General features: G+C 40.6%; 2 protein-coding genes across 4 annotated transcripts; both read left to right on the top strand.

Annotated features, from left to right (window-relative positions):
- Positions 1-44,976: 44,976 nt before the first annotated feature.
- CASR (calcium sensing receptor) lies at positions 44,977-124,374 on the top strand. 3 transcript variants are annotated; one of them, XM_036851732.1, is made up of 7 exons: positions 44,977-45,080; positions 94,113-94,536; positions 96,866-97,172; positions 101,195-102,079; positions 115,151-115,381; positions 119,630-119,753; positions 121,416-124,374. In XM_036851732.1, exons 2-7 carry the CDS (start codon positions 94,352-94,354, stop codon positions 122,930-122,932), a joined length of 3,249 nt encoding a protein of 1,082 aa, XP_036707627.1. In that variant the 5' UTR covers positions 44,977-45,080; positions 94,113-94,351; the 3' UTR covers positions 122,933-124,374. The 3 variants fall into 3 exon arrangements, with proteins under 3 accessions (XP_036707627.1, XP_036707625.1, XP_036707626.1); XM_036851730.1 differs by lacking the exon at positions 44,977-45,080 and adding an exon at positions 45,189-45,408; XM_036851731.1 differs by lacking the exon at positions 44,977-45,080 and adding an exon at positions 45,605-45,727.
- Positions 50,736-51,197, top strand: LOC118894946 (60S ribosomal protein L17-like). Its single transcript, XM_036851733.1, has one exon. The coding sequence runs from the start codon at positions 50,736-50,738 to the stop codon at positions 51,195-51,197; it is 462 nt and encodes a 153-aa protein (XP_036707628.1).
- Positions 124,375-125,379: the final 1,005 nt, after the last annotated feature.

Here is a 125,379-nt window from a genome sequence, read left to right as displayed (position 1 = left end):
GAGAAAAAATACATATAGATACAGAGTCCTGCACTGTCTTTAGACACAAATTTCCGAACCTGTTCCAATCTGAACAAGCTAGATCCTAGGTCTGGTGAATAAATTCTGCACTGGATCTCCTGTTTCCTACATTTCATGTATTTGTCTTTATTTACTTTGGTTGTACATTCACTTTGGTTGTACATACATATCCACCAGTAACTTTCTGAGAAAGGTATGTAGGGATTAAATTTAATGAGATTTTGTGTATCTGAAAATGTATTTATCCTACTCTCTCACTCAGTCATTTGGCTCAATAGAGAATTTTGGATTAGAAATCATTTCCATTGTCTCTAGCTTCCAGTGTTGCCCTTGAAAAATCAGTAGATATTCTGATTCCTTATCTTTATGTGGAAGTTTTTAGGATCTTCTCTTACCTCCAGTGTTCTTAAATTTTGTAATGAAATACCTATTCACCCACTATTATTAGCACTGAGGTGGCCTTTTCTATCTGGAAACTCATGTCCTTCACTCCAGGAAAATGTTCCTGAATTGTTTCATTGATTATTTTTCCCTCTATTTCTCTCATCTCTCATTCTAGATTATTGGATTCCAGTGTTGTACCTCCTAGAATAATCCTCCTATTTTCTTATCTTTCTCTCCTCTTCTCTGTATTTTTGTCTTTGTTCTATGTCTTAAAGGTTTTACAACTTAATTTTCCAATCTGTCTGTTGTATTTTTAAATTTCTGCTATCATGTTTTCATTTCCAAGAGCTCTTTTTTGTTCTCTGAATATTTCTTTTTCCAAGGACCTTGTTCTTCATGGTTGCAATATCATCTATCAACTCTCTGAAGATATTAATGATAGGTTAAGCTTTCTTTTTCCTGCATTGTCTTTGTATACTCCAAGTTGTTTCTTCTTGCTTTGGTATATATCATCCATGTTGGGGGATTCCTTAAATATCTAATATTCCTTGATTGCCTGTTCATGTTAAAAGTGCAGAACTGAAGATTTGTTTGGAGGATCTGAGTCTATGGATGGCCTTGTTAACTTTAGCTTTACTGTAAAGGGATCTGGCAGGAACGCTTTGTCAGGAAACCATCTTTAGGTCTTTCCTGTTGGGCTGGTAGTTTTCCAGTATCTTGCCTGAAAGGTAGAAGTCTGGCTGTCAGAATTTTGGGAGACAAGTGAGAGAAGAGGGGTGTGTGTGTACGTGTGTGTGTGTTAGTGGTGGAGTCTCTGCAATCTTTATTCAGTATGTATAAATTTACTCTGTCCCTATGTTTTCAGTAGGGTAACTCCATCCTCAAATGTGTGAGATGTCCCTCTTTTCAAACACTTTCTGCTTTTCCCTCTCCAGATAATAAAACTCCAGATTTCTGCCAGGGTGGGAGCGGAAAGTTGCCCAGTGGTATGGAGTGGAAAAGAGAGCTCAGCTTCTCAAACAACTTTTACCCAGTATTCCTTATTTTGGCCCTCACACTCACTGTCAATTTGTTCCCAGTCTTGCCATTCCTGAGGCTTTTGATGACTCTGGGGTACAAATTGGGTTGTTTCTTGGTTTCTACACTGACAGGAAAGATTTGGCTATTCTGCCTTCCTAAGTTAGTTACCAGGCATCCATCTGTTTTTCAGATTCCAAACTGTTGTCTCCTTTCTTATTCTTGTACTTGAAATTAAAAAATATTTTTTCTTTAGTTTTAGTGGAAGTTCAGGAGGTAATGGAATTAGATGTGTGTATTTAATCAATACTCTTACCTGGAACTCCACTATTCAAAATTTTCAAGGACTCTACCATTGACTGCCTTCAGCCTAAAATCCAAAGTCATCAACAGTGTGACTCAAAACTAACTCAACTCTTTACCAACCTTATTTTTCCCTCTTCTCATATTGGATATCCATGATGCTGCCAAATTTAACTACTAATAGTTTCCAAAATATAGCTTGTATTATCTGGGTCGTTTTCACTTGTGCTATTCTGTGTGTCTCTGGAATATTTCTCACCATCTCTTTCTGCTTATTGGACTCTTGTTCATCATTAGAGCTCAGCTCAAATACCACTACTTCTGTTGGGTCACATACCTCACCACTAGCCAGGCTGCACACAATTGACACAGTATCTTGTGATCCAAGAATACCCATTCCAGCAATAATTCATTCCTGTCCCAACACTTCCTTTCCCCACCAAGCACCATGACTCTGGCCACTGGCCAGTACATAGAGCAGCTCCAGGTATCCCAAGGGGAACCTCAAGCCACTGAATAAGCAAGAGTTCTTGTTCACAGCCTTAGTCCTAAACTTCTTGGTCTGGGTAGTTTCATGCTCTACCTGCCATCTTCACCCCAACCATCCTAGCTCTCAACCGCCCAGCTGCCTCCTGTCCTTGCCACAACACTCAGACCTGACAATCAGCTCCACCTCCCAGGTTAGAACTTTAGTTTCCCACTCTAAGAATGACTTGGATTTACTCCCTTAAAAAAGCTGCCTCTGGCCACCCAGGATAATCATCCCCCCATCATCTCAGCCTTCAGAACCCATTATTTCAGAGCATTCACACCAGACGAGCTCTTCCCAGCCAACAGGAAGCAGGATCACAGGGTACATACTTGACTCTATACAGGAGGTAGAGGTATCTACCCTGTATCTACCCCTCAATTTTAGTAGAGATCCTTATTAACTAAAGTAAAACCTCTCATTTCATGAAATCGTATAATTCTAGAGCTTAAAAGAAGTCAAATAGTCGTTGGCCCTCATGGGAGATGGAGGCTAGGTACCACAGGAATTGGGAAGCAGGGTCTGGAGAGATGGGAAAGAAAGTGAAGATTCATTCAGAGATGGGTGGGGTGGTGGCAAGGTTAAATTAGACTAGAAAAGGAAAAATGTCCATTAGAGCAACATTTCTGAACCTTGCTACACTCTGTTTGCCAGCATGTAACAAAATGCTTCTAATTATGTAGGCAGTTATCCATCTGTTCCTTATAACTTTCTTAAGAAAATACTTTCCTGCTGACGGTGCGTTAACAAACATTGAGGATAAAAGGCATGATAATGAAGGAAACAAAAAGGGATCAGAATCAGTAGTTTCCACATCTTATAAGAAGCACATAAGATTTCCCACTGCTCGGGCTTCCCTGGTGGTGCAGTGGTTGAGAATCCGCCTGCCAATGCAGGGGACACGGCTTCAAGCCCTGGTCTGGGAAGATCCCACATGCCGCGGAGCAACTGGGCCCGTGAGCCACAACTACTGAGTCTGCATGTCTGGAAGCTATGCTCTGCAACAAGAGAGGCCGCGATAGTGAGAGGCCCGCACACCACGATGAACAGTGGCCCCCACTTGCCGCAACTAGAGAAAGCCCTCGCACAGAAACGAAGACCCAACACAGACAAAAATTAATTAATTAATTAATTTTTAAAAAAAAAGATTTCCCACTGCTCAACTTATTTCTTATTAATCTACACTTTCAATTAGAGTGATTAATAAATTTTCTTTAGTGGACAAGGGCAATACATCTCAGTATGTATAGTGTCCTAAAGTAGTACTCTACTTTAGTAGAGTCTAAATCAGAATCACAGAGTTCAGGGAACCATAGATGCTATGCCTTAGGTCAAGGCTGTCTACTAATGACACTTTCAGAGGAAACTAATACCTAGCCTTCCTCATGCTGGCACCAATTATGTTCTTCCCTATTCATACGTACACAAGAACAATGAAGTATTTTTATAAACAAGTGTAACTCAACAAAGATTAGAGTGCTCAGTACCTTTTAAGTGTTTTTATTATGAAAAGATGCCTTTTAAAAATACACATGAAGTTATTTCAGAAAGTAGCTCTCCACCCTGGCAGCAGTGCCAGCTTGATACTACTCAGCACATGTGGCAAAGTGGCATCTCTTCCCATGATCTGATTGTAAATCATTGTTCCTGAGGTTAAATGCTGTGAACTCATGGATTTCCTAAATATAGAGAGTACAGAGTAAAGAGTCACTAAATAGTCCTAACAGTCTATTAGAAATGGAAGAAACATAGAAAGCATCCAGTAGAGCCCTTCCATTTTATGTGGCAAATGAGGGCAGAGGAGAGGGATTCACCAAACATTAAAGAGAGCTATGACCAAAAGTCAGGTTCCCCAGCTTCAGTCAAGGGTGCTTTCCACCTTACTGTGCCTTTCCGTGCTTCCTGTTACCTGGACCATCTGGGAAATGGGCATTGACAGAGTATAACGCAGCAAGAGCATGGACTTTCCGCCAAGTAGACCAGACACTGCTATAGTTGGCATGTAACCTTAGGCAAATTACTTAATCTTTCTGATTCTAGGTTTTCTTATGTGTAAAATAGGGTTAATACTACCTCCTTACCTACCTCATAGAATCAGGGGCAATCCAAAAGATACAAGGATTATACAGTTAAAGAAGAGAAGGGAAGGGAAGGGGCTTCAGCAAACAAGCAATTGGGTACCTTGTTGCAGCAAGGTGGGGCTGGCGGTGGTGAGGGAGCATTAGAAGCAGGAGAATGGGAACAGGAAGCCATCGTGGAGTAATAGGGGTAGGCGTGGGTTCTTTCATATAACACTCAGCCCAGAAGTCCCCCCACACCCTGCCGAAAGCCAGAAATGCTCCTACAATACCCCCCGCATCAGCCTCATTTGAAGAAGTCTCTCAGCATCTAAACCCAGGGACTGAGATGATTCATGTAATCATGTTATGCACATGGGACTTTTCCATCCTTACAGTCTGAGGCCAAAGCCATCTTTCTAAGGCTCCCTTTATATTTCCTTTGTCAAGATTATTTCCAGACATGTAATAATTTCTACTTCTCTGTCATGGTGGCAGAGAGCTCTGTCCTTACTAAGTGTAACATGAGATTCTAAGCAGCCGGACTGAGAGGAAAAAGGGGATCTCTCAAGGGCTAGGGCCTCCCTGCTAAGATTTTGGAGGACTTCGTCTTAAAGGGTAGTCGTGCAGAGGACGGTTTGTTGGGGGAGGGGTGTACAGGAAAAACAGGAAACTGGCACAATTAACCCCTACAAGTTTGGCATTTCTAAGGAGATGAACTAGGAGAAGCCTCCTGATATTTCCAGGCTGGACCCCAGTGCCCAGGCTCATCAGACTGAAGACAGGATCAAGTAGAATCCACTACAGAAGCAGATGCAAATGACAGGGAAATGAAAACTTAAGTGAGCTGCTTTAGGAGGGATGGACCACAGGAGTTCTCTGCACTCAATCATAATGGGAGGAAAGAAATCCTAACATTGGATATTAGAAAAACTATATGATTCAGGCATAGCCGGCAGACTGAAAATAGTATTATCAATCACAGTCTTTGATTTAGTCACCAAAGTGAAAAAACCTTTTTCTATGTCATAGACCCAGCATGGGGTTAGGGCAAAGGTTAATTTCAGATGTGAGAGCGCAGAGACAGAGTGGGAAGCAGGGGATCTTTGCTCCCAGAACACTGGTTACCTAATAATTAAAGCCCTCCCTTAAATTCATATTTGCAACCCAGAGCATATACCTGAAGCTTATTATTAGAACAGGCCAGGGTATGGTCACCATGCTAACTGGTAACACAAACTAGTTACATGCTGTTTCCACCAGTACACCTGCCACTTTTTAACTGCACACATCAAGTATTTACCCTCAGGCTTCAGGCCTCACAACCTCTGTAAGAACAGCTGAGCTGTGTCCACTTGATGGGAAAACATCAAGCCCATTCCATTAAAAAAAAAAAAAAAAAAGCCAAACCAAACAATTAAATCAGTCCTTTACTTTTTTTTTTTTTTCCTCCAGTTTTCAATTTACTTGTTGAACTCTCTTGGAGTCACAGCTTCAGAGTTATATTTGAGACTTTCATTATCCATTTAAAAAGAAAGGAAAAAGAAGGAATGCTTTTTTAACATTAAAAATAAATCTTGTTCCTGTGTCCAAACCAGCCATACATATTAACATGGGTGAGTGTCCCCAGGGTTTAAACTCTGGCTGGAAAAAAAATATTGTAGCAAGATTCAAAGAAACAAGATGACATATCAATGAGAATTTTAATTCTCCCTGAGTAATTGCTTATATTAAGAACTTAATAGAAATGGTTTATTTGCAGCAGGAAATATAGGTAAGAGATGAAAAAGATCTTGTATCAGGGTGTTTAGCATTGGAAACAATTGTCAAATCTTCCCAACACTAGGTAAGGGGTCGATGCTGCCTCATTGCCATTGTCATCGTCATCATCATCATCATAGATATTTATTGAGCACACTACATGCCAGGCACCCTGTTAAACAGCTTACATATATTATCTTGGGAAGAAGGAAGAAAGGCTGCATCATCTTGTAGAAGTTTAAGAACTCATTTTAAGACGAGAAGGGAGAACCAAAAGGAAAGTGTAGTGATATGAGATAGTATGAGAATTTAGAGAAGAAAAAAAATTATGAGAGCAGCAGAACAGTGAGCAAGTATGTTACTGTAGTGGGGCAGACTGGGGAGGCGCAGTCTAAACCCAAATTGTCCTACACTAAGACAGGTATAAGTGATCATGAGGAGAGAATTGGTGGGGAAGAACTGGTGTTGCTAGGGAATAATTCATCCTAAAAAAAGAGAGAATCCAGGCATAGATGTTTGATTCAAGAATCATGGAACTATTGCCAAGAGAGGTAAGTAGATTTTGAGGAAACCAGAGTATCTGTCCCTCAGCTTATTGTCTGATTCATGTTTAACCTGAAGATGGAGCCAGTCCTAAGAAGCAGATCCAGGAGATAAATCCTGGTGATGTCATGCAGGTACTGTTCCCACCACACCTGAAACAAATGTACTCCTGGGCTCTCCAGTTATGTTTTTCTTTCTCTCTCTCTCCCTCTCCTCTCCTCCCACCCTTTTTATTCCTCAAGTTGGTTTTATTCTTTAAGTCATACTTTCTGTTCTATACAACAAATATATTCCTAATTGAAACATCATAGAACAGAAAAACCTTGGCTCACCTGAGTCCAGCACAATCAATATTTTTAGGCCACTCTCTTTCTCTCTCTAGCTTCATTTTTGGCTCAGATTTTCTCTGCATGTTGATCTCTTCTCCTGTTACAGGCAGATTCCTTCGGTGGAGCTAGAAAAGACATCCACAAGCAACTCTAACTTATGTTGTCCAGAGCATCTTTTCTGTTAGCTCCAGCAGAAATATCCTTGAGAGGAAGCTGATTGGGCTTGTTTGGGTCACATGTTCATCCCTAAAGTAATCACCATGGCCAGAGATTTTTGACCTTATGAAACAGGTCCAAGTATTATTCTCCTCTTCTCCCTCCCCAAAATGCTAGGGGAATGGAGTCAACCCAAACTTAAATACATGGAATTGGGGAAAGGTGGTGTACTGGATGTTGCTGGTGCCCCGCCCAGGCCCCCTTTATCTGCATGGATCCCCCAGATGCTGTGAATGTTGACTGACAACGAGCCACAGCTGCCCTCTCTTTGAGACCTGCCCTTGGCCAAATAGGAACCTCCTCCCCTAATTATCTTTATTTAAAATTTGACTTTGTTCGTTGTGAATTTGGGGGGTTAATTTTGATTTATTTAAAATATTGCATTAAAAAAGTATTCACCTTGATTACTGAGATTTTGGTACTCCTCTAACTTTACCCTGCTCACCTCACCCTAGTCCTAGCCCTGGCTAAGAAGCTGCACTCCATTCCTCTGCCATCCCCTCTGGGAGCAGACCTCAGCCAATGATTAACTGATGTAGGGGTACAAAAGGTTAGCCCCCTTGCCTCAAGACAGGACTAACTCTGCAGTTGAACTTTGTTCTAGAACTCCCCATGGGATCAGATTCTACAGCTAGTCTTCAGCTAGGACCACATTCCTGCTGGTTTTCATTCCTGCCCTGTTCCTGCCTTCCTCACTCTCTTTTTCTAAGAGCATTCATGGCAAGTTACTTGGATAAGATTCCCTGTCTTCAGGGAACCCTACCTAAGATAGTTGATACCAAAACAGGTCCTAGGAAGTAGACACTAAGTGTGAGATTTTGTAGTTGGATTACTCACCAGCTGGATGACAATGAGGACTAGATTTTGAGACTGCCTGGATGCTGTGGTAGTAGACTAAGGCTTACCTGTAATGAGCTATAGAGGGATACAGGTACAGTGGGATGTACTAACTGGTACAGTGTCCTAGCATTAAAGTCACCTGGTAATCTCTTAAAAATTCCTAACCAAGACCACACCTAAGACTAATGACATCGCAATTTCTTGGGGTAGGACACGGGCACCAGTATTTTTAGAAGCTCCCAGATGATTCCAATGTGTTGACCAATTTAGGAACTACTGTGTCAGGCAGTTGAGGGGTATGGGAGCAATAATAACTGTAAGGAAGAACCGTGGGATCAGATAGCTGTTGGTAATCACTACTGATTCTTTGCAGAGAGAAAATCACAGGCTCAGCTGTACTCAACAACTTTAAGCAGTGAAAGAGTCAGAGTATTTCCTTGACAGCATTTAAAAAGGAGTCCCCTCTTCATTTAGCTGTTATCAACAAGCATATCACAGTGGTAAACAGCTTATTAAGTGCATAGCATGATATTGACATCTTAAATCAGAGGCCACAAACTCCTTTGCATGTAGCTGCTGATCTTGGAAATGTGGAAACCCTGCGGAAGGCGGGCGGTGACCTAAAGGTTGTTGACAAGCAAGGGAAGACTGCCCTGGCCGTGGCCACCAGGAGCAGCTGCAGCCTCATCATGGACACGCTCATTAAAGCTGAGAGGTGCTACGCCTGGAGAGAGGGCCTCCTTGGTGGCGCAGTGGTAAAGAATCCGCCTGCCAATGCAGGGGACACGGGTTCGAGCCCTGGTCTGGGAAGATCCCAAATGCCGCGGAGCAACTAAGCCCATGCGCCACAACTACTGAGCCTGCACTCTAGAGCCAGCGAGCCACAACTACTGAGCCTGCGTGCCACAACTACTGAAGCCCACGTGCCTAGAGCCTGTGCTCCGCAACAAGAGAAGCCACCGCAATGAGAAGCATGCGCACCGCAATGAAGAGTAGCCCCTGCTCACTGCAACTGGAGCTGCTACAAGAGTAGCCCCTGCTCACTCCTCTGCAGCTGGAGGGGAGGCACAGCTGAGGATTTAATGAGAACTTTGAATTGCCTGAACCCTCTCGGCCTACCGAAGTGACCAACTCTCCCTTGTTGGAAGAGAGAGGACTTCCGCTGCTTAAAGGTTATAAAGAGGCCTCAAATGAGGCAGTAGGGTCACCAGATAATGTGCAAGATGTGCAGTTAAGTTTGAATTTCAGATAAACAATGAATAATATTTTAGTATCCTAATCTCCTGTATCCTACTTTTTTATTTGCTAAATCTTTCAACCACACTTTCAAGGCAATCCTTGCCCTCTTCAGGATCTGTTCCCACCTCCATCTGATCACGAGATGCACAGTTAAGACCAAGACTCTGTAAAACCTGACTGCGGGAATACAGGCTTGATAAGAGAAGAAAGAGAAAATATACAAAAGAACTGCAGGACTGGGCTAGCATGTACTGGCAGGAAATGGGAGTAGATCCTGGAGGTGCTGGATCAAGGGAGGAAGAATAAAAATCTAAAAAAGGGATTTAACATCTGGTTATTAAAGGGTTTTGAGTGACAGTTCTAATACACCACTGGGATGGTGCTTGAAGATTAGAAAAAACATGACACGTACCTAGCGAATGAAATAGAGATGCAAACTGTGGAGGAAAGTCTCAAAGGACTTTGGGAAGTTGGAATGCTAGAATAAGCCTGCTTATAAACCTGAAAACCTATCACTGTCTCTGTTTCTCAGCAGGGCCTGGAAGATACTTCATTAACCAAGGCGATGAGAAACATGCTGGTGAGAGAGGGACACACATTTTCAAAAGTCCAGTAGTATCTGTTCTCTGTAGGCCAGGACTGACAGTAGAAGACACTTCTATAGAAGTGGGCTTTACAGTATCAATGGGGATGACAAAATTCTGGAATAGCAGAGACCAGGGGTGGCACTTAAGCATCAGAGGTATTGGTCATAGTTAATGTGATGGGCAGCAAGTTTGGAACAGCAGCCAGGGGGGCCTCAGAGATCCCTAGAGATGGCTCATAGAACACGGTATTCCTGGGGGCAAGGAGACAGGCCGCCATCAGAGGCCCTGTGTGACTGCCCTATTTGTATGCCCCATGAAGCCGACCCTGCATAAAATATTCATACAATAGAACAACATAGAGCATTTAAAAGGAGGATGCTATAGGTGCACACACACTATAAGTCTCAGAAACATAATATTGTTTGAAAGAAATTAGTCACACATAAAAAAACCATACAGTATAACTCTATTTATATAAAATTTGGAGTCCTGGGCAAATTAGACTATATTCATTAGGGTGCATACATAGTCTGTAAAACCATAAATCGAACAAGAAAAGGTTTATCACAAAGGCAGGATGAAGACTACCTTTGGGGGGAATGGTGGGCTTTTTTTGTTTTTGTTTTTGTTTTTTTAATTTTTATTGATTTATTTATTTATTTCTGGCTGTGTTGGGTCTTCGTTTCTGTGCGAGGGCTTTCTCTAGTTGCGGCAAGTGGGGGCCACTCTTCATCGCGGTGCGCGGGCCTCTCACTATCGCGGCCTCTCTTGTTGTGGAGCACAGGCTCCAGACGCGCGGGCTCAGTAGTTGTGGCTCACGGGCCTAGCCGCTCCGCGGCATGTGGGATCTTCCCAGACCAGGGCTCGAACCCATGTCCCCTGCATTGGCAGGCAGATTCTCAACCACTGCACCACCAGGGAAGCCCGAATGGTGGGCTTTTGACCTCAATTTTCATCTCATTCATTTTTGATCCCAGACAATTACTGATCTGCTTTTTGTCATTAAAGATAAGTTTATAGATAGTAGATTGACTTTCAAGAATTTTACATAAATGAAATCATACGGTGTGTATTGGCTTGGTTACTGGCTTCTTTCACTCAGCGTAATTTGGAGAATCCACTTATTCTTTTTTTCAAATCTTTTATTTTTTTGACATATAGTTGATTTACAATATTGTGTTAGTTTTAGGTGTACAGCAAAGTGATTCAGTTACATATATTTTTTCAAATTATTTTCCATTATAGGTTATTATAAGATATTGAATATAGTTCCCTGTGCTGTAGAGTAAATCCTTGTTGCTTATCTATTTTATGTACAGTAGTTTCTATCTGTTAATCCCATACTCCTAATTTATCCCCCCCCCCTCCTTTCTCCTTCAGTAACTATGAGTTTGTTTTCCGTGTCTGTGAGTCTGTTTCTGTATATAGATTCATTTGTATTAATTTTTAGATTCCACATATAAGTGATATCATGTGATATTTGTCTTTCTCTGCCTAACTTACTTCACTTAGTATGATATTCTCTAGGTCCATCCATGTTGCTGCAAATGGCAATATTTCATTCTTTTTTTATGGCTGAGTAATAGTCCATTATATATATTCCATTTTATATATATACACACACACACACACACACACACACATATTTATATATATATATATATATATAAAATCTCACATCTTCTTAAACCAATTGTCTGTTGATGGGCACCTGGGTTGTTTGTTTCCATGCCTTGACTATTGTAAATAGTGCTGCTATGAACCTTGAGGTGTGTGTATCTTTCCAAATTAGAGTTTTCATCTTTTCTGGGTATATGCCCAGGAGTGGGCTTCCTGGATCATATGGTAGCTCTAGTTTAGTTTTTTAAGGAACCTCCATACTATTTTCCATGGTGGCTGCACCAGTTTACATTCCCACCAACAGTGTAGGAAGGTTCCCTTTTCTCCACACCCTCTCCAGCATTTATTATTTATAGACTTTTTGATGATAGCCATTCTGACAGGTGTGAGGCAATACCTCATTGTGATTTTGATTTGCGTTTCTCTCATAATTAGCAATGTTGAGCACCTTTTCATGTGCCTGTTGGCCATCTGTATGTCTTCCTTGGAGAGATGTCTATTTAAGTCTGCCCATTTTTTGATTGGGTGGTTTGTTTATTTTGATATTGAATTGTATGAGCTGTTTGTATATTTTGGATATTAACCCCTTGTCAGTTGCATTGCTTGCAAATATTTTCTCCCATTCCATAAGTTGTCTTTTCGTTCTTCTTTTCTGATCTACCTAAGGCTATAAAGTTCCCTTTAAAATCTGTCTTAACTGTATCCCCAAAATATGCTATGAAGCATTTTCATTATTGTTCAGTTCAAAATATTTTCTAAAGTCCACATGGGTCATTTATAAATGTGTTTCTTATCTAAATATTTAGGAGTTTTTTAGTTTTTTTGTTTCTTTTTGCTTTTACCAATTTTAGCTTAATTACATTGTGGTCAGAGAACATGATCTGCATAATTGCCAGCCTTTGGTTTTGTTGTGACTTCTTTATGGCTCAGCATGTGGTCAAATTCTTTAATATGTTCTGTTTGGATTTGAAATGGAAGTACTTTCTGTAGTTGTTGGGTACAGTGTTCTATATAAGTTCATTATGTAAAAATCTCTTAATCATGTTAATAAAATCATTTAAATCCTTATTGAATTTTAGGGGGGATTGTTGTTCTATCAATTACTGAGAGAAACTTAAAATCTCCCACTATAGTTCTCCATTTTTCTATTTCTCTTTGTAATTCTGTCAATTTTTGCTTTGTATATTTTGAGGCTATATAATTAGGTGTATTATAAATTTTAAATTGTAATGTCTTCCTGTGAATTGAGCCCTTTATTGTTATAGAATGATTCTCATTAACAGTAATTCTTTTTGCCTTGAAGTCTTCTTTGCGTGATGTTAATTAACATACCAGCTTTTCTTGGTTAATATCTGTATACTGTATCTTTTTCTGTCCTTTAACTTTTAACCTCTCAGTTTCCTTATATTTTAGATGTGTCTAAACATTTATTTTTAGTTTTGATAAGTCCAGTTTATCAATTATTATTATATTTATTGTAATTGTTGATATATTTCAGTTTATATCATTTTATTTTGTGATTTTTATTTGTCCCACCTTTTCTGTGTATATTTTTCTATCATTTCTTGCCTTCTTTTAGATTATTTCCCAACATTCTAGTCTTTTCCTCTACTAGGTGTGAAATTAAACAATTTTTTCCCATTATTTTAAGGATTACTATAGAAATTACAACAGCCAAACTTACCAAAGTGTACAGTTAATCACTATCTCCTCTTGGACAATACAAAGCCCACAGAACACTTTTCATACCATTTAAACCCCTTCCAACTTACATGTTGTTTTTATTTTGCATTTTATTTTTTTTAAATTAATTTTTACTGGAGTATAGTTGCTTTACAATGTTGTGTTAGTTTCTACTGTACAGCAAAGTGAATTGGTTATACATTCACTTTGTATACAAAGTGAACATATATCCCCTCTTTTATTTCCTTCCCATTTAGGTCACCACAGAGCACTGAGTAGAGTTCCCTGTGCTATACAGTAGGTTCTCATTAGTTATCTATCTTATACATAGTAGTGTATATATGTCAATCCCAATCTCCCAATTCATCCCACTCCCCCTTCCCCCCTTGGTATCTGTAAGTTTGTTCTCTACATGTGTGTCTCTATTTCTGCTTTGCAAATAAGTTCATCTGTACCACTTTTCTAGATTCCACATATAAGCGATATTATATGATATTTGTTTTTCTCTTTCTGACTTACTTCACTCTGTATGACAGTCTCTAGGTCTATCCATGTCTCTGCAAATAGCACTATTTCATTCCTTTTTATGGCTGAGTAATATTCCATTGTATATATGTACCACATCTTCTTTATCCATTCCTCTGCTGATGGATATTTAGGTTGATTCCATGTCCTGGCTATTGTAAATAGTGCTGCAATGAACATTGGGGTGCATGTATCTTTTTGAATTATGGTTTTCATCTTTTCTGGATATATGCCCAGGATTGGGACTGCTGGATCATATGGCAGTTCTATTTTTAGTTTTTTGAGGAACCTCCATACTGTTCTCCATAGTGGCTGTACCAACTTACACTCCCACCAACAGTGTAGGAGGGTTTCCCTTTCTCCACACCCTCTCCAGCATTTATTGTTTTTATGATGCATTTTAATATCTTATCTTTTTTATACCACAAGATGTCATTATTGTTTTATATAGTTAATTTACCCACATATTTATTAGTTTATTGTTCTTTTATTTCTTTTTTTTTTCTTTTTTTTGGCCATACCACGCAGCATGCAGGATCTTACCTCACCGGCCAGGGATCAAACCTGGTCCCCCTGCAGTGGAAGCACGGATTCTTAACCACTGGACCGCCAGGGAAGCCCGTCCTTTATTTCTTCTTACATTGCAGATCTTCCCTGTAGGATAATATTCTGTCTATCTGAAGTACATGTTTTAGAATGTTTTTCTTTCTAAAACCACTTTATTGAGATATAATTAATATACAAAATGCTGTACATATTTAACGTATACAACTTAAGGAGTTTGGAGATAAGTACACTCCAGTCAAACCATCACTTCAGACATTAGAATTTCTTTTAGTGATGCTCTGCTGTTGAAAAACTCTCTCAGTTTTTGTTTATTTACCCTTATTCTTGACAGATATAAAATTCTATTTTGGCAATTATTTTCCCAGTGCATTGAAGATACTACTTCACTGTCTTCTAGCTTTCCTTGTTAAGTTGAGAAGTCAACTGACAAGCTGTCACACCTTTGAAAGCAGTCTGTATTTTTCCCCCTCTGGCTTCTTTTAAGATAGTCTCTTTGTCTTTGTCTTTCTGATATTTCATTATGATGTGCCTAGGTATGGATTTCTTTTTATTTATGTTGGTTAGCTTCTTAAGTTGGTATATTGCTGTGTCTTTTTCATTTTCAGTGAGTTATCCATTATCTCTTCATATATTGTTTCTCCGAATTTCTCTTTCCTCTCCTACTGCAACTCTGATGAATTGATTTAGACCTTCCCATACTATCCTCCTTGTCTCTTAACTTTTCATTTGTATTCCCCCAGTTTTTTTCCTCTAGACATTTTTTTCTGTCCTATCTTGTAATTCACTAAATATATCTTTACCTATATCTAATTTGCTGTTAAACATGTTGACATTGTACCTACTATGAGATATAATCCCTGGTCCTTCTCGGGATGTAATGGTTGCCATGCATTCATTCATGTATTCAATTAATACTTACTGAGTACTTTCCATGTGCCAGGCACAGTGCTAGGCCTTGGATATACAGTGGTGAAAAGCACACAAGACCCCTGCTCTCATGGAGCTCACAGTCTAGTGGAAAGAACATACATTAAACAAGTAATTAAACAAGCACATTCATTTCATATTGTAGTAAATATGATGCAAGAGAAAAACAAGGTGCTGTGAGAGAGAATGAGTGTTAGAGCTTCCACTGTGCCTGGCTCACCTCCACAACAGCTCCCATCATGATTTATTCTAATTGTCTGATCCCTGTGGCTATTATTTTGCCTGACACCATTCCTCCCTAACAGGGATAGACTCTAGTTTGACTCTGCTTCCCTCTCTCTGGCTGCCCTGCTGACTTAGCATGGCCTGGGTCACTCTTGCTCTGAGAAACAAAGTTCTGAGAAAACTGAGCCAACAAACAGGTGACAGAAAAATAAAACTCCTAGCGTAAGGGATTTGGAGCATGTAGGGGTGGAAAAATCACTCTGGAGTTGTCAGATGAACCTGATCCAGATAAAATACTCTGTGCTTAGATGAACAAACAGATAGTGCGGTAAATAAAAGTACATTTTGAGTACTGTTTGAAGCAGTGACATGTAAATGCCTCCTATACCTTGAGAAAGGCCCTCACAATAATAGGGGAGATCTTGTCACAAAACCAAACCTAAATATATGGACTATGAAAAAAACAGAAAATAGAACATGCAGTCAATGAATCCACATTTTCTCTGTCATCATCATCTGAGAAACAAGCCATTATAGCCTCAGGGTTTCAGGACCTTAGAAGTCCTAAAATGACAGGAAAGTGCCTTCCAGTGTCTTCCCTGAACTCAGGGCCTGGCATTTCCAATCAAATCTCTGCTCCACCAGCTGCATGGTCTTGGGCAGGTTATTTAACCTTACTCACCCTGGGCTCAGTTTCCTCATGCATAAAATGTGAATAATAATGGGTCTCCTATGGTTCCCCACCCACAGTTTTATTAAGAATCCTAGGGGTTCTTAAATATTTAATATATGAAAGGCATTACACTTTTATAATATTTAATTTTTTCAGCACCCAGCTCAGTGCTGAGCACATATTAGGTACCCAATAAATGTTTTATTGTTTGATTAGCTGTGCTTTTATTACTGGGGTGTCTCTGAAATACTGAGGCTGCATCTCTGAGATAAATGAGTAGGTGGTCCCTGTGACCCCACAGAGGCTTTCAGAGGCCTGGTGATAAGTCTACAAAGAGTGACTCAGGGGCATTCAAAGACAGCTGAGCCTAGCTAAGGCCCTCAGGGATGGAAAAGAAGAGCCTTCCTCCATTGACCTGCTCAAGTGCCTTGCTGGACTTATTTACCTTCCAACTTCCTAGGCAGACCTAGTCACAAAAGCAGAGAGCAATATGGATATTCTTTGCCTAAATGAATAAATTAAAAGCACTGGGTAATGTATATTGTACACTCTTAGTCAAGTTTAGCTAAAAGGAAAGCTCAAGCTGGCCAGAGGCTTTGCCAACCACCTGCTCAGCACATAAGGTTGTATGATGCTCGTTGGACACTGACCCTGTCCCAAGCCCCACACCTGGATGTGGAGCTTTCTTTCCTAACCAGAGCTCTATCCCACGCCCTGGTGGTCTTCAGTCAGCTCACATGTTTTAACTTTCCCAGTGGAGCAGCAGGAACTATCTTCTCTATTCTGCCATCTGCTTCGTCACCACCCCACGCCAAATCATGAACTGTCAGAGGATGGGGTCGGGGCCTGCCTGCAAGGGCACCACCTCTGGCTGCTTCCCTGATTGTTTAATGGAAGCTTTAGCTCTGCAGGGAACTCTGCTCACGGGGGCCCAGAAGGAGCTCCCTCTGAACTGCACTCAGTCCCAAACCAGTCTGTGACATGGAGTAAGAAGGGATTTGCTCAGAGAAGTAGAGAGACAGTCTGCACATCTCCACCTGAAAGGGTAAGGATCATCCTAGATATTCTGGTGGAAATTCTGATGGACCCAATCAGTAGATCATCTGAAACTCAAGGAGATTTTCTTCTACCACAAAGAAAACTAAGGCCACAATTTTCCTTCTCAAAGTAGCCTGAACCACTACTTGGAAAGGAAGTTTGATATTTCTAATTATGGTTTTCTTAGTAATCAGCTGACAATAATTTTAAAAATCGAAAACTGAGATAGAATTAAACACTCAGATATGAGCTTGGTACATCGCAGTTAAGGACAATACTTAAAGAGTAAAATGGGGGCTTCCCTGGTGGCGCAGTGGTTGAGAATCTGCCTGCTAATGCAGGGGACACGGGTTCAAGCCCTGGTCTGGGAAGATCCCACATGCCGCGGAGCAACTAGGCCCGTGAGCCACAACTACTGAGCCTGCGCGTGTCGAGCCTTGCTCCGCAACAAGAGAGGCCGCGATAGTGAGAGGCCCGTGCACCGCGATGAAGAGTGGCCCCCGCTTGCCACAACTAGAGAAAGCCCTCGCACAGAAACGAAGACCCAACACAGCCAAAAATAAATAAATAAATTTAAAAAAAAAAAAAGAGTAAAATGATTAATCTTGGGTTCACAGCTGTGGGGTAAGACTGCAAGAAAAGTTTATTTCCTGAAAGCTAAAGACCAGGCTCTCTCTCTAATCCCAGACCGTATTACCCTGATAAATAAGGAAGTTGTGCTTATTAACAGGAGCTTAATAAGATTGCAGACCCTTTAACTATCCTGAAGACACCAGCCGCTTACCTCTCCAGCAGCAAATTGTGGTGAGCAACTCAAGGTCATTTCCTGCCTTGTCCTTGACTACCGGCTACAGCCTGTGGACACGGCTGACCAGGGCACGGAGCCACATGAGTCATCTTTCTTCCAGCATATGGATATGAGGGCAGCACCATTTCACAGGAAAGCACAATTTTGTTTTATTTTGTCTAATGTGGTTCTGGGACAGCACAAGCTGTCCCTAATCTGAGGCGAGAGAATTTGATTTCCTCTCTTACCTGTGGAAATGGGTTCAGCATGTAAGCCTATTTAATCACAAACTATTAACACTAACCTTACTAAGATGGCCAGCCCTGGGCCACCACAGATGCAGCGCGGATCCTTCTCGCTGAACCTCGCTCCAATCTCAGAATACAGAGCTCTTGGCAGCCCCATCAACCACAGGAGGCATGTGTGATTGAAACCACCGTATATTTCCTCAGTTCAAAGATGCATATTTTTTATTCACTAGGAGAAGAAAACACATTACTATTTTAATAGTTGACACCAGAATTCCACTAAGGGAAGAGTACAACCACTTCTCGCAACAGTAATGTACATTCATGTTGATGCTCTTTCCAGTGCTATTTTCAAATTCCTCTCTGTTATCCCTAATTCCTCAATCAGAGCCTAATATAGACAGCCGCCTTGTATTCCTGAAGAGTTGGGGAATAAAGGAAGAAAGGTGGTGCCTGTGTGGGGTGAAGCAGGGGGAGACAGGACCACAGCTACAGATGCTGAAAGACAGGGTAGAAGCCAGGAAACAGTAGAGAGGCTGGCTGCAGTGTGGACAGACTAAGAGAGAGACAGACACAAGAGAAACCCTGCAGTCGAGGGGACAGGGAAGGGAAAACAGGTAGATGGGGCTAGAAGGCCTTGGGGCTGTTATACGGAAAGGGGCTTTCCAAGTGATAGGCATGTACTTGTTTAACACATCTGTGATGATAATTCATGAAAATCTAGTACCTTGACTATTTTTGCAAAATATAATCTCAGTAGCACTTTCTATGTTAATATTATCTTCATGAATATAATTTTCAGTGGTGTCATAATAGTCTATTGAGCAGCTTTACCATGGATTACTTAACATTTCCCTATTTTGGACTTTTAAATAAATTCAAAATTTTAGCTATTAAGGATGATGCTATGAATACCTTTATGTATAAAGCTTTTTCATAGCTATGATAATTTCCTCATGATAAACTGCCAGCAATGGAATTTACCAGTTCAGATGATATGAAATTTTTGAACTCTTGTTAATATTGGTAGTTTCTACTTCCATCAATACTAGGGGAATCCCATTTTCTTTACACAAAAGAAGCTCTCTATTAACTTCCACTTATTCTCTGGAGGGAGATGTTCTTAAAACTGATTGGTATTCTTAGAGGTATAATTGCTAAGTCAAAAGATATGCATATTTGAACTTTTGGTAGATAATGCCAAATTACCTTCCAAATAGGATATACCACTTAAACTCTCATCAACCATGTATGAAAATACTCATTCCTCCACATTTCTGCAAACATGGGTATTATAAAATTCATCATAAAACTATTTTGGTCAATCTGATGGTCAAAAATATCTTATTATTATTTTAACTTAACATTTCCACAAATGTTAGAGAGGCTGTCTTTTCATATTAGCAGCCACTTGTATTTTTTTCATCTGTGAATTGCCTGTTCATATACCTTGACCATTATTCTATTAGATTGTTCATATTTTACTTACTGATTGTAGAAGACCTCTAAATATTACAAAAATATATTGCCTATTACATATATTGCAAATATTTCCTTCCTTCTTTGTTTTTAATGCTTTTTATTGTACAGAAGATTTTAATTTGTATGTAGTCAGATCCATCCATCTTTCCCTTTTGAACACCTGTGTTTTTTACCTATTTTAGAAGGGTCTTACCCATCCAAGATTATAAAAATATTCTCAGAAGATTTATTCTAATATTTTTGTTTTTTATAGTTAGCTATTTAATCTATATGGAATTTAGTTTTGTATGAAGTGTGATTTCATTTTATTTTTCAAAAAAAATTAGCAATTGTCCATTTATCACAAAATAAATTCATAGTCTTCTTGGATCTAGCTTTTTTTTGTTTTGGGCCACGTGGCTTGAGGGAATCTTAGTTCCCTGAACCTGGGCCCTGGCAGTGAAAGCGCCAAGTTCTAACCACTGGACCACCAGGGAATTCCCTTGGATCTAGTGTTATACTCTCTAATTATTACCTTCATAATAGGTTTTGTTCTGCTAGAACAAGTTACTCCTTGATATTTTTCCTGTTTTAAAATTTTATGGGTAATTCTTGTGTATTAACTTTTCCAGATGAACTTTAGAAGCATCTGAAGAGCATTTTTTTTAAACAAACTAATTTCTTTGAGACTACACTGAATTCATATACTAATTTGGGGAGGAATAGTACCTTGCTATAATATTAAATCTTTCTATGCATAAAATGGCATTACTCTCTATTCATTTATTTACTGGACTACTTTTCAATTTATTTTTATTGGTATTTTCAAATTTTTCACTTTGTCTTGATAAAATTTTAATAACAGCTTTATTGAGATACAATTCACGTATCGTAAGGTTCATCCTTTTAAAGCGCATTATTCATTGGTATTTAGTGTCTTAATAGAGTTGTGCATTGATCACCACTGTCTAATTGCAGAAGATTTTTATCATTACTTATAGAAACTTCATACCCATTAACAGTCACTCCCCATTCCTTTCCTCCCCCTAGCTCTTAGCAACTACTAATCTATTTTCTGTCTCTGTGAATTTACCTATCCTGGACATTTCATTTAAGTTGAATCATACGTGGCCATTTGTGTCTGTCTTCTTTCACTTTGTATAATGATTTTAATGTCCATCTATGTTGTAGAATGTTATCAGAACTTTACTTCTCTTTATGGCCAAATTATATTCTGTTATATGGATATACCACATTTTGTTTATCCATTCATTAGTTGATGGATTTTGGGGTGTTTCCACTTTTGGCTATTAAGATAATACTGCCATGAATATTTGTGTACAAGTTTTTGGTGGAGGTATGATTTCAGTTCTCTTGGGTATAGATATAGGCATATATACTTATACCTATATATATCTGCAATTACTGGGTGATATGATAACTCTATTTATAACACTTTTAGGAACTGCCAAACTGTTTTCCAAAGTGATTATACCATTTTACATTCCCACCACCAATTTATGGGAATCCTAATTTCTTCAACTCCTTGTCAACACTTGTTACTGTCCATTTTTTATTATAGTCATCTTAGTGAGAATAAAGTTGTATTTCATTGTGGTTTTGATTTTCATTTCCCAAATGACTGATGATATTGAGCATCTTTTCATGTGTTCCATTTACTCCTATGTTTTTTTCTAAGAGCTTTTTGGTTTTAGCTCTATGATCTATTTAAGTCAATCTTTGTATGTGATCTGAAGTAAGGATCCACCTTCATTCTTCTGCATGTGGCCATCCTGTTTTCTCAGCATCATTTGTTGACAAGACTATTCTTTCTCCCAGTGAATGGTCTTGGCACCCTTGTTGAAAATCAGTTAACCATAGATTCATGGGTTTATTTCTGGACTCTCCATTCTATTCCATTGATCTATATGTCTATCCTTATACCAGTACCACATAATCTTGATTGTAGCTTTATAGTAGCTTTGAAATCAAGAAATGTGAGTTATTAACTTTGTTCTTTTTCAAGATTGTTTTGACAATTCTGAGTGCCTTGCAATTTTATATGAATTTTAGAATCAACTCACCAATTTCTACCCAAAAGTTCAGGTGAGATTCTGATAGGAATTACATTGAATCTGTAGACCAATTTAGGGAGTATTGTCATCTTAATAATATTAGCTCCTCTGATTCATGAATATGATATGTTTTTCTATTTATTTAGGTTTTCTTAAATTTCTCTCAACTATGTTTTGTCATTTTCAAAGTACAGATCTTCTATTTGTTTTGTTAAATTTATTGCTAAGTATTTCATTTTTTAAATACTATTGGAAATGGAATTTTGTTCTTAATTGCATTTTCAGATTGTTCATTGTGTATAGGAACTTGATTTTTATATTGATCATGTATTCTTCAAACTTGTTGAACTCATTTATTTGGTCTTATAGTTTTTCTTAATATTTTCTATATAGAAGACCATGTCATGAAGATAGTTTTACTTCTTTCTTTCCAATCTGAATGCTTTTTATTTTTTTTTGCCTAACTATTCTTACTAGAACCTTCAGAACAATGTTGAGTAGAAGTAGTGAGAGCAGACATACTTGTCTTGTTCCTTATCTGAAGGAGAAAGCATTTAGTCTTTCACTTTTATGTGTGAAGATAGTTGCGGATTTTTCAAAAATGCCCTTTTTCAGGTTAAGGAAATTCTCATCTATTCCTAGTTTTTTCGTGTTTTTATCTTCATAAAAGGGTGTTGGGTTTTGTCAAATAATTTTTCTGCATCTATTGAGATGAACATTGTCCTTTATTTTATTAATGTGGTGTATTACAATAATTGATTTTCAGATGTTAACCCAACATTGCTTTGCTAGTATTTTGTTGAGAATTTTTGTTTCCATATTCATAAGGGATATTGGTCTGTAGTTTTCTTTTTGTGTGATTTCTTTCAATGGTTTTGATATCAGAGTAACATTGACTTTATACAATGAGTTAGGGAGTTTTTTCTCCTCTTCTATATTTGGGAAGAGTTGGTGAAAGATTGGTGTTAATTCTTATTTAAATGTTTGGTGTAATACATCTGTGAAGCCATCTGGGCCTGGACATTTCTTTGTAGGAAGAATTTTGATTACTAATTCAATATCTACTTATTATAGATCTATTCCAATTTTTATTTCTTCCTGAGTCAGTCTTGGTAGGTGTCTTTCTAGGAACTTATACATTTCACCCGGGTTTTCTAATTTGTTGGCATATAATTTTTTATAATATTCTCTTATAATCTTTTTATTTCTGTAAAGTCAGTAATAATGCCCCCTCTTTCATTCTTTAATAATTTGTGTCTTCTCTCTTCTTCCTAGTTAATCTAGCTAAAGGTTTGTTAATTTTGTTGATCTTTTCAAAGAATCAAATTTTTGTTTTACTGATTTTATTAGTTTTCTAGCCTCTGTTTCACTTATTTCCACTCCAGTCCTTTTTTCCTTTTTTCTGCTTGCTCTAGATTTAGTTTGCCCGATTTTGCGGGTTGTTTCTCATGGAAGGTATTGTAGAAAACTAGATTATTGATTTGGGATCTTTCTTCCTTTCCCATAGAGTTGCTTACAGCTATACATTTCTCTCTAAGCACTGCTTTGCCTGCATCTCATACATTTTGGTATGTTGTTCATTTTTATTCATCTCAAAGAATTTTCTAATCTACCTTATGATTTCTTCTTTGATATATTGGTTATTTAGGGGTAATGCTGTTTAATTTCCACATATTTGTGAATTTCCTGAATTTTTTAATGTAATTAACTTCTAACTTCATTCCATCATGGTCAGAAAACATACTTTGTGTGATTTCAATCTTTTTAAATTAGTTGAGGTATGTTTTATGGCCTAACATATGGTCTGTCTTAGTTCATACAGGCTACTATTAAAAAAAAAATACCATAAACTGCATGGCTTGTAAACAACAGAAATTTATTTCTCACAGTTCTGGAGGCTGGGAACTCCAATATCAAGACACCAGCAGATTTAGTGTCTAGTGAGGGCTTGCGTCCTGGTTTAGAGATGACTGTCTTTTTTCTGTGTCCTCACATGGGGAAGGAGGCAAGGGAGCTCTCTGGGCCTCTTTTATGGGGCTCAGCGCTCATGACCTAATCACCTCCCAAAAGCCCCACCTGAAAATAACATCACATTAGGGATTAGTAGGGATCAATTAGTAGGGATCAATATATGAATTTGGGGGAGATACAAACATTTAGTCTATAGCACAATCTATCCTAGAGAATGACCCACGTGTACTTGAGAAGACTGCATGTTCTGCTGTTTAGGGGTAGAGTGTTCTAAACAGTTATCTGTTTAGTTCTAATTGGTTTACACTGTTGCTCAAGTTATACTATTTCCTTGTTGATCTTCTTCCTAGTTGTTCTAGTTGTTTCAGCTGATGAAACTGGAGTACTGAAATCTCCAACTATTACTGTTGAATTGTCTCTTTCTCTCTTCAATTCTGTCAGTCTTTGCTTCATGTATCTTGCAGGTCTCTTGTTATGTACATATATGTTTAGAATTGTTATGTCTTTCTGATAGATTGACGCTTTTATCACTAAAAAATAACGTTATTTATCTCTAGTCATAAGTTTTGTCCTAAAGCATATTTGTCTGGTATTAGTACAGCTGCTCCAATTCTGTTTTGGATACTGTTTGCAAGGTACATCTTTTTCCATCCCTTTATTTTAAACCTAAGTGTGTCTTTGAATCTTGTGTCTCTTATTACAGTATATAGTTGGATCATTTTTTTAAATTCATTCTGCCAATTTCTGCCTTTTGATTGAGGTTTTTAATCCATTTACATTTACTTACATTACTGCAAAAGTAGGATTTATGTCTACCATTTTGTTGTTTGTTTTATGTGTGAATCTTAGGTCTTTTTGTTCCTCTATTCCTCCATTACTGCCTTTTATCGGATAAAATATTTTCTAGTATAACACCTTAAGTCCCTTTTTGTTTATTTTACTATATATTTTTTAGTTATTTTCTTAGTGATTGCAGTTAACATCCTAACTTAAAACAATCTAATTTAGATTAGTACCAACTTAATTTCAATAGTGTATAAAATTCCTTCAAAGCTCACCAACACAACATTATAATTATTCTTTATGTGGTTATCTTTTAAATTAGAAAGGAGAAGAAAAAAAAAACCATTATTTTTTTCCTTGGTAGAAAAAAATAATAATAAATTAGATAGGAGAAGAAAAGTATTACAAACAAAAATACATTTATATCCCCTCTTATAATTATCTCTGTAATTACCTTTACTGGTGTTCTTTATTTCTTTATGTGGATTAGAGTTGTCGTCTAGTGCCCTTTCATTTGAACCTAAAGTATAACAGTTAATATTTCTTGTAGGGCCAGTCTCTCACTTTTTGTTCATCTGAGAATGTCTTAATTTCTCTTTTGGTCTTGAAGTACGATTTTGCTGATTATAGAATTCTTGTTAGACATTTTTTTCTTTCAGTACTTGAACATGCCATCCCTCTGCCTTATCATGTGGGGCCTGAAGGCCTGTATAGTTTCTGAGAATTCTATCAGCAGTTGATCTCATTTAGGATCCCTTGTATGTGATGAGTTGCTTTTCTCTAGTTATTTTCTCTTTGTCTTTGCCTTTTGCCAGTTTGATTATGATGTCTAGATATGGTTTATCTGAGTTTTTCTACTTTGATGCATTGAGCTTCTTGAATGTGCAGATTAATAGTTGTTTTTTTTTTAAATCAAATTTGAGATGTTTACCACCATTATTTCTTCAAACAATCCTTTATGCTCTTTTCTGTCTCTTCTCTCCTTCTGAGACTCCCATCATGTGTATATTGATATTCCTGATATTATCCCATAGGTCTGTGAGACTCTGTTTATTTTTTCTTTATTCTTTTTTTTCTCTTGAACTGAATAATTTCAATTAATCTGACTTTGAGTTTGCTGATTCTTTCTTCTGCTAGTTTAAATATGCTGTTGAGTCCATCCAGTAAAAACTTTATTTCAATTACTTTACCTTTCAGTGACAGAATTTCTATTTGTTTCTTTTCATAATATATTTCTTTATTGATATTCTCTATTTGATGAGACATAGTTCTCAAAGTTTCCTTTAATTATTTAGGCATCGGTTCCTTTAGTTCTCTTACCACATGTAAAATAGCTGATTTAAAGTCTTTGTCTAATTAAGTCCAATGTCTGGGCTTCTTCAGGGACAATTTCTATTGACTGCTTTTTTCTTTTGTATGGACCATACTTTCCTGTTTCTTTGCATGTCTTGTAATTTTTTTGTTGAGAGCTGGACATTTAAAATAACATAGTGTATCAATTATGGAAATCAGATCCTGCTTCTTGCAAAGTCTGTTGTTGTTATTTATTGTTTGTTTGTTTGCTTGGTAACATTCCTGGACTAATTCTGTAAAGTCTATGTTCTTTGTGGCGTACAGCCACTGAAATCTCTTAGTTAGTTTAGTAGTCAGCTAATGATTGGACAGGGATTTCCTTAAATGCCTGGGACCAATAGCCTCAGCCTTTGCTGAAAGGCTCTGTATGTTGGGATATGCCTTCAATGCTCCCACAGGCAGTTTACAACTCTGTTTTAGCCTCCACTTCCTGTTTGCACAGAATCTCAAGGCCAGAAGTGAGAAGTTAGAGCCTTCTCAGATCTTTCCCACACAGCCTTGCACATTAGAGTCCAAGGAATATGTCACAGCTTTTTAAAGTTCCCTATGGACATCTTATTCCCCATGTTTTATCAAGTTTTTCAACTTCTTGTTAGCCTCACTGATAATGCCACATCAGCCAGCTGTGATGTTAATTACTGCTGCTTGTTTCCAAGGAATACCCGGAAGGCAGGGCAGTTTGCATGCAGTGAGCTCTGAGGTCTAATAAAGGCAAGCCCTGAGAATGGAGCTTTTATTTATTTATTTATTTATGGTTGTGTTGGGTCTTCGTTTCTATGTGAGGGCTTTCTCCAGTTGTGGCAAGCGGGGGCCACTCTTCATCGTGGTGCGCGGGCCTCTCACTATCGCGGCCTCTCTTGTTGCAGAGCACAGGCTCCAGACGTGCAGGCTCAGTAGTTGTGGCTCACGGGCCCAGTTGCTCCGCGGCATGTGGGATCCTCCCAGACCAGGGCTCGAACCCCTGTGCCCTGCATTGGCAGGCAGATTCTCAACCACTGCGCCACCAGGGAAACCCCCGAGAATGGAGCTTTTAAACAAGTTTCTAGGCAGGTAAAATGGTGATTATTCTCTGGGGATGAGGCTTTGGGGAGCTCCAAACTCTTTTTGTTCACTCAGTAGCTTCTAGCCTGCTGGTTTTCACAGCTACCATAACTGCATTAGTCTTGGCTTTCAAGGCTACCACACAACTGGGGAGAGGGAGATAGGATTAAAGCAAGGTAAAATGCCACAAGATTTGCCATTCCAAGTAAGCTTCGGCAGATTTTCTTGAATAAACACTCCTCTGATTGTTGTAAGACTTTAGTGAATTTCCAGAGTTCTGAAAAACTTGGTCTGTCCATTTTTGCCAGTGTTCTAATTAATTGCGTTTATGGAGATTTTCAGAAGTCCTTACTCTGTCATTCCAGAAGTCAAGGGCTTGATTAAATTTTTTTTTTAAACATCTTTATTGAAGTATAATTGCCTTACAATGGTGTGTTACCTTCTGCTTTATAACAAAGTGAATCAGTTATACATATACAATATGTTTCCATTTCTCTTCCCTCTTGCATCTCCCTCCCTCCCACCCTCCCCATCCCACCCCTCTAGGTGGTCACAAAGCACCAAGCTGATCTCCCTGTGCTATGCGGCTGCTTCCCACTAGCTATCTATTTTACATTTGGTAGTGTATATATGTCCATGACACACTCTTACCCTGTCACATCTCACCCCAACCCCTCCCCATATCCTCAAGTCCATTCTCTGGTAGGTCTGTGTCTTTATTCCCGTCTTGCCACTAGGTTCTTCATGGCCTTTTTTTTTTTTTTTTCCTTAGATTCCGTATATATGTGTTAGCATACTGTATTTGTTTTTCTCTTTCTGACTTACTTCACTCTGTATGACAGACTCTAACTCCATCCACCTCATTACAAATACCTCCATTTCATTTCTTTTTATGGCTGAGTAATATTCCATTGTATATATGTGCCACATCTTCTTTATCCATTCATCTGTCGATGGACATTTAGGTTGCTTCCATGTCCTGGCTATTGTAAATAGAGCTGCAATGAACATTTTGGTACTTGACTCTTTTTGACCTATGGTTTTCTCAGGGTATATGCCCAGTAGTGGGATTGCTGGGTCGTATGGTAGTTCTATTTGTAGTTTTTTAAGGAACCTCCATACTGTTCTCCATAGTGGCTGTATCAATTTACATTCCCACCAACAGTGCAAGAGTGTTCCCTTTCCTCCACACCCTCTCCAGCATTTATTGTTTCTAGATTTTTTGATGATGGCCATTCTGACCGGTGTGAGATGATATCTCATTGTAGTTTTGATTTGCATTTCTCTAATGATTAATGATGTTGAGCATTCTTTCATGTGTCTGTAGGCCATCTGTATATCTTCTTTGGAGAAATGTCTATTTAGGTCTTCTGCCCATTTTTGGATTGGGTTGTTCGTTTTTTTGTTATTGAGCTGCATGAGCTCCTTGTACATCTTGGAGATTAATCCTTTGTCAGTTGCTTCATTTGCAAATATTTTCTCCCATTCTGATGGTTGTCTTTTGGTCTTGTTTATGGTTTCCTTTGCTGTGCAAAAGCTTTTAAGTTTCATTAGGTCCCATTTGTTTATTTGTGTTCTTATTTCCATTTCACTGGGAGCTGGGTCAAAAAGAATCTTGCTGTGATGTATGTCATAGAGTGTTCTGCCTATGTTTTCCTCTAAGAGTTTGATAGTGTCTGCCCTTACACTTAGGTCTTTAATCCATTTTGAGTTTATTTTTATGCATGGTGTCAGGGAGTGTTCTAATTTCATACTTTTACATGTAGCTGTCCAATTTTCCCAGCACCACTTATTGAAGAGGCTGTCTTTTCTCCACTGTATATGCTTGCCTCCTTTATCAAAGATAAGGTGACCATATGTGTGTGGGTTTATCTCTGGGCTTTCTATCCTGTTCCATTGATCTATATTTCTGTTTTTGTGCCAGTACCAAACTGTCTTGATTACTGAAGCTTTGTAATATTGTCTGAAGTCAGGGAGCCTGATTCCCCCAGCTCCATTTTTCGTTCTCAAGATTGCTTTGGCTATTCGGGGTCTTTTGTGTTTCCATACAAATTGTGAAATTTTTTGTTCTAGTTCTGTGAAAAATGCCATTGGTAGTTTGATAGGGATTGCATTGAATCTGTAGATTGCTTTGGGTAGTAGAGTCATTTTCACAATGTTGATTCTTCCAATCCAGGAACATGGTATATCTCTCCATCTATTTGTATCCTCTTTAATTTCTTTCATCAGTGTCTTATAATTTTCTGTATACAGGTCTTTTGTCTCCTTAGGTAGGTTTATTCCTAGATATTTTATTCTTTTTGTTGCAATGGTAAACGGGAGTGTTTTCTTAATTTCACTTTCAGATTTTTCGTCATTAGTGTATAGAAATGCAAGAGATTTCTGTGCATTAATTTTGTATCCTGCTACTTCACCAAATTCATTGATTAGCTCTAGGAGTTTTCTGGTAGCATCTTTAGGATTCTCTATGTATATATCATGTCATCTGCAAATAGTGACAGCTTTACTTCTTCTTTTCCGATTTGGATTCCTTTTATTTCTTTGTCTTCTCTGATTGCTGTGGCTAACACTTCCAAGACTATGTTGAATAATAGTGGTGAGAGTGGGCAACCTTGTCTTGTTCCTGATCTTAGTGGAAATGGTTTCAGTTTTTCACCATTGAGGACAATGTTGGCTGTGGGTTTGTCATATATGGCCGTTATTATGTTGAGGAAAGTTCCCTCTATGCCTACTTTCTGCAGGGCTTTTATCATAAATGGGTGTTGAATTTTGTCGAAAGCTTTCTCTGCATCTATTGAGATGATCATATGGTTTTTCTCCTTCAATTTGTTAATATGGTGTATCACATTGATTGATTTGCATATGTTGAAGAATCCTTGCATTCCTGGGATAAACCCCACTTGATCATGGTGTATGATCCTTTTAATGTGCTGTTGGATTCTGTTTGCTAGTATTTTGTTGAGGGTTTTTGCATCTATGTTCATCAGTGATATTGGCCTGTAGTTTTCTTTCTTTGTGACATCTTTGTCTGGTTTTGGTATCAGGGTGATGGTGGCCTCGTAGAATGAGTTTGGGAGTGTTCCTCCCTCTGCAATATTTTGGAAGAGTTTGAGAAGGATAGGTGTTAGCTCTTCTCTAAATGTTTGATAGAATTCGCCTGTGAAGCCATCTGGTCCTGGGCTTTTGTTTGTTGGAAGGTTTTTAATCACAGTTTCAATTTCAGTGCTTGTGATTGGTCTGTTCATATTTTCTATTTCTTCCTGGTTCAGTCTCGGCAGTTTGTGCATTTCTAAGAATCTGTCCATTTCTTCCAGGTTGTCCATTTTATTGGCATAGAGTTGCTTGTAGTAATCTCTCATGATCGTTTGTATTTCTGCAGTGTCAGTGGTTACTTCTCCTTTTTCATTTCTAATTCTATTGATTTGAGTCTTCTCCCTTTTTCTCTTGATGAGTCTGGCTAATGGTTTATCAATTTTGTTTATCTTCTCGAAGAACCAGCTTTTAGTTTCATTGATTTTTGCTATTGTTTCCTTCATTTCTTTTTCATTTATTTTTGATCTGATCTTTATGATTTCTTTCCTTCTGCTAGCTTTGGGGTTTTTTTGTTCTTCTTTCTCTAATTGCTTTAGATGCAAGGTTAGGTTGTTTATTCGAGATGTTTCCTGTTTCTTGATGTAGGCTTGTATTGCTATAACCTTCCCTCTTAGCACTGCTTTTGCTGCGTCCCATAGGTTTTGGGTCGTCGTATCTCCATTGTCATTTGTTTCTAGGTATTTTTTGATTTCCCCTTTGATTTCTTCAGTGATCACTTCGTTATTAAGTAGTGTATTGTGTAGCCTCCATGTGTTTGTATTTTTTACAGATCTTTTCCTGTAATTGATATCTAGTCTCATAGCGTTGTGGTCGGAAAAGATACTTGATATGATTTCAATTTTCTTAAATTTACCAAGGCTTGATTTGTGACTCAAGATATGATCTATCCTGGAGAATGTTCCATGAGCACTTGAGAAGAATGTGTATTCTGTTGTTTTGGGGTGGAATGTCCTATAAATATCAATTAAGTCCATCTTGTTTAATGTATCATTTAAAGCTTGTGTTTCCTTATTTATTTTCATTTTGGATGATCTGTCCATTGGTGAAAGTGGGGTGTTAAAGTCCCCTACTATGATTGTGTTGCTGTCGATTTCCCCTTTTATGGCTGTTAGTATTTGCCTTATGTATTGAGGTGCTCCTATGTTGGGTGCATAAATATCTACAATTGTAATACCTTCCACTTGGATCGATCCCTTGATCATTATATAGTGTCCTTCTTTGTCTCTTGTAATAGTCTTTATTTTAAAGTCTATTTTGTCTGATATGAGAATTGCTACTCCAGCTTTCTTTTGATTTCCATTTGCATGGAATATCTTTTTCCATCCCCTCACTTTCAGTCTGTATGTGTCTCTAGGTCTGAAGTGGGTCTCTTGTAGACAGCATATATATGGGTCTTGTTTTTGTATCCATTCAGCCAGCCTGTGTCTTTTGGTGGGAGCATTTAATCCATTTACATTCAAGGTAATTATCGATATGTATGTTCCTATTCCCATTTTCTTAAATGTTTTGGGTTTGTTATTGTAGGTGTTTTCCTTCTGTTGTGTTTCTTGCCTAGAGAAGTTCCTTTAGCATTTGTTGTAAAGCTGGTTTGGTGGTGCTGAACTCTCTCAGCTTTTGCTTGTCTGTAAAGGTTTTAATTTCTCCATCCCATCTGAATGAGATCCTTGCTGGGTAGAGTAATCTTGGTTGTAGGTTTTTCTCCTTCATCACTTTAAGTATATCCTGCCACTCCCTTCTGGCTTGCAGAGTTTCTGCTGAAAGATCAGATGTTAACCTTATGGGGATTCCCTTGTGTGTTATTTGTTTTTTTTCCCTTGCTGCTTTTAATATGTTTTCCTTATATTTAATTTTTGACAGTTTGATTAATATGTGTCTTGGCATGTTTCTCCTTGGGTTTATCCTGTATGGGACTCTCTGTGCTTCCAGGACTTCGTTAACTATTTCCTTTCCCATATTAGGGAAGTTTTCAACTATAATCTCTTCAAATATTTTCTCAGTCCCTTTCTTTTTCTCTTCTTCTTCTGGGACCCCTATAATTCGAATGTTGGTGCGTTTAATGTTGTCCCAGAGGTCTCTGAGACTGTCCTCAGTTCTTTTCATTCTTTTTTCTTTATCCTGCTCTGCAGTAGTTATTTCCACCATTTTATCTTCCAGGTCACTTATCCTTTCTTCTGCCTCAGTTATTCTGCTATTGATCCCATCTAGAGTATTTTTAGTTTCATTTATTGTGTTTTTCATCGTTGCTTGGTTCCTCTTTAGTTCTTCTACGTCCTTGTTAAATGTTTCTTGCATTTTGTCTATTCTATTTCCCAGATTTTGGAACATCCTTACTATCATTATTCTGAATTCTTTTTCAGGTAGACTACCTATTTCCTCTTCATTTGTTACGTCTGGTGTGTTTTGACCCTGTTCCTTCATCTGCTGTGTGTTTTTCTGTCGTCTCATTTTGCTTATCTTACTGTGTTTGGGGTCTCCTTTTCACAGGCTGCAGGTTCGTAGTTCCTGTTGTTTTTGGTATCTGTCCCCAGTGGCTAAGGTTGGTTCAGTGGGTTGTGAAGACTTCCTGGTGGAGGGAACTAGTGCCTGAGTTCTGGTGGATGAGGCTGGATCTTGTCTTTCTGGTGGGCATGTCCACGTCTGGTGGTGTATTTTGGGGTGTCTGTGGCCTTATTATGATTTTAGGCAGCCTCTCTGCTAATGGATGGGGCTGTGTTCCTGTCTTGCTAGTTGTTTGGCATAGGGTGTTCAGCCCTGTAGCTTGCTGGTCATTGAGTGATGCTGGGTCTTGATGTTGAGATGGAGATCTCTGAGAGATTTTTGCCGTTTGGTATTACGTGGAGCTGGGAGGTCTCTTGTGGACCAGTGTCCTGAAGTTGGCTCTCCCACCTCAGAGGTACGGCCCTGATGCCTGGCTGGAGCACCAAGAGCCTTTCGTCCACACGGCTCAGAGTAAAAGGGAGAAAAAATAGGAAGAAAGAAAGAAAGAGGCTATAATATAGTGAAGTAAAATAAAGCTATTATAAAGCAAAGCTATACAGACAAAATCTCACCCAGAAGCATATACATATACACCCACAAAAAAAGGAAAAGGGGAAAAATTAATATATCCTGCTCCCAAAGTCCACCTCCTGAATTTGGGATGATTCGTTGTCTATTCAGGTATTCAACAGATGCAGGCACATCAAGTTGTTTGTGGAGTTTTAATCCACTGCTTCTGATGCTACTGGGAGAGATTTCCCCTTCTCTTCTCTGTTCGCATAGCTCCCGGGGTTCAGCTTTGGATTTGGACCCGCCTCTGCATGTAGGTCGCCTGAGGGTGTCTGTTCCCCGCCCAGACAGGACGGGGTTAAAGGAGCAGCTGCTTCGGGGGCTCTGGCTCACCCAGGCCGCGGGGAGGGAGGGGTATAGAGGAGGCGGGGCGAGCCTGCGGCGTCAGAGGCCGGCGTGACGTTGCAGCAGCCTGAGGCGCGCCGTGTGTTCTCCCGGGGAAGTTGTCCCTGGATCACGGGACCCTGGCAGTGGCGGGCTGCACAGGCCCCCGGGAGGGGCGGCGCGGAGAGTGACCTGTGCTCACACACGGGCTTTTTGGAGGCGGCAGCAGCAGCCCCAGCGTCTCACGCCCGTCTCTGGGGTCCGCGCTGATAGCCGTGGCTCGCGCCCGTCTCTGGAGTTTGTTTAGGCGGCGCTCTGAATCCCCTCTCCTCGCACACCAGGAAACAAAGAGGGAAGAAAAAGTCTCTTGCCTCTTCGGCAGCTGCAGACTTTTTCCCGGACTCCCTCCCGGCTAGCTGTGGTGCACTAACCCCTTCAGGCTGTGTTCACGCTGCCAACCCCAGTCCTCTCCCTGCGATCCCTGAGCCCGAGCCTCAGCTCCCAGCCCCACCCGCCCCGGCGGGTGAGCAGACAAGCCTCTCGGGCTGGTGAGTGCTACTCAGCACTGATCCTTCGTGCGGGAATCTCTCCGCTTTGCCCTCCACACCCCTGTGGCTGCGCTCGCCTCCGTGGCTCCGAAGCTTCCCCCCTCTGCCACCCGCAGTCTTTGCCCACGAAGGTCCTTCCTAGTGCATGGAAATCTTTCCTCCTTCACAGCTCCCTCCCACTGGTGCAGGTGCCGTCCCTATTCTTTTGTCTCTGTTATTTCTTTTTTCTTTTGCCCTACCCAAGTATGGGGGGAGTTTCTTGCCTTTTGGGAGGTCTGACGTTTTCTGCCAGCCTTCAGTGGGTGTTCTGTAGGAGCAGTTCCATGTGTAGATGTATTTCTACTGTATCTGTGGGAAGGAAGGTGATCTCCGCGTCTTACTCCTCCGCCATCTTCTCCCCAACCCTGATCGCTTGATTAAATTTTGATCATTTATGATTTCCTATTAATTTTTCCATTTTTATCCACATTGTCTAATATATTGATATAATGAATTTCCTTTCAACCATTGTAGTTCTGTGTACTTTTTTGTTTCTTATGACTTCATGATTTTTTTTGTTTTTTTGATTGACAACATTTATCTATTTTATTGGTTTTCCCCAAGAAAAAATAGTATCTGATTTAATTGAAGCACTGGATTTTTTTTGTATGTTTGTATTTCATTAATTTCTGTCTTTAACGTCTATTAATTCCTGTCTTCTACACTTTTAGACAATTTACTGTCCTTTTATGGACTTAAGTGTTTAGGTACTTTATGTTTAGTCTTTATTTTTTTCCCAAGGAGAAAATTTAAGACTATACATTTTTCTCTGAATAATGCTTTGGCTAAATTCAACAGGTTTTTATATGTTCTAACTATTGTTAAGCAATCTATAATGTCAGTTTTTACTTCTTTAATCTAAGTGTTATTTAGAATAATTTTTGTTAATATCCAACTGTAGACACTAATAAATATAAAATAGATAACCAACAAGGACCTACTGTATAGCACAGGGAACTATACTCAATATTTTGTAATAACATATAAGGGAAAAGAATCTGAAAAAAAATAGATATATATGTATGTATAACTGAATACTGTATGTATAACTGAATCACCTTGCTGTACACCTGAAAATAACACAAAATTGTAAATCAACTCTACTTCAATTAAATAAAGATTTAAAAAAATCCAACTGTAGAGAGTTTAAATGTCTGTGTATTTCATTATTTTATTATAATTAAGAAATGTGGCTTTTATGACGTCTACTTTGGAGAATTTGTTGAGATTTTCTTTGTGATCTAATACATGGACAATTTAAAAAATATATTCTAGAAGTGAGCGAAAGGAATTAATATTCTCTATGGACCCCAAAGTTTTATGCATACACATGTGTGTGTTTAACCTCAATTGTACTACTCACATAGCATATGTTCTTACTCATTTTTTAATCTACTTGATCTTTTAATTTCTTTAAAAAGGTATCTTTAAAAAAAAAAGGTGTCAATTCTCCCTCTATGAATGTCAATTTGACAATTATCTTTGTGCTTCTAATACATATTCTTTTATATGTTTCAAAATAATTTTTGGTGCATCAGCTGATGTGCTTTTTGCACTTGGTAATGTCTTTTTTCCCAGTGTTTCTTCCCCCATTCAAACTAGACCTTGAATCATTCATTTCTTTGAAGGAGGAAGGCTGCTACACAAAAACAGAAGAAAATAAAGTCCGATATCAGTCAAAAGCTTTTGAGTTGCACATACCTGGGTTTCAAAGGTCTAAATCATGATGGATTAGAAGCCCAAAGCCATAAAACAAATTTGCAAGAATTCCTGATGTTATAATAGCTAGCTTTTACTCTCTCAGACTAGATCAGTATTCCTTGGGCTTGGATCAGGAGACTGGAAAGGAATTAAGAGAGTTGGAGACTGGTGTGCCTCCTTGAGAAAGTGACCAGTTCCCTCTCCCCTCCTCACTCTGGGCTAACTTACTTTGGTTAGAGGACACACTAAAAACTCCAGACAGGGTTGAAAGATCTAAGAGTATAGAGGACCTGCACATTGCTTCCTGAGTGAAGCTTGAAGAAGTGGCAAATACTCAGAGTTCTCTATCATGAAATATGGAATGGGAGCAGTAGAGTAGAGGTGGCTGCATTCACTGACTAGGCAAATATTTCATACAGTGTTGTAGAGGTTTCCAAATTTTCCCAGGAGGGGCATAGAAGTAACCAAGAGAGGGTCGGACCTGAAGAGGTCTTGAAATGAGGACAAGAAGAATACTGCCTCACTGATTCACATGGACCAATGATTAGAGACCTATCAGGAACAAGCATTTCAGCAGATGCTAAGAACAGACAGAAAATGATGCCCCCCTGACATTAAGTATGTCCCCTGGAACACAAGTTCAACTCAAAGAATTTGTCAGGTAGAATAAATGGAATATGGAAAATCTGAACCAGCTGAGATTCGCCTGAACCAAATAAGATTACATTTCTGCCATCTAGCAGCATGAACAGCTGAAACAAAATTTAAGTTCACTTACAGAAAAATTTGTTTCATTTTAATTTTTATACCTAAGGTTGTAAAAAAATACCCACAAGATCTATTTCAAAACTAACTTGATAGATGCATAAAGAATTGACAACTGTCCTATCTTCTAGATGGATCATACTTTCTACCAGTGTAAATTTTTTTCCATCTGATGCTTTTAGCTTTTAATTCAGCCTTTTCTGTTACTACTATTGTTTGTGTAAGCATTTATCAGGTATATTTTTATTCCTATAATTTTAAATATCCTCGTGTCATTTTATTTTTGGTGTGTCTTTTGAAACAGCATATAGCTGGATGCTTTTAAAACTATACTTGAGATTTTCTGCCTTTTAATAATTTATTATGATTAGTGATGTGTTGGATCTATTCCAGTCATGTTCTTTTATGTTCTCCATTTATTATGCTTTCTTGTTGGGTCTTGTTTTTCTATTTCCTGCTTTTTGTTGCTTAATCAAGTTTTCTTTGTTCACTTTTTTTTCCTCTAATGGTTTTTAAAAAGTTATCTCCTAGCCCTCCTTTGTTGCCACCATAAAATTGGACGAAGAAAACTTGCAAATTGCTTCTTTGGCTCAGCTCCATCTTCTCTCCAGTACCTGGGAGCTGCTCCAACTCCTCCCCCTTCTCCTCCAAGCTGGAAAAGGAGGAGACGTGAGAGAAAAGACAAAAGCAAAGGTGGAATCAGCGGGAGGAAAGAGAAGCAGAGGTCAGGAGAAGGTGTATGTTCTCTGCAGCACACCTACCACTGGCCCAGCTGGCCCCTGTATTGTTACAGATGATATCAAGACTGGTACCTGGAGTTAGGAAGGTGAAGGAATGTTCTTACGCGTATAGAAGCTGGAGAAGGGTGACGATCAACAGCTTGGGTCCAGAGAGCTGTCTCAAATTGCAAATTACACACCTTTGAAGAGTAGCGTCTGTCTGTCCCAGGACTTTTGCCAGTTCTGCTAAACAAAAGACTTCATTGTGTGGGTTTTGTTTTTTTTTAATTCTCTGATACTTGCATGAGTGTGGTCTCTTTTTCCCAGTGAGATTAAAACTCTCTATGAAAAAGGAATTTAATAGCTAGCTCAAAAATAATTTATAACCAGGCTATCAGTGCTGAGTCATGAAAAACTGTGGGAAGAAATTGGGTTAGGACAATAGACCCTGGTAAATATGAAAAGTTGAGCAATCCTAACATTCCTAAAGGATGGTAGCTCAGGGAGGACACTGTGTTGGGACTGGGGCAAAGAGAGGAAAACTAAATTTCCTCCAACCGTACGCCTAGGTAGCTGTTTACCGGTGCAGAAAAGGCAAAACTATTCTAGATCTGTTTTGCCTCTATCTTCTGAATCAATCAAAGTGGCCTTCCAACAGAAAAGGGGAGAATTAACATCGGAAAGAAAGTCTGAGGTAGATGGAGAGATAATAAAGATACCTAACCCCTATGAACCGGTTTGAATCCTCAGATTCCAGAAAACCTCATTCTAATGAGGTAGAAAACGTTAAAGGTATGATCTAAAAGTCCCTGTATGCCACACTGAGAAACCGTAAAGAATGGATAAAGAAGGCAAATACTCTCCTTATTTTCAAATAAGGGGCAACAAATGGATTCTGGACACAAAAGACAAATAAGGTAGGTGTTGATTCCAGACAAAATTTTTTAAAAATTAAACTTTTTTTTTTAGTATTTAGAATGAAGGGTCATTCGGTTCAATAATACAAGTTGAAACAAGCAAATGTCATTTCTTTTTTTACAGAATTACTAGGATTACAACAGGAAGGGTGTTATTAGATTCCTTGAGTTGGGCAAGTCTCTCATGATAGTAATGTTACTTGTATGGTTAAATAAGAGCTAGATGATAATATAGCCAGCAATTCTGCAGCTGATTGACCAAGTGTATCTACAAAGAGTTGATAAAGAGATTGGTATTTACCCAAAGATGTAAATAAGTGAAGACCTGCAGGGCCTGGTCTTTAACCCTATCTAGGTTTGTAGGTTTTAAGTTACTTAAATAATGTATAAGAGGACCTGCTTATCAAATTTTCTAGATACACAAGGGTTTAATAATATGATTGATGACAGGATCAAGACTCAAAATGATCTCAATGAGTTTAATGCTAGGTTAAAATTTAGCAGGAGCAGATCCAAGAATTGTGGGGCCTGAAGCCTACAGAATTTGGAGGGGCCTCTTTAGTTTAAAAAAATTATAAATACAAAAAAAAATAAAGAAATAAAATACAAAAGTGAATATTTATCAGCATGGTAAAGAAATCACCCCAGGCTTGGAGCTAGATCTCTTTATCCAACTCCCAACATCTCCCTACATTCACAGGGGCCATACAAATAAAAGACCCTGAAGCTTAAACTTTTTTAGCTTCAGGGTGTAAGTACTTCTGGCAATACTCCTTCATCTATATTAAAATAATTAAACTTCATTTCAAAAATACAGGCTGGGGGATATTGTTTGACCACAATCTTACTATGCATCAATATTGTGACACAGCAAATAAAAATGATCCAGCTCAGGCAATTAATATTCAAATTTACCATACACATTGATCAGATCAATTCTGGGAGCCCAGATTGAAAGGGAATATTGGCAAACCAGAGCATGTACTAAGGGGAAGCAGACAATATAATGAGAGAATTCTAAAACCTGCCTCATGAGGAACTGCTGAAAGAACTGAAGTGCTTGGCTTTGGGAAAGGAATAGTGCTGGGGGATAGATGACAACCCACAGTATACAAGAAGAAGGAGACTTATTCTGTATTGTTCTGGAGGAAGGAAGTATGAGTTGCAAGAAGATTTCAGCTCAATATAAGTCAATCCAATTCAATAAATATATATGAAGTCTATTATGTGTCAGGAACTGGTTAAGGCACTGGGCATAAAGAAGTGATCAAAATGGACAAAATTATCTATTCTCACATAGTTTACATTTTGGAAGAGAGATAGACAATAACACATAAATATATAGTATATCAGGTGATGAGGTGATGTATCCTAAGAAGATAAATATAACAAGGTATCAGCAACAAACAATTAAGAATACAATTTTAAAAGGATGTCAAATACAATTGCATCAAAAAGCATCAAATACCTAGGAATAATCCAGCAAAATATGTGCATGACTTATACACAAAAAACTGTAAATTATTGGTGAGAGAAATTAAAGAAGACTTAAATAAGTGGAAGGATATCCTGTGTTTGTGCATTAGTAGTCTAAATATTTTCAGGATGTCAATTTTCTCCAAAATTGTTCTAGAGATTTAACATAATCCCAATGAAAAATTCGTGAGTGTGTGTGTGTGTGTGTGTGTGTTGACAAGCTGATTCTAAAAATGTATATGGAAATGCAAAGGTCCAAGAGCAGCCAAGATGACCTTAAAGAAGAATAAAGTTAGAGAACTTACTGTACCAGATTTCACAACTTACTATAAAACCACAATAAATAAGACAGTATGGTATTTTGGCAAAAGAATAGATAAATAGACTAACCAGACACAGTTGAGAGTTCATAAACAGAACCACACATATATGGGTACTTCAAAGCAATGGTGACACACAGAACAGTAGAGAAAGGTTGATCTTTTCAATAAATGGTGCCAAGTCAATTGGAAATTCATTGGGAAAAAAATGAAAGTTGACCCATACAAAAATCAATTCCAGTAGGACTGCAGATCTTAATGTAAAAGACAAAACAAAAAGCCTTCTAGAAGATAACACTGGAGAATATATTCATGACTTGGTGTAGGCAAAGATTTCTTAAGCCCGACCAAAACACATTAACCATAAAGGAAAATACAGATAAATTGGACTACATTAAAAATGAGAACTTCTCTTCATGAAAAGGCACTATCAAGAGAGTGAAAAGGCTGTTCACCTGAAACTAACACAATATTGTAAATCAACTATACTTCAATTTAAAAAAAGAGTGAAAAGGCAAACCACAGAATTGGAAAAGATATTTTCAATATCAATAATTGACAAAAAAAACCTAAATATAAGCCTAGCATATCAGAAAAAAACATATATTGGTAAGGAAAAAGAAAGATAACCTAATTTTTAAAACGGCAAGGGGGAGAGAGACATAAACAGACACTTCATTAAAGAGAATATCTAAACAGTCAATAAACATATGAAAAGGCACTCAACTTCACTGGTCATCTGGGAAATGCAAATTAAAACTACAATGAGACATCACTTTACACACACAAGAGTAGTATTTTTTTAAAAGACTATACCAAGTGTTGGTAAGGAGATAAGTAAGAATTCTCATTTACTACTGGTGGAAATATAAATTGGTATGACCACTCTGGAAAACTCTTTGGCAATATCTTCTAGTGCTAAACATATGCATATCTTTTAACCAAGTAATTCTACTCCTACATATTGCCCAACAGAAATGCACGCACATGTACACCGAGACATATACAAGAATTTCACAGCAGCATTATTAATAATAGCTGAAAACTGAGAGCAATTCAAATGCCCATCAATAGTAAAATGAATCAATAAATTGTGACATGGTCACACATTGCAATAGGACACAGAAATGAAAAAGCAACAAACTACTGCACAGTATGGCTGAATCTCACAAATTATTGGGTGAAAGAAGCTAGATGTAAACGAGTATTTACTGAATGATTCCATTGGTATAAATATAAATAATCTATGGTGTTAGAAGTCAGGCTAATGGTTACTTTCTGGAGGGTTTAGAGGATGGAAAATGGTATAAACGCTGGTCAAACTGTACATGTTTCTAAACATATGTTATACTTAAATGAAATTAGTTAATTAAAACAAAAATGAGCAAAAGACATAGGCCCCATTTGAGCTTTTTAGAGTATCCTGAGCGGGGTTAGAATAAAAAGAGCACTTGGGCTACAAGTGAGAGTGTGAGAAAACCCGACAGTAATGAAACAGGAGACTGGGAACCATGGAGGAAAGACAGCCAATGAGAAATTCACAGTAGCTGGATTCCTTAAGTGTTTTTAAAGAACAGAGTATTTAATATTCATTTTTACGTTGTTTTCCGTGCCGTGATTTGCTCTAACCTCTCTATGACCCCATCACACACCCCAAATTTACTGCTCTCAAACCATCAGTAAAGTTTACAACATCTTTAAAACATAGTAAAGCAGGATAAATAAACAGTGATGAAGAGGGGTGAAAGAGAGGCTATGCTATTAGAGGACAGGAATCCCAAAGGAAGGTCTCTCTGAAAAGGTAACACTTAGAATTGAGAGCAAAAGAAGTTAGGGAGAAGAGTGCTCCAGACTGAGAAGAGTAAATGCAGAGACCCCAAGGCAGCATATGCTGGGCACATCCAAAAACCAGTAAAGGAACCAATGTGTGTGGAGCCAAGAAAGACTGTAGGAGATGACGTCATAGAAAGAGCAAGGGGCCAGATAATGCTGGTCTCCACGGGGCATGGCCTTTACTAGATTTTACTCTGAGAGAGATAGGAAGCCATTACAGACAAGGTTTTGAGCAGAGAAATTACACATCCAAGTTGTTTCAAATCTATCAATCCAGTTGCTGTGTGAAGAATAGACTATAGAGATATCCGCAAGGGTGGATGCAGGACCAGTTAGGAGGTTTTCTAAGAGTAAGATCATGCTGGCTTAGAGAAACTGGCAGTGGTGAAGGTGGAGAAAAGAGGATGATTCTGGATGTATTTGGAAATCAGAGCCAGCAAGACTTGCAGATGGACTGGATATGGAGTGTGAGGGAAAGAAAGGTATCACGAATGCCTCAGGAAAGAACCTCCTAACCCAAAGAGCTGTCTGACAGTTAGATGAGCTCTCCCTTGATGCAGTTATCCAAGTGGAAGCAGTTATTCCTTCATGGGGCCCTCTGAATGTTCTTCTCCCTCCAGCTCACCTGCCAAACAAGCTCCTAAGAGGATCTCTGCCCTTTGAGGCAATGGACCTAGGTGACCTCTAAGATAGCTCATGTGCAAAGTATTCTAGAACTTTAAGGCAGTCAGAACGTGGTCTATACATCATAAATTTTAGGCTAAATGGTTGCAAAGTAAATTTCCTACAGCAAAGTAACTTTTTAACTGCTATTTACCTTTTTCACCACACACGTATTTTTATTCCAGTCAAAATGGGTTACAATGAACAGCAGAAGCAGCTGCTTTGGGGTAAGCAGACACCACAAAAGCCTGGAGCTGGCAGATGCTGATGTGTGGAAGGAAGGAGCAACCCCACCCTCTTGGCCCTTGGGGATGGTTATGAATACAGGTTACTCAAAAGAAAGTGTAATTAGAGAGTAAATAATTGAATTGTAAACAAGCATCCTAACATTTTCAAGTGCTCCATAAATCATACAGTTGTCACAGTGGTGCCGCTATTGCTCAAAGCTCACTTGGAACTCTTCTTTGGGATTTGTCCTCAAAGGAAGTTAATGTAACTTACTCCAAAATCCAGTCTTTCAGGTGGTCAGATCCCTGGGAAGCTCTGCTTTCAAAAATCTCAGATTCTGGTTCGCAGAAACTATAAAGCTTCTAGTCTATCTGGTGTTTGACCTCTCATGGCATCATTCATGAACAACAGGCATCTAACCTCTGCTTCAACCCCCAGAGTGAAGGAAATGTGGTTAACACCCCCAAGGCAGCCCTTTTTCATCTTCCTAGACAGCTCTGATTGTCAGAAAGTTCTCATTCATTTTGAACTGAAACCCGCCTCACCATACCTTGCACCCACTGATCAAAACAGAGTGTAGGGCAGTATTTCCCAAACATCAAGCACCTGTGTACCACCTCCACATTTTGTCCTTTTTACCATATCTAAGAATCACTGGTCCTATTAGCTCCTTAATATCTCCCTTTCAAATTACCCAATTTTCTTAGCCAAGTAACTTTGCCTTAAATGGAAACTACATCACCTTGTAAATGAAAAACCCACACCAATTAGAAATTAACAGCATAAGGAATAATATCAGAAGGAAGAGAAAGTGATGATGTTAAATTCTACTCAGGAACTGTCGCCTGGCAAGAGTGCTGATCCTGAGGCAGGCTCTCGCTTTGTTAGAACAGGAGATTAGCAAGTGTTGAGAGGTGTAAGGACAAAGCACCACAAAAATGATACTTCTTTCTTAACATCCATAGGTTCAAGAGAATGGAAGAGAGCATAACTTTTTTCACCACGTGATCCACTGTCATTTAACATTGTCTGTGTACCACTCAAAAGCATTGCCTATACTTCTAGTGGGAGATGTACACACTGGGACCCACTGGCAAAGCAGCTTGGCAGTGGTCAACCTGATCAGATTCAGGTCATTGTTCTGCCACTTCCTAGCTGCCCAATCCTATACACCTTAACCAGTTTCTTCATCTTCAAAATGGAAGTAACAATAGCTCTTCGGAGTGATGTTTTCTTAAAGACATTTGACTATTTTGCTCCAATTGTAAGTTGATGATTGAAGAGTATAAATTCGGGCTAAGATTGCAGTGTCATTCAGCTTTTGGGCTGAATTAACTCAGCCTTTGGGCACTGACCAGGCTGTGCTAGTAGCCAACTAAAATCTCTAAGATATTTTGATATGGACTGCTGCTGAGCCAAATCCCGCATTGTTAACTTGTATTGCTGGGCATTTGGGCCTGAGGGAGGACTAGGCATTTATTCTTATTAACTAGATGCTCCCCTTCACTTTAACCTGGTGCTTCAACATTTGTTCAACTCCTTCTCTTACCCTACATTTGAAGAGAAGGTGGTCAAACCAGCAGAACTGGGCTAGGATGAGGATGTATTTGTGATTCTAGTTGCATCTGTTCTTCTGGAGTAGGAAAATGGAAACTTTTTGCTGAGTACCCATTAGGTATCAGGCACTTTTCTCCAATAACTTATTTAATGCTCCAAGAACCCCTTAAGGTAGGTGTTAACCCCATTTTACTGAGAAGAAATCTGCATTTTCACTTGAAGTTGTTAAGCATGGTAACTATGCAATTTCTTACTCTTTCGGCTTAATATTATTTTGTAAACACTTTCTCACATTGCTTCATATTTTCCTTTTTTTTTTTTTTTTTTTTTTGCTTTATAAGTAAATAAATACTCCCTCCTTGTTCTAAAAACATTTTGAGGCACTCCTGCCTTGATGTTTCTCATTTTAACGATTGTATAATATCTCATTAAGTTACCCTACCATAATTTATTTTACCAATTTCCTATTGTTGACAGTTTGACTTTGTTTATTTGCTTTTTGTGGTTTTGTTTTGTTTTGTTTTGTTTTTCTTTTTGTGGTTTTTAAAATTATTGTTTTCTGTAATAAAAGATCCTGCTACGAACATCTGTACATAAGTATTATTTTGTTCCGGAAATTTCCCCAAGAATGGAATTAATGCATCAAAGAGGATAACAACTTTTGTGGCTCTTTATAGAGACTAGCAAATTGCTCACCCAAAGGAGTATGTGTTATTTGAGGATAAAAAGAAATAACTGGCTGTTTACAAAAGAAATCAATTTCCCACTTATTCATAAAGTATTCGATCCCCTGATAGGTGGCAGGTGCCGTGCCAGGGACTGGGTACAGGGATGAGCAGGGCAGGCCGAGTCGCGGTCTTCAAGGAGCGCACGGTCAGGTCGGGCAGAGGAAACGACAGGCAACAGGTGTCTGCCTCTGAGCAGGGAGGACCGAAGCGCCCTTTCGCGCAAGAGAGTGGAAGGAGGGAGCTGTTTGCAAGCACCGAGGAGATCTCGCAACGTAGGCAGCACCTGACCTGAGTCTTGCAGAATGAGTAAGAATCTTGGTACGCGATTTGTATTTATTTTACCGTGACTTTCTGGCCTTTTATCGGAAAAAAAAGTTTCCCACTCTTAGCACAGAGCACAGAGAACGCTGGAGGAGTCGTAGGCCCCCAACCTCTTAAGCCTCTTTTCATCTCCAAGGAGGAGGAGGAAAGTGGGGGTCTCTCCAACCTCGGGAGCCGGATCTGGGGTCCGGGACCTCCCAGCGCGGCACCGGAAAGAACAGGAGAGGACACGAGCGCGGGGCCCGCCGCCCCGAGAACCAGACCCGACGCGTGGCCCTCGGCGCCTGGCTCCAGCGGAGTCATCTCAGCACGACCTGGGAAGCCGGTGAGGGAACCGGAGCTGCCCGGGGTGGAGGGTTGAAGAGCAGCCCGCGAGCGGCTCCGAGGGGAACTGGACTCGGCAGTCGGGGACCCCGAGGGGGCGGGAGCGGGAGAGGGGCGGAGCTCCGAGGCCGGGGCAGCGGCTGCCGCCCAGAGGGTCTGCGGGGGCTGCTTTGGACATACCCTAGGACGAGCGCCTCTCCGAGACCGTGACCTTGGCTTCGGGAACCGACCCCGCGCGCCGTCTTGAGCGCGCCTTGTGGAAACCCACGGCCGACGGGCTGGCGCTGCTCGCGGTGAGGCAGCCCGGGCCGGGGCGCCAGGTAACCTGGACCAGGGGCCGCGAGGGCGGTCAGAAAGGGCCCCAGTGGGGGAGGGGCAGTGACGGGCCTGGGGGCCGCGGGCTGGGGGCTAAGCGAAGGGCGCACGCTGGCGCAGCTCAGGCCTCGGAACACTGGGCGTGGGGCGTGGGGGGAAGTCAGGGTCCACCTTACCGGACCAAGGGCTCACCGGTCCTCAGAAGGGGCAGTGGGCCGCCCTCGCGGATGAACGGGAATGCGCACCAAGACGCGGCTTCTGGGTAGCGTCTTGTGCCTCCGCCTTGTTTCTGCCTGTGACACAATCATAAAGTATTCCCTTTCCGTGTGTTAACAAGGGAACGGGCAGTTTTCTAGCGTGTGTGCGTAAGGAAGTCTACAGCGTCAGCACCCATCCTTCTGGGCCATGAGTCCCCTAGCAGGATCCTTGGCCCAAGCCTCCAGCTGCCTTGGGGACCTTGTCTCAGTGACACCAAACTAAGGTGTCAGTCCCGGGGCTTTATCACCAGCCGCTATATTCCTTGGGAAGAAAAAAGAAGTACCAGTTTGATGGAATCTTATATTATTTTTTAATCAATAAATTATAGTTTAAATAGATGATTTTTTAAAAAATCAAATAATGCAAGTTTAACTTCTAGAGATATTCCTATACTTGCATTTGTGTCTATTTATACCTTCCTTGTTTTTTACCCATATCTTTTTCAACTCTACTTCTTCCGTCCCCTCCCTTTGATTCGTTATCTCACCTCCTGCCTAATGAAAGTACCAAAAGAAAATGACGTCACCGCCACTGGCCGCATCCCTTAATCTCCAGCGTTCCTCGCTGGTCCCACCCCTGCTCTCTTCAAAAGTCTTTCACCCGGGTGGCCCTTGGGGTAGGGAGCCCACTCCCGAGCGGACATTTCTTTTACTTGTCTTAACTGTCCCAGAGATTCAAAGAAAGGAGCTTTGGGGAAGAGCCCCTGACGAATTCTGTACTACCTGTTCTTTCCCTTAAACTGGACTTTGCAAATGCAGTTTAAGTAGAGTCTGGTACTGAGGAAAATTAATGAAGGAAATTTCCTAAAGTGTTCTAGATTTCCAGAAATTAACACTTCACTAGTTCCTATTCCTGAAAGCAGAACTTTGCCAATCATACCTCCCATTATCTCTGCTGCCTTCACCTAGGACCAGCAAAGTAACAGGCATAGGATTTTTCATCAGTAGCAATCTCATAGGGTGGATGTTTTATATTTGTGAAGGGTCTCAGGGACATACCTTTGTGGTAGACAAGGGGGGAGAGGAAGATATAGAAGAAAGAGTTAGAGGGGATCAGGGGATTAGAAAGAGAGGAGCAGGCCAAGACCCTTAAGAGGAGAAGAATCCTGGAAGCGGGGCCCTGTCATTTAGGAACAACCTCCAGATAATTTGGCCAGCAGACCACACATGCAGCTTACTTCTTGCCATCAACCAACACAATCAACTACTTTCCAAGACTTTTTCTATGCAAGGCCAAAACACACTGAGAAGTGGGGGAAAAAATCAGCAAATCAACCCACTTTTGTCTATGTGATAAAATAGAAGTGGTTTAAATTATTTTTCCTGAATTAATAGAGTTTTTTAGGAGTTGTGTAGACTGCTTAAAATAACCTAATAGGCTACTCCAGTCACTACGTTTTCCTTTGCTGTGTTCATTTTTTCATGTTGTATGACCTTGACCTGGATCCCACACAGTTCAGGAAGTTCAGGTTGGTTAGAAGCTGCCACTTCTAAGAACCTTTTTAAATGAAGGATTGGGAGAGGAGAGGATTGGAAAATAAGGACTGAGTCTTGTGGTAGGGTAGGGGAATAATGAAGAGGGATGGACTGAGTACCAGCTTGAGACTGGTAAGGAATCGGGTGTAATTCTTAGAACAAGGCAATAATGAGTAAGTAAGACGTGAAGGAATCATTCATCATTCATTCGTTCATTCAAAATGTTTGCAGAATGCCTGGCTATGTACCAATCACTGGGAGAAAAATGAAGAATAAAACCAGGCAAGGTCTCTGATCTCCTGGAGTTTACAGATGCTTTGGGGAGGCCACCAGTAGTAAAATAACTAAGTATTGAATATGTAATTACAAACTAAGATAAGCTTTCCTTTTTTTTAAGCTTTCCTTCTTTTTTTCATTGTTATTTTATTTTATTTATTTATTTTGATTGCGCCAGGTCTTAGTTGCGGCTCACAGCCTGCTTAGTGGCATGCAAACTCTTAGTTGCTGCATGCATGTGGGATCTAGTTCCCTGACCAGGTATCAGACCCTCGTCCCCTGAGTTGGAAGGCAGATTCTTAACCACTGCGCCACCAGGAAAGTCCCTAAGATAAGCTTTCTAAAGGAAAGAAATAAAGGTCTTTGAGGGTGTATACAGACTGTCCTCTGAGATCAGGGAAGGCTTTCTCAAGGAGGTTTCCCTTGAGCTGAGATTCAAGGGTAGGTGGGAATGTTGGGGATATATATGGCTTTGAGGTAGGACCAGAATGTATCAGTTAGGAATTCCATTTGGCTACCAGTAATCAAGAAGCCAGGTGTAGTGTTTGCAATACTGCATATGCACACATGTAGAGTTGGAATTTCTGGAATTTGGGGGAAGGATGCTTTGTTATCACAGCGTTGTTTGTACTGCCCTGAGTTGGTCATGGTTTTCCATTATTGTTGTTCTTGCTTCTAAATTAAATGTTTAGATTCATTTTACTCTTGTCAGTTTAGTTTATTGTGCACAATAAAATTTGTGCATTGTGGTTCAAATGTGAATCATCCATATTTCCACTGCTAAGGTAGATATGTACATAACTCCCATACCAAATTTGGCTTGTATGGTGATAGCTCATTGTTGTCACTGAATACTTTCCCAGGTGAAAACAGGTGTGGCAGGTCAGCTACAGTGTCTTCTCTCCACCCCTATCCACTGTTCTAGCTTTAGTTACCCTAAAGCTGCATGTACCTCTTCAAAGTTTCATATACAGTCCTTAGGTAAAGAAAAAAATTACTAATTGCATTGACGCTGTAAGTAAAATTAACATAAATCTCACAATATAGTGGCATGGTGAGTTTTGACCAAGCATCATATTTCATGTGCAAATATTTTTACTCAGTCAACAATATTTACAGTGAACCTTTAATATGCCTAGCACTCTGTTAGATACTGTGGGTAAAATGGATTAGTAAGAGTCAGTCCCAGCATTTAAGGAATTCACAGAAGTGTAAGAGGAGAGAGTCATACTTGTCTATGTAAGGGTAGGAAAGCATTGTGGTTGCTATAATGGAAGCATAACTAAGGTACAGTGATGCATAAGGAAGGGGAGTGGTCAATTCTACTAGAAAAGGAGAGGAGGGGTCCAGAAAAGGTTCATGGAGGAGTTAACACTTGAGCTGAATCTTGAAAGATGAGACATACCACAAGATAGACAGAGGGGAGAAGGCATTATAGAAGAGGGATCCATGTGCCAAAACAAACAAAGACACGCATGAAACAGTGTCAAGGTCCAGGACCTGCAAGTGTCTCAAAGAGCTGAAGCATAAAGAGCAAAGAGGGTCTCATGAAGAGATGAGGCTGGAGTGGCGGGCAGGCCAGGTCACAGAACCTGCATGTCATCACACCGATAGCATTGTGATTAAAGTATGTGCTCTAAGGTCAGACAGTCCCAGGTATGAGTCACGGTTCTGCCATTTTCTAGCTGTGGGGTCTTGGTCAAGTCACTTAGCCTCAATAAGTAATGGTAACGAAGGTTGTGTCTCTCTCATAAATTTGCTGCAAGAACTGAATTAAGTCATGGAGTACCTGGCACATTATGCACCCACTTGTTGTTGGCTGTTATTTTCATTTTTTATCCTGGGGCAAAGGGAGCCACTGGAGGGTTTTACGTAGAGAAGTGACTTAGCATTTTTGTTTAGAACGCTGTCATTCTGGCTGCATGTGGATACTGGGTTAAAGGGGGATAAGTTTGGAGGAGAGCAACCATTTAAAGAGATTATAACCACTCAGATGATGGTGATGATGGCCTGAACCATGGTGGCCATAGGCATGGAGAAAAGGAGACAAGTGCTTGAGATGTCTGCAAGGTAAATACCACAGAACTCAATTACTCATTAGCTGTGACAAGTGGGATTCTGGTCTGTCATCCTTTGGTACTGTCATCCAAGTGTTCTTAGGATAAACAAAAGGAAGCCAGGTGTCAAGCAGAACTGGGGATCAGATATTTAGGAAGTGCTTATATACTGAGGACTCAATGATTGGTACCAGAAAAAAGCTGTCTTTCTAATTTAGGAGACCCCTTGACAACTTCCATCTCATAACATTAAATAGGATCAGGAAGGTCTAGTTCATCCATAACAAATTTCATTCATTCATTCATCCTGTCTCTCTCTCTTTATCTCTCTCTCTCTCTCTCTCATTTCTGGGAGGCTTTTAGTTCAAGGTGGACGAACGTTAGACTTCATCCATTTGCCATTATCATAATGTGGCACATATAACCCTCACTCATGCCTGGTACTTTTGGTTCAATTCTTGCCTGACACTAGCATGACTGAATTTTTCCTTCTTTTTTCTCAAGTGTCCTCCCACAATCCAATAACCTCTGGCCAAGGTGCCTTTATTAAAGTCAGTGAGAATTAGAGGATTTAGGTGGTCCCTACTTTATAATACAGTGTAGTCTTGGTAACCACAGTTGTCCATTCATAAGACAGAAAATAATCCAGACATATGTGATAGTGCCTGCTGAAAAGTTGCTGGGAGCTTTATGCCTGTACCCCCCAAATGTGGATCCTGGGAAATGTTGATTGAATGTGGTTCTCTTGGATTCAGTTGCTTGAACAACTGTCTAATTACTTGAAGCCACAGAAATGAACAGACCTTAAATTAGGCAGGGCCAATGAGTGAGGTGGCAAAATGTGAAACGAGGGGAAAAAAAGGTCTGCTTATGCCATGGACAGTCTAGAATTTGATTAAAAGTGGACTTTCCCTTTTCCAATAAGCAGCCTGAGGTGACCTCTAAAAATGGTTCGCTATTCACCTGACCCAGAAAACCCCACAAAACCATGCAAGTCAAGATGTTCAAATCTTCATGTTCACTTTAAGAACACTCGTGAAACTGCCCAGGCCATTAAGGGTATGCATATCCGAAAAGCCACCAAGTATGTGAAGGATGTCACTTCAAAGAAGCAATGTGTGCCATTCCGTCGTTACAATGGTGGAGTTGGTAGGTGTGCCCAGGCCAAACAGTGGGGCTGGACGCAGGGTCGGTGGCCCAAAAAGAGTGCTGTATTTTTACTGCACATGCTCAAAAATGCAGAGAGTAATGCTGAACTTAAGGGCTTAGATGTAGATTCTCTGGTCATTGAGCACATCCAGGTGAACAAAGCCCCCAAGATGCAGCACAGGACTTACAGAGATCATGGTTGGATCAACCCATACATGAACTCTCTCTGCCACATGGAGATGATCCTTACTGAAAAATAACAGTTTGTTCCTAAACCAGAAGAGGACGTTGCACAGAAGAAAAAGATATGCCAGAAGAAACTGAAGAAACAAAAACTTATGGCCCGGGAATAAATGCCACAAAAAATAAATGCAAATAAAAGTAAAAAAAAAAAAGTGGACATTCCATCTCTGTGACCTTGGGCAATATATCTGAGCTCTGTGAGCCTCAGCTTTTACTGGTGGCTATCCCTTTGATATCTATAAATCTGAGGTAATGTTTCCTCCAAAGGGTAGTTGTGAGGTTTAAATGGACTATATATGGAAAGTGCTTAACACAGTGCTTGGCATATGGTAGCTGCTTACCTGGCCCGTATCCTTTGCCCCTGCTCGTCTCTGAGGCTTATCCTTACATGGAAAAAGCAGGAAGGATGAAGGTTTCTTAGGTTAAGTAACCTGAATTAATTGGCTTTTATGTATTTCTCATCTATGATTGATCACCCCCCTCCCACCCCCCCCCACCCCCCCGGGGAACCGGGTTGGAAACCTGTTTTCCTCCACCCTCAGGGAATGCTTATCAGTGATGAGGGCAAAGGTAATATGATACCTGCAGAGAGGAAGCTAATTTTAGATATTCTTCTTTCAACAAATCTTTCAATACACACAAGCAAAATTACTATCAAACAGAAAAATGGAATTCTTTGACTTCTTTCACCCATGTTTCTTTGTTGGTGGAGTTCCTAACATGCATGTTTCTTGTTTAAATTGTTGTTTTTCATGTAGAAAGAAAGAAGCAGGCTCAAAGAGATTGTAATTGTTCCCCCTAATAACTGTGAACTGTTTGCCCTTAGGGGAGAAAAAGTTTTGTTTTTCTCCTCATAATAGAGGTTGATGGTTGAAAGAATGATCATATCCTCAGAGTCTCTCTAAATGTTCTATAATTTGACATAGTTTAGTTCAACAAGCATCAGTTGAGTTCCAACTGCGTGTCAGGCATTATGTTGGCACCGTTCACTCAGAGACGCCAGCTGTGGTACCCAGATCTCCAGTCTGGTAGCCCTTGCGGAAGAGGGTGGCCAGGGAGAGGAGGGGGTGCCAACTGATCTGAAAGAGCTGGCGAGAGGGGAACCCTCAGGCCGAGGTTCTCCACCACAGCTTCAGACCACAAGTCCATTAGATCATGAGCACCTTCAGGTCAGGATCCAGGTCTGCTCATCCTTACGTCCACAGGGCACCTTTTGTGCTAAGTGATCAGGAGAGGAAGGTAGTGAGGAGGCCAAGTGACCTTTTCTTTCTGCACTCTTAAAAATGAAAATATTCCAAATAAAGTTTGGCTCTGTGCCATCGTCAGCCAATTTTCAGCCTTATCTTAGGAGAGGCAGTGCAGTACATTGGTTAAAAGTCTGGGCTCTGTAGTTAGATTACCTGGGCTTATGTCCCATCTCTACAGCTTACCAATTGTGTGACCTTGGGCAAGTTGTTCAATCACTCTATGCCCTACTTTCCTTATCTATAAACTGGGGTTATTCATATTATCTACCTCATTGATTGTTAAAGGACTCATTGAGCTAATACACATTGTTCGAGGTCATCAGGCACAGACAGCATGTCTTATTTAACACTGAAACCCCAGAATCCAGCAAAGTGCCTGGTACATTGGAGGAGCATACTGAATGAACAAGTCTAATACACAGGCTGGTATGGCAGTAAGTGACTGACAAAGCACTCATAAGGGATATGGGCAGGCTAGGTGTCATCTTTTACAAGTGAGGAAACCAGCCCACTGAAAGGTAGAGTCACTTGCCAGAGAAAGCACAGCTATAAATAATATAAATGACACACCTGGTTAATGCTCCTGACTCTATCTCTAGCCCTCTGCTCTTCCCACTATCTGACTCTCGATCCTATACAGCTTTTGTGGAACTCAAGGAATATCCACCTGAAAAAAATGAACACACATAACTTGTTTAGCTCTCTGAAAAAATGAATCTTACTGTAAATATCCTCAAATAGTAACTTCGAGTTAAAACTTGAAGTTTGGAAAGTTTCTATTTTGGGGTGTGGGGAGGAAAGCAGAGGATATTTTTTGTGAGAATGAAGAAGTTCTTTCAAAGTGAGAAAGTAACAGAGAATCATAAAGGAAAATTTTGATAGATTGTATTACATAAGCATTTAAAACATTTAAAATACTTACGTATAAAAAGTCATAATTAAATTAAAAGGAAAATAAACTAAAAAATATTGCAGCAAGTATGCCAGATGGTTAAAAGTTTCAGTATCTAAAGAGCTCATAGAATTTAAAACCCTGGCTTCAGAAAAATGGGCAAAGGCTATAACACTTTTCAAATGAGGAAAAGCACATGGTTGGTGAACATATACAAATATTTTGACTCGACAAAAGAAGTAAGAATTTTTAGAATGATATACCAGTTTGTTGATCAAGAATACGAAGACTTTAAAGATAATGAAGGTGGAGTAAGGAAGTGGCTACCCTCTTAACATATTGTCTGGAAAACAATTGCCTTAAAATTGTTGATCACCCTTGACCAAGGATTTCAATTTCTGGAACTCTATCCTAAAGAAATCATCAGAAATATGGTTAAAAACTTGTACCCAAATATGTTCTTCACAGTGTTTATTAATGAACCTGAAACACTAGAAACAACCACTGTGCCCAATAGTCAGGGAATGGGTAAGTCATTTATGGTGGGGGTGAAGCAGCACAGACTAGCAGCTAGAAGCATGGACCTGGAGTCTCACCGCCTCGCTTCAAATCCTGGCTCTGCCACTTATTAGCCCTTTAAGCTTAGACACCTCTCCACGGCTCACTTTCCTCATCTATACACTGGGGATGACCAGAGTACCTATCCCAACAGGGTAGTTTTGTAACTTAAATGAATTGATATAGGTTTACAATTCTAAAATCCTCAAAGCTCGAAAAACGTAGAGGTTTTTTAGAACTTTATGATCAGGAGAACATGATAGAATAATGTAAACTAACATAACTTTATCCCACTTACTGTGACTATTTTCTACTATTATAATTAAGATTGAATCTTAACTCTTTTTCATAGTTTCACTTTCCTTGTAGAATCTCTAAGGTTCTCTTTATAAATTAATAACCCTCTTGCACATGTGAAAAGATTAATTTTGAGGGCAAAGCTAACTGGAATCAGGTATATCTACTTTGAGCTAATCTCTTGGCCAAGAAACTTTTCCACATCCTCCAGTCCAGGGCTTTCACACCTTAAGATGGGGATATTATTAACCTGCAGATTGCTGAGCTCCACCCCCAGAAATTCTGGTTAAGTAGGTGTGGAGAGAAGTCTGCCGTTTTGCAGCTCCCAAGGTGGTGCTGGTGATGCTGTCCCATGGACCACACATTAGGTAGCCCTGCTGTAATCCACGCCTTAATTTTTTTTATATACTAAAAGAATAAAGATTTTTATTAAGCATTGTAATTTGCATTCAGTAGCCTTCAGATACACCACACCACAACCCATCTACAATCAGTCAAACCCAACAGCAGTTCATTCTTGCACAATCCATGAGTTAGGGCAAAACTCCCTTCAACTTACAGTAAGATCCTATTCAGGTCTTGTCACGCCTTAATTTTTTTTTTTATTAATTAATTAATTTTTTTTAACATCTTGATTGAAGTATGATTGCTTTACAATGGTGTGTTAGTTTCTGCTTTATAACAAAGTGAATCAGCTATACATATACATATATCCCTATATCTCCTCCCTCTTGCATCTCCCTTCCACCCTCCCTATCCCACCCCTCTAGGTGGTCACAAAGCACCAAGCTGATCTCCCTGTGCTATGCGGCTGCTTCCCACTAGCTATCTATTTTACATTTATGCCTTAGTTTTTAACACCCCTTACGTTGTCCCTTTTTAATGTGAACATTTTCATTTCTGGAAATCTTCAACTTGCTTTTTATATTCTCATTCTCCTGTCCTCTTATTTCTATGCTGTGCTTTTATGTCCAGGAGTAGTAACATAATAAACTTATCTATCACTTTCCAAAGCACTTGTCGTGTACCAGTAACTGTGTTAGTGCTCTGTTCATATCATTTTTTCACCCTTTCAACAACCCTGAAAAGAGGGCATTATTATCCTAGTTTTAGAGGTGAGAAAACTGAAGTACTAGGACTCCCAGTAAGTGGGAAGAACAATTTACTTTCCATTTTACTGTCCTACCTCTTTCACACAGTGGTACATGTCACCAAGTCTCCAGTGACATGCCTTCTCAGTCCTGTCCCAGCTGCTTAGCTCCCCAATATGGAACACCCCTCACCTCAGAATCTGTCCAGATCCCATCCAGGCCTTCTATGCCAGGAAGCTTTCCTAGCTATACCCTGCCCATAGCCCACACCCCTCTGCATCTTTTGTTCTTATCTGGCCATTTATCATATGTGTTTGCATTTTCATACCAAGGGATTTTGTCTTCCTAACTGGACGTGGAACTCCTTGAAGGAAGGGCCCATCCCTTGCATCTCTCGGTCGCCCTTGGAATAGCCATGGTGGGGACTGATTGCCTCCCTTATTCCCCTTCCTGCTCTTCTCCTTTCCCATCCCCCCAGTCTCTACCTTGTCCTTTCCTAATTTGGTAAAATCAAGCCACATCAATGAGAAGGTGAAAAATAGGCCAGGCTGAACCCTTCTTCATCCCCTTCCCTGCAGTGCAGTTGTGGGTGGTTTGCTGGTGTTTGCCCTGTTGTTCCACAGTATCATGAGAAGGAAGGTTTCCATGCGGCCGTGCACTGGGCAGCAAAGTACCTGCAGTGCCCTTTAACCCTTGGTTCTTCTTGAGGGTTTCCAGACACCCCTCCCCTCCTTTCATATTTCCTCAAATCCCATTTCCTTTGTTTTACTTCCCAGCAAAACAAGAGTTTCACTCTCCATCCTTGTCTTCATTCAAGTATATGTCAAGATGTTCTCACTTGCCCACTCTTAACTTGTACATCTTCGGAGTTACTTCCCCCCTAATGAAACCTCCTAGGGCCAGTACAGTGGGACACATTCACCTGGTCTGTACACTTTGGTTCTTTTCTCCTTTCTCCTCCCCTCCTCTTTCCCCTCCTCTTCCTCCTCTTCTCCCTCCCTTCATTTCTCCCTTCCTCCTTCTGAGGTCATCATTCCTGATATCGCTTGGTTAGTATTATCAACCCACTCTGATAGCGTACACATCTCAGGCCTTGTAAGCTTCCTTTTGTAATTTTCCCAAAACTTGTAAGGGGTCTTCAGAGCAACTGGGCCTCGTAGCGAAAGGGTGAGATTTCCGTGTTGCTTTCATTTCCTCCCTGTCCATTAGATGAAAGTATTGGTTGTGTCCGCCTCGTGGAGCTACACTGCTAAACTGACACCTGCACTAGTACATGATTTTAGATTCAATTAGTTTTCCCATTCAGGTGGCTTTTTGTGACCCACGGTTATGAGCCAGCTCGGTGGTGATCCTGATACTCTCCTTCAGTGTCTCCTGGGGCCTCAATTCCTTCCCCTTGGGGCCTCATTCCATTTTCTTGGACGCTTTCAGAGTGAAACCCTAGGGAAAAAAGTCTTTCTGAGGACTGCCCTTTACTGTTTCTTTAGTGTTTCCAATGTATTAGGCATGGTGCTAAGCATTTTTATACCTTGTTTTGTTTAATCCTGTCAAAAACTTTAGTTAGGTATTATCCCAATATGATGGGGAAACTGAGGTTTAGGAGGTTAACTGACTTGCCTGAGGTCTTACGGCCAGTAAGTGGAACAGGCTAGATACAAACCTATGTCACATAATTCCAAAGCTCATAGTCAAAATTTAGTTTCTGGGAGCTTTCTTCCATCCTTCAAAAAATACAATGATTTTGCCAAAAGCTCTCACATACATCACTGTGACAGTATAAATGGGTACACCCTTTCTGGAGGGCAATTTGGCAATACATATTAAAAGCTTTAAAAATGTTCTTATCCTTTAATCTAACAATTTCCATGCCTGAACTTATGCTAAGGAAATAATCATTAGTATGTGTAAAGACTTAACCTTAAGGAAGTTCAGGGCAGCAATATTCATGATATGAAAAATTTGAAACAGGCTCCATGTCCAACAGAAAGGAATTGGCTAAATTAAGTATGATACATAGAAACAGTGAAGTACCAAGCAGTCATTATAAATTATTTGGAAAAAAGAATATTTGGTGGCATAGGAATGTGTTCATGATGTAATAAATAACATACTATAGGATTTCAGATATGTAGCATATATAAAAACTGTGAAGAGTCGTGAGATAAAGGAGATAGAATTAAGACTGATTTTTATTTTCTTCTTGTATCCTTTTTCATATGTAATAATTACTTTTTAAATTGACATTGAGGGTTTTTTTAAATTTTGTATTTATTTATTTATTTTTAATTGGAAAAATGGCTGCATGTTGTTTGAACATGCAGTCTTTGTTCACATTTACTAGTGCTCCCATTTTATATTTATAATTTCCCCCACAAACAAGCATTTCTCCAGACACTGAGTTTATCTTTGCAGTTTCTTTTTTTTTTTTTTTTTTAATGTAGGTTTTCATTCATTTTTTTCTCATTAGCCCAGTGTGCTTTGGTGTCCTGACCAGGTCGCCTCCCAATTGCCTGTGCCATTGACTCACACTGATCTCCTGCACTCATCACACTGCCACTCCTTCTTTCAGGCCTCAAGGCGTCTTTGCAAAGTGCCCTCATTCTTGCCTCAGCTTTTCTTTCTGCTCTCACCACTCTCATCATCTCTCTGCTGCTTGCTTCATCAACCCCTTTGTATTCCCCTTTTCTGTTTCTATCGGGCCCACCTGTCTGTCTCTTATCTATTTACAGTAAGTCCCCTACATACGAACCTTCAAGTTGCAAACTTTCAAAGATGTGAACGTGTGTTCCATCAACGTCAGGAGTGAGTGAAATTGCATCTTGCCCTCGGTCCCCTATTGCTGATGATCCTTCAGCTCTACCATCTCCCACGTCCTCTCCCTCCTCCAGTCAGTAACTCTTCTTGCTTGTTCACTCCATGCCAGCTCCTGTATGCCAGCTGTTGTACTGTACTACTGTACTTTTCAAGATACTGTACTGTAAGATTAAAAATGTTTTCTTTATGTTTTGTGTTTGCTTTTTATGCATTATTTGTGTGAAAAGTATTATAAACCTAGTACAGTACAGTATTATATAGCTGATCGTGTTAGTTGGGTAACTAGGCTAACTTTGTTGGACTTAACGAATACGCTCTCAGAACAGAACTCGTTCATGGATAGGGGACTTATTGTATATTCTCCATTTAGCTGGTAATCCTTGGTCTGATCATTTCAGCCTTTGATCTGGGCCTTCCCTGAAGCGTTGTTTCAGGTATTTTAAAACCAAGTTCCAAAAAAAAGAATATATTCAATTCTTTAATTGAAAAAAAAAAAGTTCCACCACACACTGTCCTGAGAAGGGTGTGGAGTTTTCTGACTCGTGCCTTTTTCTTTAGGACCTAATCAGTTGTAGAAGGAACAGTTTAACCTCAGAAAATAAAATACTAAAACAAAACGTTAATTAGCATTCCCTCTATAAGATATATATATACATATATATATATATATATATTATCCCTGACTAACCAAAAAAAGAGTTCGTGACAGAGCATTAATTTCCACCTCTGGGAATGAATCCTAAGAAGATCTCTGGCAAGTATTAAAGAAGTATTTGAAACTAGCTTAATTGAAATGTTGTTTGTAATAGTAAAAAAATAAGAAATATCTTAAATGCCCAGCAGTAGATGATTGGCCATGTACATTTTGACTCATATATACTACTATAAAGTCACTGAATATGATTATTCTGTATTTATAGCAATAAATAAACTAGGTTGCAGACCGGAATGTATAAGAGGATCCCATTTCTGTAAAATTATACATGTATGTCTGTATAGAGTCAGCAAAAGGAAGTCTCTTGATGATGAACTTTTTGGATGATTTTTCATTTTCTGTTTCTTTTGATTTCTTCTTTATACTTTTCTACATTGCTTGCATATTTTACAGTTAGCAAATTTTGTTTTTAAACAAAGAAAAATCTTAGTTTTTTTTTAGTAAATTACATAAATAACTTCAATTTTTGATCGTTTATTTTATATTTTCCTACTGTTTACAATGAAAACATCAAACATCCTTTGCCTGGCTTCTTATTATGAAATCTGTCATTCATATCAGAGATCAGTTATATTACAGTTTAAAGAATAATAATAAAATGGATACCTGTGTACTTATAATTCAGCTTAAGAAAATTAATTCTTTGGAGCCCGTATGTGCCTCTAGTCAAGTCCTACTCCTTTTTCCAAAGAGGTAACCACTCCCAAATTTGTATTTCACATTCCCTTGCCTTATAGTTTTATGAGATACATATGTTCAGTTCATTATGCTACAACTTGGTGTTACTGTAATGCACATTGGTTCATATGCAATCAGTAAATAAGGGAATTGTGTCAATATACACAGGAGTCACATTGCTTATACAGTATTTTTACCCACATGTAAATGTGCATCACCAAGGAGCAGCAGCTGACACAGAGTGCCCTGACACAGCTGAATGCAGCAAGCTGTGAATCTCTGTTCCAAAGCTCATCCACTCCAAGTTGTTCTCTTGGCTCACTTTGGCCTCATACCCTGTGTGGGAAGTGCCTGTTACACATGCCTTGATCGTCAGACGTTTTGTCCTAAGGCAGCTTCCTCAACCTTTCTTAAACCTTCTCCTAAGAAGGTATCTTCCTCTTTTCTCATATTTGCAGTATTATTTATTTATTAAGAGTGCAATGTATGTTGTGATTATACTAATGTGTTTATTAGGGGTTTCATTGGTTTTATTAATATTCTGTTTATTAGGGTGTTTATTGGTGTTATTAATATTCAGTTTACAAAGTGATATAGCATTTTTTTTCATTTTTTCCATAGGAAAACAGTCCATAATCTGTTACTTTTTTTTTTTTAACATCTTTATTGGAGTATAATTGCTTTTCAATGGTGTGTTAGTTTCTGCTTTATAACAAAATGAATCAGCTATACATATACATATATCCCCATATCTCTTCCCTCTTGCATCTCCCTCCCTCCCACCCTCCCTATCCCAACCCTCTAGGTGGTCACAAAGCACCGAGCTGATCTCCCTGTGCTATGCGGCTGCTTCCCACTAGCTATCTATTTTACATTTGGTAGTGTATATGTGTACATGCCACTCTCTCACTTTGTCCCAGCTTACCCTTCCCCCTCCCCGTGTCCTCAAGTCCATTCTCTAGTAGGTCTGCGTCTTTATTCCTGTCCTGCCCCTAGGTTCTTCATGACCTTTTTTTTTTTTTTAGATTCCATATATATGTGTTAGCATACGGTATTTGTTTTTCTCTTTCTGACTTATTTCACTCTGTATGACAGACTCTAGGTCCATCCACCTCACTACAAATAACTCAATTTCGTTTCTTTTTATGGCTGAGTAATATTCCATGGTATGTATGTGCCACATCTTCTTTATCCATGCATCTGTCGATGGACACTTAGGTTGCTTCCATGTCCGGGCTATTGTAAATAGAGCTGCAATGAACATTGTGGTATATGACTCTTTTTGAATTATGGTTTTCTCAGGGTATATGCCCAGTAGTGGGATTGCTGGGTCGTATTTTTAGTTTTATTCTATTTTTAGTTTTTTAAGGAACCTCCATACTGTTCTCCATAGTGGCTGTATCAATTTACATTCCCACCAACAGTGCAAGAGGGTTCCCTTTTCTCCACACCCTCTCCAGCATTTATTGTTTGTAGATTTTTTGATGATGGCCATTCTGACTGGTGTGAGGTGATACCTCACTGTAGTTTTGATTTACATTTCTCTAATGATTAATGATGTTGAGCATTCTTTCATGTGTTTGTTGGCAATCTGTATATCTTCTTTGGAGAAATATTTATTTAGGTCTTCTGCCCATTTTTGGATTGGGTTGTTTTTTTTTTTGATATTGAACTGCATGAGCTGCTTGTAAATTTTGGAGAATAATCCCTTGTCAGTTGCTTCATTTGCAAATATTTTCTCCCATTCTGAGGGTTGTCTTTTTGTCTTGCTTCTGGTTTCCTTTGCTGTGCAAAAGCTTTTAAGTCTGTTACTTTTAATGCATGGTTTTGTAGGATGAGAGAGGTTTTTTTTTTAAATACATATATTACCTTATATGAGAAACACCTATGTGTCCCTAAACAATGCATTGTTTAATTTGCATTGTTTTGAATTTTGTACAAATGGAGTCATGTTCTTTGCATTCTTCTTCAATGTACATTTTTAAAAATATTTTATTTGTGAGAGTAATCCATGTTAATGACTATAGCTGTGGCTCATTCATTTTCACTGCTGTATAGAATTTCATTGTACAAGCGTTCTAAAATTTATATATTCTCCTGTCGACCAGCAACTAGTATTTGCAGTTTCCTGCTGTTGTAAAAAAAAAAATGTTGTTATAAATATTTTTGTACATGACTCCTTGGCATATGTGCAAAAATCTCTAGTGCATTCTACCTAGGGGAAGAAGGGCTGGGCTTAGAGTATGGACATCTTCATGTTTACTAGATAATGTGAAATGGATTTGCAAAGTGATTTTACGAATTCAAACTTCCATCATTAGCGTATTCAACTTCTCATTTATTCACATCATTTCCAAGAGTTGAGTTGTTGCCAGATTGTTGTGGTTTTAATTTATTTACAAATGTGTATATGTTTCTTTCCTTGTCTACTCAGTTTTTTCCTCTGTGAAATGTCTGTTGATGTCTTTTGCCCATTGTTTTTCCATTGGGAGGTTTCTATTTGTCTTACAATAGGAGTGCTATATATTCTGGATGCCACTCCTTTTTCAGTTATACTGTTACAACTATCCTCTTCCTTTTTGCAACTTATCTTTTCACTTAATAGGGTCTTTTTATGAATGGTAGTTCTTAGTTTAATATAGTTGAATTTATCATTTGTTCTTTTGTTGTTTGTGCTTTTTTTATTTGTTTAAGAAATCTTTCCATATTCGGGGTTATAAAGACGTTCTATATTTTCTCCTAAATTTTAAAAAATTTTGTCTATCACATTTAAACCTTCAAGCCATTTGCAGTTGATTTTTGTGTATGATCTGAGTACAGGTCCAATTCATTTCTTTCCCACATGGCTAACCAGTTGTCCCAATACTGTTATTGCATAGTCTGCCCTTTCTCCTACCAGTACAGATGCCATCTGTCAACTATCACAGTTCCATGCATGCATGAATCTGCTTCTGGGCTCTCTGTTCTGTAATATCTGTCTTCTCTGCCATTATCAACTGTTTTGATTATTCCAGCGTAGTATTGTTTTGGCAGCTGGTAGGGTGAGCCTTCCTTCCATGTTCTTCTTCAGGATTATTGACTATTCTCAGCCTGTTGCTCATCCATATAATTTTAGAAGAAGTTTGTCAAGTTGTGCACATGCAACACACACACACCTGCTGTCAAGTACACACACGCACACACACACACACACACACACCTGTTGAGATTTTTATTAGGATTGCAGTGAAGTTATAAATCAGTTTGAGGAGAATGACATCATAACAATATTGAGTCTTACTATCCATGAACACAGTAGAGATCTCCATTTATTTCAGTTTTTTCAAAAAGTTTTTCAATAATGTTTGAAATTTTTCCGTACAGTTCTTACACATCTTTAGTTCATTCTATTTTTGAGAAACTTACTTTTTTTCTATTATAAATAGTATCTGTTTACAAAGTATATATTTCTGTTATTGATGATTAATAGAAATGCAGTTGACTTATATAGTATATGTCTGGTAACTTTGCTAATTTCTCTTATTTATTCTAATTATTTGAATGTAGATTCTAAGGTTATCATGTTGTCTATAATTAATGATAATTTTATTTTTTTTCTAAACCTTACACTTATGATATCTTTTCATTATGTTACCAAACTGGCTAAAACCTCTGGGAAAATGTTAAAGAGAAGTGGTGATAGGGCATCCTTGTCTTCTTCCTGATTTTGAAGGGAAGACTTTTAACATTTTATCATTACCTGTTGTTTTCAGCACCTGTAGCACCAAGTTTCTGTGTATTTTGGAGTACACTTTTCTCATACTTAATTGGAAAGAGCTCAACTCAAGATTAGCCTTGGAGAAAGGGGCACGATTGCTTGCCTTAGCCTAGATTATTTAGGCTAACGTAGTGGAGAAAGAGGATCCTCCATGTGGTTCACCCTCAGTTACTAGAGTTTGACATTGGGGTGGGGGGGGAAACCCAGATAATATTCTCTGTACTTGCATTTTCCTCTGAAACCTTGAGGGCAGGATTTGAGTAGTTCTGAGTCCCCAGCCAAAACCACCTTATAATGCCGTGGGTGGGTATCAGAATTACACATTGTTGGGTCCCACCCCAGAGTTTATGACTTGAAAGGTCTAAGTTGGGGCCTGAGAATTTGCATTTCTAAGAAGTTCCCGGGTGATGTGGATGCTGCTGGTTTTGGAATCACACTTTGAAAAACACTGTCCTAATACTGTCTCTTTAAAACATCCCAACACTGGGCAGAACAGAGACAAGGAAACAAAATTATTAAAGTGCCTGAGAAGGAAGGAGGAAAACTCAAGACAGTGACAGCAGCTACCATGAGTAGCACCCCTGGAGGATGACAGACGGCTACCTCCAAACATGGGAGAATGGAAGGAGAGGGAAATGCAGGAGGAAATGGGAGATTTGGGGCAATGAACGATGGAAAGAACTCATGGGAAAGTATGAAGGGAGACCATGAATAAGCAAATACATCAGGTAGGGCTGATCATTCAGTTTGCATCCCACAAAGAACACTGAGGGGAACGATAAGAGACCTGTGTAACTTTGGGAAGGAGAAGTAACAGGATGACCATTTAAGCCATGGTTCCTTGTAAAGATCTGTTCCACATAGAGACAGGCCTCTGCCTAGTGAGACAATAAGTGCTGTATAAAACAGAAACCCAAGTCCCAGGAAATGACAGACTTAATGCAAATTTCCTGTTAAGCAGATAAACTGGATTTATTCTTTTTTTTTTTTTGATTTTTAGAATTTTACTTATTTTTTTATACAGCAGGTTCTTCTTAGTTATCCATTTTATACATATTAGTGTATATATGTCAATCCCAATCTCCCAATTCATCACACAATGAATTGGATTTATTCTTTTTTTTTTTTAATTTTATTTATTTATTTATTTTTGGCTGTGTTGGGTCTTCGTTTCTGTGCGAGGGCTTTCTCTAGTTGCGGCGAGCGGGGGCCACTCTTCATCGCGGTGCACGGGCCTCTCACTATCGCGGCCTCTCTTGTTGGGAGCACAGGCTCCAGACGCGCAGGCTCAGTAGTTGTGGCTCACGGGCCCAGTTGCTCCGCGGCATTTGGGATCTTCCCAGACCAGGGCTCGAACCTGTGTCCCCTGCATTGGCAGGCAGACTCTCAACCACTGCTCCACCAGGGAAGCCCTGGATTTATTTTTAAAGTGGAAAAGAAAAGGGGAAATACTATAAGCAAACAAGGCTTAAAGTCACGTTCATCACTTGAGGAGCTGCAATTCCTGCCAGAGACGCTTTGACTTGGGCTCAGGGCCTGCGAGGTGGCAGGAGTGGGACAGGAAGAGTCACTCGAAGAAGAGGAGGTTGGGGCTTTGCCCTGCTGGAGGGAAGGCAATACCAGAGGTGCCAGAGAGAGGCAAAGGCTAACTCTACACAGAGAACTGGAATCATATCGTGCTTTCGAATCTAGGTTTTTACTCATCAACAGTGTGAATAAGCAACTGATAAAAATAAGAAGGGCATGAGTTCTCCACTCACCTTGCATACCTGCTGCCAGCCACCTCCCTGTCAAGGACTAGCTGGCTCTCTGGGGCACCATGTCTTAAAGCTGCCTCTGGCTTTGATAGTGTACAACATGTCAGAGCTGGAAAGATCTGAAGAGGTGATCCTCACTGGTCCAGCAGGGCCCAGACAGCAGGAGTGACTTGCCAAAAGTCAACCAGAGTAACTGCATTCATTCATTTATTTTATTTTACAAATTTGTCATTAGGACTGCTTGATTCAATTTATTGACATATTAAAACATAAAAATCAGTATCCCCGGGCTTCCCTGGTGGCGCAGTGGTTGAGAGTCTGCCTGCCAATGTGGGGGACACGGGTTCGAGCCCTGGTCTGGGAGGATCCCACATGCCGCGGAGCAACTGGGCCTGTGAGCCACAACTGCTGAGCCTGAGCGTCTGGAGCCTCTGCTCCGCAACAAGAGAGGCCGCGATAGTGAGAGGCCCGCGCACCGCGATGAAGAGTGGTCCCCACTCGCCGCAACTGGAGAGGGCCCTCGCACAGAAACGAAGACCCAACACAGCCAAAATAAATAAATAAATAATAAATAAATAATAAATTTTAAAAATTAAAAAAAAAATCAGTATCCCCATATTTACTGTATAAAATCTGAAAAGCTTGCCTTGGATTTATATAGTATCTTGCCTGTGGGTAAACTCAAGTAGCTTCATAGGTATAAGTGCATAGAAACCACTGAGAATTATATTCCTAGGAAGGGTTTTGGTGTTTTTTGTTTTTAATGTTTTCAGCTTAATTTTAATGATAAAACTCAGCTTCTCAGACTGATACATCAGATCCCACCGGCTCACTGGGGCCCAGATTCTTCTTGCTATGATCACAGAGTGAACGGCAGTGAGGCCTTATGCCCAACGTCCAAAGAGAAACTGAAATAGTACCTATGTGTTAAAAGGGAATATTTCATACCTTTTATATTTTTAAGACATTAAGGAAAAAAATGCAAGCATTTTTAAAAAGCTATCAAAAAAGCCTTCTTAAACTACATGTTTTTCAATTATTTAAAAGCTATGCCTTAAAAAATATTTTTAATCACTCTCCTTTTTAAAAAAAAAAAAGATTTATGTATTTATTTATATAGCTGCGCCAGGTCTTTGTTGAGGCGCACGGGATATTCGTTGCAGCACGCGGGATCTTTTAGTAGTGGCATGTGGAATCTTTTTTTTTAGTTGTGGCATTCAGGATCTTTAGTTGCAGCGTGCGGGACCTTTAGTTGTGGCATGTGAACTCTTAGTTGCGGCATGTGGGATCTAGTTACCTGACCAGGGATCGAACCCGGGCTCCCTGCATTGGGAGCTCAGAGTCTTAGCCACTGGACCACCAGGGAAGTCCCTAAATCATTCTCCTTTAATGTTATTTGAACTGTCAAAATAAGTGTTATGATTTTTAAATTAAGAATATTAAATCTACTTTTGCAAAGCACCACTTCTGTCATCCCCACTAACAAACAACAACAAAACCCATTGCTTTAACCTGCAGCTCTCTGTGGCCACTAGTGTTTCCTAGAGGCCCAGAGCCTGGTGGCCGCTGATTGACAGGCCCACAGAAGGGCTGTGCTGCCCCTGTGGGCAGCATCACTGCTGGGGCTCATACGAGGCCCGAACTGGGAGCTCCTAGGAAGGGTTTTGATCCCAAATTGGCTGCAAACAATTTTTAAGCAAGTTGCTTCATTGTTCTGTGATTCACTGAATCTTGTGAGACTAGAGGTAAAGGCACTTTAAGTTCCAAGAAAGAAAAGTGCAGGGACTTCCCTGGCTGTCCAGTGGTTAAGACCTCACCTTCCAATGCAGGGGGTGCGGGTTCTATCCCTAGTCGGGGAGCTAAGATCCCACATGCCTCGGGGCCAAAAAACCAAAACATAAAACAGAAACAGTATTGTAACAAATTCAGTAAAGACTTTAAAAAATGGTCCCCATCAAAAAATCTTAAAAAAAAAAAAAGTGCAATATAAATTCAAGGTTATTCTTAGAATTGCAGGTTCCTCTAGTTGGACCTACACGTCTCATGTCCACACTTACCCTGGTGCGATGTCCTCTCTGCCTTCCTTACACCTGATCATCTAGCCTTTTTCTGAAAATGTTTTCACTTTCACTTTGGGAGGCATTATTTCCATTGTTGACTAGCCCTACTTGTTGTAATGGGAAATTTTTCTTGTGCTGTGTTGGAAGCCTAGTGCATTGCTGTACAATTCTGAGGTTAGAAAATTCTTCCTTACATCACACCAAAATCTGTCGCCGTGGAATTTCTGCCTGTCTGTCCAGCCCTATTCTCCGTACCCACCTAGAAAAAAATCTGAGACTTCTTTTAGCATCTCGAGGATCCAAACCATGTCCCAACTAAGAGTTCTTTTCTCCAGGCAGACTCTCAGGGTTAGTTCCCACAATTGTTTCCTCCCCATGGCTTCATTTCCAAGCTTTCACTGTCCTGCTCGCCTTCTCTGAACATAGGCCAGCTTGTCTGGGTCCCCTTCTCTGAGACTGAAGTACACATACTTGGACACCATACTGCATATGAAGTCTAGGCCAAGGCTGAGATTGATAGGGTTCTTGGTCCCCCTGGTCCTTGCTAACGATACATTGCTTTTAGTAATCACCTGACCCTGAGGCTCATGTATTGTCTTTATGAGGCATCATAGACTCTTTTGTCTTTTTTTCTAACTATTTACAAATAGTTACTAAGCCAGTTTCATAAACACCTGTCTGAATTACTGAAATCACTTATTCCCTATCTGCCATTTTGACGACCATAGCAAGGAAAGGTCAAGGATAATCTAGGATGACTTGCTCAGGGTGGCTCCTGACTATTTCACCTGTAGTTTCTAAGAGGTGCAAGACATCCACTTGAAGTTGTCTTTCTCATTTCTCCCATGTGGTTGTTCCTCTTGACCAGATTCCACCTGTTGTCCAGGACCTACATCAGTGCATTGTCTGCCCACATTTAGCTCCTCAACACTTGATCCTGTGTCATCCCCTCTTCTGGAAAACTCCACGGTGACTTTTAGAAGTGCCTGCATTTTTGCATTTTTGTGGTTTTGTATACTATTTCCTTATCCCTTTGTCCCTCTGGTCTCTGTGCCAGAGTCTGTCATTTGCTCTTTTAGGTTTGTTGATTCTACTTTATGACTCTGTTCTTTTTTTCTACCTACAATATCCATTTGAAGATTCTTTAATGGAGAATATCCATTTTACCCATTAAAGTCTTTATTTTGTTCTGTCTTCTAAAAAAAAGAGAAAAAAAGGAAATAAAGCTTCCTTCTGAACCTCTCTAAAATATGCCATAGTAGCTTTATGGGAGGGGAGTGGTGAACAAGCAGTTTCACAGCTGGAAGAAAACCCAGTTCTCCAGTTTCTCATTTGTGTGTCTCAGACAAGAGCATGGAGACACAACCTTATTCTCTCTTAGTTCAGAATGTTTATAAACCTCCAGGAGACAGTGGGGTCGGTGGGAGGTGGGGGTGCTGGGCTGGGCACATCAGGAGCATCTAATGCCACATCTGAGTCCCAGCTCTAGCCCAACAGGGAGAGGTGTACCACTGTTCAAGTAAGCTCTGTTGTCATTCACTTTGTACTTGGACTGTATAGGAATGCTTTACGGTCTAGACTCTAATGGCTAAAATTTAGCCAAATAAAATTTTTCTTGGCTGCTAAGGAGTCCTTGGAATGAAAATGACCAAAAAAAGACCATTTGCCCTAACGGGACACGTGGCAACGAGGCAATAAGGCCAATTCCTTATTTGAAAGTGCCCATAGCACAGTGTTTTTTCTTTGACTGGACTGAGGGTCACACAAAAGCCCATGATAAATGACTTGCTTTTCTTCAGAGTCATTTATTAACCTCAGGAGTGTGGAATGCATCACCAAGAGACTAATCTGTGTCACTGAAAGGACATAAACCAGAGTTTTCTGGACCTGTAAGGGGGAGGGTAGAAGAAAGGAGGAAGTAGGTTTATCCTTGCCTTTGCTACTTTCTCAAATATGGATGCTGCACAATCTAACAAATGGATAAAGAGCCTTGTCTGCACATATGAGTAAGGTGGGCCATATTATGATTACCTCTGCCTCCAGGTGGGAACAAAGGGCACAACTGGACAGTTGGACTACGAATGAAGCATAAAATAACTTATTAATTTATTTTCCACCAACACACTGGTGTGTGCACAGCCAAACGAGTGTGGTCTTCTTTTAAGAAAAGCCTTTTGAAAGGCTTTCCACTTATTCCGTGGTGCTTCCGTTGCTCAAAAGATTGTTGGGGAACTGGGTAAAGGAAAACATACACATGCACACAAATGACAGCCATCTACATCTACAACTCAGAATTAGATACTCTTAATATTTGGGCATATTTGCTTCCAACATTTTTGTTTATTTAAGAAATCTCTTTCTATTGTTTCTCATTAAAATGAAACATGGTTTATTATAGCAATTTCAAGTAATGTAGAAAAGAACAAATATTAGAAGATTTTTTATAAACACCTGAAAGTTCATCATTAATATTTGGTGAATATTATTACAGGCATTTCTCTGTATTTCCCATTCTTTTGAATATCTTCAGTTTTGGCAAAGTTTCCACCTTTGAAGGAGGATTTGATTTTCAGAAATGGGTCCAAGTTGCCAGGAGCCAGCTAAGTCTGGTGAAGGTAATGATTAAGCTAAGTAACAAGATTTTGTTGCCAAGTCAGGTGTAATTGATTTTCTTGGACAGCTCAGAAATTGGCTCTAAGAGGGGCACTCATATCAGAAGTGTTCTGAACATCAACAAGAGCTGCTTTCTGAGGGGCTGTCTCTGAAGGACATGTGCCTGGGGTGGCAGAAACCTAGGGAACCATAAACTCTGGAACCGAGCCAGGCTTGTTCCCTAACTTGAGGGCTGTGGCTTCGATCAGGTCTTTACCCTCGCAGAGCTTCTGTTTGCTCATATTTAATGGGATGTTCATAATGTCCACTTTTCATGAGCTGTTATGAGAATCAAATTAGGTCATGGACATGAAAGCTCTTTTGCAAACTGTCAAGCCCTATACAAATGTAAGGCACTATTATTTACATGTGTTTGTCAAATTAATCTTGTTTCTTCGTAGGTACACCTCCTACAAACACAGTCACTCCATGGCCACATCATCAAAGCATAAGTGGGCAGGACCATTCTCTTCCCTTTTGCTCTCCTCAGGCTGCAGGTTTATTAGCCCTTCGAGGCTGCTTTGCCCTTGACCATATGATCATTTTACCTGATTTTTCCAATACCCAAGCATGGGCAAGGGAAATCAGAGAAGGCCAGTGGGACACAGTTTGACTCATCACCACTGGCATTTCTAGCTTTCAGCAGCCTGGGGTGGGGGGCAGGTGTGAATGATCTCAGTTTGGGGTGTCTATCTTGGAATTTTAAAAGGATCTGATCAATTTACTATTTACCTGAAAGTTCTTTTGACATTTGAAACTCATCAAATCATCTTTCACAGAACAAGGGAATCTGAGTTCCCATGATGCATTTAAAAAGGGAAGAAAGATTTAAAACTACAGTTATCTCATCTAGAAAAATGGGAGCAAAACTGTACCATCCTAATAGGTGGTTGGATGGGCTAAATTTCAGGTACTAGTACAGTCTGGCACATAAAGAGTGCTCAATAAATGTTAGCTATTATCTTTGATGTTATTAACACAAAGATTGGAATCTATTGACTCTGTAAGTTAGAAAGATGTCAGTGTATATGTTGTCAGTGACTTTTTTTTTTTTTTTAATATTTGTCTCACAAATGACTTTTATTTATTTATTTATTGGCTGTGTTGGGTCTTCGTTTCTGTGCGAGGGCTTTCTCTAGTTGCGGCGAGTGGGGGCCACTCTTCATCGCAGTGCGCTGGCCTCTCACTGTCGCGGCCTCTCTTGTTGCTGAGCACAGGCTCCAGACGCGCAGGCTCAGTAGTTGTGGCTCACGGGCCTAGTTGCTCCACGGCATGTGGGTTCTTCCCAGACCAGGGCTCGAACCCGTGTCCCCTGCATTGGCAGGCAGATTCTCAACCACTGCGCCACCAGGGAAGCCCCTGTCAGTGACTTTTGACGCATGAAAGAGTACCTCAGCAATAATGAGCTACTACTACTCATACATAATTTATAGATATAATTTCACCATTTGGAATGTCTGCTTTTTAATTTTTATTCATCATATATTTATTGAGTGTTTACTACATCTAAGTCATTGTGTGTCCACTGGAGATACAACAGAGAACCAAACAGCCCTCATCCCCGTGAAGCTTACTGTATAGTGAAGGAGACAAGCAGTAAACAATTACGGAAATGAACATTCTATTAGAACTTAGGTGCAATGATGGGAAAGTATAATTCTATGATGTCATGTAGCTGAGTAGACCCAATCTTGTGTGGATGAATGGGGAATGGGTAGGGAAGAGTCAGGGGAATTTTCCTTAAGTACATGACAGGTGTGCTGAGATCCAAATAATGAGCAAGACAAATGTAGCAAAGAGTGAGGAGAAGCAGATTCCCAGTGGAAGGAATGACACATGCAAAGGCCCAGAGGCTGGAAAGAACAGGACATAGTCACATCTTGGAGTAGTGAGAATGATGGGTGTGGAGCAGAAAATGAGGTTGGGGGCAGGCGGTGACCGAAAAAGGCAGGGCTTTGTAGACCATGATAACAATTGTGGTCTTGACCCTCACAGCAAAGGAAGCCATTGAAGTGACTTCAGCAAGAACATGAAATAACCAAATTCCTGTATTCAAAGGTCACTCCCACTGCAAAAAGAAGCATGGATTGGAGGGGAGGGGAGCCCACGTGAATGCACGGAGACAGTGTGAGAGGCCATCACAGCATGCCACGTGAGGGCTGATGGTAGCTTGACCTAGGTGATAGTGGTGAAGCGGGAAAGAAGTGGGAAGAATCAAGCGTTATTTAAGAAGCAAAAGTCTATAGGATCTCCTGATGAATTGGATGGTAGGAAAGGGGAGGGTGAATAGTCTGTTCATTCAGCAAATATTTATTGCACCCGTATTAAATTCCAACATATGCTAAGTACTGAAAATTCAGCTATGAACAAGACAGGCAGGTCCCTGCCCTCAAGGGGTTACAATCTAGGTTTGGAGCTTAGAGAGTTGATAATAAGTAAGTAAACAGATAAACAATTACATGCTTGCCTTTGCAAATTATAATTCCGTGTTACAGAGTGTGTGACTACAGATAAGTGCTACGAATTTAAAATATACAGGAATGTCAGAGACTAGGTGAGGGCAACTTTTTTTTTTTTTAATTTATTTATTTTTTGTTTATTTATTTTTGGCTGTGTTGGGTCTTCATTGCTGCACGCGGGCTTTCTCTAGTTGCAGGGAGCGGGGGCTACTCTTCGTTGTGGTGCACGGGCTTCTCATGGCGGTGGCTTCTCTTGTTGCAGAGCATGGGCTCTAGGCACGCAGGCTCAGTAGTTGTGGCACACGGGCTCAGTGATTGTGGCTCGCGGGCTCTAGAGAACAGGCTCAGTAGTTGTGGCGCACGGGCTTAGTTGCTCCGCGGCATGTGGGATCTTCCCGGACCAGGGCTCAAACCCGTGTCCCCTGCATTGGCAGGCGGATTCTTAACCACTGCGCCACCAGGGAAGCCCGCAACTTTTGATATATTAGTCAGGAAAGACATTTGAGGTCAGACCTGAAGGATGAGAAGGAGGCAGACAGAGGAAGAGCATTTCAGGTAGAGGTAACAGCAAGGCCAAAGAGCTTGGTGTGTTCCAGGAACAGGTAAGGGTCTAGGATGGCTGAATATAATGAGCAAAGGGAGAATTGTACAAAATGGAGCTGGAGAGGCAGATCATTTAGATTTAGATCATTTAGGAGAGGCAGATCAGTCGGTATTTAAAAGATTACTCTAATTGCTATGTGAAAAATGGGGATGGGGTGGGGTGGGGAATGGATTATTTAGAAGGAAGCGTGAGAGGAAGGAGACCAGTTAGGAACCTGTCATTCAGGAGATAGAAGATGATGGCTTGGACTAGGTGGGGTGTCGGTGAATCAGGGAGAGGTAGACAGATAAGAGGTGGATAGTTGTATTTCGTAGATAAATCTAACTGGCTTCACTTAAGATCCAAATGGCCCCTAAAGCGGTGGTGACATGATTCATTTGCAGATTTGCAGAGGTTGACAGCCTGGTGTAACCTACCTATAGAAGTGATATAAGGCTCATTTCCTGAGTCCAGGCAAGGATGGGGCTGCAATAGTCCAAGCTCCAGAAGAACAGGTTGTTGGCATTAGGGAGACCCAGCCTGGATCAGGGATCAGAGACTCAAACCTGGCACCAGGGTAACTGGGATCAGAGTTCACCAAGACTGGGGTCGCCAAAGTCACAGCAGCCCAGAGTGAAGGGGAAATCTGTTGAGCTAGGTCTCAACAGGAAGAGCTGCCTTCCTGGCACCAGATGTGGGAACTGGTTCAAAACCTGGGTCAGGGCTGGGCCAACCATGGAGGTTAGAGTGACAAAGCTGCCAGTTAAAGGTTAGAAGGATGGAGACATGCCGCCTATCACACCAGTTTGATGAGACATTTGGAGGATGAGTCAGAATTTGAGATCTATTGTAGAATAGCAAATAGTGTGATCTCAATGTTCTTTATTTCTTTGTGATTTAGACAGGAGGAGTCCCTGCCTCTCAGTCTTGGTTTGATCTAGAGCATAAGGCCTTTTGGTACCCTTGCTGGGAACATAATTGGCTTCATGATTCCGTTCTGTTTCTCTGCCATTTCAACAACATTTTGCACATAAGGTAAAATATTCAGAATTCTGCAGCAAGATTCATTCCAGTGCTCCCATGCTGGTATACCTGCACGCACATAGGTGTATACACACGTTGTGTCAACCATGATGAACACATGTGGCAGCTGGGGTGTGAGTAATGGCTACACTAAGGTGCATTAACCTGCAGGGTAACAAGCATCGCCATGCTCTGAGTTACATACGAAGTTAAAGATAAGCAAAACTAATCTCAAGTAATAGAAATCAGAACAGTAGTTGGGGGTGTAATTGACTAGGAGGGGGGATGAGGGAGTCTTCCGGGGTGCTGGGAATGCTCTATGTCTTGATCTGATTGGCGGTTACATGGATGTTATACATTTGTAAAAATTCACCAAGTTGTACTTTTATGATTTGTGAACTTTGTTGTATGTTAGTTTTACTTCAGTAAAAATGCTTTTATAAAAGAGAGAAAGAAAAGTGACACCTGATTCCAAGGCAGATGACAAATAAGGATGGTCCATTCTGGTGTCAATCACAAGGAGCAGCAATTTACCTCCTCCCAGAGCTTGCCTGCATCTGACCACTCCTTCCTGTTCTCCCGATCTCAATCCCAGCCAATGCTAAATACCAGACAACACGCAGAAAGTTTGGCAACTTACGACAATAAGCCAGAAGCCAGTGACGTGTCAGATAGTACTGATTATTTCCAACTAATCCAGTGTGACATGAACTGAAAACTTCTAGAGAAACACAGAGCAGCATCCCTGTTCATCATCATCAGGGAATCACAGTTAACCACAAACGAATTAAATAAATCATAGAAATCAAGGACTTACAGCGCTTTGAACTTGAGATCCAGGGAAGAGAAAAAATAAGAAGAAAATTAACAAAATGACATTATTTTGTCTTAACTTTCAACTTTATTGACTATGTCCTTTTCTTGGAGATTATACGATGCACATTAGACTCTGTATAAATCCTGCAGTAAAGAGACATGTTTACTTTTATTTGACACTGTGTTTCCATATATATTTGACCAAGAACACTTTGTGAAATTCCACTCTAAGGCTATAATTCATTTTCTTTTCCCCTTACTGCCTTCCTTGGAGAATCATCACTCCTCACCATTTGGTGTTAAAGTCTTTCTTGTCCCAGCCCCCACCCCAGCCCCAGCCTCTCCCTGCCCATAACAGATCTTCACCTGGATGGTCCACAATGGGGTAGAGTAAGGATCTACAGAGGTTTGGAGGAAGCTCTGAATTTATTAATCTTTCATTTAACAGATATTAAGAATGAACCTAATTGGTATGGAAGAGGCTCATTCTGCAGTTTTTATTAAGCCATTTAAACTCAACTCTTTTATTAAAGATGTAGACTCTTTACTGATCTATTACAGCTAGAAAGACTGTAACAATAAAAACAACAACAAAAATCTCCAGTACACCAGTGAAGTCTTCTGGGAACAATCCACCCTAGGTTTAAATTCTTTCTCCATCATTTATTACAGTGTGACTTGGCCACATTGCTTCACATCTCTGAGTGTCACAAAATTCATCCTGTGAGCGGGGAAAACATCTGTGGAGATCGTTGGGAGGGTTTAATGAACAGCTATGGCAGATACCTTTTACCTTTTACTCACCTCTCTCTTATTTGTCTATTAGCTCTCATCTTCTCCTACTTCCTTTGAGATCCCATTAAGCTAGCACATTCTCCACACAAGATACCTGCATCCACATCTATCAAGCCCCTTCCTCCTGACCCAGGCACATCAACTAAGAATTCTACCAGAAAAGGAGAACTGCCGGCCCCTTTCTTTCAGGTTTGAGGTGGGATTGGTCTTCTTCTGGGATAGCCTCTAAAAGACAACAGCATTATTTCAGAGTAGATTCTACAAAGTGAGATAATGGGGACTGGACGAGGCCCTTAGGAGTGTCCATTCCCAGCTGGGGGTAAAGACAATTCACTTTGTCTTGACCCTTCATTTTCTCATTTGCTAAGTATTTCCCAGGGTCCCCTCCAGCTCTGATAGCCTAGGTGCAGAGAGTGTGTGCATAAAGTGCCTGGCAGCTTGCCCGCACGACTTGCCGATGAGAGATTCAGGAAGCAGGGAGGATGTCTTTCTAAAGGCATCTAAATGACCCTGTGGCCATGTCAGTATGGCTATGTTAAAGTAACATGTCCTTCCTGAAATGTTATACCTATGAGGGACACCAGCAATCTGGAGAAGGAGTGGCTTAGAATGGTCCAGTGGAAGAACATTGAATCAGGAATGTGAAATCTGGTTCCAGCTGAGGCTTTGTCAGTTACCAGTTATGTGATGTTGGGCAAGTAAGTTGCTTAATCCCCGTGAACCTCAAGTAGTTTTGTTTTTGCTGTTGTTTGTTTTCAGCATCATGGGACTAACACTAGTAATCTCTTCCCTGTTTAGCTCACAGGGATGTTAATACTCCTCCATCTTTTCCTCCTTTGTCTATTCATATTTTCAGAACAGATTAGTTTCACTGCACATTCTGTTCTGTAAATTTGTTTTTTAAATTTATTTAACAGCATATCATAAGTATTGTCCCATGTCTTTAGGTAGTTTTACCGTGTGTTTTTTAGGACTGCACAGTCTTCTGTTGTGAGACGGTACCATCTTTGCATGCCAGTCCTCACTTGTTGGGCATGGAATTCCATTATTTGCTGTTATGAATAGTGTTGCCAGATGCAGAGAAAAGGAAGGAATCTGAGCTCCTCAGATTGAGGTCACACCTCTTGTGCTCTACTTACACAGACCCATCTGTCTCTGGCTGGAATCAAGACCCTGAAAACCCGAGGGACTGAAGGGCTGGTAACTTTGAAGAGGGGAAGGGTCTGAGTAGAACACAGCCAGAGCTGTGTCTGTTTATTGAGGAATAACACTTTTACGTGTGCTAAAACAACACTGTGAGGTAAAGGTTATCCCCTAAGAACAGAACCACCACTGTGCCACGCCCTCCTATGCCTCCTGTCCCCACCTTCCATCCCCCAACATCCCACTCCTTTCAAATACATCCCTTAGATACTCGCTGATTTATCTTTTCCGCCATTCTCAACCGCATATTTAGCATTTTATTATGAATGACTTAACCCTCAGATCCTTAGGGTCACCACAATTGATTTACACAGCCCTGCCTGTGTGCAGTCACGTCCCTACAAGATAGACAAACTCCTTGAGCTTAAATTTTAGTGATCCCACAACACTATAAAGATACTCTATACTAAGTGTATATTTTATGGTTAACAGTCTTAAATTTTAAATGTACACTTTTAAGTCTGCTAAACACTTTTTACCAGCCTCCATACTTTTCCCTCCCACTCCACCCTTCCCTCAAAATCAGGACACACACTAGAAGCAAAAATTTTACTTTCTTACTGGATTGTGTGTATGGATTTTATTTGTATTTCTATTAAGATGAGTTTCCTTATTTAATAACAGCTGGAGCAGTGGCAGGGTCTGTGGGAGTCTCTGCTCTTCTCTGCCACTAAGCAGTCCATGACTGAAGTGAGTCAGAAGACCTCTAATATCCTTTCCAAATTTAAAATTCTGTATCATTTGGACATAATATGTAAATGTTCCAGTGGGATGGATCTTTCTGTTGACAAAAACAAATTAGCCAATAGTCAATCTAAGAAAGAAATAGAAAATTTTATTCAAGCCAAACTGAGGATTATAACCTGGGAGTCAGTCTCTCAGATAGCTCTGAGAACTGTTCTGAAGAAGTAAGCGGGGAGGTCAGAATATATGTGATTTTGATGAAGAGGGTATGTGCAACCAAGCATATGTCTTGGTAGAAGGTTGCTGCTGGTCATGAGGACCAGACATCTTAGTTAACGGTTTTAGTGCTTTTCTAAGTATGGGAAGATGCAAGAATCCAGGTTCATAAAAAATTTCTCCCAAAAATATCTATCTGAGGGCCAGTTCTGTCAGTTTTCCCGGGGCAGAGTCCCTTTTCCTGATCTTTTTTTTTTTTTTTTTTTAAACATCTTTATTGGAGTATAATTGTGTTAGTTTCTGCTGTATAACAAAGAGAATCAGCTATACATATACATATATCCCCATATGCCCTCCCTCTTGCGTCTCCCTCCCACCCTCCCTATCCTACCCCTCTAGGTGGTCACAAAGCACTGAGCTGATCTCCCTGTGCTATTGCTCTGAGTTCCTTTTAGGATGTACTGTAGGTCAGTGACTGCAGTGGCAAATGACTTGATTCATATAGAACAAGAGGTCAGGCAACATTATTTTATAATCCCTTCCCTTTCAGTCTTAATTTTGACCGAGATTTGGGAGGCATTTCGCAACCAGTTTGTTCCAGGGCACTAGGAATGCTCATTCCCAGGTCAGGTGAGGATTTTGTTGATAGGCCACTCAGTGTGCTGTCATTGGACTAGGCCCTGTTAACAGTGCCCAAAAGCCTCTGGATTGCCTGTCTTACTAGTCTCTTATGGTCCAGGAAATGCTTCCCTCTTATTGCTTCTTCCCATATCTGGAGTTACACTGTTAAAATCATTGATCTTATAGGACTATATATTTGGTCAATTGTTTCAAGTCACCTAGTTGTTAATTTTATCGGAGGCTCAGTCACACATTTGGTAATGCAAGAAACAGTAATCTTATAAAATAGGCAGAATACAAGTAATACAGCTAGTAACATTAATAAGGTCATAAATAAGTATTTAAGCTAAGAACTTCCATTAGGTGCAGCCCAGTATCTTCCCAGGTCAGCTGACCAGTCTGCACCAATTAATATCTTTAAGGAAATAATACGTTGGCATTTGTACATAACGTTCACCAAAGATGTCTGCACATGCAAGTCATTGTGACCTTACATTGTGACCTTGTAAGGTCATCCTTACGGGATTGAGAACGGAATGTTATCTTCTGGGGAGCTACAGGGCTGGCACCAGAAGAAGAAAACTTAACTTTTATAGCTGAGCGGGTATTTCTGCCATTGGGGAGGTCTAGTTAAGGCATAATGCACAATAGAGAGGAGGGGGGAGGCCAAAATGGGCAGAGAAAATTTTTATGTTTAAATTTTTCTTGTCATGCCTTAAAATATGAATTATTTCATCATTTCCATTGTTTTATTTTCTTTTGTAAAAAGTTTGTACACTAAAAAATTTTTGAAAATCTTCCATTCCTTACCTAAGTAAGCTCTATGGAGTGAGAGACATTCACATCCTACTCCTAGCACTGCTAGAGGCTGGCCATGTGACCTTGGCAAGCTGCTTCCCCTCTCTGAGCCTCAGTTTACCCTTTTGTAAATGGGAGATTTAAGCTAAAAGTATTCCGAGATGCCTTCTGGCCCAGGCATTACTGGATTCTAATTACGTATTCATTCTGCTTCGAGTATGTCGCTGGTCTTAAGTTATCAATAACCCCTGGAGGAGCTAGGACCCTGGGCCGGGATGCTCCGAGCCCAGCAGAGGCGCGCAGGGGCGGCCCTTCGGAGGAATGGCCGGCCTGGACCAGGAAGGCTCAAAGGCAGCATCCCCGCGCCGTGGAGCCGGCGCCCGAGGCCAGAGGGCCCCTCCTCTAGCCCCATGCATCACAAGTCAAAACAATCTCTCTTCCCTGCTGACGCCACGGCCGGGTTGGGGCTGAAAATCGATCTTCAATCTTTCTGCTCCAGCACAGCCAGCCCCGCGGCGGATGTGGGCATGGACGCGCAGGCGGAAAGGCCGGCTGGCTGCTGACGGCGGAGAAAGGAGCCCGCGTCCGGGGAGAGCCCTTCTCTCCCTGCACGGCGCCCCTGGCCGCAGGACGGTGGCTGAGCCCCCAGGAGATGGGCGGTGGGTAGGAAGGAGGAGGGAGACCCTCTCACCCACGAGCCGAGGGGAGGGGACAGGAAGAGTGGCCACTTCTAAGCCCAGCCGTCACTGAGGCTCCGCCTGCATAGACAGGTCCTCGCAGGACCCACGAAACCCGCGCTGCTCAACTCCGGCCCACTTACAGATGAAAAGACCAACGCCCAGAAAAGGGCAGCAGCTGGTCCCAAGGGGCGGTGGCAAAGCCGAGACTAGAACCACGGTCTCCAGACCCTCTTCTAGGCCACGGTCTCCTCTACCAGGTTTCTTCAGCCCGAGGGCTTTCTCTTGGTTTCTTCACTGGCAGGCTTCCAAGTTGTTGCATTGACCTGTCAAATTGTTGGGTTTGCACATTTGGAACCTGGAACCCATCCCTCCCTGTGGAATCTACAGCAGACTTGCCTTGCTTGTTCTGCTTGCCGTCAGTTCAGACTTTCTGCAGCTTTCTGAATGTCGCCATCTGGCCTGTGTCACCTTAGAGAGGTCAGCGAATGTTTTGATCATGATCCCATGTAAGAGTGTGTCACACAGCTAATCTCATCCACCCTGTGGACAGGATGCTAACTGCATCTGGGAGGGTTCCATTTCTCTAATCTAGCTGTCGGGTGGCTTGCCTGGCTTTCTGAAGCAGTCCTGTCTCATCATCATACACTTGCTGTTTGAAGGTAGCCATGCTGCAGGTGAACTTAACCAGGTGTGTTCTAGGACCAGAGGGAGGGGGCAAACTGACAGTTCTGCTCAATTCAAGTGGGGCGTCACTATCCTCATCACATTAAGAACTAAGTTTCTTGAGCATTTACTATGTGCTAGGCTCTATGCCAAGTTCTTACAAGTATTTTAATATAAGCAAACCTGCTATTGTTATTCCTGTATTGTTATACAGATGAGGAAACAAAGTCACAGAAATTAAACGACTTGCCCCAAGTCACCAACTAGTGGTTGTCGAAGCAGAGATTTGAACCCCAGGTTCATCCAGAGCCCGTACCTTCAAAGGTTCTGCCCTGTTGCCGCTCATGATGGAATAAACATTTTGTTGTAAGGGAAAGGATACTACATGAGGAATGAGGAAACAAGCCTTCTATTCTAGCTCTACCTCTGTGGGCAAGTCACATAACCTTGTTTTTCAGGTACATGAAACCCCTGAGACATTTAGAATCATGTGCAGATGTGCATTTTTCTGGGACGAGCAGCCATGGTTTTCATCAGCTGAATCTCAGCTAGATTCATATACCCTCTCTGCCTCCCACCCCCACCCCGAGAATACTATATATGTATAAGAACTCTCTGAACTATCTTAGCTTTATACACTTTTTCATGTCAGTCTTCTCTATATTCTCTTCTAACATTTTAGATAATGATGCAATAGCAGCTTCAGACTCCAGGACCTTTCTCTGGTTTAGGGGTGTGAAGGGCTCCTGGCTGCACGCTGTCCTTTCAAGCACACCCGCATGTCCAGATAGCGATCGCAGGAAAGACGACGTTGGAATAAGATCATCAAATTAATCCTCCACCTCCTTGCAACACCTCAGCATTTTTACTGTAGCCCGTTGTATTCTTTACTTGCAATCAGTCTGTATGTTTATATAGAGGCCCCAAGATTTCAGAATCCTTTTTTTACTCTACTATAAAAAAAATTATAGTGGTAGAGCCTCCAGCAGGCTTGGGGTAAAGCACCTGCCAGGGAAAGGTAGAAGAGAATGGTAACCAGATAGGTAAATCCCCTCCATTTCTCTGGGAGAAAAGGCAAGAAGTGGCTGGTCTATGGTAAATGGGCATTTTCTGTAGTTCACAGAATATGCATACTGATTATAGATTCAGAAAGTTACCCTAGCAATGGAGCAATGATTTCTGAACAGTGTTTCCTGGAAAACTAGTGTCATAAAATGTTAGCAATTATTGCATGAGAAAAATTTCAAGGAATCTGAAGAATGAATTGACATTGACAGGAAACTGTTGTGTTCCTGTGCATTTCTGTTTTGCTAGGTTATGCTCAGGGGTGGGGGTGGGGGGGAGGGAGAGTCATAGTATTAGGGAAAAAAAAAACAAAACGTTCATTTTGAAGATCATTTTTAGGAAACAGATTTTTCAGGGCCAAGACCAGACTACTAACCCGAGCTAGTGCAGTGGTTCTCAAAATTGAGTGTACATTAGATTCATCCAGAGGGCTTGTTAAAAGACAGGTTGCTTGGTCCCACCCCCAGAATTTCTAATTCAGTAGGTTGGAGTAGGACCAAGAACTCACATTTCTAACAAGTTCCCAGGTACTGCTGCTGATGCAGGGACCTCACTTCGCCCTGTACCCAGCCTGACAGATATGAGGCTCTTTATACCGTCACATTTCTATCTGAGGGGTACCACATTACAGAAAATCAATTGGTTGGGTTTCCACCATGTGTGAGGGTGTGTTGGATAATCCAGCTTCAAAGTCAGGCTTATAGAAACATACATGGGATTTATTTGGGGAAGGTTTATTACTTTGAGACAGGCTTCCTCCAGAACAGCTGCAGATGTCATTAGCAATGGAACATCTTCTCATAGGGGCAATGGAAGGTGGCATATTGCAGGATTTATTTTTTAAATGATGGCTCACGATTCTCCTGCGCTAAGCTGGAGAGGCCAGTTGATAAATCCTTAAATTTTTTGCTGACATTTTCTGACAGGGAGACATGGTCCTTCAAAATTGGGAACAAAATTCAAAATGAATTTAACAGGGGGCTATAGTTCTTCAGTAATAAAATGCAAATTCAACAATTGCACCGTGATATATTTGGGGATTTAAAAAATACAAATACAAGTTCGGATAGGACTGTTCAAGCAAATGTATATTAGAAAAATGAAGAGGACCTAAATGACCAGAATGTGGATGTGAGTCAGCCAAATTATGGAGTTACGGGCAAAAGGCAACAAAACACAGTCATGGAAGGGCTGGGACATGATGCCTCCCAACCTTAGGTCAGTCTCAAACATGGTACCAATTTTTGTTAGCATACTCTAAAAAATGACATAAAGGAGTTAGAGAAAGTCCACGGGATATTAGCGTATATCTCTAGAAAATATGAAATAGCCCTAAGCAGAAACATTGGAAAGAAATTTGGGTTGTTAAGCCTGGAAAAAAATGAAGACCACTCTATTCTACCTTTAAATGAATGAGAGTTTTCTGCCTCTGGTCTTTCATTGCAGTGGTAAAGTAAGCAAGAGGAAATGGCCCTAATTTTTAAAATATTGGGTTGGCCAAAAAGTTCATTCAGGTTTTTCTGTAAGATGTTATGGAAAAACCTGAAAGAACTTTTTGGCCAACCCAATATATGTGATTTTCATTAACTTTGAGGAAAAAAATCTTCTTTAAAACAGCATGATTAAAACACTGGGGCATGTCATTTTGGCCTTGCAAATGTGCAAGAAGCTAATAGCAGTTATCCATTTTAAGTGCCTTTAGAAGTTCATAGAGCTCTTGGCATGATTCCCGAACAGTCCTGGAGCAAACTTGAAGGAAAGAATTGCCATGTCATTGAAACAGGCCAAATACCCATCAGTGAGAAAGTGCATGCATAAAGTGTGATATATTCACACAGTGGACTATTATACAGCAATCAAATGATGAACTATAGTAAAACAGAGTAACATAGGCAAATCTTATTAATATAATATTAAGTGAAAAAAGTCTCGAAAGATTACAGCATGATACACTTGCATAAAGTTTAAAACAACTAAAAATTTTTAAAATACTTTTTAGGAATACAGGTAGATACAATATATCTATATAAAAGGAAAGCAAGAGATGACTACAATCAAAAAGACTGGCAATACCAAGGGTGGGCAAGGATGGATTAATGGAAATTCTTATATACTGCTGATGGGAAGATAAACTAGTTACAACCATGTAAAAAACTTTTTGGCAGTATCTACTGGAGCTAAACATACACAAACTCTATGACCCAGCATTTCCACTTCGAGGTATGTACTCAACATATTTCACCAAAAGACATGTTCAAGAATGTTCATAGAAGCACCATTCATTAAAACCCCAAACAGTTCATTAACAGGGAGGTGGATAATGTTTGATATAATCATATAAAATTCTATATAACAGTGAGAAAAACAAACTATGGTTACACACAACAATACAGATGAATCTTGCAACATAATTTTGGACAAAAGAAGGCAGACACAAAAAAGTATACATTATGTAATTCCATTTATCCAAAGTTCGAAAACATGGGACACTGATTGGTAATGATAGAGGTGAGGCTGCTGGTTACCTTGGGTGAAGGGTAGTGACTGGGAAGAGTCATGAGTGAGGCCGCAGGGATTTTGGTTCTTTTCTGGATCTGGATGCTGCCTACATGGATGTGTTTACATTGTGAAAATTCTCTTATGATTTGTGCACAGGTCTGATGTCTTATATGTCAATTAAAAGTTTATTTTAAGAGAGAGAGGGATAGAAAAGGTGAGGTAAAAGTAAGGGGAAAAAAAGGATGGAGGATATGAAGAAGTAAGAAGCATCCATAAGCATATTTTTCAATATATATTTCAGAGTATCTATAGTATGAGTAGACAGTAAAATCTCTTTTTTTACAATTTTTCCTTCTTGTTTAATGTTTATGTCTATTTATATTGCCATCATTTTTTTTTTAATTTATTTTTATATTTATTCTTGGCTGTGTTGGGTCTTCGTTTCTGTGCGAGGGCTTTCTCTAGTTGCGGCAAGTGGGGGCCACTCTTCATTGCAGTGCGCGGGCCTCTCACTATCGCGGCCTCTCCCGTTGCGGGGCACAGGCTCCAGACGCGCAGGCTCAGTAGTTGTGGCTCACGGGCCTAGTTGCTCCGTGGCATGTGGGATCTTCCCACACCAGGGCCCGAACCCGTGTCCCCTGCATTAGCAGGCAGATTCTCAACCACTGCGCCACCAGGGAAGCCCCTATATTGCCATCATTTTAAATAACATTTTACAATAACATCTTCTGATTTTTAAATAATACTTTTTTTTCAAAGAACAAAACAAGGAAGAAATACATAATTCCATCACTGAGATCTAATCATTCTTATCATTTTGATTTGTATCCTCCGGGTCTTCATTACAATTAAAAAAATTTTTTAAGCAGGTGTTACGGGGGGTGGGGAGGAAAGCAAAGAAATGATGAACACGTGGCTCAGGATGATGGCTTCTTTGGTGGGAGGGAGGCAGGAGAACAGAATGCAAGAGGGGAACATAGGGTACTACTGACGTTCTTTGTTTTGGATGGTAGATTCACAGGTGCTTATTCATTATTAAAAATAACTTAGAAATAGAGAAATAAAAGTGGGTGAAGTTGGTAAAAAGGTACAATCTTCCAGTTATAAAATAAATAAGTCATGGGGATGTAATGTACAGCATGGTGACTATAGTTAATAATACTGTACTGTATATTTGAAAGTTGATAAGAAAGTAGATCTTAAAAGTTTCATCACAAGAAAAAGAAGCTTTTGACTATGTACGGTGTTAACTAAACTTATTGTGTGACCATTTCACAATATATACAAATGTCAAATCATTATGTTGTAAACCTGAAACTAATATAATGTTATATGTCAATTTTATCTCAATTAAAAAAGAAATAATATTTGTAGAAAATACTAGAGAATCAATGAACAATAAAGCTAGTTTAAATGATAAAAGAACTCAGTAAGGTATCAGGATATATAATTAACATACAAAACTCAATAGCTTTCATAGACACAAACAATGACCAGCTAGAGGAGATAATGGTAAGAAAGCCCCATTTATAATAATAACAAAGGTGATTAAATACCTAGGAATAAACTTGACAAAAATGTGCAAAACCTAAAAGATGAAACACTCTCGAAAGACACAAAATTAGACTTGAACAAAAGGAAAGGCATTTCTGTTCTTAGGAAGATTCCTCATCATAAAGATGTAACACAATTCCAATAAAAATATCTAGGGACCTAGACAAGTTCATGCTCAAGTTCACAAGGAAAAAGAAACCTGCAGGAATAGCCAGGAACACACTAAGAAATAAAAGCTAAAAAGCTGGACTAGTCCACCAGGTATTAAACCATACTATAAGTTCCCATAATGAAAATGGGGTACTACTGCCACAAGAATAGATGTACAGACCAGTAGAATAGAATAGAAGGACCTGAACTAGATCTGAGTAAATATGGAAATAATAAACGTGGCATCTTAAATCATGGAAGCAAAGGTGGGCTTTTTAATAAACATTGCTGGCACAACGAGGCAGCCACTTGGAAAAAAGATAAAATTAGATCCATACCTCACAACATACACAAAAATAAACTCCACACTGATTAGGAAACTAAATGTAAAAAAAAAAAAAGATAGAAAATAATTTAATAAACTAGAAAATATGGTGAATTCCTCTATAAACTCAGTGTAAGGAGAAGCTTTCTAACACTGACTCAAAATCCAGTGGCAATAAAAGAAATAATTCATAAATTTGACTACATAATAATGTTTTTAAAAATTGCATAGTAAGGTAAAGTCAAAGAAGAGCTGCCAAATTAGAAGAAAACATTTACAGCATGTATCACAGATAAAGGGCTAATCCATAATATATAAAGAACTCTTAAAATTTGAGGGGAAAAGGACCAAAACTCTGATGAAAAAATGGGAAAGATATAAGAACAGAAAAAATTTAAATAATAATAATAAAGAAATAAAAAAGGACCAGGCATGGGCCAATGATAAGGATATGTCACCAACCAAGGATTATGATTAATCCAATTTGTGCACCTGAGGTCCATTAAAACTACGAGAATTCCCATAATAGATTTTAGGCTATAATTGAAAGTAAGTTTAATCTTCTGAAGACCTAAAATAATACTAAAACACACTAGGGTGCTCTGACAAATCAGAAAAAAAAGAAAAAAGAAAATGACTTCCTTTTCATCACTAAACCTCACACAGTTTTTTCAATGAGTTCTGAGTTCCAATTCCTACTATGATAAAATTGGCCACCACAATCCAAACATCAATGTGTCAGAAGCCTTCAGGGTGAACCAGATAAACTTTCCAGGTCCCTTTTACCTCTAAAATTCTGTATTTTAAACTAATGACCTGGTGTCCCAAATGGTCTGTTTAAATCTACCCACTCAGTTAATGAGGCAAAAGTGACTTTCCCAGGCCCCTTCCTCCTAATTACACAGGGAGTTTCACCTGTGGACACAATTGCCTGCAGCAAAACTCTAGATTTATGCATTTGTTTGTTTGTGTGTGTGTTTATATCCCTATCACTGTTTATAAAAATGAAAGATTTAACATGGTGAGGAAATTGGAGTGAAATAAGAGCAGTAAGAAATAAAAAGTAATACTATAAGTATATGAGAACACAAAAATGCACACTTTTGGTTTCTATCTTAGCTAGAGCTGGGCCACAAATTTGGCTTGCAGCTTCCTAACAGTTGGAGCAGAGATGGAAACAGGAGGAGATAAAAGATTCACAATGCCTATAAAGTAATTTGGGCAGTTTTTCCAAAGACCAGGATTCCATTTACTTAGAGATGTGTCCCAGTGGTATGCTGCAGTAGGTTCTACCGGTTCTCAAGAGCCAATGGTTAAATATCAAGGATTTTTGCAAGTTGGCTGTTAAACCATTGGTAGCTTGAAATTAGCCATGGTGGGAGTATTCAGCAAACACTACAAGTCAGGGCATTTGGGGGTTTGTTTTTGTTTGTTTTTTCTTTTTGCCTTCAGAGAGCTGGTTTGCCAGCACTCCACTGCATGTTCCAATGTCCTTGTAGGGAGACACAATGCGAGGCCAGAAGAGCTACAAGTAGGAGAGAGAAGGGCTCAGTGTGCAAACTTATTGAGTATAGCAGAAACTCCCTCAGGAGAAGAGAGAGGGCATATATGCCTGAGACCAGAGAATGATGGCAGACTGCATCAGCATTCACCTAACCCACCTCAGTCCTTCCTTCTTTCTGGTACTACCCTTTGGAATTTCATAGCTGGGGTTAAAAAAATGTTAGGTCCAGTGAGAGGCAGACATACCTCTCCATTCAAAAATGCATGCAGAGAGACTGGGAGAGGCTCAGGTGAAGGGATTTATGCTTTCCACTAGGTGAGCACTTCCCAAGCCTGTATTTCACAGCATTGTAACAAGTGTCCTGCAGGGAGAAAAGTGTCCCAGGCCGAAATAAATTTGGGAATGAGTGGGTTAAAGTGAAGCAGTTTTCTTTACTGCAGGACTTATCAGAGCCTTTGGGAGATGAATGTGCCCTTTGGCACAGAGTACACATCAATTCCCAAACTTACCTTACATGAGAATACCTTGTGGTGGCACGTCTTGGGACACCAGGCTGAAAAACGCCAGCCTGGGTAGTCAGGGTTCCTTGCGATTTTGAAAGGAAATACTGAGGATGTTATTCCACAGAAACATTGCTTTCACGTAGGACTTGAAGCTCTGGCATTTTTCTTTATAAAAACATGACTTGCATGTCTTTGCTTTTCACCTGAACCGTTTCATTAAGTCTGTGGGTATCCACATATCCATCAGCAGAGCTTACTTAAGGGAAATGTTCCAGGCCAAGGAATTTCGTAACTCGTGTCCCATGTCCCAAGGAACTCACTCAGTCCTGGACCTCCCTGCATTAGTAATGTTAATGCCCAAAGCCAGTGTCCACTTACTTTCAACTCACAAGATCCTGGACCGGAGAAATGAGCATTTTTTGTCATTTTTTAACCTTAATTGTTCACCCCCCTCAACACCCATTCTATTTCTTTTTTCTTCTTCTGTCACTTTCTTTCTTCTTGCAATAGTTTCATAAACTTCTAAGACAGTATATCATGCCATGGGCACTCCACACATATTCAGTCCTTTACGGAGCCCCTCCAGGTCCCAGGCCACGAAAGGGACAGACCAGGCCCTGCGTCAAGGAGCTTATAGTACAACATTAATGAATGTTCGTTTCCTCTCCTATTTGTCTTCTTTATTTGCTTTGTCTCGGCTCTTTGCCCCACTTTGCTCGGCGCCCCCCGTGCTGCTCCTCCCCATCCTCGTTCATCCTTTCACCTCCCTTCCCTGATAGCTTTTTCCAATGACTAACGGGGACCCAACTCAGCTGGTTTTTATCACGCTCCTGTCCTTGCATTTTTCCGACTCAGTTAAGCCATTACCAGAGCTAAATGAGGCATGGACTCTCCAAAAGTCACACCTGTCGTCAGGGAGATGGAGGGTAAGACCCTGTGCAGCTGGTGGGCGGGCAGCAAGCAGGGCTGGAGGGAGGCAGCCGAGTGTGACCTGGCAGTTTGTGCTCCCCCAGTGCTGAAAGAGGGCCCTCATTGTAAAACAAGATGCCCCTTGCTTTAATAGAGAAAGAATGAAGTCTGACACAGAACTGAGGATGGTCACGTTTGTGATGACAGTTGAGATGTCCCTAATTCTTTGGCAAATGTGTACCAGGTGCACAGAATAACCCATGTTGTGGGTGTGTCCTCAGCAAGAGGTAAAGAAAGCTGTAACCAGAGCCAGCTACGTGGGGTTTTGTGATTATTGGTTGAACTTTCTCAGGTTTCTCCCTGTTCACCCTCATTAAAACATACACGTTTCACCTTTCTGCAGTGGTGGCTTCACGCCTTACTGTTAGTATTCTTTATGATCAGAGTGACGAAAGAGGGCAAAGATCACAGTACAGTAAACCGGAGACAAATCAGTGTACTCACCCTACGAAGATAAATGATAAATGATCTCTATTGGAAATCAATTTTGGTTTCCACCTTTTTTCTAGGCAACCTAGAATTTTTATTTCTGCAGCCTAGGAATTGAGAAGTTGTAGCTTCTGAGCTTGCTGTGCTTCTAATTTACAAGAGTGGTTTTATGTTCAGAAGATCTATGCCTCTCTTTTCTCTAGTTGAAATGTGGGCAAAATCATTCTGCTCTAGAGTTACACAATTTCCAGAAATGTTAAAGCCAAGGGGCAAGAGACAGGGTTTTTACTTTGATGAGCACTAAAGTATTACTGTGTTGACCCTAACCTTGCCTTGCTATCCTGTGTTAATTTGTCCTTAACTCTGGAACTTGGATGAGCCATCCAACTTTTTGGACAAATGCAAGGTCAACAGATTTTTTTGAGCATCCATTCAGTACCAGGTTCCTTGTTCCATGCTGGGGATGCAACTGTGAGCATGATGAGGCCCCTGCCCTTGGGAACCTTCAGTCTTGTGGGGTGACCCCTTCCCTGTTCTGTCCTAGAATTGCCCGACCAGCCCCTGGTTTTTACTGGTTATGCTTTATTCATTCATTCAGCAAATATCTGTGGAGAATCTACTAAGCTCTAGGCACTGTGCTTGGTGCCAGGCTACAATGAGAAAAAGAGACGGGCCCTACCCTCATGAAGCGTCCGTCCCCACCTTGAGTTAATTCACTCTGCTGGCAGTCACCAGAAAGAATGTCACTCCTCCCTTTGTACTTTCTCAATGCTTAGTTCATGCCTCTTCCTAGCTTCTGTATCACTGTAATTATAATACATCTTCCCGTCTCCTTTTAAACCATGAGCACATTGAAGGCGACAGTCTCAACTTTCTTTCCTCAGTACCTTGCACTCCCTAGTGTCTAGCAAACAGAGGAGCTCAATCAATGTTTCTTGAGTGAATAAATAGTTGCATGAATTTAGAAGTTCATGAACCTGTGGAACCATAGACCAGTCTGCTCTGACCTCCCATTCCAAGTCTCTTGGATGAGGAGCTCAATGATCAATCAATCACCTGTCAGTACTGAAACACTCCTCGTGATTTCAAGGACGTTCTAAATGTAAAACCAGCTGTTCCACGGGTCATTTCTTCTTCCAAACATATCTGCCATTGAGATAAAGAACAAATACTAGCTTCAGCTTGTATTTGCGATACTTTTTGCAGGAGGGTAAACATGATTATATATGATTTAAATGAAATGAACTTACAATAAAGAGAACAAATGAGTTTATTTGTGACTCTTGGATAGATACTGTTAATATAACTGCAGTGAGAAAAATATAACAGTGGTTTAAACAAGCTAGAAGCTTGTTTTCTCTGTCATGTAAAAGTCCAGGAACAGTCTGATATAGAGCTTCTGCTCCATGAAATCCTCAGTTCATGGCACCATCATTCCCTGGGATATGCTCATGGTTCAATATGGGCTCCAGCTGTCACACCCACCTCCATGCAGCAGAATGGAGGAAGGCAGATGAAAGAACAAACGCCAACTGTCTCTTAAGCAAAGTTTCCTAGAAGCTGCCTCAGGGCACTTCAGCTTACATCCCACTGGCCAAAACATAGTCATATAACCACATATAATTATAAAAAGAAGTTGGAGAAAGTAGTCTTTATTCTGGACAACGTTGTCCAGCTAAAAACTATTTTACTGTGCCATAAAAGGAGTATGGTACAAGGGATACAATTTAAAATCTCTACCATAGATCCTAAAACTGAAATGTTAGTGATTATTCAAGAACTTTTGTATTCTAATTGTTGCAAGATGAAGTCACAATGATGAACCCAATAATTAATCCATTGTGCTAGGGTCATGCTTGGTACTGCTGTGATTGTCGATATCTAGTGGGTAGGAGGAGTGAGGTAGAAAGAAAAGAAAGCTTTTGCAATAAGGAAGTTGGTGGGGGCGATGGGAGTCTGGCAAAGGCAGTGGCAACAAGAATGGAAAAGGGAAGGCAGAGTAGAGAGAGATGGTAGAATTAACAAGACAGCGTAATTGGAGATGGGAGGAAAGGGGCATGGAGGATCTAGAATGATTCTTAGCTTTGAAAGCAAATTAGACTCTGGTAATTGGACTAAAAAGGGTAGTTTGGGGACTACATTAGACTCGAGGAGTTAATTGCTACAAATTGACCCGAAATCTCTCCTTCATCTATTACTTCTTGCCATGAATGTTCTCTTGAATGGACTAATGAAGTTAATAAACTTCTCCAAGTAGTTAATCTTTCACAGGAAAAATCTAACAGGTCTCAGTTACTTCCCCTAGCCAGTTGTAATGTTCCCTTTCCTAATTCAGTACACCACACAGTACTCCTTAATATTCTGAGTTCTTGAGGCCTTCTTAATTCAAGTGCCAGAATTTCTCACTTGAGTAATCCAGTCCCCCATCTCAAAAGTGGAGTTTGTATTGCCCTCTTTACCAATGTGAAGTTTAAAATACATTGGATGTGTAAAGGACCTGACACTATGCTTGGTTCAATAAATGCTAGTTTCTGTCTCCTCCCAAAGTATTTCCTTTTCTTGTGCATGCATTCAACCAGCATTTATTCAACAGTTACTATTTCAGACGTTGTGCTAAGTACTGGGGAGCAAAGTTGAATTTAGTCATTGGAAACAAAATTACTATATATATTTTTTTCACTTCTGAATGTTGAGGTAAATTCTGCCCACTGGCTGGGGAGCTCCTGAGGGCAGGGAACATGATGTGTGTGGTACCTTTATATTTCCAGTCCTTAGCACGTGTACTTATTAAATGTATGAATGAATATATGACCAAGGTCAAGAAATGAAGCCAAAAATCTAAGAGCAGGACTGGAGTCAGAGAACTAGGATGGTCATGGATGTTCAGATGTTATTTCAACAGTTCTGTGACTGTTGAGTGTCTGCTGGGGTGCTCCTTCCATTTGGGGCCCAGCACCCTCTGCTTGTAATGCTGTTGGAGAAAGAGCCCCCTTCCTAAGGGGCAGGGGCAGCATATGACAATGGTTAAGAGCTTGGGGTCTGGAATCAGACATTTATGCATCTAATTATAACAAAGTGTGATCAGTCTTCCAAGAGGGGAACTCCAAGATCCAAGATATAAAAGACTTTAACAGGTGGACCTACCTAATCTGAGAGTCCAGGGCAGGTCTCCTTAAGGAGTCCTCAAAGTTGCTCACTGCACAACTGAGGGGTTAGTGTGGGTAGAAATCCAACCTGTGCTCCACTCCCCAAGCTGGACATCTTGGTACAAGGTTGTATCTGGCCCATAGGAGTTCTATTCTCCATTCACACAACGACCCCACAGCTGACCAAGCCATGCTCCCACAGTTATGGACGTCTGAAAGCTAAAAGACAAGTAGATGTTTTCCAGAGGGACCAAGGAGGTGGAACAGCATGTGTGAGGTCTAAGAATTTTTTAAAAGGCCTAACTTGAGGATCTAAAGGAAATTCTGTGTGCATGCAGTATGGAGTTCAAAGGGAAGACTAGCAAGAGTGAGGCCGGAAAGGTATTCATTACAGCTGGCATTTCCTGTGAGTTTACTAGTTACACTGTGCTAATGGCTCTCCATGCATTATTTTATTGAGATCAGAGGTTAAGTGACTTACCCAAAGTCATATGTTAGGAAATAGTGGAACTGTGATTCAAAGCCAGGTTTAACTCCAGAGTCTGTGCTTCAAACCACTTGTTCCATGGCATCCAAAGACTTGCAGAGGTGGATTGCAAAGGGACAAGACTGAAGGCAGGAAGACCAGTTAGGAAATAGTTGCATAAACCCAAATAAGAAATGCCAGGGTACTTAAGATGGCCTTGGAAATGGGAAGGTGTGGATGGATTCCAAAGAGATTTAGGAAGTAGAGTCTACAGGACTTGGTGGTTGTTTGAATATGAAGGATGATGATGAGAACAGGGAGGAGGTAAGGAGGATTCCTTATTTTGTGTCTTTGTGGATGGCATGTCGTTTGCTGAGGAAGAAGACAGTGAAGGAGGAACAAGGTTGGGAGGAAGGTGAGTTTAGAGTCTGTCAAGTTGGAAGCACCTGTGGGACATCCAGGTGGAGATGTCCAGTCAACAGTTCAGTGCTTGGGCCTGAACCTCAGGAGAGGCTGTGTAGTTAGTCAACATTGGCATGTAACTGGTAATTAGTAATTGACCCACAGCGTGGGTGAGATAGAGTGTGGAGTGAGAAGAGCAGAGAGTTCCTACTAGGATAATCATGCTAAAGCAGAAGGACCATTCCCTAGATCCAGCTGTAGAGTTTGGTACAACATAATCCAACCCTTGATTTATCTGCATCCTTTACAAGAACTATTCTTCAAAGGTTTATAGAGTATCATATTATAAACGGAACCAGAAATCTGGGATGAGGAGGCCCTGAAAGGGGGGGTGAGTACAATAATAAATAAAAATAAGTGGCCTTCTCTGATATTTTTGTTTGATTTGGAGTCAGATTTAAACTTAAATATGACTCATTCTGTATTTTCCATACAAACATATATGCTGAATAAAATAGCATTAATAGTATTATAATACAAGGAACTGCTACCACTAGGCCAATTCTGTGCATTATTCACACGGAAGAATGAAGGGATTAAAATCCAGTGGCAACATCAGTGAAGGCCTTAGCTTATCAGTGGCCTCTTTAAAATGAACATCGTCCTTCTCTGATATGGGCAATTGAAATTTTCTGTATCTTACATGAAGTGCTATAAAAATGAGGCGCTAAGCCATGCCCTCCCCACCTGCTACCCCTCAGCCTCTCTAAATGGAAATTCTGAGCCACTTCTGTTTCAGTCATCATAATAACATGGGATTTAGGCTTAGTTGAATTCATTTTGTTTCTCTTTTGTTTTTAGAAAGTACTACAGGCGGTCTCTGCATGATGTGGTTTCTGAAGACTCAAGAACCACCTACCTCACTAGTCTGCAATGGAGAGGGCAGAAGTGGAAACTCAAACACCACAGTTCCATTCTGTTACTAATTCTGTAGACATGTGCCTCCACCGCAGGGAGTAAGTCGCACCAAGGGGGAAAGTTCTCAGGGGCCCCCAGACCACCAGCACCCTTGTCCCTCCCCCTGGAGAGAAAGCAGAACTATGGCATTTTATAGCTGCTGTTGGATCTTCTTGGCTTTTACCTGGTGCACTTCTGCCTATGGGCCTGACCAGCGAGCCCAGAAGAAAGGGGACATTATCCTTGGGGGGCTCTTTCCTATTCATTTTGGAGTAGCAGCCAAAGATCAAGATCTAAAGTCGAGGCCGGAGTCTGTGGAATGTATCAGGTAAGGTCAGGAGCCACCTTGGAGAGTCTTTTCTCCTCCTGGTGGTTGGAGAAAAGCTGTACCAAACCAGAAATAATTTTTTCAAAGTTGGTTCTCTCTTTTAAAAAATGGTGATTGGTAACCATGCTGAAGCTTATTATTCCGCCCTCCCTCATTTTTTTAAAAGAAATTTTTCCAAAAATAAAATGTCAAAAATACTGTATAGAAAAATCCATGGCCTGTTGGAGCCGTGCTTGGTCACTTGGTAACTGAGTCATCATTGTTCACCTGGAGGCTGTGTTACTTAATGGAAGACCAAGTACCTAGAAAGAAATTTATTGTAGGTTTTGCAAACCTAAGTAGTAAAATCTCCTAATGACCTTAAGTGCCCCAGTGGTCATAATAGCTGAGTGTTGGCTGCCTCACTCTTATTTTTTTTAAGGATTTTAAAGCTGAAAGAAACTTCAGTGGCTGGCATGACCTGGGCATCTTCAAAATGCAGTCCGTAGCATTTGGAATCACTCCCATTAGAAATTCTTATAGAAAGCTGAAATCCCCCTGCTAACACAGAATCCATCTACATAGATAGAGAAACACAGAATCCATCTTAACTCTCTCACTGGACTCTCTCTTCGGCCATTTGAAGACAGCTAACATGCCCCCTTGAATCATTTCTTTTCCAGACCAAATAGTTTTCTAAATAACTGTTTCATGACATGATTTTCAGACCCTCACCATTCTGGATGCCCTCTCTCTGATGTTCCCTAATTTATCATGACTCTTAGAATATGGCATCTAACACTAGGTACAATTCCTTCAAATAGTATCTGACTTCTGCAGAGTACAGAGGGCTGTATATCACCTCCCTTAATCTGGACATCAGAGACCATTACTGCACCTCAAGGCTTGACCCATCTTCAGAGAGAGAAGAGCACTTTCTCTTGAGATTTGCAACTTCCAGAAAGGATCCAGCACTTTCCCTTGGTCTTCCTGATAGCTAGAAAATGAAAATGAAAACTAGAATCATTCCAACAAAACTGGATTTCTGCTCGTGTTCTAATGAGGGCTCACAAATTAGATAACATTTTCACATTTTTTTATGAGTGCAGAAAAACTAAGTGTAGAATTTCACTGATGCTGTTTATATCCTTCACATAACCCATGTGGACAAATATCCTTTTTGTTGTTCCCTTGCTGGACAGAGTTGTGCAGGTGCCACTTACATACCTGAGATCAAGCAAGAGCTTGTTCTGAAATAATATATATATATTTTTTAATTGTATTAAAGAAAGATAGGAAAATCAGTTTAGCAGTATACATGTTTTAGGTAATGAAATATTCTGTAATAGATCTTCATAACTTTGCAGGTTTAAAAAAAATAAATAAATGAAGGAAACATGAAGAAAATGACTAAGAGAAAATGTCACATTAAAAGTTAGACCAGGACCTTTAGGAACCTGACTGATACAGTGAAGTATAACAGCTTGTATTTCTTTCCCCCTGCCTTTGAGTTCAAGTCTTGAAACCCAAGATACAAAGAGAGAACCTGCAGAGTTGTTAGGTTTTCTTCTCTGGGCGCTGATACACTGATTCAGAACATTTATCAAGCTCTCACTATGTGCTGTGTCCTGGAAGAGTGAAAACTATGTCACTGACCCTGTTTCTCTTTGTTAATTTGCTTGATTTTTATTTAAAATAATGTTCTTTGAAAAGCAATGCATGCTTATTTTTTAAAATAGAAAGTATAAAGACAAAAGCACACAATTTTAAAACTCATCATTCTACCACCCAGAAGTGACCACTGTTTGTGAACAGCCTTCCTATGCATAATATTTGTTTGCTTGTTTGTTTATGAAGATGATATCACTCATTTCCCTTTCCTCTTCAACCTCCAGGAATGTCGGTTTATATTTGTGACTCTGCAAATCTGAAGTTATTTTTAGCTTCTTATGTATTCAACTCCTAATCTATTTATATTTTCCCTGTTCCTTTTTTTTTTTTAATATCTGTATTACTTTTACTAAAGTACCTCATATCAGTTATTTCAAATTCTTTGTTGGATGAGGCAGATACAAATGATTCATTCTATTACTAACCACAATCCTTGTTATTATTGGTCCCTAACTCTGTGTGAGGCACCATGCTGAGAATTTTGCATAATTATCTCATGTTCACAGCCACCCTCTGAAGTAGGTGTTATCCCCATTTTACAGAGAGGACTTTGAGTCTCAAAAAACACAACGTCATGAAACCAGAGTAATGAAACCAGGTTCAAACCAACTTTGCCCAGTCTGTACTCTAAAGAAGTTGACCAGAAAGCCTCTTGCTTTCTTCCATTTCTTTCTTCCAGGTATAATTTCCGAGGATTTCGCTGGCTACAAGCTATGATATTTGCCATAGAGGAAATAAACAGCAGCCCAGCCCTTCTTCCCAACATGACCCTGGGATACAGGATATTCGACACTTGCAACACTGTTTCTAAAGCCCTGGAAGCCACCCTGAGTTTTGTGGCCCAGAACAAAATCGATTCTTTGAACCTTGATGAGTTCTGCAACTGCTCAGAGCACATCCCCTCTACTATCGCGGTGGTGGGAGCAACTGGCTCAGGCATCTCCACAGCGGTGGCAAACCTGCTGGGGCTCTTCTACATCCCCCAGGTACCCGTGCCATCTCAGATGGGGCGATGTGGGCAGGGGCCAGGAAAGCAGGCTGGGAGGATGCCACACCCAGTGTCCATACAGTTTGCTATTTTCCCTTCTCTGGCTTTACTTTGGCACAAAAGATCTTTTAATTATCTGTATCATGACCACTGGGGATTTTTGAGACCCCAGAGTCAACAACGTCAACTGGGCCTTCACAATTCTTCCAAAATTCTTTTAAACATACCTTGTATAAAACTTTGTCTTTTTTTCCAGAGGGTTCAGTTATTTATTTTCCACTCCATTCCTTCAGTAAATGGCCATTCTTCTGCCTTTACTAAAAGGAATGAGACCAAATGATGTAAATCCCACCTTTCAAACCCAAAATATCTGCCCCAAATCCTAGTCCCTTAAAAGTCTCTGCCTCTCTCTCCCCTGGTTGAAAGTTTAGCTCAGAGGAAAGCAGGGCATATTTTCTCACAAAATCGGAACTTAATCATTATCTTGCACATTCTAGAAATGGAAAATATTCTATTTCATTCAACAAATACTTGTAGAGTGTATATGAATAAGCAGTTTCCACCCTGCAGGAACTCAGCCTAGACAGGGAAATAGACGTCTGCATTTTCAGATACTAACAATTCACTGAAATAAGTGCTTTAATAAACATCTGTTCAAAGTTGCATATGTTTTTCACCAAAAAAAGACAGCAGACTCTAAATGCCATTTTATAACCTGCTTTTTTTCCCATTAACACTATAGAGCAAACCTTTTTTTCATATTAATATTTATAGATCTGTGACATCATTTTATAGTAGTGAAAAATTGGAAACAACCTAAATGTCCATGGATGGGAGAATCAGCTCAATTGTGTTGCATCTCATATATCAATTTTTAAATTTAATTATATATCATGCTTTAAATCATTTTCTTCAGTGTCTAGTATTTAAAATTTGTTTGATTTGATAAATTCACATTTCTATGCTGGGAGGTCTCTGTCTCCTTGGTGATAGCCATTATCCCTTTTTATACATGTGGCAACTGAAAAAGTCTCGTCATCATTTCCCGAATCCTTACTTCAGGGAATTAAAGGTGTTTCCCATGGGGAAACCCTGGCTCTGTAATCTTTGTGCCAAAATGATCTGACAAAGCCCACAAGAGTAAATGTGTTGGGCAAGATGCAAATATGCATCTTTATATTTGGCATATTGCGCAGTAATATTTTAAATACACAGTTAAAGCAGGTTGTCATAGCCAACAGACATAAGATGTAATTGCCATCAAGTAAATAAAGAACACAAAGGGGAGGGTTTTAATTCATTGTGGTTTGGATGAAATATAAGGTTAAGTTGAACTTGAATTATAAAAGTGCTGAGAAGACTATAATGAGTATCAGTCAAACCAATGTAAGTGTATCTGCAGCAGTGGTTCTCTGTCATGGCTGCATGTTGGAATCACTTCAAGAGCTTTAAAAATACTGATGCCTGGGACTCACCCCCCAGAGATCCTGGTTTAACTGATATGAGATGCAGCCTGGGCGTCAGGAGTTCTGAAAGCTCCCTAGATGAGTCTAATGTGCAGCAGAGCTGGGAACCACTGCCCTGTTGGGTGAAGGCAGCGGCCCCAGTTGAACTTCTTATGCCACTCACGCCACCAAGTGGATGGAACAAGCAGACCAGCTAGAACAAGTTGTGGTTAGAAGTTTTCTGAATCATTCATGAAACTCTCCCCTCTTACAATAAAAAAATTTTGTGTGTTTTTAAGGGGTTTTTTGGGGGGGAGTGGGTAATGAATTGGTATTTATCCCCACTTTTGTAGTTTACCTTTTAAAAAGTGGAAAAATATTATAAATGCATTCTTTAAGAGAAACATATCCATGGAGGATATGTTTGTTTGTAATTTTTATATCTTTAAAACCCTTTTTGGCCCATTTTTCAAAAGAGTATCAAGAAGTAAGCAATAATGAATGAATTTACAAAAGGCCTGAGTAGACTTTTCATTTGCAAAAACCTGATCAAGAAGCCTGTTGTTTGGGTCTGCAAATAGAGCTCTCTAAAAACAATGACATCTCAACAATTACTTAGTCTAACTACCTGCCTCATGAGGTGTCACAGTAGAGCAAGAAGGAGCTATTTTAATAAAAGGAAAAAAATCACTTTCATATTATAACTCTCAAAATCAAAGCTCTTGTCAGAAAAATAATGCCTGCTCATTAGCAAAGTTGGACCAAGTCTTTCATGTATCAATGTCTTTTATGTTTTTGATGTAGAAACTATTCATTAATAAGGAGAAATATATAGAAAGAATTCATTTTAAAGCACTGAACATTGAAAACTAATTGTTTCAATCAGTGAAAAATATTAAAAAGGCATTCCCCCAACTTTCTTCAACATGGTTTTCTTAAGAAGTTTTCAATCTCTCTAGAAAACTGGAGAACAAGAGATATTAAACATTCCTTCATTACCAAGAAGAAATTCCATTCAGTGTAAAAATGCTTTGTCCTTCACAGAGAACAAACGTATGGACACCAAGGGGGGAAAGTGGCGGGGGGTGGTGGTGGTGGGATGAATTGGGAGATTGGGATTGACATATATACACTAATATGTATAAAATGGATAACTAATAAGAACCTGCTGTATAAAAAAATAAATAAAATTCAAAAATTCAAAAAAAAAAGAGTTGAAAGACAAGACTGCTAGTGGCAAAAAATGCTGAAAGAATGCAAGGATGAAATATGAATAAACCTCAAATTAAATTAAAATAAAAATACTTTGTCCTTCAGAAGAAATGGTTCAATAACTTGGAACTTCCTAACTGGTGAGCCAAGACACACAAGAGTGCTGCAGATAGGCTGAGATACTGACCCTCTCCAGGTCTGGGATGGTGGGTGGGGTCTAGGGTGGTCAGAACACACCCACCAGGGCTGGTCAGCCTCCTCCATTCACCCCACCTTCTATGTTTGCCACAACTTGAAAAGAAATTGGGAAGCTCTGCACTAACGAATGCTTTACATGATATTTGGATGCTTCTTCAGGCAAGGATCATTTATCACAAAAGGTAAGGCTTTCTACCCTTGGTGACCCACATCCATGCTCAAATATAGTACTGGCTATGTCCTAGAAAGTGGAAACACATCAAGACAGCTTCTCCAGGGTTCCTTTTCAGCCTCTCTAGGTTTTGGAGACCCACATCAAAAGCCTGTCAAGAGGCCTCGACCACCACATGAAATTGCACAGAGGAAAGGGCTGCCAGTGGTGGTTGAACTCACTGAGAAGCCAGGAGAGGAAAGGATGTTTTTCTGACTGTATTTAATGATGTACATCATCATTATTGTGATGAAGGGGAATTGAGCCTAATGAACCTAAATGGCTAATTGAGCCTAAATGATAAACAGTTCTTAGAAATGACTGCAATTGAGGGTACTTTTATCTAAAGTACTGCTGGCGTGGAGGAGGTGGGGAGATAGAGGAGGGGAGAGAGGGAATAGCTGGAGACTGGAAGAGAGAAACTAGGCAGAATAAGAAAGGGGAATCCCAGAGGCTTCTCTAAAGAGCCTTAGGTTCATAACCCAAAGGGAACCTGATTCCTTCCAGAAGTAAGTCATGGACAAAGTGTTCGTTATAGTAAAGGGGAAGCTAAAATGTTCAAATGAGAACCTGGACCCCACAGGCAGAAGATATGTACATGGATATATTGTAGCCAATGAGGCAGCACAGAGGAAGTTAGGAGAAACTATGGAACAGTGCATAAAGGATAAGTAGATCCTATTGTTGTTGGGTTGACTTTATGATCAGACCCATTTTTGAAGGTAGCATTGTGAAGGATCACCTGCTGGGAATTAGAATGCCCTTGATAGACTGACAGATGCTTGAGTGCTCACACTGGAGAGGAATAGATTCTGGTCGTCTTCACTCCTTCATCCTGTCTGCAGTGACCAGCGTTTTATATATTAGATCAGTGAATGCTCAAAAAGCCTCCTCCACACAGTCTGGAGGCTCACCTGGCACCTCAATCACTCACTCATTCTGTGTTCTTTCCAGGTCAGCTATGCCTCTTCCAGCAGACTCCTCAGCAACAAAAATCAGTTCAAGTCCTTCCTCCGTACCATCCCCAATGATGAACACCAGGCCACCGCCATGGCTGACATCATCGAGTACTTCCGCTGGAACTGGGTGGGCACAATTGCAGCTGATGATGACTATGGTCGGCCAGGGATCGAGAAGTTCCGAGAGGAAGCTGAGGAGAGGGACATCTGCATCGACTTCAGCGAACTCATCTCCCAGTACTCTGATGAGGAAGAGATCCAGCAAGTGGTGGAGGTGATCCAGAATTCCACAGCCAAAGTCATCGTCGTCTTCTCCAGTGGCCCAGACCTGGAACCCCTCATCAAGGAAATCGTCCGACGAAATATCACGGGTAGGATCTGGCTGGCCAGCGAGGCCTGGGCCAGCTCTTCCTTGATCGCCATGCCTGAATACTTCCATGTGGTCGGAGGCACCATTGGATTCGCTTTGAAGGCTGGGCAGATCCCAGGTTTCCGGGAATTCCTGCAGAAAGTCCATCCCAGGAAGTCTGTCCACAACGGTTTTGCCAAGGAGTTTTGGGAAGAAACATTTAACTGCCACCTCCAAGAAGGTGCTAAAGGACCATTACCCGTGGACACCTTCCTGAGAGGTCACGAAGAAGGTGGTGGCAGGATAAGCAACAGCTCTACTGCCTTCCGACCTCTCTGTACAGGGGATGAGAACATCAGTAGTGTCGAGACCCCTTACATGGATTATACACATTTACGGATATCCTACAATGTCTACTTAGCCGTCTACTCCATTGCTCATGCCCTGCAAGATATATACACCTGCATACCTGGGAGAGGGCTCTTCACCAACGGTTCCTGTGCAGATATCAAGAAGGTTGAAGCTTGGCAGGTACATCCTTCACTTAGATAGCAGTTCACTGTGAAATAAAGCAGAGTTAGACTGATCCAAGCAAGACAGATTAAAGTGGTTACCTCAAAAAGCCAATATCTAAATGAGGTCACTAGATGTAGCCTGGGATTCAACTTGCCTTTTCAAACATCTGAACAGCTGACTTCTGCAAAATTGATAGTAATTTAATTTGATTCTTTGTTTGAACCCTTGAGCTCAACTATTCTTTAGTCTAGTGGTTCAAAATATCAGGAGTATGGTCCCTAAATGTTTTCAAATATCCTGGGACAGATTTAGTACTGAGTGGAGTGTTTTTATAGTGCTTAAATTAAATATATTGTTCCCTTGTACGTAACAAGTATTTCTTGAGTACCTATTATATTCCATATACCAAGGGACATAAAACCATAAAACTAGTGTCACTATGTTTAGCCACCACTTTTGCCATTATATTACTCAAAATATAATGTGCCGGACCCCCCCCCCCCGCCATAAGTCAACTAAGCTTAGGACACAAGCAAATCAAGGACACAGAAAAAACTCTTCTTAAAAGGATATTGGATATTTCAAAAAGAAGCACTGAAGTAGCTGTCATAAAAAATAATCAAAACTTAAGTGGAATCCCTACACTTTAGTTTAGACTTGTATTTTTCAATTATACGCAGGAGAGACATCATAATCTTTTTTATTTCATAGAGCTTCTGAAGATAAAAGTCTGGCCCAACTTATATCCCATGGAGCTGCTCATGTCTTGCATATGTACCTTGATTTTTCAATAAGACCGTGTTTTACGCTCCTTTTGTATTTTCCTTAGTCCCAGACTGAGCTATCAGAGAGTGCATGATGGGGGGTGGGGCATGAGGGGAGGGTGTGAATCCCTGAATATGGGTTGAATGACTCAGCCTCCAGCTTCAGCTATGGCCCCCCCACTTACTGGATGCATCATCTCAGGAAAGACACTGACCCTAATACCCAGCCTACTTCCCAACCAAGTTTCTTTTGAAGAGGAAATAAGATGATATATGTAAAAGCAATTTGTAAATTGTCAAACTCTAAACAGGTGGTGATTATTTTAAGTAGGATTTCACTATGCCTCAAATTAATCAATCAACTGAGTAAAACATGATCATGAAACCAGCTTTGCATACAGAACCCAACCACCACAAACCCTTGGGAAAAGATGCCAAGAAAAAACGAACGTACATCCTATGTCAGTCACTTTAGAGATTCTCATGGGATGAGGAGTGACTGTCTAGGCTGGTAGAATGAGCCAAAAGGACCTACAAGTTCTTAGCCCTTCTCGTGCGTGGGACGTCTCAGTCAGGCATCATTGTTGGCTAAAGTTTCTAATCTTTATGAGGGACTGAAAGTTTCCTTCCTCGCATTGCACCCCACACACTGCCTGGCAAAGAAAGGGAGCTCTAATGAAGGTCAAAGACCAGAAAGACTTCAGGAACCATGATGCTATGGAGTGGAGTTTTAAGAAAGAGGAATAAAGGGACAGTCTTTTAGTAAATACTAGTGTCTTTCTCTCTTCCCTTCCATGTCTCCCTCTCCTTCTTCCTCTCCCTCTTGAAAAGCCTATGGGGGGAAAAAAGCCTAAAGAAAAATCCCAGGGTGGGATTGAAGGGAAAAGAGGCTTCCAGTAGGTAGTCTGACAGTTCTGCTCTTCAGGGACTCCTCTCCCAGACAAGGAAGTAAAATCCAGATGGCCAAAGTCAAAGCATGGACATATGAGAAAAAAAGCCAAGAATTAGGCTATAGTCAAGGGTGGGACTTTCAGCTGCATGCAATAGAAAATTCAAACCAAACTGGCTTAAAGAAAAGAAGGAACATTATTAGCTCACAATATTGAAAAATCTCAGAAATACCCCAGGTACAACTAGATGCTCTCATCTTCATCTCTTTGTTCCTTTTCCTTGGGCTTAGCAGTTTTCAGCCTCTGCAGCAGCTTCAGGCTCATAAAATCCGTACTGCTAGGCTCTCCTTACTTCCCAGGATTTCTTGGAAAAGTCCCAGAAACCACGTTGATTAGACAGCCTGAGATCACAAGTCCATCCCTGAAGCTAGGAGTGGAGTTCTCCCAAACTACTTAGACTGAGAGTAAGAGGGGGGTTGGATCCCCAAAGGAAAATCAGAATGCTCTTACCAAAAGGAGGAGGAAAGAGTAGCAAAGTGGCCCAAATAAAAAGTAGCCACTACACAGACACCTCAGCTGATCCTCGGACAGGTAAATTCGTGTCCTCCTGGCTCACACACGGTCTGGCACAATTCATCCAGGAGAGGAGACAGATAGGAAAACAGGTTCAGAGCTCTGGGGAGGAGCAACATGCGGGCATTGCCCAACGTGTCCTGTGTGCTTGCGATAAGTCTCCTTTAAGCCTCAGGAACCCAGGCGGTTGGGTGGGCATTCTGGAATTTAAGCTCTTGGCCATCAGGAGATGGACCAACAATTCTTCACTCTCATTACTAACACCTCCATGGAAACCTATCACTCATACAATCTATACAATCTAATCCAAGTATCTCAGCCTGGAATTCCAGCCCCACCTTCTTTCAGTTCTCTTATAAGCCAATCTGCCTGGCACCTCCCCACAAGCACTTACTAGTTTTTGGCACAGTACTTTTACCTGAAGAGCTATCAAGTTTTGTCTCCTCTATCATTGTCCACCACGAACTTTTAACTCTTTTTCAAAATTCACTTTCTCCTGGAAGTCTTTTCAGATCATACTCCCACACACACACTTGCTGACCATGCTTGCTTCCTCGCTTTTGCCATTTATGTGTACACAGGTTAATCTTACCCAGCTCTTCAGTTAACCAGAATAGATTCTTATCAACTAAACTTCTGATTAAATAAGGTCAATCATAATCTTTATTTTTGCTGATCTTTTCTCCCCCTAAAATTTATCAATCAAGTCATATGCCTTTAAAGTAACACCAACAGGTAACTTAAGAGCACACAACACCCAATTCCCTCCTGACCTCCACAGAGACCCCAAACCCTCCTCACACAGTTCCTCAGCTCTCTCTTCCCTCTGATTCCTCTGCAATACTCTGAGCTTCATACGAGCAGGAACTATGTCTGTATTGTCCAGCACTGTGTCCAGAACACCTGACACCTGAATATGCGTAGAATAAGTGAATGAATGAATGAATGAATGAATGAGTAGCAATCTAGTTGATTCGACCTGACAACACGACATAGAGTCCTTTGCAGAGAATTATTCTACCCAATAACCCAGCCTTGAATCAATGACTCTGGCCAGGGTATTCTAGACTCTGATTAGATGAGCCTGGGTCACATGCCTAATAATCAAATTTGAATGGAACATCATGTAAATAAGTAGGTAAGGAACCACCTGCTTCCTTATCTCAGGACAACTGTGCACAAGGCATGCTTCCTACTTTCCCCCACCTTACACCAACCACTCACTAGTCAAAAAATAGGCATGCATGGGAATTCCCTGGTGGTCCACTGGTTAGGACTTGGTTAGGACTTGGTGCTTTCACTGCCGGGGCCCAGGTTCAATTCCTGGTTGGGGAAATACGATCCTGCAAGCTGTGCAGCGCGGCCCCCACCAAAAAAAAAAGGCATGCATGATGAAAGAACCATGGTGATAGCAGAAGTCAAATGGAATTGATCTGTCCAGGAAGTTTGGGGGAAGGGGATGAATTGAGGTGAGAGCCAGAGGAGATGGAGGGGAGATAAGAAAATATGACTGAGGTTAGAGAAAGCAATTGGTCCTGGACTTCCCTACACTTAGCACAGGAAGTGGCCAAGAAGCAATAGGCTCCTTACCTCTGTGAACTGTCCCTCATTATCTATGTGAATGGGGTGCTTCGTGCATTCCATCCCATTTTCCCTCTGTGCTAAAAAGTGATGCCGTATGTAAGCTCTGGAAATTCTAGTTTCTAGTCTTTGGCTTAATTCAATTGAACTTTAGAGTACATACCAAGAGGTGATTCCCATTTATGCTTATAATGAGCAATAATTTGACTTTAAAACCCTTTAGAGGAATACCCTAAAAGGCCACAAGATGGAAATATTACCACATAATAGATAATACATGACCATCTAAGTGACGCGTGTTACGTGCATCTGTCCCTCTTTTAGTATGTCTTTCTCAGTGTTTGGTTTTCTTTTTGAGCCTGTCGGTCTCTGTCTGTATGTTATATTCTATGTTTAAGTCTTTCTTTTAGCTTTTTCCCTTTCTCTTCCCCTTCACTTATTTTTTCTTTCTCTTCATAGTTCTCCCCAAATAAAGTAATTTAGAAGTATATTATACAGAATTATAATCTCCAGTATCGACAAAATTGTGTATTTTCTTTTTTAATGGAATTATTAGTTCCTTCTTTTAAAATTCGCAAAAAAAAAAAAAAAAAGGGAATTCCTTGGCGGTCCAGTGGTTAGGACTCTGCACTTTCACTGCTGAGGGCACAGGTTCAATCCCTGGTCGGGGAACTAAGATCCCACAAGCCGCACAGTGCAGCCAAAAATAAAAAAAATAAAAATAAATAAAATTCTAAAAGAAGAGTGTTTTCTCTGGGGGAAATATCTAAATTATTTTTTAGCTTTTTGTGGTTGCTTTTTTGTGGTTCAGTGGTTATCAATTTAAAGATTCCCTATCATTGCTTTTAAGGGTGAAATTTTTCCCATCTCCACCTTCCCTGTTATGCAAGGCATGATGCAGAAAATTAGGTGCTCGAGTACAAAACATGCAAGTCAGCATGCCAAAAGAAATATTAAAGATGCCTAAAGAGATGACTTAAAGACATGACTTAGTAAACAGATAACTGATTATTAATGGACAAGGTGCAAATTTTGACTAGAAAAATGCAACACTCGTGTGATCTTACTTGCATACCTGCTGTGAGGATGAAACACTACGGTACTATGCAGGTTAGGATTTGAAATAAGGAAGAATGTAAAAGATATCATCTGACTAGGCCTTTAAGGATGAATAAGATGTGTGAAAAGGATCTATTCCTTGAAGGACATGTCAAATGCAAAGGCAATTACACACAACAACACAGGTAAATCACAAAAACATCATGCTGAGTGAAAAAATCTGGACTGAAAAAAAGTACAAACAGTATTGTGCAATGTATATGATACTCTATCTCTAATGGTAGAAAGAAAACAAGCAGTGGCCTAGGGCTGCAAATGGGGTGAGGATTGACTTGAAAGGGACATTAGGGATCCTTTTGGGGTGACAGGAGTGGTGGTTACACAGGCAAATACATTTACCAAGACTCAGAACTACACTCTTAAAATGGGTGCATTTTATCCTATGTAAACTGTACCTCAATAAAACTGATTAAAAATGGAAAACAATGGAAAGCCCCCAGGGAAGGGGGCTTGCACGGGGATCTGAATGCCATTTAGTTTGGACCACTTTTCCTATTACTGCCTCTTGGGTTGCCACAAGCATTATATGTGTCTCTACCATCCCATTTTTAAACTATGTCCATCCTCTCAACCTAAATTTTACGCTGGTCCACCTGTTGTAACTAGAGATAGACAACCTAGTAGATGGGCTGTATAATCTAAGTATAGAGTGTAATGGTTGAGAGTTTGGACTCTAGAGCCAGACTAACTGGATTTAAATCCCAGTTGCTACCTAACATAACAGCTTTATGGCCTTGAGTAGTCACTTAATGTGCTTGTGCCTCACTTTCCTCTCCTGAAGAATAGATATCTCTATCTGAAACTCATGAGGTTTTTATGAGGATGACATTAGTTAGTATGCATACCGTGCTTAGGATACTGCCTATACATAATAAACTATTTTTTAATAGTATTTTGGCCTTTTTTATAAAAAAAAAAAAAAAAAAAGGAAGCCTCATCCCTCATGCAATTAGTCTGAATTACTTTGTCATAGCTAATTGAATAATTCTGGTTCTCTCTATATTAAGAAACTTCCAGTCCTACATTTTAGGTGTTGGTTGCTCCCTTCATCCTTCATCCGACATCCTCCTGTCACATTCTTATATGGAACAGTTGTGTTTGGGACTTACCCTTCTCCTCAGGCAACTCCCAGCTCTTACTCCAACATTATTACACTATGGTGATTCCAACTCTCTTTTCCCTCAGGAAAGTGGTGGAGGTTTTATAATCACTTTATTCCATGTTTTGAATGGTTACTGAGAATTAAATTATGCCTATAACTGAAAACATGACATGCAAAATATAATATTTAGCTCGAGCTTTCTAAAAAGACCACAAAGGAAATATTTCCTCAGAAAAACCCAAGATACCTCTTTGTCCTTCGTGAAGAGAAAGTTATTTTATCCTATGAAAACTGTAATTTACTTAAGTGTGATAGGATATATCTATCCTATCACACTTAAGTAAAATCTTCTAGCACATTTTAAAACAAATTCTAGTATTTCCCTGTTTGCTTGTTTGCCTGCTTGTTTGTTTGAATCTAGAAGTTTGATTTCTCTTTTTAAATCAGAAACCAAGAACTTAGGTTACATTTATACCTCAAAAGGAGAAATTGTGTTGGCCCTTAATCCCATAGTATAATTGTAAGTATTCTGCTTTTTAATATATAGGTTTAAATTGCAACTAATTATATAAAAGCCTTAATTTTTATGGTCCTTCTGCCTATTTACTCTTTAACTAATACGGATCTCACGTTGACCTTGTTTTTCTCATCTATCCTCAGACTGGTGAAAACCTCATTCTGGGCACCATTTGACAAACCTAACAGTGTTGATTTAATGTTTACTCTATTAACCAAAACCTTTAACACACATAGTTTGAGTAGCCATTAAAATTCAGGTTCTCTACAAATCATTAGGAATACAGAAAGGAATAAGAAAGCATCTGCTTTAGAGGAGCTCGGTCTAATAAACTGTAGGTATAAATTTTCTAGCAACAAAGATTCCAGGGTGCTTTCTTTTCTGGATAAGATGTTTGCACTACTAACTCTTACCTTCTGCCTGTCTTTATCTCCTGTCCCATTTGTGGCTAGAGTTACCAGGTCTCATTAGTAAACTCTCAGCACCAAGTATCCTAGAGGTCACCTTGGTATCAAGGTCTCTACCTGCAGCTGAACGTCAGCTCCACCAATGAAGTCATATTTGTATATTTTAAATCCCTTTCTATACTTTCTTTTTTGCAACAGCTTTACTGAGATATAATTCATATACTATATACAGTTCACCCACTAAAGTGTACGATTCAATGGTTTTTAGTATATTCACAGAGTTGTGCAGCCATAACCACAATCAATTTTAGAACATTTCACCATATCAAAGCTGTCACTCCCTACCACCTCATTCCCCCAATTCTTTTTTTTAATTTATTTTATTTTTTTAATTGAAGCATAGTTGCTATACAATATTATTTAAGTTACATGTGTACAATACAGTGATTCACAATTTTTAAAGGTTATATTTCCATTTATAGTTATTATAAAATATTGACTATATTCCCTGTGCTGTACAATATGTCTTTGTAGCTTATTTTATAGCTAATAGTTTGTACCTCTAACTCCCCTACCCCTATAGTGCCACTCCTCCCTTCCTTCTCCTCACTGGTAACCACTAGTTCTCTATATCTGTGACTCTGTTTCTTTTTGCTATATTCACTAGTTTGTTATATATTTTAGATTCCACATATAAGTGATATCATACAGTGTTTGTCTTTCTCTGTCTGACATATTTCACTTAGCATAATGCCCTCCAAGTCCATCCACGTTGCTGCAAATGGCAAAATTTTGCTCTTTTTTATGGCTGCGTAGTAGTCCATTGTGTGTGTATACTATATCTTCTTTATCCATTCATCTGGTTTTTTTATTAATTTTTGCTGGAGTATAGTTGCTTTACAATGTTGTGTTAGTTTCTACTATACAGCAAAGTGAATCAGCTATACGTATACATACATCCCCTCTTTTTTGGATTTCCTTCCCATTTAGGTCACCACAGAGCACCAAGTAGAGTTCCCTGTGCTATACAGTAGGTTCTCATTAGTTACCTATTTTATACATAGTAGTGTATATATGTCAATCCCAATCTCCCAGTTCATCCCATCCCCCCTTTCCCCCTTGGTATCCATATGTTTGTTCTCTACATCTGTGTCTCTATTTCTGCTTTGCAAATAAGATCATCTATACCATTTGCCTAGATTTCACATATAATGTGTTAATGTACGATGTTTGTTTTTCTCTTTCTGACTTACTTCACTCTGTATGACAGTCTCTAGGTCCATCCATGTCTCTACAAATGACCCAATTTCATTCCTTTTTATGACTGAGTAATATTCCATTGTATATATGTACCACATCTTCTTTATCCATTCATCTGTCGATGGGCATTTAGGTTGCTTCCATATCCTGGCTATTGTAAATAGTGCTGCAATGAACATTGGGGTGCATGTGTCTTTTTGAATTATGGTTTTTTCTGGGTATATGCCCAATAGTGGGATTGCTGGGTCATATGGTAGTTCTATTTTTAGTTTTTTAAGGAACCTCCATACTGTTCTCCGTAGTGGCTGTATTGATTTACATTCCCACCAACAGTGTAGGAGGGTTCCCTTTTCTCCACACCCTCTCCAGCACTTATTGTTTGTACATTTTTTGATGATGGCCATTCTGACTGGTATGACCCAATTCTTAAATAACTACAAATCTTTCTGTATCTATATATTTGGACATTTCTGGACATTTCATATAAATGGAATCATAAAGTATTGGTCTTTTTTGACTGGCTTCTGTCATTTAGCATGTTTTCAAGGCTCATCCGTGTTGTAGAATGTATCGGTACTTCATTTCTTTTTATGGCTGAATAGTGTCCCATTGTATGACACATTTTGTTTATCCATTCATCCAATTGATGGGCATTTAAGTTGTTTCCACTTTTTGGATATTATGAATGATGCTGCTATGAACATTCATGTACAGTTGTTGTATAGACTTATGTTTTCATTTTTCTTGGGTATATACATAAGAGTGGAATTGCTGGGTTGAGTGGAAACTCTATGTTTAACTTTTTGAGAAAGTGCCAGACTATTTTCAAAAGTGACTGCACCATTTTACATCTCCACCAGCAGTGTATGTAAGATTCCAATTTCTCTACATTCTTATCAACACTAGCTATTACCTGATCCTATGCCTTTTGATATGAAATCTAGCCTCTTTGCCTTGACTGCTCTTTGCCTCTCAACTTTATTTTCCCTTGTTCTCTAGCACTTACATAAATTTTGAGAAGTTGGTCTCTTCGCTGCCTCCATAATATTGATACTTATTTTCCCATGTTGTGCCCACTGTCTTTAACACCTTTCTTCCCCTTGTTCTTTGCCACTACAAATTCCTACCATGCCTCAAGCCTGTGTTGACCATTTCAGCCCTTTTTAATGTCTATCTCCCCTGAGTTTCTCTGTACTTAGAGTTGATACCCCATAAGTTAGGCATTAACTGTATTTTATCTCGCACTGTTGGCTCTATCATCCAATGTCTTATATCTTATCACCCTAATCCATAGGTAAACTCCATGAGAACTTTATTACTATTACATCCTATACTACTGCAGCCCAGTTCAGAACACACAGTGGATAACCTATAAATATTTGTTTGTTGATTGATTCTAACAGTATACAAATCTAACCTTGTATTTACAATGAGTTTTTTTTAAATTAATTAATTTATTTATTTTTATTTATTTTTGGCTGTGTTGGGTCTTCGTTTCTGTGCGAGGGCTTTCTCTAGTTGCGGTGAGCGGGGGCCACTCTTCATCGCGGTGCGCGGGCCTCTCACTGTCGCGGCCTCTCTTGTTGCGGAGCACAGGCTCCAGACGCGCAGGCTCAGTAGTTGTGGCTCACGGGCCCAGTTGCTCCGTGGCATGTGGGATCCTCCCAGACCAGGGCTCGAACCCGTGTCCCCCGCATTGGCAGGCGGATTCTCAACCACTGCGCCACCAGGGAAGCCCTACAATGAGTTTTTTAATAGAAAACTTTTAAATGATTTTGATTGGTTCCCTTTTCTTTCAAGGTAGGTTATGGTAGAAATCGCTAGCCTGTGCCAATAGCAATGCAGAAGAATTATAGCCAGTGATGATCTTTGAGTCACTTTTCTGTCCAATCTAATGTGGAAGATGACCATTTAATTATGAAATGATCTTATTCCAGTTCCCCTTCCAATTCACCCACTGTTGTCTGGAGAGTTTCACTGCAGAGAAGCTGTAGACTGAGAAAAGGAGAGAGGGAGCTTGTTGCCTGGAGAATAAGAACCTAGGAATTGAAACCTGGATAGAAGGAAGAAAATTTATGCTAACTACTCTAGCTTTACTGCTGCATATGCTTTTTAAAGTATTCTTCAAACAAGAATGATGCTTTTTAAAAATATATTTAATGAGGAACTATTACTAACAAATACCTGCCATCAACACTCTCAACAATTTATATTGGAGGCAGGAGGATGTAGCAAAAAGCACATGTTTGAATCACAGCTGGAGAACTTTCTAGCTTATGACTTTGGCAAGTTTCTTGATCTCTCCATGCCTCAGTTTCCTCATCTATAAAATGAAGATATTAATAGTTTCTATCCATAGATTTGTTATGAGGATTAGATGAAATAGTGTGTGCAAAGCATTAGTACAATGTCTGGCACATAGGAAGTGTAAATAAGAGGTAGTCCCCTACCTCTCCACTCTTCTCATCTTTTATACACATCAGGGCAAAGGCAGGGTTAGCATGACATGTGGAAAGGATATGATGAGGATAAAACATTTGCATTAACAAGTAGTGGTAGTTACATGGGACCAAAGTATAGAAGGCTTAGGAAGCTACCTAGAGAAGGTTGAAGCATATTTCATCTGAACCATGGTAGGTCCCCAGTAGGAAGTAGGAGGGGCATGGTTATGGAATGGAGAAGGGTGGATTGTTCATGTCAGAAAAGTTGCAGAGTAGGTGGGAAGAATGAGGTTCTGAGTACTACAAGAGGGGTCAGCCTTATAGAGCAGAAGGAACGTGTGTTCCTCTAAGAGAAGGAAATGTATCAGGACAGGGGTGTGTTAGGGTAGAGACAAAAGGATGTGCCCCACTGCATAGGAGGAGATCAGTCCAAGAGCAAGGGGACAAAGGGAGGAGAGTTGGAGGTATACGAAAGGAGTATGTCAGTGGCACCACCTCTCTGAGGAATGTTTTAAGGGCTCAGTAAAAATGAAGGGAAAAAAGTAAGATTGATGACCCCTGAGGAAGGCTTGGGAGAACATGGGTGGCATGAATCCTTGGTAGGATTCATTCTCCATCTTTTTTGAGGATGACTCAGCAGCTCTGGTTGCAGAACAGAAGAGCCAGGCAGCAGGGAGTAAGGGGTTTCCTTCCCCCCACAGGCCTGGGACAAAAATCAGGGCAGCCAGCGTCTGCCAGGGCAGCAGTGAGAGCACTAAAGGAGTAACCACACCCAGCAGTAATCACACAGGCGCCCAGGGTGCTGTGCCCGTGCACACATGTGGCCGGCCACAGACTCTATCCCCAAACTCATCCCAGGGCTGTTTATGAGCAAATTCAGGTGGCTCCTTTTCTTCATCTGATTTTCCTTACAATAAATGCTTACTTTAAAATAAAGTCAATACGGATATAAATTGTTTAAAAGCTGTGTCATCTCTGGAGCAGAGTGGAACATGAAAGGTGCCTCCCTTTGTCACACATGTGGATAATAGGTGCTGGGCCCAAAGTTTTCCCAGTTTCAGATCAGATGCTGTTTTTTTTAGGTACCTTAAGAGTTATGCTAGGGAATTCCCTGGAGGTCCAGTGGTTAGGACTCTGCACTTCCACTGCAGGGGGCACAGGTTCAATCCGTGGTTGGGGAAGTAAGATCCAGCGAAGCGCGGCCAAAAAAAAAAAAAAAAAAAGCTATGCTAAAAGGGAGCGGGACCTCTAAATGTACTCATGGGGTACGCCAAACCATAGAACAGAGAGAAGTTCATACTAGAACCTGGAGATTCCTGCAGCCTCTCTGGCCCAGCCCTCTCATCCTGCAGGTGAGGAAACGCACTCAGAGCCAGAGAGTGAGAAAGCCCCGTGAGTCGTGAGGTACAGTGGAAGTGAGCACCCCTACTCTCACAGTCTGGACTGTGTGTGTTTCACTCTCTCTTGGTGCCTCAATGACCCCCTGGCCCTGGGCGGGTCCCACGTGAAAGATAAGCTGCAAAGTGCCCACTGCTCCCTCTTGACCAAAGTCAGGGGCACACAGGAAGCAGAGGCAGGAGCCTAATGACGCTGCAGTGGAGCAGAGCCACTACAGACGCAGGCTTGGCACCACTTGCTGGTTGTGTGACCCTGGACTAGATACTTCTATTTTCTGTGCCTCGGTTTCTCCATCAATAAAGTGGGGGTAATAGTACTATTCGTTGTGAAGATTAGATAAGGAATATAAAGTATTTGGCATTGTGCCTCAAAGGTAATAAAATGACTAGTAAGGTTTAGTAATTATTATCATTACTTTTTTTGTACAGGGGCTTTGTGACCCATAAAACCCTGTAGAAAGTAAAGGACTGGCCATGATTATTACAAAAATGATGGCCAAGACTCCACTCACAGCCTTGTTTCTTTCTTCCTTCCACCCTCCCTCTGTGATCTTTGGCAACAAGACACTTCTACAGAAGCAGTAGCATAGGGAAAGATGGTGCAGAGCGTAAGAGTACTTACTCTTTCCAAAGCCCATCTCAGAAGACACCAGGGATGGCTCTGGCTTACAAACCCTGACCCCCTCCTGGACACCGCCAGGTGATGGTGCACCTGCAAAAGTCTTGATTTGACCAGTCGCCATGGTGAGATGTATTCCTTTTCCTTTCCTGACTTCAAGAAAGTGTTTCCTACCCCAGTTACAATTTGAGTATCAAATAAAGTTGAGTATCAAATAAAGTTCATGGGTTACCAGGGCTGCCATTAACACATATAAGTACCTTAGTGTGAATTGCAAAAAGACCTCTCTTCTTCAAGTCATGTTCCTTCCACTTTGTTTGAACAAGATAGTTTACTGTCCTGTGTAGCGCTCAACCTACATAACCATACATGGCAGCCTGTGGCTTATATTCAGAATATTCATCTCTGTTCTTCAGGTCCTGAAGCACCTACGGCACCTAAACTTTACCAACAATATGGGGGAGCAGGTAACTTTCGATGAATGTGGAGACCTGGCAGGGAACTATTCCATCATCAATTGGCACCTCTCCCCAGAGGATGGCTCCATAGTGTTTAAGGAAGTTGGATATTACAATGTCTATGCCAAGAAAGGAGAAAGGCTCTTCATCAATGAGGAGAAAATCCTGTGGAGTGGATTCTCAAGGGAGGTACGTGTTGTCCATCAGGATACCAGATGCCTCCACCACAGGCAGAAACTGTGCTGGGCTTTGGGAGGGCCTTGGACTTCACCACTGGACTTCCAGAATCATGAGTCCACTTCCCTCAACTCACTAACTGCATTGCCAGGGCTCCCTGTGAAATCCATGAGTGTTTAGTGTACAGAAGAGAATCTTCAGAACCTGAGCCCCATACTTATTATATTGAAACAAGTTTATTCTTTACAAACCTGACTCCTTGGCTAATAATAGTTTCCTTGGCTAAAACTTTCCCCAACCAGAGCAAAACATCACTCAAGGCAGGGCATGGACAATTCACACAGAGATAGTTCCCTGTCATCCAGATAGCTCAGGATTGATGTATAAGTCAAAAGGACAATTTATTCTCCTGCTATGGGAGACCTGTAACAAATAGGAGGATGCTTGTGACCATGATCAGGACCCCCTTCCATGAGTATCACTGCATCTAGAAGCTTGATTAACAACCAGAAGCACATTACCCAATAAATATGCACTTAAGGAAAAGACACATGATATGCTGAAATAATAGCCATTCTATGATGGTTGTGTCCTAGAATATAGTAGGCTGCTGAGGACCCGGATCCTCTGTAGGAACAGACCCTGGACCGGGCATCCTCTTTAACTCTCCCAAGAAGCCTGGATGAGACCCACTACATTTCTCTTTGCATTTGCCTTTCTATTATCACCTTTGAGTGTCTTGAACCACTTTTTATAACATGACCAAAAATTCAACTTCATCTTTTTACCAAATGCTTCTTAGGTTGATGGGTTTCTGATGAAATACTACAATTTCACTGTTTCCCAATATATAGGATATATTTTGAGAAGGTCTCCTATAGATAGCGAATATCATCCACAGTGTGCAAGTATTTTTTAGCTTCTACCTCAGAGGGTGGATTCTCAATTATAAACATGTCATAACCTTTTCCAGACAGAGCTTTTGGGGTTCCAGAGGTTATATCCCTCTGTCCACTAATTATACTCTTGTCTAAATTATCACAAGTTTCAACTGACTGAAGTCTAAATTGATCAGCTATATTATCAAGTCTTCCCTGCTGTTGACTCATCCAGGTTATATTTTACCTCCATTGATGCACATTATTGATTGTCTCTAATTGGTGTAGATTGAACCATTTTTATTTTGTTATTTTGAGGTTTTTGCCACTCACAGCCTAACAGAAGCCAAGAGGGAAAGCTACTAAACTCATTTTATGAGGCTGATATAATCTTAACACCAGAAACAGACAATAACAGTACAAGAAAAGACAATTATAGGCCAATATATAAACATAGATGTGCTCACATCCTAAATAAAATATCAACAAACTTGGACCACCAATGTATAAAATATATAATATATCGTGATCCAGTAGAGTTTGCAGTGAATTTACAGGAACATAATGATAGCCAAACATTACAACGTTGTAATGTTTGTAGATGTAGTTTATCCTTTCCTTTCCTTTCTTTTCCTTCAAACCAGGGTCCTGAGAGTCTTAGCAATCATCAGGTCTGATACGGCCATTTCTATTCCTCTTTCATTAGAAAATAGTGCCAATCATCTTCTGTTCAAGTGTTTTGAAATTCCTTGTTAAGCCAGTTATTTCTTTTTTGCTGGAAGCAATGATAATTATTTTATTGCTTTCCATGTGTTTAACTTTGTAAGATGTCTCCAGTTCAAGCAGTCGTGGGGACGGGGACAGTCTTATTAAAGAGATATTTTGGAAATAGTATGAGCCCTACCACATATCAAGCATTATGCAAGGCTTTGTAACTGGGGCTACAAAAATGAGGAAGACTTGCTCCCTACCTTCAAGGAACATATGCTTTTGCAAAGTATACTTCATTCTTATGATACATCTATTATCTCTGATACACATAGACTGTTAGGTAGTAAATACCCAATAAGTTTCTAGAGAATGTACTCAGTTACTTGGCATGATCAGAGAATGAGATAGAAGCAGGACTTCTGAAATGGTGAAGCAATGGTAAATTGGGCCAAACTGTCAAAAACAACCATTTAAGAACCTAGAAATCAACCAATAGCATACATCAAAAGGTGAAGGCTTTTTTTTTTAAGAAAAACTAATGAAACTCAGGTAAGAACAGTGGCAGTCTGGGCATTTTAGCCTGGGGCTGCTCTCCAGTTGTTTCTAATGTGGGCAATCATATCATCTGCAGTTTTATTAAAAATAACAGTTTTATTTAGCCTTTTCCAATATGTTTGCCCTTATTTTTCTTGTTTTATTCCACCAGCTAGGAACTCCAGTGCAATATATAATAATAGTGGTGATACTGAGCACCCTTGTTTTAAAGTAAATGCTTTTAATATTGTGTATTAGAATAGAATGATTTTTAAGAATTTTGGGGGTTTTTTTCAAGGTAAAGGTATTTCTTCCTACTCTCTTTCATTGTTTTTATCACTAGTTTGTGTTAAATTTCATCAAATACTTTTCATCCACTGATGATCATATTTTTCTATGTTAATTTATTATTGCAGTGAATGACACAGATTTTCTAATATTAAACTTGTTTGCATTCCTGGCATAAACTCAGCATGATCATGGTGTATTTTCTTTTTCATATCCTTTGAGTTTTAGTATTTTTCATCTATTTTCAAGTAGTAGAAAGTAGTTGTACTCTTTCCAGATCCTTTCAGATTTCTTACACTTTGCATGTATCTCCAGGACTTCTGTACATTTTTACTTCCAATAACCAGAACTTGATGCTCTTTTTCAGAAGACTGCCTGCAGGCTAATGGAACCCATTTTCCTCACAGGCTCAGAGAGGCAAAGGAGAACCTCAGAAGAGCCTAGGAATTTACATTTCCCTTAACCTGTGAGTGGTGTGGAAGTGTGAAAGCTCTAGCCCTTTTTCTTCAGATCAGGACAGCTCTGGGGTATAACCTACAGTCCAGAGCTCCCCTGGGGGATCAGGCAGAAGTCTGAGGGACTTTGCTCGGGATCACACCCTTGCTTGTTCTCCTCCCTTCTATGTCCTACTTCCTCTAGTCTCTTCCTGGTTCCCTTGGGAGAACTTTCTTTATAAATCACTTCACAAATCCTCAACTCAGCTCTGCTTCTGAAGACAACTTAATAAGTGAGACGGGCCTGTAATTTTTTTTTTTTTTTCTTTTTCATGCTGTCCTTGTCTTGTTTTGGAATCAGGGTTATTATACTGGCCTTACACGACTGAGTTGGAAGGTACTCCTTTTAAAAAAAAAAAAATTATTTTCCTGATCTCTGATAGAGTTTGTACAAAATTAGGTTGCTCTATTCCTTGAGAGTTTAGTACTACTTGCCTGTGGTGAACACAGGATGATGGTCATCTCAGGTATGACTATGTGGTGAGGAGGAAGTAAGTGGAGAGGGGAGTGTATAGTTAGATGTAGGTTACTGTCCGAGTCCTAGTTTTTGTCTTGGATGGTAGTCATTAAAAATGACTCACCAAAGTTGGTTCAAACATGAACAAGTAATGATGGAAAGAAACAAGGATTATGATTAATCAAGTTCTGTGCACCTGAAGTCCACTACGGAAATAAATAAATAAAATAAAATCTATGTTATCTGAAGTTAATGTAGCTACTGAAGCTTTCTTTTGGTTAGTAATTACCTGATATGTTTTTCTGATCCATTTACTTCCGACTCCTCCCTGCCTGTCCTGCCTGCCTCACTGAGCTGTTGCAAGGATCTCAGAAATCACCCTATAAAGCCTAAAAGAAAATTACAGGAATGCAATTCACTACAAAGTTCAAAGTCTCATTTTCAAATAAATTTCCCTTCGTCTCAGCATCTCCCCTTGTGACTCTCCCTCTGTGTGTAGGTCCATGTCCCTGTGTCTTTTAGTTTGTTTCAAACTTTTACTTCTATGGAAAGTAAACAGATGTCTCATTATGGGACTTGGAGACGATGGAAGGGAAGACTGTTTAAGGAGGATTTTGTCACTGCGTGGACTCCCAACAATTAATCTTTCTAGAATCCCACTGAGGGGTGTGTGTGTGTGTGTGTGTGCGTGTGCGAGCACGCCTGCACTTGCCCATACGCATCCCTCCCTTTCACAGATAACAGGAACAAAGACCTCTGGACCTTCCTATGCCTGGATTGGGCCTGAGTCTGCCGCACTGGTCCTAGTGCCCAGCCCCTCCGTCTTACACGTGTCAGTGGAGCTGGAAGACTGATCCTGCGGCTGCAGCCCCTCACTGTTGTGATCTCTGTCCTCCAGGTGCCTTTCTCCAACTGCAGCCGAGACTGCCTGGCAGGGACCAGGAAAGGAATCATTGAGGGAGAACCCACCTGCTGCTTTGAGTGCGTGGAGTGTCCCGATGGGGAGTATAGTGATGAGACAGGTAAAGGAGCAGCCCCTCATGGACACCATGCAGAGCTCAGTTCACTCTGGGGCCCTGGGATCAGCGAAGTCCCTGGAAGGGCTGGGCTGAGATGGTGCTTAGCACGGTTTCTCATTTAACAAGGTGTGTCTGAGCATCACGCTGGGCTGGGCACTGAGGGGGTAAGAAGAGGAATGTTAGTCTCTGTAATACCATAAAAGCTTACAAACACACCTGTTACATATCTTTCTCTTACTTTGATACTGCTCTCCAATATTGTTTTCTTTTTCTTATAGCTCAATGATCCTGAATAGACAAAGTTCTGTCTGTTCCAGTCTCCAGAGTTAATAGGCCATGATAGATTGCCTGCTGAGTGACTGGCACTGTACTTACTGTCTTACTTATGTTTTTCCTGTGCCTCAGTTTCTTCATCTATAAAGTAGGAATAATAATAAACCTATCTTATAGAGTTTGGGGGATTAATTGAGTTAGTATTGGTAAAGCACATGGTAAATTATACATAAATATTTGTTAAATAAAAACCTTGATTAGCATATTGGAAGCACTCTATAAATATGAATTATTATTATTTTATCATTGTTTTTAACTCATTTCATCCTCACCACAATAATGGGGTTATTATTGCCTCCATTTCACAGATGATGAAACTGAGGCTCAGAATGTTTAAGTAGCCTGATGAAAGTCACACAGCTAATAAATGGCAGGTCCAGGATTCCCATCCAGATCTCTGACTGCAAAGCCCATGCTCCTTTCACTCCCCAAAACTGCACACTGCGTGAGACATAGCAGAGACTTAATAAACATTTGTTGGTCAAATGAGTCTGTAGACTCCCTCACTAGAAAGCCGTGGATGAGGAAGGCACAGGTCACATGCGTGGAATACTTTGCCTTGATCTAAGAAGAAGTCTGCTCTGGCATGTCTACAAAGCCCATCCTTATGTCCAAAATGAGTCAGGCTGGGGACTTCCCTGGTGGCGCAGTGGTTGAGAATCCGCCTGCCAATGCAGGGGACACGGGTTCGAGCCCTGGTCTGGGAGGATCCCACATGCCGCGGAGCAACTAAGCCCGTGAGCCACAATTACTGAGCCTGCGCGTCTGGAGCCTCTGCTCCGCAACAAGAGAGGCCACGATAGTGAGAGGCCCGCGCACCGCGATGAAGAGTAGTGTCTGCTCGCCGCAACTAGAGAAAGCCCTCGCACAGAAACGAAGACCCAACACAGCCATGAATAGATAAATAAATAAATTTTAAAAAAAAATTAAAAATAAAAAAATATTCTGTTCCTTTAAAAAAAAAAAAAAATGAGTCAGGCTGAGCGTGAAGCACTGTAAAATTTGGTGGACAGTGCCAGACCCTTAGCGTGCAGGGCAGCCACCTACCCAGCAAGACTAATCATTCTCTGCCACAAACCATCAGCAAGGAGTGTTAAAGGAAACAAGTAGCTCCGTTATGTACAAAGGAAAAAATTAATAGAACCATCAAAGACACATGAAATTAAGTATATTATTAAGCATAAGTCAGGGTTCAATACATTATTTGATAACGTAAAAATCACAATTATTTCATCAATAAAGAAAATTTAAAGTGCCCTCACCACCACATTCACACTCACAAATTTCAGTCTTTGCCACACAGTACTAACCCTTTACTGGGACATTTTACAGACGCGAGTGCCTGTGACAAGTGCCCTGATGACTTCTGGTCCAATGAGAACCACACTTCCTGCATTGCCAAGGAGATTGAGTTTCTGTCCTGGACTGAGCCCTTTGGGATCGCACTCACCCTCTTTGCTGTGCTGGGCATTTTCCTCACTGCCTTCGTGCTGGGCGTCTTCATCAAGTTCCGCAACACGCCCATTGTCAAGGCCACCAACCGAGAGCTCTCCTACCTCCTCCTCTTCTCCCTGCTCTGCTGTTTCTCCAGCTCCCTGTTCTTCATTGGGGAGCCCCAGGACTGGACCTGTCGCCTGCGCCAGCCGGCCTTTGGTATCAGCTTCGTGCTCTGCATCTCATGCATCCTGGTGAAAACCAACCGCGTCCTCCTGGTGTTTGAGGCCAAGATTCCCACCAGCTTCCACCGCAAGTGGTGGGGGCTCAACCTGCAGTTCCTGCTGGTCTTCCTCTGCACCTTCATGCAGATCGTCATCTGTGCCATCTGGCTCAACACCGCGCCCCCCTCGAGCTACCGCAACCACGAGCTGGAGGATGAGATAATCTTCATCACCTGCCACGAGGGCTCGCTCATGGCACTGGGCTTCCTGATTGGCTACACCTGCCTGCTGGCTGCCATCTGCTTCTTCTTCGCCTTCAAGTCCAGGAAGCTGCCGGAGAACTTCAACGAAGCCAAGTTCATCACCTTCAGCATGCTCATCTTCTTCATCGTCTGGATCTCGTTCATTCCCGCCTACGCCAGCACCTACGGCAAGTTTGTCTCTGCCGTGGAGGTGATCGCTATCCTGGCGGCCAGCTTTGGCTTGCTGGCCTGCATCTTCTTCAACAAGGTCTACATCATCCTCTTCAAGCCGTCCCGTAACACCATCGAGGAGGTGCGCTGCAGCACCGCGGCTCACGCCTTCAAGGTGGCGGCCCGCGCCACGCTGCGCCGCAGCAATGTCTCCCGCCAGCGGTCCAGCAGCCTTGGGGGCTCCACGGGATCCACCCCCCCCTCCTCCATCAGCAGCAAGAGCAACAGCGAGGACCCCTTCCCGCAGCCCGAGAGGCAGAAGCAGCAGCAGCAGCCGCTGGCCCTGACCCAGTGCGCGCAGCAGCCGCAACCGCGGCCGCCCTCGACCCTGCAGCCGCAGCAGCAATCGCAGCAGCAACCCAGATGCAAGCAGAAGGTCATTTTCGGCAGTGGCACAGTCACCTTCTCGCTGAGCTTTGACGAGCCTCAGAAGAGCGCCATGGCTCACAGGAATTCCACGCACCAGAACTCCCTGGAGGCCCAGAAGAACAACGACGCCCTGACCAGGCACCAGGCGTTACTCCCGCTGCAGTGCGGGGAGACAGACTCGGAACTGACCGCCCAGGAGACAGACCTGCAGGGGCCTGTGGGTGGGGACCACCAGCCAGAGACGGAGGGCCCGGAAGAGATGTCCCCAGCACTTGTAGTGTCTAATTCACGGAGCTTTGTCATCAGCGGGGGAGGCAGCACCGTCACAGAAAACATGCTGCGTTCCTAAAACGGAAGGAGAAGGCCAGTCCAGGGGGAATTCCGGAGAGGTTTCCTGGGATCACGGTCTCCGACAGGGATGAGGAATCGCCCCAGACTCCTTTCCTCCAGGAAGGAGGAATGAGACACCCCAAATGCCTGGAACTTAGTTGCACTGCCACAAACGACAGTGAATTGACTAATGTTCCCTTTAAAATTAAAAAGAGGAGAGCTGTGTGCTTCTGTGGTTGGATTTGTCAGAACGCTGAGATCCCCGTAGTCAGGTTCGCTGTTCATGTCCCTGCCTCTGTTCTCCTCCTCTGTTCTATCCCGCTCAACAGCCCAGAGATGAAACCAAGGCTTTAAACTACCCACCTACTCCCCCCTGTTTTTTGGGTTTTGGTTTTTGGTTTTAATATTGAAATGTCTGTCCTGAACTTTGCAGACAGCCTGGTCCAGAGACAAAAGTGTGCAGAGTGACAGAACATCAGATTGACCACCACTAGAGTTGAGTCTGAAAGACAGAATGTCACCAGCACTGCCCAACACCTTGACAATGGAAAGAACTTGAAATGTCCAAAACTGTAAGGTGAATGTGTCCCCTGCTATTTATGAAAACCATAAAATATTTAGACTCTTACTTGCTGCTGCTATCATGTGACATCGAGAAGGTTAGCACCCCTCCTGTAACAGGACATCTGGTTTTGTCCAGAATCGGTTAGTGATGTCATGTTTAGATTCCATGATCACAAGAATCACCTCAGATTGTTGGGAAGGGACTGCATGAATCCAATGAGCTGTAGCTGTAATAAATATTGCCATATGTAGCTTTATCCTTAAGAAAATGCTTCTGTTGTTAATAGTCCGTGGACAATATAAACTGGGAAAAAATGCCCCAGTCTGGTTTATATAAGGCAGTATTATTGAGCTCCATTTTCCTTGCCCATCCCACCACCCGCACCCCCATGAGCTAAGCCCTATGTGAGTCCTTTCAGGTCCCCAGGGATCCAGAAGCTCCCCGCTTCCCTGCCCCAAAGGCTTCCTGAAGCCAAATCCATGGCTTTCCCTGTGAAGAATAAGCTCCCAGGTCACTGGCCTCCTACCAGTTGCTGGGGTAAGAAAAAGTGATTCTGAGAGAGCTCTCATGGGGTATTACCCTGGCACTCTACCCCCCAAATGCTGTACCTACGTTCCCTCCAGCAGTGGGAGTCTGCCCATGGGGAGTTACAGGATTGAATGTTGAACGGCACGCTGCTGAACAGTCAGGCTCCGGAGCTAGAGAGACCTGGGTTCAAGCACTGGGTTGGTCACTGACAAGTTGCGTGACCATAGGCAGGGAACCTTGACCTCACTCAGCCCCAGCTTCTTTGTGTCTAAAATGGGGGTAATAATCATTCTTTTCCCTCAGAGCTCTTATGTGGATTAAATGAGATAAATGTATGTAAAGTACTCTAGCATGGTGCCTAGCCCATAATAAGCAGTCAATAAATATTAGTTAATATTATCCCTGTTATTGTCATTTTTTTCACGTGTTTAAAATACAAAACAACACATTTATTTACCTTTCAGATTTTAACAACAAGCTCACTGAGCCCAATAACTTTCTCCATACTAAGCCCTGGAACTCTAGGGCCCAGTTCAAGGGGTCCTGAGCAACACTGCTCATGGTGAAGCCAGAAGGTCACTCCCCCAAGCGCCCCATGCTACCTCCACCTCTGTGGTGCCAGACCCAGATCTCTAGCACCAAGGGGAGACCATTCCATTCCGGCATTAGTTTCCCAGGTCACTCTAAATGCTGCCCTTAAGCCAGGGTCAGGTAGAGCAATCAAATCTGTGTGAGGCCACAAAGTGTACAGGTCCTGATGACTTCTTCCTCTGACCATTTTTCTCCAAAGGGCCACCTTTCCACGATTTTTAAAGTGACTTGTGGAAATGATGGTTGTCAGTCTGGATGAAAAGGCATTAGAGGGCGCCACGTGGGAGCACCGCTGTGAGACACGGAGAAGGTGTCACACAGGAAGACCTGGTGAGGCACCTTCTCCCTCAAGCCAGGCCCAGCCTGCCGCTCCCACCCTGGTTACGCCTCTGAGCAAGGCCCAGAGCTGAGTGAAGATTTATATTTAACATTTTACTTGGACTTTTTAAGAAATGGCTGAAAATTTGATGGCTGGGTTTTTGTTTTATTGGTCAGAACAACTATGCGGAAACAGCTACTTTGCTCTGCAGAGTGCCACACACTCAAGCTCACACTTCCCAGGTGTGACAAACAGCTAACCCTCGTGGCTGAGCTGGAGGAAGAGGCTCGTCGGGGGAAACACACACCATTTACAGTGAGCTTCACTTCACCAAGTGCTTGCAGATAAAGTCATCTCTCCCCACGTCCTTGTCAGGAAGGGAGACGGCATCACTGTCCTCAGTCACACGTAGCAGGCGCAACTCTCAGCGCACAACCAGGGTGTCAAATATGAACCTTCATTA

This window comes from Balaenoptera musculus, chromosome 4, assembly GCF_009873245.2.
Source record: "Balaenoptera musculus isolate JJ_BM4_2016_0621 chromosome 4, mBalMus1.pri.v3, whole genome shotgun sequence".
Classification (NCBI taxonomy): domain Eukaryota; kingdom Metazoa; phylum Chordata; class Mammalia; order Artiodactyla; family Balaenopteridae; genus Balaenoptera; species Balaenoptera musculus.
The sequence above is the reverse complement of the archived record's forward strand: the minus strand, read 5'-3'. Positions and strand labels throughout refer to the sequence as shown.

Coding starts and splice junctions, on each gene's coding strand:
- LOC118894946 (XM_036851733.1), top strand. CDS start 50,736: ATGGTTCGCTATTCACCTGACCCAGAAAACCCCACAAAACCATGCAAG.
- CASR (XM_036851732.1), top strand. CDS start 94,352: ATGGCATTTTATAGCTGCTGTTGGATCTTCTTGGCTTTTACCTGGTGC. Junction 115,382..119,629: donor GGAGTGGATTCTCAAGGGAG/GTACGTGTTGTC, acceptor TCTGTCCTCCAG/GTGCCTTTCTCCAACTGCAG. Junction 119,754..121,415: donor GGAGTATAGTGATGAGACAG/GTAAAGGAGCAG, acceptor GACATTTTACAG/ACGCGAGTGCCTGTGACAAG.